Source organism: Stomoxys calcitrans, chromosome 1 (assembly GCF_963082655.1).
Source record: "Stomoxys calcitrans chromosome 1, idStoCalc2.1, whole genome shotgun sequence".
Taxonomy (NCBI): domain Eukaryota; kingdom Metazoa; phylum Arthropoda; class Insecta; order Diptera; family Muscidae; genus Stomoxys; species Stomoxys calcitrans.
Window position 1 is genome coordinate 100,490,077 of NC_081552.1, and position 144,179 is coordinate 100,634,255.

Sequence of the window (144,179 nt, forward strand, 5' to 3'; positions counted from 1 at the left end):
ATGCAAAATTTTATTCTGATTGGATAAGAATTGCGCACGCTAGAGGCTCAAGAAGTCAAGACCCAAGATCGGTTTATATGGCAGCTATATCAGGTTATGAACCGATTTGAACCATACTTGGCACAGTTGTTGGATATCATAACAAAACACGTCGTGCAAAATTTCATTCCAATCGGATAATAATTGCGCACTCTAGAGGCTCAAGGAGTCAAGACCCAAGATCGGTTTATATGGCAGCTATGTCAAAACATGGACCGATATAGCCCATTTACAATACCAACCGACCTACACTAATAAGAAGTATTTGTGCAAAATTTCAAGCGGCTAGCTTTACTCCTTCGGAAGTTAGCGTGCTTTCGACAGACAGACGGACGGACGGACGGACAGACGGACGGACATGGCTAGATCGACATAAAATTTCACGACGATCAAGAATATATATACTTTATGGGGTCTCAGACGAATATTTCGAGTAGTTACAAACAGAATGACGAAATTAGTATACCCCCCATCTTATGGTGGAGGGTATAAAAAGACCATAAGATAATTGATTTGGTGGTAGGCATGAAATTAATGGATTTCGAGTGTTTACCAGCGTAAACATTTTAAAGAAGCTTTTATGCATTGTCAATGAATTTGGTGCCCCAAATATCGAAAAGTAAAATCTAGTTAATTTTATGAAATTAAATTTCTAATGATAGAATTAAGCCATAAAACCCAATGAAATTAAAGGTTTTTTGTTTTCTAAACCTGTGTTAATTTATTGAAGCGAAGGACATTTTATGAAGCTTGATTCCAATCAGATTTGTTCACTTGCACTTTGAACAAATCAAAACAAATTCAACAAACGGAAAAATCATACTAAGCACGAGCCTTATAATTGAGCGTCCCGTTCAGCAGAATCTTTCACAAGCCTCCAACGAAAAACAGCATGTGAGTGGTTCGATTGGGACCTAGTGCTTCAATCGATTCGTTTTTATACCCTCCACCATAAGATGGGGGGTATACTAATTTCGTCATTCTGATTGTAACTACTCGAAATAGTCGTCTGAGACCCCATAAAGTATATATATTCTTGATCGTCGTGAAATTTTATGTCGATCTAGCCATGTCCGTACGTCTGTCTGTCGAAAGCACGCTAACTTCCGAAGGAGTAAAGCTAGCCGCTTGAAATTTTGCACAAATACTTCTTATTAGTGTAGGTCGGTTGGTATTGTAAATGGGCCATATCGGTCCATGTTTTGATATAGCTGCCATATAAACCGATCTTGGGTCTTGACTTCTTGAGCCTCTAGAGTGCGCAATTCTTATCCGATTGGGATGAAATTTTGCACGACGTGTTTTGTTGTAATATACAACATCTGTGCCAAGTATGGTTTAAATCGGTCTATAACCTGATATAGCTGCCATATAAACCGATCTTGGGTCATGACTTCTTGAGCCTCTAGAGGTCGCAATTATTATCTGATTCGCCTGAAATTTTGTACGACGGATTCTCTCATGACCATTAACATACATGTTTATTATGGTCTGAATCGGTATATAGCCCGATACAGCTCCCATATAAATCGATCTCTCTATTTTACTTCTTGAGCCCACAAAGGGCGCAATTCTTATTCGAATTGGCTGACATTTTACACAGGTCTCCAACATATAATTTAATTGTGGTCCAAACCGGACCATATCTTGATATCGCTCTAATAGCAGAGCAAATCTTTTCTTATATCCTTTTTTTGCCTAAGAAGAGATGCCGGGAAAATAACTCGACAAATGCGATCCATGGTGGAGGGTATATAAGATTCGGCCCGGCCGAACTTAGCACGCTTTTACTTGTTTTTTTTTAATTTGTGTTCAAAACAACAACAGAAAAACTATTTTTAAATTTGAAACAATAACAGTGTTTATGGGAAACTGTTAAGCGAAACATGAATGGCAGAATTCCGATAGTAATGTATTTTGTTGTTTTAAATCATGAAATCTCTACAAAACTATCATTCAGAGGGATCTAAAAAGTGACAATTCTGTGAGGGAGTGAGAAAGTCACTTCCAAATGTTGGAGGCCACTTACATATAAAAATTAATATGGCACCAACCAATTTATCAGCTGCTTAGTACATGCATGACATAAATACCAGGTAGTGTACCGTAAACAGCTGAGTACAATTTTTTCTTGCGAAGTACTCTATCTGTCAACGAGTTTTGGTTGTGTGTGTGTATTATAGTTATGAACTACACCACACACGAACAACAAAAGATGACGCGAACTAGTAACATACTCAAAATCAGAGTTGCACTAATCACTGATTTTGACAGATAGCGAACCCAATATTTTGTTGTTGGGCAACTGCAACTACCTGAAAATTAATATATCTTGCGTACATGTTTACACACAAATGCGAGTGTGTGGACTGTACTCAAATTCATATATGTTGTTGCAATTTCAACCAAAACCCACCCCTTCGAAATTAATAAATAATGAAACACAAAACTATTTAAAAAGAAACAAATTCGGCTTTTACTTGTAAAAATAATTAGATTTTGAAGTATTTGGTATTAGTTAAATAACCACAACATTCCAAAAGCCTTTGCCCGCATCTTCCACTTGTATAATGTTGTTGTAATAGCAAGGCCAAAAGCTCAACACGTTCTTTCACAATCGTTATTAACATATATTTTTTATTTATTAAGAAGTACATTTATTTATATTTTTATACAAATAGTTTATTTATGCATCCACAAATAATATATTTTGCTTTTTCATCCCGAGTAAATACATGTGAGCAAGATCACTAACATTAACAAATACTTAGTTACAATTAGAAGTTTGGCGATCGCGTTTATTTTACGTAAGAAAACGACTTGTTGCGCAGCTACAGTGGTTGTGCTCTTTTTGGACGTCGTGAAATGTTAATTTCCCCTAGATGAAAAAACAAGTTATTGCGAAATGAACACATTTCATCGAAATTTTCCGCTCATTTTTTTGTATGGAGTTTCACCGCGAAAACCGAATGTAGTACCAACCTTTAGTAGTACTCGAATGAAAAATAAATATTTCTGTCACAACAAGCAACTCAATCAATCTGTACAAAATAGAAAGGTTTGTAAAAGAATGTGTTGTGCTTTTGGTCTGCAATTACAAAATCAATATTTGGATAAAAGTGGAAGATGCTGACAAAGGCTTTTGCAAGGATGCGCTTATTTAACTTATAACAGTGAAAATACTACTAATTCCGATTATTGTTATAAATAAATGCTGAATTTGTCTCTTTTTAAATGGTTTTGTTGAGGTAGGTATTGAACATTTGGAACGATTTTGAAAGATTTTGGAGAAAAATAGTCTCACATTACGTATGGAGAAATTTGTTCTTTTCCGACGAAATTTTGTATCTTGCCCACAAAATCACCAAATTTGGCATTGAACCGGGGGTAGCCAAAACGAAGGCTGCAAAGAATTTAAAACGACCAGGAAACGTTACGGAAGTGCGCCGCTTCTAAGGATTAATCGGATTTTGCAGAAAATTTGTGGAAAATTATTTTTAAATATCACGACCGTTAACCGAATTGACGAAAAAGGAGGATCTTTTGAAATTTGAATGGACTTTGAAACATAAGGAGGCATTAGACAAACTTGTTTACGTTCTTTGCCGTGAGCTTTGCTGGAGTTTATTGCAGGCTGGTGCAGATGGTATATTTCAACCGGTATTTTACTTCACTCGTCGCTGTACCAAAGCCGAAAGTAAATACCACAGATGGGAGCTCGCAGTTCTCGCCGTTGTAGAGACGTTAGAACGATTTCGAATTTATCTTCTTGGAGATGGTACCACGAATTGCACTACGGTTTATGAAGTTACTGGAATGCGATTGCGAATACGTTCATCTAGGAGGTTCACGGATGGCACACGTAGATACACTCAGACGCTCGCCAGAGGAAACCAAAGCTGCAGATTTCGTAATAAATATCAAGACTTTGGACGATGATTGGGTACTGAGTATGTAACTCCAAGATGGAAAGCTTATCACCATAATAGGCGTTTTGAAGGGAACCGTGAAATCTGACTATGTAAAGCAATACAACGACGATCATTGTCTACAGAATCAACGTCTTTACCGAAAGACCACGAACGGACGAAAATTCGTCATCCCAAGGACAATACGTTGGCGAATTTGCCAGTTGTATCATGATGACGTCGGACATTTTGATTTGGAAAAAACTTTGGATCGGATTCAAGGCACTTTTTGGTTTGAGAGAATGCAGAAATGTGTACGAGAATATATTGCTTTTGGTACCGAATGTTGCTCCCATAAAGCGAAAGAGGGTAAGCCCGAAGGAAAGTTTCATTCTGGTGAATAAGAACCTCAGCTATTTCGGCAAATTCACATTGATCATCTAGGACCTTTCGTCAGAAGTAAACGAGTATGTATGCACAAAGTACATTATAGTCAAGGCATTGAAGAGTACGAAAACGGAACCTATAATCAACGTTTTGAACGAGCTATCAAGTCTTTCGGTTTACCCCAATGTATAATCTCAAATCGCGGTACCGCCTTCACCTTCAAGATTATTGTAGCAACAACGATATACGACACATAAAGGCAGCTGTACGGACACCGAAGGCTAATAGGCAGGTGGAACGCGCCAAACAGGTTATTCTTATATATCTACGAAGTGCTGAAAACGAACCGAAGGATTGGGATGTAGATTTGCACAATCTACAATGACAGTGAATTTTCTACGAAATGATACAATCAGATTCAGCTCCAACGAATAGATTTTTGTTTATAAGCCGATTGATGTAGTGCGAACCGCAATTCAGGATGATTTGCCGCGTGAAAATGAAAGACAAACCAAGTCTTGCTATAGTCAATATTGAGGAGAGATCCAAATGAGAGAAACGATTTGATGAAAAGTACCGATCGAAGAAGGTGATCTTATTGTACTGGAGAACGATCCACGGGCAACGGGAGATTCTAAGAAGATGGAGCCGAAGTATCGTGGCTCACCCCCCGCCCCCGGATTGGACTTCATTGACGATAAGGAATCTGAGGACAACTTTAATACAGGATCGGCCGAGCTGTCAATTGCAATTTAGGCAACACTGCATTTGTGCAACGCTTTTGTATTTGTGCGAAACCTAATCCCACTCGGACTAACCTTCGACACTGTTATAGGTAAATAAAATAAATGCTAAACTTATTTTTTTTTTTTGCTGTCTTCGGTGGATCTTTCATTTGGAAAGATAAAATCAATGAGTTCACGGGCCAACGGAGTAAATTTTTCGCAGCGATTCGATGTATACATGTCGGTTTTGAAAAGCAAATGGGTTTTACTTGCCAAAAGTTTTCTGACCGACAGCAATATCAACAATAAAATCTTTTGAACATTAGAAGCTTCAAAAGAATATAGTAAATGGCTACCAAGCTCGAAGTGGCTAAATTGCGCCAGCAATGCTATGGCTTCTAAAAAGAACCTAAGGTTCAACATGGATTGAAAAGGACTATGGCAAGTTTTCACATAATTATCTTCTTCCAAGCTATACTGCCACCGAGACCACGAATTAAGGAATAAAAACTTCCAGTCTCTAGGTTTTTTAGGATAATTCTTTATTCTTCCGTATACGGAGTTGCTATCCACAGTCTTGGAAACGGACAAGGATAGTCCCAATACCAAAGAATAACCAGGAATTTAGGCCAATAGCAATACTTCCATACGTCTCTAAGATATTTGAAACTCTAGTCAACCAGAAAATATCAGAATATATTGCGAATAATTCGCTGCTAACAGATTTTCAATCTGGTTTCCGGCCAAAGCACAGTTGCACTACTGCACTTTTGAAGGAAGTTGAAGATGTAAGGAGTGATATTGACAGCGATAAAGTTACCTTTCTTGTTCTTTTAGATCATTCGAAAGCATTTGATTCCGTTGATCCCAATATACTTTGCCTTAACCTGAAACATTTATTTAAATTTTCTGAAAGAACAACGGATCTTATATATTCCTATCTTTCGAATAGAAGCCAATCGGTATGTGTTGATAGCCGGTGTTCTAGTTATCTTCCAGTCTCAAGAGGTGTTCCACAGGGGTCTGTATTGGGCGCACTCCTTTTTTCCTTATATAGCAATGACCTTCCTGAACAGTTGCGCAACTGTGGAATTCATATGTATGCCGACGACGTACAGCTGTATATGAGCTCCTCGCCGGAGAGGCTGATCGATGGCGTACTTCGACCTAATAATGACTTGGATAGGATAAACAAATGGGCAAACGCCAACGGACTACTTTTAAATCCAACAAAGTCAAAGTGCCTTGTAATTGGTAGGAATCGGGTGACAATGCCGCCCAATCTTGATGTGGCAATTGCTGGAGCCCCAATTGAGATTGTTTCATCTGCAGGAAACCTTGGTTTGGAGTTTGATGATAGACTTTCATGGAAGAATCATGTTAGTATGACAGTGGGCAGGACCTACGGCGTTTTACGAAACTTATATATGAGTCGACAGTATACCCCTTTGTCAATAAGAATGCTTCTGGCTAGGACATTTATTCTGCCGAAACTATTATGCTCTTGTGAGGTTTTTTACGGTTGTGATGTAACGCATAGGAATAAATTGCACGTGGCCTTTAACGCTGTCGTTAGATACATTTTTGGTTTGCGTAGAAGAGACCGGGTATCTGACTTTGCCAGACAAGTATATGGTGTCTCTTTTAACTCGTTCCTTAAGATATGCTCATTGCAAATGATCCACAAGATAATTTATACCAATGAACCGTCATATCTGGCTTCTGTATTGCGTTTTGCCAACTCTACAAGAGGCAAACAAGTAATACAAATACGTCATCAATATCTTGTATCTGAACAACAGTTCTTTGTTAATGCTATACGTCTCTGGAATAATCTTCCCAATAGTATTCAAATTATAAGTAATGAACGACAGTTCAAATCTTTGATTTATAATCATTTTAATAATTTGTTTTTGTTTTTTTATAACTATTTATTAATTTATTTTATTAGTAACTTTGATTAAATTGTTAAAGTTTCTTTTTCTTCTTTTTTAAAAATTTTTTTAACCTTTTTTTACTTAAATATTGTATCAGTATCTTTGCTTAAATTGTTAAATATTTTGTACCAATTATTGTTCTATTTAAATGAAAACTTGTTGAACTCATTGTATTTATCAATTTACTAACCCATGCTTTATATAAGACACTGTCTTCTGTATGGGTTTTATCATAATAAAATAGAAATACAAATACAAATAAATGCATAAACAATCAAAAGAAATCCTTCTCGATGACAAAAGAGAAATCGAATATTATTTCGAACAAACGAAACTCAATATCGTCTCTCGTGATTCGAAAAAGTACAATTTGATTGAAAAATCTCGAAATCGAACGCCGTGATTAGGTCCCTGATTCGGATCGATTTTTAACAATAAAAACGAGCATATTCACCATCTCAAATGTAATCAAAAGTCCTTTGAAACCCAAAAAGTAAAAGTATGGGAACATTTTTTTTTAATTTTGTAGGTGTATTTATTTTTTTAATTCTTTTGTAAAATGTAAACTTAAATTTTCATTATGGTATAAACAAGCTTACATTACTTCTTGGAGGCCAAACGCTTGTCACGTTCCTCAGCAATGCTCAATTTGACACCCTTGCCCTTAGGTAAACTGATATAGGGCTTGTTACCCTTACCAATGATGAATACATTAGTCAATCGGGTAGCGAATACATGGCCTTGAGTGTCCTTAATGTGCACAATATCAAAAGAGCCAGGATGTCTTTCGCGGTTGACAACGGTACCGACACGACCCAAATTTCTACCTCCAGTGATCATGCACAAGTTGCCTATAAAAATTTTGAAAATTCTTTATTAACTATAAGAAAAATTTATAAAATTTAGAAAATTAATGTGGGTTTTGAGAACTTGTAATTGAACGAAGTGTTATGACAGTACTATTATAGAAATAAAGCCATGACCGTGTTACAAAAATTGCTATTGGCTTACTTTTGAACCACAAAATGTAGCTTTTAATATTTCATTAAACATGGTCTTCGATTAAGCCATATGAAGAAAAAGTGAAACAAGCCTCTTACCGGAATCGAATTTGATGTAGTCGGTAATTTTACCAGAGGCAATGTCAACTTGAACGGTATCGTTGGCCTTGATCAAAGGATCGGGATAACGGATGGTGCGGCCATCATGGGTAACAACGAATGGAACACCCTTGGCTCCCAATTGAGTCTTGCGCACCTTGCACAGTTTGTACTAAAAAAGAAAAGAAATTTTTAATTAAATTTTTTTAATTTCAAGAAACTTTATAAATATGCGAAAGGTAAAGTAATTATTGTAATTGAACGTAAATGTTATTGCAGCATCATGAAAAACGATAAAGCAATGACCGTCGTAACAAAATTTGCTCTCGGCCTAGTTTTGAACCATAATTAATCCTAGTACATTAACATGGTCTTCGATAAGCCATATAGTATTTGGTAATCCAAATGCAATTGAATGCAGTAATGTAATTGAACATAAAAGTTATTGCAGTACCATAATTAAGGATAAGGCAATGACCGTCGTTACAAAAATTGCTTTTGGGCTTTGTGGATTGAAACCATATGCAAAGTTGGTAATATAACCTAGATATGGAGTTGGAAAGCCACAATGGAGATATTCATAAAGGGTGATTTTTTAAAAGCTTGAGGAAAATTGAAAAAAAAAACATAAAATTCAAAAAAAAAATCTTTATTTGAATCGGTAGAACGTCCAATAATTTAATGTTTGAAGATTATTTTTTGCAAATATTGACTGTGACTGCGCCTCAAATGGGCCATCCGCTTAGTCCAATTTGGTATACTCTTTTCAACATTTCAGCCGGTATCTCAGGAATAAATTCTTCAATGTTGTCTTCCAATGAGTCAATTAAGGCGTGGTTGTCTGTATAGACATAAGCTTTAACATAGCCCCACAAAAAATTGTCTAATGGCAGCCGGTTGTACGTACCGGATTGACCCGATGGAGTCCTTCATCAGCAACGGCTGCCGGCGCTGTATACAACACACTGCTACAACAACAACAGCAATCCCATGGCAGCCGGTTGTACGTACCGGATTGACCCGATGAAGTCCTTCATCGGCAAGGGCTGACGCCTCAGTGTACAACACACTGCTACAATAACAACAGCGAATTTTGATGATAAGATTCAATAACCTACAAGCGTCGTTCGTTTATAGACAATTCATGGTTAAATTATAGACCAAATTGAAGATGTTTGACAGTTAAACAAAACACGAAACGTGCGAAGCTTTTTAAACCAGTGTTGCCAAAAAGATAATAGCTAAAGAATCACCCTTTATATACAAAATTTATAATTGTTGTTGTAACCACATTCTCATGTGGAGGTGGCGATCCTCGTCGAGCTCCTGTAGGTGAGCAAGCTCGTTGAGGTCCGCGGGTACAAGGTGGCCATTGGTTATTTAAAGGCGCCAATAACTCGCCTTGTCGTATCGAGCATCGTGGAGACTCAGTATTTGTGCAAGAGCCTTGACACCGGACCTCTCACTGAGACTCCGCTCGATACCGCTGATCGTCCACGACTGCAGTAACAGCTACTCCGGATGGAGCATTCCACTATCAGCAATCTGTGGTCGCGCCCGGTAGCTCGCAACTAGGTTCTCGTGACAGCAATGAACACCACACAGATGGGACCCCAATGTTCTCGCTTGTGTGGTGCTCACAGCTATCCTTTGACGGGACAAAATTTATTATTTGTAGGCATAAGATGAGGGAGAATTAAACATTTTACAATTTGGCTTTGTCATTATATTATTAAATTGGACTATGTAAGGATTATCACCTAGAGGTGGAGAATTATCGATAGCACTATCGATGGTTGGGCACTATCGATGGAGGCCAAGACATTTTCGATAGTGCCCATCAATAGTTTGGTTTCACATCATTGAAGTTATTTTGCGCGTTAATTTTTGGCTCTTGCTAAAAAACTGTTTGTGAAAAAATTTATTAAAAAGGTTATACTACAATAAAGAGAAATGGATCGCTTTCTTCAAAGAGGTATGTTACTTTCAAAGTACTTATAAAGTATTTTGACAATATGTTGAATTTAAGGAAAAGATGGGAGCTCTCTCACACTCGGTGTGTCAAGCGCTGAAAGACGACCATTCGATTGCAGCACCACGGATTCTGAGAAAGAATTGGCGACCGAGAGGCGAACACAAGAAAAGAAAAATAAAATGGTCAGATGACAATAGTAGTATTTAGTAGTATGAGTAGTATTTAATTCCTGATTTATTTTTTTAAAGAGAAATATTAAGGTTAACTTTTATTATATGTACTACAAATTATATTTGGTAATATTAGTTAAATTTATGAGATTAACTATTTTTGAGTCGAATTTAATTCCTGATTTATATTTAAGAAAACTTTAATGAATTGTTAATTTTGTAGTGTTTTAGTCATATATGGTCTAACGACTTGACTAATAAATGAGCAAAATAAATTAAAAAAAAAAAACAAAAAAAAAAAAAAAAGTTGCGTTTTGAGTACAAAACGAAAAAAACTTGCGCGAATATACGGGTCAACGCCAAATTTCAGCTAAATATCTCAATACTGATTGCAACAGACGGCCAGTTACGCGGACACCGCTTAATCGTCTTAGAATTTCACGACGATTAAAATATATATGTGTTGAAAACGGAATGGCTAAATTAATATACCCTAGAGTTGGCAAACTATCTATAATCGCAACATTCGATATTTTCTAGTTTAATTAATAATATAGAGTATTCAGTATAAACATATTTACGTTCCAGTCTAATGTACGTTTTCTCCCTCACCTTATTCTTATTTTCTTATTATCCATAAGAACAAGTGGTAAACACTCTCACTCGTATTTAAATGTTTATCTGCTTGCTGTTTGCATCTCTTTAATGTAACATACTGTCACACACATACATACATATCCATGTACATACGTTGTTATACATTTCTAGTTCTAAGCTTTGTTTTGTTATAAATAAAGATCACTCTGTATTTGGATTTTAATTGCAACGCATCTCATCTCTGCCGTGTCAATACATTACATATTTGGCGACGAGGATAAAAAAAAATTTTTTTTTTTTTTGAACTTAAATAAGTCATTTTATATAAAAAAAAAAAGTGATAAACAGAGCAAAAAAATAAATGCCGCCTAAGATGGAAGGAGAAGGAAACCAAAGTTTTGCAGCCAGTCAAATTGCAGTGTTCCAGACTTCTAATGTGCCAGAATTTAACCCAAGTGTAGAGGCGTGGAATGTATGGAAAGAGCGTCTGGACATACATTTTTGTGAAATAAGCTGCACGGACGACAATGTGAAAAAGTCGATTTTATTAAAATCAATTGGTGCCGTGGCTTATAAAATGTTGCATAGTTTATGCAGTCCAGTGTCCCCTGTGTCAAAAAAATATGAGGAGTTGTGCGAGATATTGGATACGCAGTACACCCCACCTACGATAGTGTTCAGCGAAAGAAAAAAGTTTCATGTCTCAACAAAAAGTGATAGTGAAACGGTTGCTGAGTGGTATGCCAGAGTTAAGACATTGGCGCTTAATTGTAAATTTGGTGCAAACTTGGATGCTTTTGTTTTAAATCAGTTTGTGATGGGCTTGCCACATTTCATCTTCGAACGACTGTGTGAAGAGGACGAAAGTCTAACGGTGCAAGTGGCGTTGAAAAAAGCGATGATCATGGAGACGAAAAGCATAGCAAAAGAGGCAGAGAGGGAGCAAAGTTCTGTGAACTTGGTGCAAAAGCAAAGACTCTCCAACAAGTATAACGGCAGTGGCGGTGGTGGCAGAGGTTATGGCAGCAGCGGTAACAGAGGCAGTAACAGCAACAGAGGCAGTGGTAACAGCAGTAACAGAGGCAATGGTTATAACAACAACAGAGGCAATGGCTATGAAAATAACAGAAGCGGCAGTCGCGATAACAGAATGGAAGTTGAAAAAAAGGCAGCTTGTTCTCATTGCGGTTGGCGCAACCACAGCTCTCAAGCTTGTAAATACAAGGAGAGCAAATGTCATTCGTGTGGAAGAAATGGACATCTGGCTTCTGTGTGTCATAATAAAAAGAGAAGTGTGAATTATGTATCTAATGATATTGATAACAATGGTGATGATTATGATAATGATGATTTATTTAATTATTCAATTTTCAGTGTGGCTGAGCGCAAATCTAGTGATGTGTATTCTCTTCAGGTTGTAATTGATGGAGTTGAGCTTAATGCTGTGTGTGATACGGGTGCTCCGTGTACGTTGATGCCTGCTTGTTTTTATAAGGAGAACAACATTAAGAAAACACTTCGCCCATGCAATATACCATATGTAGACTACAATGGTGACAAGTTGAAGCTGGTAGGCGAATACGATGCGTCGGTGACTTTTCAAGGTAAAAGTAAATCAGTTGTTGTTGTTGTTGTAAATTCATCAAATCCACCCCTGCTTGGTCGTTCGTTTTTACGATCGTTTAATTTTGAGCTGTTGCAAGTTAACAATATTGGTTCAATGGATTCTAATGCAACGATTATTGAACAAATTAAAAATGAATTTTCTGAGGTTTTTCAAGACAAGTTGGGAGAATACAATGTGAGCAAAATTTCTTTAAAAATTGCTGAGGATGCAGCTCCTGTTTTTTGTAAACCAAGACCTTTACCATTGGCATGGAAAGGCAAGATAGAGAAGAAGTTAAGAGACTTAATAAGTTCTGGTGTTTTGGAGCCGGTTGATAATTCCGATTGGGGAACTCCTTTAGTTCCAATTTTAAAGCCAAACGGCGATTTGAGGATATGCGGTGACTACAAGGTCACATTAAACAAATTTTTATTGGATTTTAAATATCCCTTACCCAGAATCGATGAGATTTTCGCATCGTTGGAGGGTGGTGAAGTTTTCACGAAGCTTGATTTATCCAATGCTTACAATCAGCTTGTTTTGGATGAAGAGTCTCAATTTTTATGCGCATGGAGTACGCATATTGGTACTTTGAAGGTGAAGAGACTACCATTTGGTGTCAAAACGGCTGCGGCCATTTTTCAAAAAACAATGGAAAATCTTTTAAGAGATATTCCCTATGTTGTTGTTTACCAGGATGACATAACCATCACTGGCAAAAATATGCAAGAGCATATCAGGACTTTGAAGCGTGTACTTCAAAAACTACAGTCTTCAGGATTGAAGCTCAATTTAAACAAATCAGTATTTTTTCAATCTGAAATTTCCTATTTGGGATTTAACATCGACAAACATGGATTAAGAAAGAACAATGACCGGATTTCATCAATAATCTCGTGTCCTATTCCAAAGAATATTTCTGAATTACGAGCTTTTGTGGGCATGGCAAATTATTATTCGAAATTTATTAATGATTTTGCAAAAATCATGTCTCCACTATATAATTTATTAAGCAAAGATGTAGCCTTCGATTGGTCAGACAAATGTCATAAGTCGTTTGAGGATATAAAGAAGTCTGTTACTTCAGACCAAATCTTGGTTCATTTTAATCCTGACTTGCCAATCATATTAACTACTGATGCTTCAAATAATGCGGTAGCTGGAATTTTATCACACAGGTTTTCTGAAACAACAAAACCGATAGCATTTGTATCCCGAGCTTTGACGAAAAGCGAGAAGAATTACAGCACTCTTGAGAAAGAAGCCCTAGCCATTGTGTTTAGTGTTACTAAACTAAGGCAATATTTGCTTGGAAACAAATTCATTTTAAGAACGGATCATCGCCCATTATTGGCCATTTTTGGTAGCGACAAGGGTTTGCCTGTCATGGCTTCAGCAAGAATGCAACGATGGGCATTAATTCTTTCTGGATTTAATTATACCATAGAATATGTGAAAGGAATTAAGAATGAAGCAGATAGCATTTCAAGGATGCCTCAAAAAGAATTTCAATCTGATAATGTTGAAAATTCTTACATAAATTTTATTGAAGCCAATGAAGCAGGTTTTAAAATCGATTTTAAAGATATTTCTCGTGAAACGAGACGAGACCCGATTTTGTCAAGAGTTGTGGACTGTATCTCCAACGGCACACTCAATAATATTGCTGGTGCCAATTTCACACCATTTCGGGAAAAGTATACCCAACTAACCGTTGAATATGGTTGTATTTTATGGGGTTATCGAACAATAATACCTGATAAATTAAAAGAAAAAGTTCTAAATGAACTTCATCGTTCTCATTTGGGGATTGTCAAAACCAAAGCCCTTGCAAGGTCATACATATGGTGGCCAGGCCTTGACAAAGACATTGAGAACTTAATTAAGAACTGTCTACCGTGCCAAAAACTACAATCCAGTCCTGAGAAAAGCAGTTTAATACCATGGGTGCCAAATGATTCGGTATGGAGCCGAATACATATTGATTTTGCTGGTCCGATAAGAAATTTTTACTTTTTAATCGTCATCGATTCATTTTCAAAATTTGTTGAAGTTTTCAAGACTAAAGATATGACGACAGCATTCACCGTCTCAAGGTTAAGAGAACTGTTTTCACGTTATGGTATTGTCGACACACTTGTAAGTGACAATGGCACACAATTCACTTCACATGATTTTGAAACTTTTTTGTCCTTGAATGGAATTAAACACATCTTAACTGCACCTGGACATCCATCAACTAATGGCCAAGCTGAGAACTTCGTTAAAACGTTTAAAAAATCCATATATGCTAACTTGGAGCAAAATAAAGATGCCAATTTAGACCAAATTTTATACCGATTTTTAATGGACTATCGCAACATGACCCATTGTAGCACTGGTGAATGTCCAGCAAAGATTTTCTTTGGCAGAAAACTAAAAACCCGGTTTAGTCTTTTAAAACCACCAACGACTACGGAAAAGATAATAAATGCACAAGAAAACAACGTTCGAAACCACAAAGGTAGTCGAAATATTCAATTTACAGAAGGTCAGAAGGTAATGGTACGTGATTACCGTAATCCTAACAAATCCAGTTGGGCACAAGCAAAGATAAAACAACAACTTGGACCTCAATCGTATTCGTGCATTTTATCACACAACAACTATATCATTAAACGCCATCTAGATCAGATAAGAGGTCAACAACAAAAACAACAACAAATCGTCGATTTGCAAGCACCTACAACAAATACCTTGTCTTCAGATGGTCCACAGCAGATGCAAACGACTGAAGATATTTCACACACTAGAAGAGAACTCAGACCACGAGAGGGAGGAAGAGTAGTAAGAAAACCGGATTCAGGTACAAACAGCAATTTAGATACCAATTGATAATATACAATTTTGTCTACTCAATTCATTATTACTTTATAATTTCAGTGATATTGTTTGTATTTGATTGATATGTTATTAACAACTTTAGGGGGAGCATATAGAGTATTCAGTATAAACATATTTACGTTCCAGTCTAATGTACGTTTTCTCCCTCACCTTATTCTTATTTTCTTATTATCCATAAGAACAAGTGGTAAACACTCTCACTCGTATTTAAATGTTTATCTGCTTGCTGTTTGCATCTCTTTAATGTAACATACTGTCACACACATACATACATATCCATGTACATACGTTGTTATACATTTCTAGTTCTAAGCTTTGTTTTGTTATAAATAAAGATCACTCTGTATTTGGATTTTAATTGCAACGCATCTCATCTCTGCCGTGTCAATACATTACAAATAATAACGAAAGCATCGATATATCGTTACTTTCTCATCTCCTATATTTCAAACGAAAATGACAACTAAAAATTAGGGGATCGGTTTATCCAGAAGCAATATCAATGCACAGAACAAATAAAACCAAGATTAATAAGTCAGTTGGAAGTTATGAGAGAAATCATTAGCCTGATATCTTCGCCCTTCAATTATGCATACATAACTGACGAATCCAACCATAATATTAAAAATCAATCCCAAGGTAGCCGGTTGTACGTTCCGGATTTCCCCTATGAAGTCTTTCATCGGAAAGGGTTGCCGCTTCAGTGTACATCACACTGTTACAACAAAATTAAAAATATTGTGCTGAAATAGGGCAAAAAAAAAATAGGGATAGGTCCGAGTAGCCCCCATTAAAAATTATTTTGAATGAAGAAAAAAATTGAAGTTCATTTTATTCTAAACATATAATTTCAGTAAAAGTTTCTTTAATTTTTGAGGCCAGGGTTGCCTGAAAAATGTGTTCCTTATGAACAAAATTGTAATGAAATTCTTACTAACAACAAAATTTTTATTAAAATTTGTCTAAACTAATTCTAATGAAATTAATCTAAAGACAATAAATATTTCAGCGTAACATTCTCTAACGTCAAAACGGCAGCCAGGGCCGGACTCATCTCGAAATTTTATTATCCTTATGAACAAAATTGTAATGAAATTCTTACTAACAACAAAATTTTTATTAAAATTTGTCTAAACTAATTCTAATGAAATTAATCTAAAGACAATAAATATTTCAGCGTAACATTCTCTAACGTCAAAACGGCAGCCAGGGCCGGACTCATCTCGAAATTATTTTTTAAAGACATTTCGTTAACATTTTTCTGATTCTTGTTTGAACGTTGAGTGGAGCGGACGTTTTGTTATTTCGCTTCGAAAGAATTTTTTGCAACTCGTAATAGATCATTATTTTGGAAAAATTTAAGTCACTCAAGGATAGGATAGCTTTGAGCACCACACAGCCTGGAACATTGAGGTCCGATCTGTGTGGTGTTCACTGCGCTTGCAAGCTGACGGGCGCGTCCACAGGTTGCAGATAGTGGAACGTTATATACTGAGTAGCAGATACGGCAGTCGCGGTATCGAGCGGAGTCTCAGTGAGAGGCCGGGCGGCACCGGTCTCTTGCACAAATACTGAGTTCCTATGATTCTCGATATGACAAGGCGAGTTATTGGTGCCTTTTAATAGCCAACTTGTTCGATCCTGAACGAGCTTGCAGGAGCCACCTCCATATGCAAATGTGGATACAACAACATCCGAATTGCAATGTAATTTTTCTAAAGATAATAAATGTAAGCCAAAATCTTCATTGCATTTCTTCTTCGTCTTTAGTATAGTATTTTGGTTGTTAGTCTGAGAATCTTTGGTTAATAAAAAAATATGATTTAGAAAGAATAATTAGTAGTATTTAATTATAAATTATTTGAATATCATCAGCAATGTAAATTTAAGGCCTCGGAAACACAATTTCGAAATGCCGATATGATCACCATGATTAATTTATATTTTAAAATAAACATTCCAAATGGAACTATTTCATATCTTATTTATATTTTTTCCCCCTTGGAATTTCATAAGTCACAATACAGTATTTAATGCAATTGATACGGATCTCATAGTGTTAAAGCTTCGAATTCTGTCAGTCAATAGCAAGCAGCGCTTATTCTCCTAGAAATTATTAGTTCTGTGCCTTGGCCGTGATTTGGGCACAGCGAAATATTTTATAAAAAAATTTTCAAATTTTACTTTTTAAATTTCTGATTTTTTTCCAAGAAAATTTTTTTCTTATGAAAAGATTTTGCGAATAATGACTTTCTTAAGTGTTGTGTCGAATTCCATGTTTATAAAAAATTCCAAAGTCCCAGAGTCAAAGAAATGAATTGTCTTAAAATAGGAAAAACTTTTGTTATTAAGCAGACATTTCTTTAAGAGAGCAAATTAATATTACAATTATTTTTGCCGTAAGAATATTTTATATCAATCAGCGGGCATCTGGCACCCAGAAAAAGACTTTTCTGATATCAGCAAATTTTGTCTGCCGATTTTATATATTTTTTTACATTTGAAGGACACACTTTAAAATATTTAAATATCTTTTCAGTGATCGTTAAGAAATTTTCTATATAATAAGTACATTGTTGATTACATTTGGGCGGTAATTTTTGGTTTAAAAGTTTGTATATATTTTAAGTGGATATAGTGTCTGCTGTATTTCAAATCATGAAAAAATTAATTAATTTTAGAAAGTTTGTTGAAATTGTAATCTGAAAGCCTTTAGCACTAAACGATAAGATTTAATTTAAAATTTTTTGAAGTATTTAACATTTTGTTGTCTAAAAATTGCATTTCAAAATAATTTTCCTTCAGAAAATTTTCATATTTGAGGAATTATTAATTGACAAAAAAAAATTAAATAAAATATGAAACGCAAATAAAATGGACAACGAAAGAAAAAAAGTTTACAACTGCAGTAACGTAGAAATCTCTTCGTATTTCTGATTTTTAATTCTAACAACTTTTCTTATTTTATCTCCAATTAATTTAAAATTAAATTAAAAGCATATACGGCAATAGTTGGATGTAATTTTTATCGGGCATCTTTTCCATCAAAAACGTACTTTCGATCAATTTTAATGCAGTTCGAAGGAGAATTAAGCGACACCATTTGTAAAAATTTATTTTTGTAACAATCTAACAATTAGAGTTGCTGTTTTTGTTTTTGGATTGTTTGCGCAAAATTTTATGGAAAAGTTAAATGAGATAGTCGGTCGGAAACTTCGACGTATAGAAGTTGCATTTTATATTTCGGGATTGGAAAACCCTTGTGTTGCAATCTGCCAACTGACAACTCTGTTGAAAAGCTTGACATTTTTGAGGTAATACGTACTTAGAACGTTTTGACATACAAGCGCTATTTGTGTTGTTTACAGTAACTTGTTTACAGTAACTTACAACTTTCGACGTGGATTAACTCAACAACAGTGCATTGATGAACTTGATTCAATTTTTGACGATGAAGCTCCACCAAGCTGTTTATCGATGCTATGGTGAATTCAACCGAGCCTGAAAGAAAACAACAGTCGACTGTATGGGTGTTTCAAGATGAGCCAAATCCAACAAAAATTGCTCGTGCACGAAGCACGTCCAAGCAAATGATCGCTTGTTTTTTCGTAAAAACTGGACATGTCGCAATCGTACCACTAGAACAACGCAAAACAGTCAATTCAGTTTAGAACGTGCTCCTATAACAGTAAACGTCTGAGTAACTGTTATTCTCTCTCACTAATACACACTGGCGACACTCAAAAACTCAAACTGCAGAGCGCTGATTATAAATTGACTTAATAGGTCTGTTCGCGGACTTTTCCAATAAAAATTAGCAGGAGAGTAAGAATAGCCTTTATGATCCTTTTCTTTTTGCAAATTTCTGTTGGGACAAAACCTCCAGTAAATATTTGCTAGCTGTCAATTACCAAACTCTCAAAATTTTGCTGGCTCTCACGCTCCTTCCCACTGGCAAATAAAGTACGCGAACGACAGCAAATTCGAACAAATTTTCGAGTTCATGAACATACTTAAAATAAAAACCTTATCATATTTAAAATTTTGAAAAAATTATATAAGCGCTATAGCAACAAAAAATTTAAAATAATGATATGACGTCTAAACTAAACAAGTAGCGGAGTATTTTCGAGGTTTATGGCGTTTACTAATTTGTATACGTTTTATACAAGCATATGGCGTTTTCGACGTTTACAAATTTTTGACAGGCGAAAATTTAAGAACCCGACACACAGACCATCTCTGTTTAAAACCAATTGACCGACACAAACAATAAATTGTTGAAATTATAAAACTAATTTGAGAGCAAATTAAAATGAGCGCAAAAGAAAAAAATCATTAAAATACTGAAGCTGGTTCGCTAAGATATTCACCAACCCCATGGCAGCCGGTTGCACGTACCGGATTGACCCGATGGAATCCTTCATCGGCAACACACTACTACAATAACAACAACCTGAAGGTTAACAAATAAATATTTATTTCCAGGCCTTAGCAGAATTTTTCAAAGTCGCAACTTCAAAATCTCCTACAAAATCATCGGCCAAATTTTTAGGTCGAAGTCGATGAAAAAATATTTATCCCCGGCACTGCATAACTATAAACACCAAACATGCTGGATCTTTGAGCTCTGATCTATATGGTTTTCTTCATTATCATGAAAGCTCAGCTGAGAGCTAACAGGCGCATCCACAGGTTGCGGATAGTGGAATGCTTCATACGGTGTAGCTGCAACTGCAGTCGCCGACAATCAGAGGTATTGTGTGCAATCTCAATAAAAGGTCGGTGGCACCGATATTACAAGCAGAGTTACAAGCGTCATTAAATAACCAATGGACATCAGGAACGAGTTAGCTCATCTATAAAAGTTTGACGAGGATCGCTACCTCCACATGCAAATACAGGGTCCAACAGAGAAATTTACTTATATGAAAAAACTCCCGAGCAGTGAGTTGGGCGGGAGGGGGGTCGAGAGTGGGCCCATCTGGAGGGGGAAAGTCCTCAAGCTTGTTCCTCTCTCCAGTCAGTTGTCATCATGTTCTGGTCTAGGGAGCAGCGGACCTTCGCAGTCGAGAGCTTTTGTAACGGCCGCTCACATGTTGTTACACGACGTATCTTCCGCGCTCGCTTTGAAATTCCTCCTCACACACGTTCCTGGTAGTAAGTCGATTCTGGTATTGTTATTGTTGTGGCCCTTGCCGATGAAGAAATTCATCGGGTCAATCCGGTACGTACAACCAACCACCTGCCATTGGGATTCGATTCTGTCGTGGGCATTAGCGAAGCCACCCAAGTTTTCCAGAGGAAGAAACCCCTTTGAATAGCAATGTTAGCAATGTTTTTTTTTTTAAATTCTGGGGGGGGGGGGGGTTAAATCTTTTTGGGGGTGCTTAGCCCACCCCCAGGAGGATTTGTACGCTTATGGTCGTCGATTAAATCATTTCGGGAGTGTGGAAGTGTCACTAAAACAAGAAATGGACCTAAACGGGCCATCAGAACTCCGGAAAATATTGAAAAAGTGAGGCAGTCAGTTGTACGTTCTCCCTGGACTGCGGTTCGCAAACACGCTGCTATGGGTATTTCTGACACAATTGTTCGACAAATTCTCCATCAAGACCTTAAATTTCATCCCCATAAATTGACTGTTGTGCGATTTTGTTGCCCATCAATGAAATGCTGATTGACAAGATGCCTGAAGACGTTGTAGTTTTTTTCTCACTCACTTTCACATTTCCGGCTGGTCATCATGCGTTACTGGAGTGATGTAAATCCTCAAGAACAACATCCCGACACCATTGCCAGCAAACTGATTAATATACTGCAAAAAGTGGGCGCAGATTTCAAAATACGACTTAATCAGTGTATGGGGATAATGTATTTTCAAATAAAAATAATTAAAACAATAACTGAAGTACTTTTGTTTTAATTGACGTTTCAAGTAAGTTTCTCTGACGCACCCTGTATGCGGTTACCACAACAGCTTCTTTTTGCCTTGGAAGAAACAAAAGGAAGCAAACTCCTCAATTCTTTGACAGACAGCGCTTGGGATATGGACAGAGAGACATTATTAACCATCAATAGAGCGATGGCAAACCAATAGAAAATTACACAACAGCAACATGAGCCGCAGGAGTGAGAAAACAGCAACAGAGAAAACAGCAGTGCTTTCAAAACACAGCCTTAAGAGCCATCGCGGGCTGCCTCCAGAGCGACCAAGATTCTTTATGCTAGGAGTCATTGTGAGCTTCGCTTCAAACAATTTTCCATGGGCTACTATCGGAGATATCACCCGTATTTCAAACTCACCGAGCTGGAAACCCCTCTTAGGCATATCAGGAAGAATATTTGTAAGTTTGAGTGACCTGCCAAGAAAAAGCACACCTACTCCGAGCCAATTGAGATCCGGATGGTGTAGCACAAATAAACTCGTTTCACCAGAGGCTAGACGGACGATACCATCCCCTGGACCCCATAACAACTATTAACATACCCGGAGAAACAAATTAATCTAACTGGATAATAACTTGACCTTTGCAATAAAAGGAGCTAGATTCCTGAAGCTAAATCTGGAGACTATATCAGTCAGAATATTTTCCAACAACTAGCTGCCAAAACGTTGGTCCAATATGATTGGGTGAATTTGAAACAGTAAAGCAACCCGTAAGTAGATACGCCGAATCACGACAGTTCAGGAAGATATAAAAATGTATGCTGCGTCTTATGGCAGCACTTTTTAGATGCATTCAAGTGCGAACACATCTTTCGCCCGCTTGGTAATACTGAGTATTCAAATGCAGGAACTTTGCGAATAGGGTGGGATGCGTCCAGAGGGATATGGGGAAAAGTGCAGTATACGGAACAGGAACACGATGATAAAGTCCGTGTTTGGGGCTCGGGCCGGGGACCTTTCACCTCATAAAGTGAAAGTGTACGGAATATATGGTACTCAAATCAAAGTAAATGTTGCGTTTAATAAATACAAATATGGCGACAAAAATCATAAAAATCAATCCCTAGGGCCCCGAGAATTTTGAACCCCTTCTGAAATTTTTTGAAAAAATTTGTATATTTGAAAAATACTTTACTACTATCGTTGGCGTTACCCAGGAATTCCCCCCTAAAAGTGATAGTCGAATTTTAAATCCCTTAAGACTTTTAATATCGTGAGTGCCTCCTTACCTTACGGAACTGGTTTTTTCTATGAGTTACCAGTTCTCATTGATTTGGGGGACTGAAATGTGGAAAATATACCCCAAATTATCATTCAGGTTATTCATATTTTCCAAACCGTGTGTATTGGAAGCCGAATCCCAAGCTTGGACATTTTTTGACCCAACCCCAAAACAGGCTTCATATTCGTGTTCCTTTAGAGGGTTATAAAAAAATAAGATATATTTGACATATAAAATGCACTTCAACCGCATCTGGTTCTAAGTCGAATGGGTTTGTTATGGTCGTTTCTATACAGTGTGCGAACCGATGACAAAATATCAACAAATATGGCGATCTCTAATGACAAAATAACCACCGCCAACATTAGTTTAATGATTTCGTCCGGTTTGCATGTCATGCACCGCCATGGGGCCTTACGCTGGTAGCCCTTATGCCTTGTAACGATATTTGTTGTCACGTCCAATCATCATACACTTGAATTATATGATACAACTATGAACATAAATTACTCTCTCCCTCCCACTGTTTAACAATACTTACGGCAGCTTCCTCATTGGAAATTCGATGAATGGTGAAACGACCTTTAATGTCATAGATCAAGCGGAAGTTTTCGCCGGTCTTTTCAATGCTGATGACATCTACAACAAAAATATAAACATTAGATTAGAAGATACATACGTAAATTTACAAAGCTTTCACTCCGCTTGTGTACATACCCATGAAGCCAGCAGGATAGGTAGGATCAGTGCGTACCTTACCGTCAACCTTAATCAGACGCTGCATAACGATTTTGGTTACTTCAGCACCGTTCAAGGCATACTTTAGACGATTTCTCAAAAAAATCATCAAGGGCAATGATTCGCGCAATTTGTGTGGGCCAGTGGAGGGACGGGGAGCAAATACACCTCCCAATTTGTCCAACATCCACGCCTTTGGGGCGGCTAAACGTTTTAAGTGCTTCTTAGGACCTCGCGCCTAAAAATTAACAAACAAGCATTTTATTAGTAAATTAGCACAACCGTTTAGTTTGTCAAAAAAAAAACACTGCCATCTTTAATTATGAGTTTAATGTCTACAATTTTGTTGTTTCACCACATATTATTTTTTGTCTGCATTTTCTTGCACTCTTTTCTTGAAAATATCTACATATTCATTTTTCGCACACGGTGTTCGACACTTAGTTTTTATTGAAAATTTACATTTTTGTTGTTTTTCTGCGGATGGCAATGAATTTTTAGCACACAAAAATGTTGGTAGAACCTACCATCTTGTAAGATACGAAAAAAAGGAAAGGAAGATGGCCGGATGTCAAGTAATTTGACAACTGTTTTGACAGTTGTTAACTAGTTATTGTTCAGTGGATAAGTTGCAGTGTTGTGTTTTCAATTCATTAGCTGAAGGCGACATCTAGTTGTGAAATCCAATAAATTGTGAAATGTTTAACAATTCAAAGGCTGTGTGCCATGACATAATTACCAGGTAAGGTACCGTAAACAACTGAGTACAATTTTTTCTCGCGAAGTGCACTAACGCACACAAACAACGAAAAATGGCGCGAACTAGTAACATACACAAAATCAGAGTTGTACTAATCACGGATTTTGACAGATAGTGTACTCAATATTTTATTGTTGGCCAACTGCCACTACCTGTAAATAAATAAACAGATTGCTATCGTTCGCTTTTATAACGCATCATATTTTCGTTTCTTTTGATTTGCCTTCATTCAACAATAGCAAGTAATGCTGTTGATTTAAAATGCATTAATGTTTTGATAATAGCTTTTTTATGCATTTTTTGCATTGCCGTTACACCACAAGTAACAAAATGAAAGCTGCCACACTAAAAATAAGAGATGGTGTGGTGTGAAACTTGGTTAGAAATTTGAGAAAAAAATAAAACTTCCTCACCCCAACAGCACCGTCCAAAATTAAAAGTGGACCGATCGAGATAATATGGAATTCAAATGAAAGGTATTTGAGAGTAGAGTAAGACGATCATGCACATATGGGACTCAAATGGAAGGTATTTGGGGGAAGATTGTGAACTTGACTTTAAAAATCAGGTCCAAGAAATGGGCGCCCCCCAAACCCCTAAACCAGTCCTCAAGTCGTTATATTATTTGATTATGACATTATGGGATCAAATGAAAGGTATTTCACAATCTGAAATTTTCACAGATTGTGTAAGTTGATCTGGAGAGAGCAATAGGATACATAATTTGTTGATATCGGAAGGGGACGGACCCTCCCCTAAAAGCCCCCCAATAAGAAATTTTTCCACCATGGTAATATAGGGTCCAAGGAAAGGGTATTTGGAAGTACAAGACGAATTTGGTATCCGCTTCTGGCGTCTGAAAACCTTTTAGCATTCTCTTCTCCAGTACCATTCTCTATTCTATGGAGGTGGGTACGACAGAAGCTAACGAAGTATTTAAAAGCATTCCCTTTGAAACCTAGAAGGCTTTATTCAATGAACACTAAAATGATTCACACCATTCGCTGAATATTCGTTGGTTTTGAGTGTTAGGTGAGATAAACAAAAAACATGCAATGCACGCCTTACGTCATATTCTCATTCTATGAATAGTGTTGAATGCTGTTGTTTTGGATTCATTGGCATACGATTGAATTCATGGGCATACAACCGTTTTCTGATTTCTATCGATTTGTGACAAGAAAAATTTGCAAAACAGACTATACGAGTGAATTTCTAAATAATGTATGCAACTAGGGTAAATTAAAGAAAACAAGTAAAAGCGTGCAAAGTTCGGCCGGGCCGAATCTTATATACCCTCCACCATGGATCGCATTTGTCGAGTTCTCTTCTTAGGCAAAAAAGGATATAAGAAAAGATTTCCTCTGCTGTTAGAGCGATATCAAGATATGGTCCAGCTTGGACCACAATTAAATTATAGGTTGGAGACCTGTGTAAAATGTAAGCTAATTCGAATAAGAATTGCGCCCTTTGGGTGCTCTAGAAGAAAAATGGAGAAATCGATTTATATGGGAGCTGTATCGGGCTATAGACCGATTCAGACCATAATTAATACGTATGTTGATGGTCATGAGAGGATCCGTCGCACAAAATTTCAAGCAAATCGGATAATAATTGCGACCTCTAGAGGCTCAAGATCCCAGATCGGTTTATATGGCAGCTATATCAGGTTATGAACCGATTTGAACCTTATTTGACACAGTTGTTGAAAGAAAATTTCAGCCAAATCGGATAGGAATTGCGCCCTCTAGAAGCTCAAGAAGTCAAGACCCAAGAACGGTTTATATGACAGCTATATCAGGTTATGAACCGATTTGAACTATATTTGGCACATTTGTTGGATATCATAATAAAATACTTCGTGCAAAAATTCATTCAAATCGGATAAGAATTGCGCCCTCTAGGGGCTCAAGAAGTCAAGACCCAAGATCGGTTTATATGACAGCTATATCAGGTTATGGACCGATTTAAACCATACTTGGCACATTTGTTGGATGTCATAACAAAACACGTCGTGCAAAATTTCAGTCCAATCGGATAATAATTGCGACCTCTAGAGGCTCAAGAAGTCAAGACCCAAGATCGGTTTATATGGCAGCTATATCAGGTTATGGACCGATTTGAACCATACTCGGCACAGTTAGTGAATGTCATAGCAAAACACCTCGTGCAAAATTTCATTCCAATCGGATAAGAATTACGCACTCTAAAGGCTCAAGAAATCAAGACCCAAGATCAGGTTATATGGCAGCTATTTCAAAAGATGGACCGGTTTGAACCATACTCGGCACATTTGTTGAATATCATAACAAAACACGTCGTGCAAAATTTCATTTCAATCGGATAAGAATTGCGCACTCTAGAGGCTCAAGAAATCAAGACCCAAGATCGGTTTATATGACAGCTATATCAGGTTATGGACCGATTTAATCCATACTTGGCACATTTCATAGCAAAACACGTCGTGCAAAATTTCATTACAATCGGATAAGAATTGCGCACTCTAGAGGCTCAAGAAGTCAAGACCCAAGATCGGTTTATATGGCAGCTATATCAAAACATGGACCGATATAACCCATTTACAATACCAACCGACCTACACTAATAAGAAGTATTTGTGCAAAATTTTAAGAGGTTAGCTTTACTCCTTCGGAAGTTAGCGTGCTTTCGACAGACGAATATTTCGAGTAGTTACAAACAGAATGACGAAATTAGTATACCCCCCATCCTATGGTGGAGGGTATAAAAAGGAAGGCAAAAAAAAGTGGAATATTTATTGTTGTCCAAAGCAAAAGCGAGTTTTTAATATTGCCTTCTTGGCGGAAGTAAACAAACCAGCATATATTTTAGTCATCTACTATGCATTTGGAAAGGAGGTAGATGGTTGGTCTACGCTTACCCTTGATTTATAACATTGTGTGTATAGTTTTTAACCAATCTGTAAAACAGAGTCACATGAAATTGCTTAATTGTTCCAACATCTATCAAATATTGCTTCGAATTTGCTTACAATTCTATTTGTTCAAACTTAGATTTATTGACAGAAATTAAAAACTTCTGTGATTTTATTGTTGATATTGTTGGCTCGAGGTCATCGAACAATTTACAAAAACAGAAGTTTGTGTTTTATTTAATTGTTTTATTTGTAATTTTTACCAATATTTCTAACACCGCCGGTGATTTTATCATGGTTTGAACTATAAATTTAACAAACAAGTAATTTTACAAAATATTAATTGTGGAAACAACTACAACGAAATTAAAAACAAGGTTATCATCTCACACCTTTAGAATAAAAAACTGCACTTGCAGCACATTGCACTTTAACGGGGCATACACCAAATTTTAAAGACGTAAACATACTAGCACAAAAATCCAATCAGAAAAGTCGATTTACTTTAGATATGTTACATATTTATGACACCCCTACAAACAAACGCATGAATTTTAAGAAAGACACAGACAATTGTGCACATTTTTACAGGAACTTGGTACAAAACTACAGACAAAAATGAAAGAGCTTTAGTCGAATTTGTGCGCTGTAAAGGAAAAGTCGATTGTTTTGTTTCAAAATGTAATTAGTTCCAAATGTATAAATGTTTTTATTTTTTAATTTTTTGTAAAATTACTTGTTTGTAAAATTTATCTCTGATGAGGATCACCGGGGGTGGTCAAAATATTGGTAAAAATTACAAATAAAACACAAACACCTATTTTTGTAAATTGTTCGATGACCTCGAGCCAAACCAAGAAGACAAAATTATAGAATTTAAAAACGAAAAATCAAAAACGGACAACAAGATCAAGAAATTTGAAAATTATTAATGATGAGAAGGCTATTTTTCCTTTAAGCTAAATTCATCTAAATTGTTATACTTGCTTCATGCATCTTTGAAATCACATTCAAAAGTAGAATAAAACGCGAAAATCAAACAGCTAAAATAAAAAAACGCTAGTGACTTTAATGACGTGGTACTTGTGGGTGCGAACAATCAATGGCAGCTAAGAACCCAGAAACTGCATGTGAAAGCTGAGTTCATTGACCCACAAAAAAAGAGGGAGACGAAGTCCTCAACAATGTCAAGTACCGGATATTAAAACTGGTCAGACCATAAATCAATCTGAAGTATGATGCAATGGAAATGAGTTTGAAATATTTTGATTTGGGCATCTAATTGACGCATTTGATTGAAAAGGAAAAATCAGTGACGGCACTCAGAAAGTAAAACCGAATATTTAAAATATTTCCTTATTTAAACATATTTGAACACCTAATATGGAAATACTTTCTTTATTACTACATTTATATAGAAATCACTCTAATACAAAAAAAAAAAAAAAAAAAAAAAACAAAATAAAACCTTTATATATAATTGCAAGGCTTACAAAAGCTGTAAAGCACCAATTTTGGACCTAGTCCAGATTAAAAGACAGAAATTGGAGAGTGCCACACAGCAGCAGAGACCGGAGGAAAAAATCGTAAATGAAAGTATTTACGCCCTAAAAGTTCCACCTTGTGGCACGGAGTTGTTGTTGTTGTTGTAGCAGTGAGTTATGCACTGAGGCGGCAGCCCTTGCCGATGAAGAACTTCAACGGGTCAATCCGGTACGTACAACCGGCTGCCATGGAATTGGTTGTTGTTGTGGCACGGAGTGCTTAGCGGTAGCTATGACAAATGGCCTAGTTTTAGGGATATGTTTACTGCCATTTATACTAAACATCCCAAGCTGGTACTATATTCGTTTTCCACTGTTGAAAACACACATTTTTCACGGTTGCATTTTTGAAATACTACAAAAATTTCAATGAAAACAAAATACTTTTAGATTTTTTCAAAAGTAATGAGAGAATGTTCTACTGAATGAAATCGACAAATCAAAATCTATTATCTATAAAAAGTAATTATGACAAAATGTCGCGAAAAACGAACATATTACCAGCCATAAGAGCCAAAACGCGAAGTGAGGCCAATGAAATTGTAAAACAATTTGCGCTTACCGATAATGCCTTGCGGTCTTAAAGAACTCTCGTATTTCTGCGATGTCATGGGGTCCCTTCCTGGTGCATTGGATTTCTTTGAAAATGGCGAAAGAAAATTTAAGAGCATGGGAAAAATCGATTCATCACCGCAAAAGGATGCCAACCTGGTCTCAATTAGACGATTTTATATCGCAACGGTTGTACAGGTTGGAATCGATTTCCGACATAAGGAAACCCTCCAGTACTTCATCCACTGCCAATAGGTCAAAAAGTTTTCACTCTAAAACTGACGCAACCTACCGCCCGTGCAAAGTTTGTCGTCGAAGCCATGCTCTAAGAGCCTGCCCTAAGTTGAAATCATGGTCGCTTAGCGAGAAGCAAAGATTTGTAACTTCTAATAAGGTCTGCGAGAACTGTCTCTCTTACGATCACAGCGAACAAAACTGGTAAGCGAGAATGTTTGTCAGAAATACAATATAATAGAAAACATCACACCATGATACATCCAGATATATGACATTACAATGACGCGCAGAATCGTAATGAAAATGCGAAGCCATCGAACGTAGAAGCTGGCTCCAATCAACGGGTACCTCATAATCAGTCAGTATCCCTCTATAAAGATACTTATTATGATGAACGTTCTTCGACGTTAGCAACTTTAGATGTCCAATCCCATTTTCTAGTTCCGGAGAAGGAACTGTCTTGCCTACTGCTTTGATAGAAATAGACCATTTGAATACACACGACAAGACCTCCACTTTGAAAGGGACTTGGATCTTCGCAACGTGCCGCAATGGGACAATTCCTTAGAATGGAGAAGCCTTTGAACAGTTCTCCTCGCGCTATCATCAATATTCAAAGGTTCTAGAATATGGAGCTGGCCCCACCAGTTGAAGTACATGATAATTTCGATCCTTTTACTTTACTGGTAAGACCTGAGAGCGCATCTTCCAAAGTAAGAGTGGTTTTTAGCGCTTCCAAAAGTCTTTCACTGGCATTTCTCTGAATGACATTAATGAATGTAATCCAACGCTAGCGATTCTACAAATATATTTTTAATGGTGACATCGAAAAGATGTATCGTCAAATTTACGTTCATGAAGATGACAGCCCATTCCAAAAGATGCTGTTTCATAGTACACCTTATTTAGCAATACGAATGGTATTGCAACTGAGTGAAGAAGCGAAAGCTACCTATTCTTCAGCATGAAATTTATGTAAATGATATACTTTCTGGTGGGCCCACAGTAACAGAAGTTCGAGCCTACATTTTGGAGCATATAGATTTGTTAAGTTCGGCTGGATTCCCATCAAAGAAAGTGACTGCAAATCATCCGCAGTTACTCTAACATTTATCCCCGAGGATCTTCTAACCGAAGACTTTTTAAAACATTAGGCATTCGATAAAATGCCATTACCGATCAATTTTTCTATAAGATAACGAATATATCAGTTCCTTCGTCTCCAATAAACAATAAGAATATCTTCTCAATTATTGCTAACCTTTTCGATCCAGCGTGCTGGCTGTCTCCTATTGTATTTTATAATTCTAATATTCTTATGCAGCAACTAACAATTAAAGGTGGTCTCATTTGTACAAGAACCACAAATCATATGGTGTAATCCGCCATCTTGTCATCAAGTTGATTGACGTTTTGCTAACACACACAATGATATATATATGTGTGTGTGTATACGTGTGCGTACATGAGCAGAGAATATGCAAGAAAGAAGACAGCGACAAAAAGAATGCAAGTAAAAATTTGACATTTTAATACCGTCAAACCTGGCCGGCTGTTAACAGCTGTTTGCCTGAGACCACCTTTTGAAATCCGCCTTGATGGCAAAACATCCATAATCTCACGCACACTAACATGGCTATTAAAAGCAAACGACGGTTGGTTATGATTATTATCCTTCTTTACTTTACCGTGATTAGCAAAATCATTGATTCCAAATAATGGTGGTGTTGAATCAAACATTTCCTCGGTGGCCTACGCGCGTTAGGCATATACATATTCATCGTTGTAATTGCGTGTAAGGGCCGATTTGCTTCCATTTCTCTTCGCATATTCGAATGCGACGTCTTCGACACATGCCTAGGCGATGTAGTAAATCTTCATCGTTGATATAAAATTCGCATGATCCACATAAACTTCACATGATACACCATGTTCGATTGGGTTTGTCCAGGGCCTGTTGTTGGCCTGTCGTCTGTAAGGGATTTCTGTCGATGTAAATGTCGTTGTCGGCACACAACTTATATTCGTCTTCGTAACAAGAGAATACGCAAGCGTCTCTGTTCAAAACATGCAGAGACACGCTCGCCGTCCACATTCTCGTCATTGCTATAGTCGACTAGAAAAAGTGTTTTTTTTCTGTCTGCTTTGCTGCTCCATCGTTCTTTCCGCACGCTTAGTCTTGGAACTTTCTATCTCTCCCCCTTTTGAAACGGCAATTTAATTTTAAAATTTCTTGGCAACAGAATCCATTGGCAGCATCACGTTTGTGCCCATCTTCAACGTCATCGTTAAGCATGTTCGAAATTATTGAGTGAGCGACTGCATTCTGCGCTGAAAGCGCATAACGTCACCACTCAATTTCTCCAGCACACTCTCATTTGATTGCATATTTGAGATTTTGCGTCTCTTAAACTTTTAGTAAGCCCTATCTTATTAGCCGACATTTCGAACCGTTTTTTAGAAGCTCTTCCTTCAACCGTACTATTTACACTGCTCCATACGACACACGTATTTGTTTCAACTTCATATGTGTATCAACAAACACACAATTAATATAAACGATATTTCGTTTCGATCCCTCTTCTGAAAATTGCCAAAGGATGAGCGAGTGGGATAAAGGTTTAATTTCAAAATGTTTTTCAATTCAAATGATTGTACGGCGTATTGTAATAAAGAAGAAATAGAAAAATAGTATGGCAGAGCTCGGTTGAGATGATTCTTCGTTAAGGCTGGTACTACGTTTTTTTTGGGGAAAAATTTCCCAAAATGGTTCTTTCAGTGGTTTGACAAGGTTACATTTGATTTTTTGGGTTTCTTTGGCATCAATAAATTTATGAGCTGCTTATTTGTAAAATCAATAATGTGCACAACTCAAATCAGTCTATTCAAGTCGCTCAAAACGCAACGAAAATATTGTGTTTCAAAAACGAATTGATTGAACTACTAGGTTCTAATCGAACAACTCACATGCTTGTTTTGATTAGAGGCCTGTGAATAATTCTGCTGATTTAAGGCTCGTGCTTGATATGATTTTTCTGTTAGGTTGAATAGGTTGCGCGCCAAAGGTGAGTTCACTCGGAGGCCAGTCTGGCCCATTGTGGTATCCTTGAGAGAGAAGGGGAGGAAAAAGACGATGTGAGACCTAGGTCTAGAGGTTATACACGACTAAAAGAAAGACAGGAGGAGTGGAGAACCCAAGTGGGGGAAGAAACGCCCGTCCCCATGCAAGCACGGATGTATCTACACCGGAGCTTACGGCACCCCACGTCGGAACCATTCTGTTCCCTCAACAAACCTCAGGAGAAATACCAGAGGTACGTTCGCAAATTCACCCAGATTACATGCTCCCCAGAAAGGATAGTCTGCGGCTCTACAGACCCGTAAAAGAACATAGCAAGTGCTCAATAGTCTCATCATCATCGAGGCAACTCCTACAGAAGTCATTGTGCGGTATCCCCATGCGTGCCGCTATGCGGCCTTTCCGGTTATTGCCCCTATTAAGGTACTCATCGAACTCTTCTCAAACGCCAGCAGTTCCATCGTCCTCCTCTGGTCGATGACTGGCCATAGCGCCTTTGCAGTCCGGCAACCATCCACCGAGTCCCACCTCGCCACCGGCGCCGCCCTGGCCATCCCCTCTACTGTGTTCAATAGCTCGACAAATGGCACGTAGGCAACCCCTCCTGGCGCAGTCTGAGATTCAGATTTCGAAATCTGAGTCCACGAATCTTGTTACCTCGTAACCACGGTTCTTGAACGAGAGCCACATCAGGGCCATTTCTCCCCATAGCTCTCAGCAGCTCATCCGTGGCTGCTTCTTAGTGGTGCAGTTTAATCTGCACTAGCTTTAGGCAGCCCATGGCCCCTAGTACCCTGGGTGGCGTCATCTTCATCGGCGGGCAGGACCATTCTCAGATGAATTAAGTCGAACTTGACATCTCTCAGTGAGGACTTCAGGAGTGACACGGATTCTGAACCAACCCTGTTCCACAGGTCCTTGCCATTACCTTTATTACTCTCTCGTCCCCTTTACAATTGTCCAGCTCTCCGCTAGCAGATGCTTATTCTGCCCTTTAAGCAGCCTGAGTATAGCTTCGTCCTCCAATACTGGAGGGGGAATCCACACTCGCACCGTGGTCCCGCGGGGAATCTGATCAATCGGGACCAGCTCTATCTTCATACCAGGCCAAAGAGGGTCAAGGCCACCGATGCAGGTTGAAAGAAAATCCAGTGCTTTCTTATTACCGCATCCGATGAACTTGACGCGTCATCGAAAGCCGCGAAGGGGGCATCGGAAGCCTTTTCCAATGGCTTCTAATAGAACTCGGAGAATTAGTCTCTTCGACTAATAAACATCTTTCAGTGGATAGCCGGCTTCTGTACTTTCCGCCTGTCCCCCTGTGAGGTACCCGCTGCTCCACCAGAATTTGAGGTTCCGGCTGCTGTCGGGTCTGAGAAGACCATCTCGTCTCCATTTTATCCGTTTCATAAAGCTGGATCGCTCCAACTCCCAAGAGTTCATCGCAGGAATCTTTCTAAGGGGTCAAGTCAATGTTTTCTTGTCGGGTCAGTATACTGTGTGTAGAGTTTAGGTACAGTATATGTTGTGTGCCTGTTTGTTGTGTGTAACATGAGGTTGGGACCTGCAGATATTACGTCCCTGCCGAACCTCTTGGTTCGGGTGGATTCACGGTACTGAACCGCTGACCACCTGCAGAGTTACTCTTCGTAATATTGTCACTCATGTTTGTATTTTTGGGATAACTTTTAGTTCAGGTTGAATCCGAAGTCACTGCATTCACCTAGGAAACCATGGCGCCCTTGGGCATTATAATTTCCCAGGTGAATGCACCGACCTTAGATTCAGCCCTTAAGCCCCCGCATCGCGACAAGATTGTTACCCCGAGATGTGGATTTTTTTGTTTGTTGTATTTGATTTGATTTGTTAAAAGTGCAAATAAACAAATCTGATTGGAAGCAAACCACATAAATTGCCCTTCACTTTAATAAATTAAAACAGGTTTAGAAAACAAAAAAACTTTAATTTTATTTGGTTTTATGGCTTAAGGTAATCGCGGAATAACGGGGGTTTCAACGGTGAAAAACGAACATAATACCAGCCAAATTCATTGCCAATGCATATAAGCTTCTTTAAAAAGTTTACGCTGGTGAACTACTCGAAATCCATTGATTTCATGCCTAACACCGAATCAATTATGGACTTTTTGATTTTTATTTCGCTTAACATAATTGTCCGTCCACATGCCGATGGTGGCTGATGCACTACCTGGACCGTCGGATTTAATTATGTCGGCCAAAATGCTCCACATAAATCTCCGTCCTTTATATTGGCCTGTCGATGAGTAATTTTCACTTTCAACATTTTCAATCATTTCAAACAAAGAAAACAGAAAAACTAACAAGTATTTGTTGTTATTTTAAGTGCACGTGTACATACTTAAATGAATATACTTAGAAAGAACAATCAAACGTACCGAATAAACTCGAATGGAAACAAAAAGTTCATTCAATTAAAGATAGCTTGTTCTATCATCCCTTGTTCCTGAACGAAACGAAGGAGTTCGAATATTCATGTTTGATTACCGATGAAGTGATACGAACTGAATTTTCGGTACGTGCAAATACGAAAGCAATCACTTTTCATTCCTCCACACAAACAAAAGCATCAACATATATCGATTCACGGAACAAGTGTGCTTGAAAATGTTGCTACTCGCTGCAGTTCTCTGATGTGTAAACACAAATGTGAGTGTGTGGGCCGTTCTCAAATTCATACATGTTGTTGTAATTTCAACCAAAACCCACCCCTTTGAAATTTATAAATAATAAAACACAAAACTAGTTTAAAAGAATTAATGCAGCTTTTATTTGTAAGTATAATTACGTTTTGTAGTATTTGCATTGATTTAAGTTACATAAGCAAAACTTTCCAAAAGCCTTACCGAGTTGCGCACCGAACCAATTAAAAAATAGCCTGGTGAAACAAACAAAGTACAAAAACAAGGCTTTAGTCCATTTTTTTGTTTTTATGAATTATATTTTGTGCCACTAATGGACGTGTGAGTAATGCCACTATTGTACACGACAAAGTACCCTAACGTGTGATGAATCGCTTGAACACGGACATAAAAAGATAAATAACCTAATACCTTACAAGCTAAAGTAAGAAAGCTTACAAACTAATTGAAAAAAGATAAACTGAAGTCTTACAAACTAGAGAAAGAAAAGCTTAAGATTGCATATTAATAAAAGCAGGAAGAAAAAAAACTAAAGACTTACAACTATCTGTGAACTACCGACAAGCTAATGAATTAATTAAATCTACGAAATACGAATAAAATCAACAACTATACAAGCATCCATTCGGTCACCGAACACGTCCAGTCACCATCACCGCTCCAGTAATCGTGGGAGGCGCAGTAAACTGGCATGCTCACACCGACATGCTCATGTAAAGAACCCTATGCGGACGGTTGATCACCTTTTTAACTTTGGACAGACAGACTCCAGACCTGACTGCCTTTTGTTTCAGTATCCTATATTTGTGTGAAAGAAAAAAAAGGTATTAATTAAAGTGGTTAGTTATCAAAAAAAAAAAAAACAATTGCGCATTGTCTTTTTGATAACTTACCTTTTCCAGCTTTGGTAGGAAAGGTGCCCGAAGCGCCTAGGGTGAGCTCATTGTAGGTAGCTTTGGTGTTTTTTTATGGTTTTTTTTTGTCCCATTAACGCAAGCCGATAGTGCTGCCTTCAAAAAAGAAATTAACACAATTGCAAATAAATCTGCAATTTAAAAAGAATTCCTGTAAAAGCATTAAGAAAAAAAATATACAAATATAAGTACAACAAGTAAGAGAAAAAAGAAATATACACATACTTACTTACAAACAGATGGAGTACGGAGGGACAGTTCAGCAGAGGATCCATCATTACCTACTGTCACCATCTGCTAAGCCTTAGCCCTGGTTCTGGCCTGGAATAATAAGAAAGAGGCAACTTTAGTATATTGGATTTCTCGTCTGAATTTATTTCGATATTTAATTTTCTTTTGTTTTTTTTTTAATATTAAATTTTCCTAATATTTTTTTTTCCTGGATTTTTATTGACATTTCCCTGTATTAAGTCTTCCAAAAGATCATTATTAAAATTTTTAAACGTTTATTGAAAGGAATTCTAAACATGTTGTTGGCTTAGGCTATTTTAGAAAGGTAGGTTACATGTAGAAAATGTAAGTAAAGGTAGCATTTACGGGATGTCCCAGATGGCTTTAGGGGCATTAAGGAGAGACTCTGGTGGAGTCTCTGAGGGAGGGCCAGAAGCTTGTCAGAACACCAGCCAAGCAGCGTGTCCTCCGGTACTATTTCCCCTCTTCCTGTCTTCTGTTTTTTTTTCGCTACCTTTTGTATGGACTTGTTTCGGCCTACCTTTTTTCTTTGTTTATTTTCTCGAAGCACGGTATGATTTTTTTTGTGTATGGTGTAATCGATGTCGCTGGTTGCAAGAACCACGCACCCCCCCCATCCGGCGAGCCCTGGCCGGGCTAGACGCCAGCATACCGGCAAGGCAGCAAAGGACACCGCAATGCAAATCCCTACCTCAGGACACCACCTTAACAAAATGGCTTCCAACGTGGGGCCCGAACTAAGTCCTTTTAGTATTAATAGTTTTTGTTTTGTGTAGAAAAAGTATTAGTTTACTTGTAAGGCTGAAATGAGTCCCGTTTAGGTCAATCAGGAGTCCCTAACGCGTTTGCTACAGTTAAGGCCCAAGTTTAACAGTCGTTTTCTAGACAGAATTTCTTAAGGGATACGTTTTGGTTAAATCTAGAAGTCTTGATAGCTTCTTGAAAGTAAGCTTTGAATTGTTTTTTAGTGTTAATTTAGTTTTGTCCCTTAATTAAAAGACAATAGCCCATTCGATTATTTCCTCAGTCCTACACATCATATCATCTCCGAGTAGAAGGCGCTTCATTTATTGAAGTCCCGCCCAATCGAAATGAGCTTTCGGAGGACGAGAAGCTTCACTAAAGGAAGTGATGGATACTTGGAGATTAAAGGGTGTGCGGTAAAGTGACAGTTTTCTCCCCGTCCTGGGACTTGGGAGCTTGGGTGTTGCGATATATAAGCTCACCAAATGCCTTGGGACTAAGAGGAAACTGTCTACCTCCGGTTTCATCTTTCTACATATAATTAGTGTCAGTATTTTTCAAGTTAGTGAAAGCTTTTTTTTATATTTTGGACTTAAATTTTTATCATGGGATAGAGGCTTTTTTCTTCACACGCATTCGGGGCGCGTCCCATGTGCCGTGGTGGTTTCCTTTCCTCGTGTCGTAGCTAATTTTCCAGGTAGCAGGAGGGTGTTTTGAATATACCAAGCAAGTTATTTTTTTTTTGGCTTTTTAGTAACTTTTGATTTTTGCTCTGTTAACTGCTGTCTTTTAGAGTTGGACGTTTTATATTTTGGGGTTTTTCCTGATTTTAAATCCAGCATTTTACGCAGTTATAAACGAGTTTTTCTTCCTGGCAATATATTTTTCTTTTGGTGTTTTTGCCGTTTTTTCATTTTGCATTCCGATTTTAGCATTTCTCTATTTTGGCAAATCTATTACTCCAATGGTGAATACTTGTTCGGCAAGCAGAGAAGATATTGGCCATTCCAGGATGCAGCCAGGAACTTATCGGAATTTTCAGGCGAGTACAACCCAACCAGCTGTGACTTCCACGACAACAACCACAACGGCAGCCAGCAATTCTCCCATCTCATCAGCGCTTTCGTCCGTTGCTCCACCACTACCTCCAGGCATGGACGACTTGTCTCGGCTATTGAGCAGCACATTCGGCTCGCTAGGCCATATATCATCTACAACTTATAGCCCACTCACGGGTCTCAACTTCCCCGTGCCTCCAGCAGATCCGGCTATTAGCGTTGGCATGCGCTAAATTATCGCTTCAGCCGTTGGTTTAGCCCGGATAGATTTTGAAAGAGAGCAAACGAAAATAATGGACCGCTTGATACACACCATAGTCGAAGCTACGAGACGATCGTTAGGAGTGGGTAATTCCGTTCCTACCAGCAATGTACCAATGGCTCCGATAGTAGCAAGCCAGCCTGGACGACCACTTTTAGGCCAGGGACAACAATGTCTTTGGGGCCAACGCAAACGCATCCGCCTATGGGTTTGCCATATATTCAGGCGCCAGTAGGCCCGCCAGTTTGGTCGTATCAACAGGCCGAGGCGTCATACGCACAGCCACCTTTTGTACCAAGCAGCAGCATGGTCCCTCCATCATCGATACCAGCACCACCAGTTTTGGAGGCCGGCGGTCTTAGCTTGCCATCGTTGTACCGGAATTCTTGGGGTCCAGGCCAGCCAAACTTTTATACGCGATTGAATGAGAGGCCATAGCAGCCAAATACCTGTGAGCCACCACCATATTTACCGCCGCCGAATTTACCAGGTCATTCTTCACACTTTGGAAGGCATGGAGGCAGCACACACACTGATATGACCGGCAAACTAAATCTGGCTAAGTGGGGAATTAAATTTGATGGAACCTCCAAGACCATGAACGTGCGGGAGTTCATATTTCGAGTAGGCGAGCTTAAAAGAGATTACGATTGCTCTGAAGGCGAGTTCCTAACAAAATTCCACCATCTCTTGGAAAAACCAGCTCTGGACTGGTACTGGAACCACAAATGGTTCAAGTACCAGTGTGCAAATGTGTGCAATTTCGCTCTTGGGAAGAAATTAAGAGGGCTTTGCTGACGCAATATCAGCGGTTCGAAAACGAATTCCAGATTCAAACGCAAATTCTGAATCGTCGTCAGCAGCCCCAGCAGTCCTTCGAAGATTTTTATAATGCGATGATTCAGTTGCGAAACTAGCAGAAGTAGCCCTATCGAATGGCGGAAATGGTGGAAATTATGAGGGGCAACGCGAAAACGGCGTTGGCGCAGATGATATTCTCAGTAAGAGTAAACGACTTGGGGAGCTTCTACAGAGTCAAATGCCGCAGCGTGTTTACGGAAGGACGATTACTATGAGACAGAAGTGGATGCAATTCGAGACAAAACTAATTGGAAATGCTGGAATTGTAGAGTCGAAGGTCACAGTTGGGTGGATTGTGCAGCACCGCGTGAATTCTTCTGCTATAAATGTGGCCATGATGGTGTAACCGTTAGGAATTGCGCTAAATGCCAGGGAAACCTCATGAAGAACCCATCTCAGACTGGAGAGATGCGGTCGAAACCAGTTTAAGTCCAGTCGCATTGCCCGATAAAAAGATCTCCCTTCTGATTAATCCCCATCAAGCTCAGCAGAGTCCCAAAACTTAAGGAATTGAAGCCTTTTCATGTCCGGGTTAAGGAACATAATGAGCCAAAAGCAAGGATTTTTGTGATCTCCAATAAGGTAAAGAGGGCGCGAGAGCGTTACAAAAAGAGGAAGGCTTTGCGGCGACAGATTGCCGAAGCATCGCTCTATGAGGGCGATGATACGCGTTTTTATACCCGCTTAAGAATTAATGATCAGGAGATAGAAGGGTTGCTAGACAGTGGTGCTACGGTATCTTGTCTCGGTAAAGAGTGTATCGATTTCGTCAAACGCGCTCATTTAGAAATAGGTCCCTTTCATTCCTTCATTCATATGGCCGATGATAGCCCACATAGGATTATAGGCAAAGTTACCGCCAGGTTTTCATTTAATAAATTGTCCCATGAGATAACAATCTTTTTGGTGCAGTCTTTGGGAAAGTAGCTTTTTCTTGGCATTGATTTTATGCGTAAGTTTCAGCTTTTTGCCCAAATTGAGAGTTTGACCACCAACAATTTGAGCCTATGTGTAGAAGCTGACGGCTGTGTCAATGATGACAAGAAATTCCATGTGTTGTCAGACTTTCAGCGGAAACGCTTGGAAGATGTGATAGAAAAATTCCCTTGCTTTACTAAGAAAGGCTTGGGTACGACAGTCTGAGGTACACACTATCGACACACGTGATGCAACTCCAGTAAAAAGTAAACACTATCCGGTGTCGCCCGCTGTGCAAAATCTGACGTACGCAGAATTGGATAGGATGTTGTCCTTGGGCGTGATTGAGCCGAGCGAGCGTCTCTGGAGTCATCCAGCGATACTAGTTCTCAAGGGCGAAAAGAATCTGCTATGTGTTGATGCTCGCAAACTTAATGCTCTCACCGTCAAGGATGCCTATCCACTTCCGCATATTGAAGGTCTGCTTAGCCGACTTGTCGACACCTATGTCATATCCAATGTCGACCTAAAGGATGCTTCTGGCAGATACTCTTGACGAATCCAGTATAGAAAAAACAGCCTTTACGTTGCCGGGGAGGCCACTGTACCATTTTACTGTCATGCCTTTTGGGTTGTGCAATGCAGCCCAGAGGTTATGCCGGTTAATGGACAAAGTGGTTCCCGTAGCACTAAGAGACCGTGTTTTTGTTTCTTGGGCGAGTTGCTGAATCGTGTTGCCGAGTTGTTAGCTAATGCGGGACTCACAATCAATGTAGCAAAATCAGTCCTATTTTAGAGGGATGATGAGGGCGGAGAGCATTCCATTGCATATTTTTCATAAAAGTTAACGTCTGCTCAAAGGAATTACTACGGAGAGAGAGTGCTTGGCTGTGGTGATGGCCGTTAAGAAATTCAGGCCATATATTGAATTGAGTGGCCTTTACTATAATCACTGATCATAGCAGCCTCAAATGGTTGATGTCCCATAGGGATTTAAGCCGGAGATTGGGGAGGTGGAGTCTCCATTTACAGTCCTTTACGTTTGATATCGAACATAGGCAAGGTACCCAGAACATTGTTCCGGATACCTTGTCTAGGTACGATATGGACGAACTGTCTGCGGACTTGGAACGATTATTGGACCTCTCCTCCCCAGCCTTTAAGTCTGATGCCTATAAGGATCTTGCGCGGAGTATAGAAGAGAACGCGGCTAGCTTACCCGATTTTCGAGTCATCGATGGCATTGCCTATAAGAGACACTATGATGGCGATCCATTGCGTGAAGACGCGGATGGATTCACAGTGCGAGGGAGACATAAGGCGAATTCACCATGGTGAATAAGCCGAAAACGCATTATCCGGTGACGATGGCCCTGGTGCACATCTCCAGGTTAATGGTCAGGAGCACCACGTATGTTTTCGGGAGTGAGCAGTTTGGGGAAAGTATTAGCCGCGGATGAGATGGGTCTGAATGTGTACTAATCGATTAGAATCGCCTTTAGTATTAGTGGGCTACACTTATTCAACACTTACCTGATTAGCTCTGCTTCTGGATGGCCTTTTTCAGCTTGGCTGAGGGCTTTGGACTGTGGTCCTTGAACCTGAAAGTAGAAGAAGAGATATGATGGTTTAGTAAACTTTATCAGATATGGTTCCAAGTTTTTTATTTTGTGTTAGTTCCATTTTTTTGGCAAAAAAGTTAAATTTTGAAAATTGGCATAATCATTTTCCTTTTTTTTTTTGTTTTTTTTTGCAATTATTTTTTTTTAATTGATTTTTCACTTCACTTCGTTTTTGTTTTTTGGTTGCCGATGGTCGATTTGTAATTTTATTTTTTTTTTTAATTTTTAATATTTCGCAGTAACTTTTTCTTTTCACTTTTACGCATCAGGCCATTGAACTCGTTTACACCACTCACGAAGTCAACAACTAATTTGTCTTGTTTTTTATTGCAACTTCCGTTTTTCGATCGCATTCACATCATTTTGATTAACTTTCCACTTTGACACAAAATCATTTTTAATCTCCACCATAGTACACTTAATTAGTTGGTATCAACAATATTTTGGTTAATTTTCAATTTAATTTGATTTTTTTAGGCTTATTTTCTTTCTTTTGTTATTTTTTTTTTCTTCATCATTTTTTTCGGCACTTTGAGTTCCAATTCAGACATTCCATTTTTTTTTTTTTTTTGTTTATTTTCATTTCACTCTTGGTTCACTCCATTACACTTATTGGAATGTTGGTTATACATTCCCCCCCACCCCCATTCATCATTTGAGTGGGTTACGCACACTTGCGTTTTATACCGTTGCCATACACTACACGAGTACACTCTTAAGCACTAGCACCATTGACATATGGTTGAGTTTTTTGTATATACGCCTGTGGGTGTATTAGACTGACGCCATCATTTTTCCGAAACCCACGCTGTTTACGGCACTGCACTTATATTGGGTTGCCCAAAAAGTAATTGCGGATTTTTCATATAGCCGGCGTTGACAAATTTTTTCACAGCTTGTGACTCTGTAATTGCATTCTTTCTTCTGTCAGTTATCAGCTGTTACTTTTAGCTTTCTTTAGAAATAAAAGTGTAAAAAAGTATATTTGATTAAAGTTCATTCTAAGTTCTATTAAAAATGCATTTACTTTCTTTTAAAAAATCCGCAATTACTTTTTGGGCAACCCAATAGGTTATCAATTAAACCTTTTTTTTATTTTTAACTTATTTGTTTTTAATCTTCATTATTTGTCGGCATAGGAATTCGATTCTGCGATTCTGTGAACTTTGTCAATATTTCTTTTTGTGTCGCACATTAGATTTTAGGCAAATTATAAGTTTTTTTAGATTTGCTGCAATCTTTGTTTTACATACACACCCATATAACTCATGCCATTTTTATTCATGTTTTTCTACACTTTCGCGATTTTTTTGTTGATCGCACGCACATGCATTTTTTGGGACACACTTTTTATTTTCACGAATTAATTTCTCTTCTTTTTTTTGCACCATAATGATACTTACCATTTTACTTTATTATTTTTCAACGGGGATGCTGCGGTCCATTCGTCCCGGTTGCATTTTTCCATTATTTTTATTGTATTCTTCTTCTTTTTAAGCTTCGGCTGATCTTTTCATTCACCACGAGTTGATATCCCCCCGTCCGGCCCATCCCTATCGGCGGGTGCGTATGTCATTACATATTAGTGTGGTCCTCACCCGGCGATATAGATTAAAATAGCGTCTCACGTAAGGATATGGGAATTTTGGTGATAAAAATCAACATTTTATGGTGTTTGATACAGCGTGGTATGCGTTATCGTGTTCGGGACATCGTAACCGGTGAAATTCAGACCGAAAAATTAAATGTGTGTGAGATAAAAGTTTCTTGAAATTTGGGTTAAGTGGACGATTTATTCAGCCGATTGAACGATGTATTGATAAAAAGTGGTAGGGATGTTAGTTCTGGTCATCTTTTAGGGGTGCCTATTCATGAATAATCGGATTTTAAACCGCTAGACACTGCAAGAAATCGCACTTTTCCCTCCCATACTTTGATAGTGATATCGGCAGGATGGTTGGGTTTGTTGTGTGCGCAATAACTAAGCTTAGGTAGGTTCACTAACCGAGAATGACCTAAATGAGAAGAAAAGTGAAAGGAAAAAGGGCCATGACAGGAAATTTTTGGAAAATAGACGATTTCCTGGGCTTTTTCCTTTCTCTCTTGGATTCGAAAAGTGGAGCTGGCTGGACGTGTGGATCGTGTGAGGAAAAAAACTGTAGATGGCGACCCAATCTTACCGAGTTGCGTACCGAACCAATAAAACAAGCCTGGTGAAACAAACAAAGTGAAACAAGTAAAAGCGTGCTAAGTTCGGCCGGGCCGAATCTTATGGTGATTTCGATTCTGAAAAAAAAATGTTACACTAATGTTGCACTCATAAGGGATAACATTTTGCAAATGCTGCCTTATCCCTCTCATAGTGTTACACTTTTTACATGTTCAATCGAACATGTTCCTGTTCATGAGCCTAACATAACAAGCAAAAAAAAAAAAAAAAATAAAAAATTGTCGAGTTTTCATTTGTAATAATTTTTTTTGTGATTTCGGGTGTGTATAAAATAAAAAACATAGGACGCGGAAGAATTGCAGGACAATATGGAAGAATTAGTGGACAAGGCAGAAAGTCCAAGTTACAAGCAAGTTAATTGTAAGTTTTTAAAAAGCTACAACGATGAAGAACTTTCCAATTTCATAATGTTTTTATTCCTAGTGTGGTCTGACGGCGACACAAGAATGCTGCTGGACTTATACGCCAAGTATTTGCCCCAAATTGGCCCCTTACGGAAATTTAGAAATAAAAAAGAAATGTGGTCAAAAGTTGCGGAGAAGGTTGGAAATAAAAGTGCAAAACAGTGCGAAGAGCGCTATAAAACTGTTTTAAGACGGAAAAAATTGGCGGTGGAAAACAATAACACGTCGGGCTCAAAGAGGCAAAAAATTGACTTTGAAGAAGAGCTGTTCCAAATTTGCAATCTAGATGATTCAATTGAGCCGGAGATTCAAATAAGCAGCCAAAAAATTATTAAGCGGGAGCAGCGTGATATATTGGCAAGTACTTCCACGTCAAAGAAAAAGCAAAGTGTGCAGGATACTCTGCTTGAAATTGCAAAGCTTAATGAAGAGGCAAAAGAAAGGCGCCATAGAGAGAAAATGGAAGCGATTAAAGACATGAAGCAAAATTTGGAGAGATTATTCCAACAAAAATGAATTTGCTGGGCAACAAAACAAAACAAAAATTTTAAAGACTTAAATGAATTTAATTCATATGTGGCATAAGATAAACGTATGTATAGTATATATGAGTACAACAAACACATACCTTAAAACAAAGTACAAATGAATTACTTTTTAAAATATTGACCTTAGGCTCAATAAAGTACGCATATTCTTGATCGTCTTGATGTTTTAGTCGATTTAGCCATGTCCGTCCGTCTGTCTGACAAAAGTACGCTTACTTTCGAAGAAGTTAGGCTGGGTACATGAAATTTTGCACAAATACTTATTTTTAGTGTAGGTCGAATGGGACTGTGAATGAGCCAAATCGAACCGTGTTTAGACGAAGCCTCCATATCAACCGGTCTCGCGATTATACTTGTAAAGCGTCAAGAGGACGCGATTGTTATTTGGTTTGACGCAAATTTTGCACATGATTTTGTGATTTCCAACAACCCACAGTGGTCTAAACGGCAAAAATGTGTTAGACATTTGCTGAGGAGGACATATGCTTTCAGTTCTGTTAGTCCATATCTTTAATGCAGTGTGGCAAGATTTTCTTCAGTGTTTTCTTAATAACTACGGCAGTTTCTAAGCAGTAGACAAAATGTGCCAGTAATTATATGCATATAAAAAAAACAATCATGTCAATATCTTTAGCGGTTTAAAAATGGCAGCAATTATAATGCAAAGGTATTAAAAAAAGTTTTAAATTCATAATTGTCTCATTTAGATATGAAACCACCAGGGCATTTTTTTTACTTTTTTGGACTTGAATTATATCTTAAAATTGCCGCAACAATTAAAGCTATATATTGTCATATCGTAGCCATAAGTGAGGTAATGGCAGGCAAAATACTTAAAATACAAGAGCAGACTTTAAAATAGTGCTATTTTAACTGAAAGTAGAAGAAGAGATATGATGGTTTAGTAAACTTTATCAGATATGGTTCCAAGTTTTTTATTTTGTGTTAGTTCCATTTTTTTGGCAAAAAAGTTAAATTTTGAAAATTGGCATAATCATTTTCCTTTTTTTTTTTGTTTTTTTTTGCAATTATTTTTTTTTTAATTGATTTTTCACTTCACTTCGTTTTTGTTTTTTGGTTGCCGATGGTCGATTTGTAATTTTATTTTTTTTTTAATTTTTAATATTTCGCAGTAACTTTTTCTTTTCACTTTTACGCATCAGGCCATTGAACTCGTTTACACCACTCACGAAGTCAACAACTAATTTGTCTTGTTTTTTATTGCAACTTCCGTTTTTCGATCGCATTCACATCATTTTGATTAACTTTCCACTTTGACACAAAATCATTTTTAATCTCCACCATAGTACACTTAATTAGTTGGTATCAACAATATTTTGGTTAATTTTCAATTTAATTTGATTTTTTTAGGCTTATTTTCTTTCTTTTGTTATTTTTTTTTCTTCATCATTTTTTTCGGCACTTTGAGTTCCAATTCAGACATTCCATTTTTTTTTGTTTATTTTCATTTCACTCTTGGTTCACTCCATTACACTTATTGGAATGTTGGTTATACATTCCCCCCCACCCCCATTCATCATTTGAGTGGGTTACGCACACTTGCGTTTTATACCGTTGCCATACACTACACGAGTACACTCTTAAGCACTAGCACCATTGACATATGGTTGAGTTTTTTGTATATACGCCTGTGGGTGTATTAGACTGACGCCATCATTTTTCCGAAACCCACGCTGTTTACGGCACTGCACTTATATTGGGTTGCCCAAAAAGTAATTGCGGATTTTTCATATAGCCGGCGTTGACAAATTTTTTCAAAGGCTTGTGACTCTGTAATTGCATTCTTTCTTCTGTCAGTTATCAGATGTGACTTTTAGCTTGCTTTAAAAAAAAAAAGTGTAAAAAAGTATATTTGATTAAAGTTCATTCTACGTTTTATTAAAAATGCATTTACTTTCTTTAAAAAAAAAAAAAATATATATATATATATATATATATATATATATATATATATATATATATATATATATATATATATATATATATATATATATATATATATATATATATTTATATATTTCTCATTAGGATGATCTCATATCGAATCTTGTTAGTAGATTTGTAATAATAATAATATTTTTATCTTTTTTCTTTATAAACTTACTGGATACGAAATTCAGTTATATTTCGATTCTTTCGAACATGAAATTTCGATTCTTTTGAACATGAAATATCTGACCTCCTTTTTCGATACAGGAATATTATGATAGTGGGCGATTTCAACAGAAATCTTTTTGATCCATCCATTGCTGCTACCATAAGGCAGTCCTGCAACAGAATGCGAGTGCCTGTTTTCCATTACTTTTTGCTGTCACACAATATTTGTGCCGTACCGGCCAATTTATTTGCCCTAATATATCAAAGCATGCCTTTGTATATATCCCTCTCAACATCTCCGTGGGGAGAAATGATGAATATTATGATTTTTTTGATTACAGCAGATTCAGTGAACCAGAGTTGCTTGAAAAGGTGGCTTCAGCTGGGCTTAAACGAATGTTTTCGACTACTGATGTTAATGATCAACTTGAGTTATTAGAGTGCGGTTTATATAGGATTCATTCCGTTTTTAAAAAGAATATGTTTGTGAAACAATACGATTCCGAAAATTGAATAAAGTGTCCTGAGATCGAGCTTCTTTTGACCATGACCTCCACATTTCCAAACAGCTGGAAAATTGCTAGCATTAATTATAGCGTTACTGCCTGTGCTTTCGAAGGTAGTGGAACATGTTTTGAAGAAACAGCTTGTGACCTACATTGACCGCAGTTCGCTTTTACATGATTGCCAATGCGGATTCAGGAAGGGTAGAGGGACGTCCATGTTGCTTTTAGGTCTCACCGACAAATTCGGAATTGCGTGGCAGGTCAAAATATCTGTATTTTGCTCTCCTTGGATCTAGAGAAGGCCTTCGATCGGGTGGATTACTTCGTCCTGGTTAAGAAGCTGTCCACAGTTTACGGTCCTGGTAAAAGCGCTTATAAACTTTTGTTGTCCTATTTGGATGATAGGAAGCAATTTGTTCAGATAGGTGATATAACTTCATCTACGCTGCCGGTTAAAAGCGGAGTTCCTCAGGGATCTGTACTCGGTCCCCTCCTATTTATTTGGTTTTTGAACGACTTATTTAAGTCCATAGAGAATTGGTGTACCTCATATGCATATGCGGACGATGTTCAGATAGTGTTTTTAGGTAACCGTCACTCTTTGAACGTTCTTCAATCGAAGATTGATTTGGCCTTGCCTTCCTTGGCTTCATGGATGTCTGCGAATCTTTTGTCTGTGAATGCGGCAAAGACAAAGTTTTTTGTCTTCGGAACGAAAGATACTCCAGGCGTGAGGCTGGTATATAATGGGGATGAAAAAGGGTTTGTCCGTAATATTCAGTGCTTGGGTGTACTTTTGGATGATAAATTGTCATTCGATTTGCACACTGATAATGTTGTCGCCAAGATAACTCTTGGCTTGCGCCAGCTTTATAGCACTGACTTGGTATTACCTCAATATGTTAAGGAACGACTGGTTCATGCTCTTATTATGCCACATCTCCTGTACTGCATTGAGGTATATTCTGGCACCACTGCAAGTAACATGTTAAAGTTTAAACTTGCTTTAAATAGAGTAGTACGCTACATTTTTTATTGCAGGTTATTCGATCACATTTCCCCGTTTGTTGTTTGTTTGGTTGTTCCTTCAATGATTTTGTTAAATGTAAAAATCTGATTATGTTCTACAAAATCTTTAAATCCCGTGATTCAATATTTGTGGTAAATATGTTCTCATTTTCTCACTCTACTCGAGTTAATCAAATACTCATACCAAGAGTTCTACCCCATATGGATGGGATGTTTTCTATAAGAGCAGCACGTCAATTTAATTTACATCGTAACTCCTTGCGTGTTTTCAATTATGCTAATGATACATATCGAAAAAAAAAATGCTTCGACACTTTGATAAGATACTCTTCTCTTTTATTTTTTTCTCTTTTTTTCTTTTTTTTTCATGTTTTCCTTTCGTTTTTTCTTTTTGGTTCTGATTATCGTCATTTTCATAAAAAAAAAATAAATAATAACGATTGTGAAAGCTAGTGTTTTGCTTTTGGTCTTGCAATTACAACAACACTTTAAAACAAGTGGAAGATACTGGCCAAGGCTTTTGGAAAGTTGTGCTTATTTAACTTATACCAATGAAAATACTACAATTATTTAATAATTGGGCGCCTTGAAATGTAAATTTTCCCTAGATGGAAAATCAAGTTATAGCGAAAAGAACACTCTTCATCACTATTATTCGCTTATTTTTTATATGGAGTTTCACTGCGAAAACAGAATATTTATGTATAAATAAAACTCTGTTCCCGCTAAATGTTTTGTAATTTACGTTACCAGCGCTGACACGCATCCGAAATAATCAAATATCAACAAAACAAACGAAATAAATCATTTTAATTTAAAATATAGGGAGCTCATAAATGTAATTTTATAAAAATTTAAACAATTTTCCCATTTTAGAACCTTTAATCATTGAATAAATGAAAAAAAAATTTACATTCTGCTGTGCCAAATGGTAACTTTCTCACTATAAGAATATTTGCAAAAAACAGGCCAAGCTATTTTAAATAACCAAAATTTATTGAAAATTTCCTGTACAACTCCAATTGACCCTACTTCTAGTGGAGTGTAGCTGGATGAAAATAAACCTTCCGGAAGCGTAGGTTAGATTTAAGTGACAGTCTGCCATCAGACTCACTTAGACGTTTTCGTCCATTGTGATACCACAGGAACAGAAGAAGGAAGATGCCTTCTAGTTCCTTCCGTTGAACCATCCAGATCGCTTTAAAAACCCTAATAACTTGCGAATGTTCACATCCGCTAAATCAGACAGGTTCACAAAGAAATGAGAACCTAAAGTGGAACTCCTGACTGCTAGTGCGGGACACGCACACAGAAGGTGTTCTATAGTTCCTTCTTCTTCGATGTCCTGACAGCTTCTGCAAAAGTCGTTGCTGGCAACCTTCAGTCTGTCAGCATGTTTTTCGATAAGATACTGACCCTCTTTGTGACCATCTATCATTCGCTGCCCTTCGGTCCTGGTCCTGAAAACTTAGCATACATGTCGCTAGAGGCATACCCACAGATTCCAGTATCCCTGGAATGTGTAGGGTAGTTCCTAGTCTCGCATGCTTATCCGCTTTACTTTTCCCTGGGATAGCTCTGAGGCCCGGCACCCAGAACAGTTGATCTGCGACAGTCGAGGGCGGTTTTTGTGTTCAGAAATATGTTCTCCAGTGATTTATTGGCTGTCTGAGAAGATATTTATGCCAATTGTCGTAATGACATTATATCTTAGCCATTCCACCACTTCCTTAATCGCAAGGGTCTCTGCTTGATACACACTACAGTGGTCGGGTAACCTCTTCGATATGACATGTTTTAGATTTTTAGAGTACATCCCATAGCCTACCTGGTCGTTCAGTTTGGAATCATCCGTATAGAAGTCTATAACTTCTGTTACCAGGTATATCGTAGTTCCAATCGGTTCTATCAGGAATAGTGGTACAGAAATTTTTTTCAAAAAGCGCAGCGACCACTGCCTTAACCTCACGGCAGTGGTCGCTGCGATTTGGGTGGCCACAATGTCCAGAGGCATAAGATGTAGCATTTAATGCAATACATTAGATAGTTTCGTCCTCCGTGCGGCTGTGATGCACAAACAAGCCATGCTTTGGATCCGGTTAAGTTTTAAAGCGCCGTCCACCAGACCACAACACCATATAGCATTATAGATCTGACAACTGCAGTATATACCCAATGCATGACACGCGGATTAAACTCCCAACTGCTGCCATTGGCTCTCTTGCAGGTGTATAAGGCAAGTGTGGCCTTTCGTGGCCTTTCCAAAATTTTGGATTTGAAGTTCAATTTCCTGTCCAACAAAACACCCAGGTATTTTGCGCTATCTGTAAATGGAACATTCTCTTCACCCAAGGAGATAGGATCCACTGTATTCAACTTATATCTCCTGCTGAAAAGAACTTCATCTGTCTTGCACGGATTTATACCTAGACCACTTTCGGTAGCCCACTTTGCTGTTGCTCGTAGAGCTTCCTGAAGTATATCTCTTAGAGAGCTGGGAAACTTTTCCCTAACCGCAATTGCCACGCCATCAGCATACGCGACCACTTTTACGCCTTTTTCTTCCAGAAGATCATAACATATTGTTAATGGCTATATTCCAAAATAGAGGAGACAGTACGCCTCCTTGAGGAGTTACTCTGCTGACCCATCTTTTTAGATTCACAGATCTCAAGCCTGTCGTAATGCATCTGACGACCCTTACCGCATTTGGTTGTTTCATTCGACTGACCAAAAAACAGACCCTTTTGATAAAAACATAAAGAAATATGTTTTTGTCAGAAGGAATAGAGCGCACTCTTATCGAAAACAATTACATGTGCTATTTTGAAAAGTGATTTTCATATTTTGGTTTCGTTTTATCACACGACACACATGTGCTAAATTTAACATGTCATAAGACAACTACATGCCGGGTAATAGAGCATTTAACATTATAAGTGTATTTCAGCGATTTAAATTTAAGTTAAAGTGAGACAAACATGTAATTTTAAATTTAGTACAAGTTAATATTGTTAGGGTTGCCATAATCCAAGTATAAATTCATATATTGGTATTTATATTAACAACGAGGTAAAATTCATATTGGGCTAAAACTCATTCAATTAATTTTCTTATAACTAAATGGGCCAATTTGGGAGAACATGCAGATGTTGTTGATGAATTGGATTCTACATGCCGCCGGCCTTGCAGGAATGAAATTTAATAATGGTATTTTTTTCGGTAAATTATCGTTGGCCAGCAGAATTTCGACGTTCAATGTATTGCAAAAGGTCGGATCGGCTAAGTCACACTACTGATAGAAAAATTACGATACTTTGCCAACGTCGCCTGGTATAATTTTGTTCGCGTCAATGGCAAAAATTTTAGTACCATTTGGAATCAATTCAATTCAATTTGTATTTTTGTCATCGTGACAGAAGTGTTGTTGAGCTTTGTACTTAAAATATTGACGCCCATGGCATATATCTTGGTTGACGCCAATATAAAATCTTTGTTAAACAAATAAATAAAATGTTTTTATACAATTTGAGTGCGTGAAAATGGAAATAGTACAAATCCTAAGGGCATTCTTCATCAAAAATATGTTTGTATCTTGTGTACATAACATAAAATATCGAAATAAAATTAGATTATAATTATTTTCAATATTTTTTTATTTATAAGCGGTTGGAATAATTTATAACCGTTTGGTACCAAAATCAATAGGGGCCTGGTGATAAAACCCACAACAGATTGGTTCCAACCAACAACAGATTGGTTCCAACCAACAACAGATTGGTTTTACAACCAATACCAGTTCAGTAACAAGGCTAGTACCAAACGGTACTAATCATTTTATGTTTCATCCATGCCGTTGTTGTTGTTGGAAAAGTTGTATGGAAACAGGAGTGAACAAGGCCGGTGATTTGAATTTTTAACATCGGATCATGGTATGATTCTAAATTTAGGGTACAGTAAGTCTTACTGTCCCTATTTATAGTTCGGAGATTCAACCTGTCTAGCAGGGCCTAAAGTATCACCATCTGAACTTGAATTCAGTAGTTAGTCTTGCTTTTGCCGGGGCATCAGGGTTTGAACACGAGCTAGAGCATTAGGCAAAAAGAAATGGACTCTAGAACGTAGGCTTAACCGTTCTTTAAAGTGCGACTTATTGTTGCTGATTTTCTTATTTTGTGATGGACTTTGTTGCCTGTTGTTGTGTTGTTTTTTGTTACGTGAAGTTGATGGATTTTGGGAGCTAGCGCGGCTTCGATGGTACTGGCAAGAGAGTTATATGATTCTCTGTGTTCAATTGCCGCTTTTAGTCCTTAACGGAATGAACGCATTAAGGAGCGTCGCGTTGAAAATTCAACTGTGCAAACAAATGCTGAAAAAGCTACTCGCAAAAGTTACACAAAATTTAACTTTGACGACCAAGAACAATAGTTCACGCTGGGCAACAGAGAATGGCCCTCGCTTTCAAGCGTCAAAGTGTCATTTTTTTTTAACTTTTCCGCGTTGCTTTTGTCAGCTATGTGTGCAGAATTGTATTTTTCCAATGCGAAGCTCTAAACCAAAGCTCAACGCTCATTTTATTTCGGCCTTTAGATTTGGTTGCCTTATTTAAGTGTGAACGTGTTATACTAAAATTCGTTTACACTGCTCATTAAATCCGGATTTAAGGCTCTCGTCAGCTGATTTTATAAAGGGAAAACAGATGATCGAGCCATTAAATCTGGTTTTGAGAGCAGTTTTAGGCCAACGACTAGCCTTTGGCTAGAATGCATAGTTTAACTAAAGGTGCCATCACACTAAATGTTCTTGTCTTATGACATGTCAAATTTTGTTATTGTTGAAGTTGCACACATAGTGCGATAGCACTGCTATTTTTTCGATTAGAGCGGTGATCTATTCCTTCTAACAATAACATAACGAAATCAGATGTTTTTGTTGTAAGTTGATTGAAAGCAGACCCAAATTAAATTGTTTTCACAACTATAACAATTTGTAATCCTAAAAAATCAGCTTTTGCTCTTATTTTTAGGTTATGTCATATAAAAATAACATAAAAGTGTGATTGCAAAAATTATGAATTGGTGTGTAAATTGGCATTTTGGCACAAACAATGAAATACCAACGATACATATAAAGCGACATGTCATAAGACAATAATATGTAGTGTGACGGAGCCTAAAGGGACGAATAAGTGATCCGTTTTGTATGTGTATTTCTGCAACACGAACTTTGGAGTCGTTGCCAGTGAAAACCTTTAATACTATTCCCAGACACCACTCCGTGGACGGGAGATTGTCATCGTCTTTTTCCAAATTAAGTTGAGTGGTTTTCCACTTATATTTCCTTTGCAATTCTGATACATATTTATTTTTCCATCTCTTAGCAAACAGTATTTGCAAAGTTTTCTGTCTTTGCTAACGGTTCATAAACGATAAATTATCTGAGTATTCCTTAGGAATGGCCATCAAAGCAACTCCTCGAATTATATGGCCGGGAGTTAGTTGAATAAGATCAGTTGGGTCTTCGATGATCGGTTACAATGGCCGCGAGTTAAGTACACTTTCAATCCTCACTAAAACGGTAGAAAACTCCTCAAATGTGAACTAAAAGTTCGAGGCAACCTTTCGAAAATAAGTTTTCATACTTTTCAAAGCCGCCTCATATGAGAGGAGGCTTCGAAAGCCGTTTCGAACGCAGTGTAGTATTGCACTTTTCAAGCGAATAACTAAACTCTTAGCGAATGTTACGCAACATGGTCTGGTGTTCAGCATATAATAGTATTTTTTGCGTAGACACCTTATATCACCAGTAATCTTGCACCTCAAATCTTGTGGAGTTAATAGGGTTCTAGAAGATCTAGACGTTAATAAATCCCCGGGCCCGGATGGCATATCAACACTTGTCTTACGCAAGTGTTCTTCGACGCTCCCTCGTCCATTACGCAACATTTTCAACCTTGCCTATCGTGCGGGAGTCTTCCTGGCGCGTTGGAAGGTTGCGAACGTTCAGCCAATACCCAAGAAGGGTGAGGCAAACAACCCTGCGAATTATCGGCCAATTACGATATGCTCCGCTCTCTCCAAGGTCATAGAGAGCATGGTTAATCACCATCTTGTGAGGTATTTAGAGTCTAATGGCCTTCTTAGCGACCAACAGTATGGGTTCCGCAGAAATCGCGCTACGGGCGACCTCATGGTACTTCTGTCGGAACGTTGGAGTCGCTCAATCCACCAGTTTGGTGTCGTTAATGGCTTCGTTCGAATTATTTCGAGCTTTCTCAGAGATCGCACTAAATCGAGTCGTGATAGATGGGTTCTCATCCAAAGAGCATAAATTGACCGCAAGTGTACCCAAGGGTTCTGTTCTTTCTCCTTCTCTTTTTCTTATTTTCATCAACGATCTGTTGGGTCAGACATCGAATCCGATCTACTCATTTGCGGATGACAATAATCTCTGTCATTCGTACTCATTCGACCATAGACCGAGTCTTCGAGATATTTTGGAAAAGAGGCGGGTTATGGACGATACACTCTGCCAGGATTTGCTGGCCATTTTTGAGTGGGGTCGAATGAATCCAGTAGAAGACTCAGTGCTGCTTGTTGTCACACAAACGATTCGCTGACCCATTACGATCATCTTTGTCTATCAACGGTGTAGATGTTGAGCAATCAGAAGCTCTTGATGTTCTGGGCATGAAAATACAAAGTGATGTTCGTTGAGCTAAACATGTATTTGAAGTGTCGAAAGAAGCATTCAAGTGTTTAGGCTTCCTTAAACGGTGCAAGAATTACTTCACTCCGTCTGATCTTTTTAACATCTACACCAATTTCCACTTCATAAGGCCGAAAATGGAGTACAACTCATATGTAAGGGCTGGTGCTTCAAAATCATCCCTGGAGCTACTGGACCGTGTACAGAGGAGAGCGATGGCGTTGATTGGGGACAGTGGGGTATCCAACTCTATTGCCTCCCTTCATCTTGTCGCAATGTGGGTTGTTTGGCGCTGTTCTATCGCTACTTTCATGGTGTGTGTTCGTCTGATATTCGTCTTCTTATTCCTGATGTAAGGATGTATGTCAGGGATACTAGACATTCCAGTAACTCACACCCGTTTGTAATTGATTGGCCAGCGGACCGCACAATGCATTATAGAGAGAATTCTTATTTCGACCGAACCGTTCGTATGTGGAACCGACGTCCGGGTAATGTTTTTCCCACCCACTTAGACATCCAAAATTAAGGACAAATGTCAATAAGCACTACATCCTTTTCCCCCCTCCAATTCCTAATTTCCTCTCGTCAACGCAATGCACTGCATTCATAGGGGAAATCCCCTGCATGTTGGCTAAAAAAAAAATACAAGCGCAAAAAGCCTTTTCTGAGGCATCGCAAAATCCGTGCATTTGAATCTTGCCTTCGGGCGAGTAGAGGGATCTTTAAGTTTTCTATCTAAGGGAAATTAAATATGAATATATCCAATTTTTCTAAAGAATGCGCTTTGACCTCCTCATCCCATTCGGTCCCATCTCATCCCTCATCTCATTTAGACAACAGTGCCCTTAGATCCCTATACACTCTCTGCACCTTGCCGTTAGACTGAGGGGAAGCTACCGAAATCTTTACATGAGATATGTTACCATCGCCCAAAAATTTAGCGAGCTTATTCGACGTAAAACATGTCCCCCTGCCACTGATCACACTCCTGAGACGACTATAATACTCAACATACCTCCTCAAAGCACAACAGACTTGCTTCGTCCCTGGTGTATTGATCGCATATAGCTTGACGAATTTTGTAAACGCGTCTATGACGACCAAAATATACCTACTTTAAGACCTCACTGACGGCAGTGGACCGAAGAGATGAAAGTCTCGAATGGCAGCGGAGTCTTCTCAATATTGTACAAATTCCGTTCATTCCTTCTACAGGGCGACGAATAAAGCATTTCTTATAAACTTATTCAACTTGTATCTCATGCCCAATAATATCATTTGATATGATTCGCACACTTCTCGATCTCCACATGACCGTACCTCTCATGAGTCATTCGCATAACATTCTCCTCCAATTCCTCGGGCATATACAACTGACCCACTACTACTACTTTTGGCATTCTGATGAAAGACCAATCCGTTCTCCAAAACATAGCCCTCAACTTCCATCTGTTAACTTTGCTATCTGTGTATTAAAAATCGACATCATACTCCTCTATCGCAGCAACAACGGGAATGCGGCTAAGTCCATCGACATGTAACATCATTTCACTTCAATGGTGCCTGATCGTATAGTCATAATTTTCCGGCTCCAAAGTCCACCTAGCAATCCTTGGGTTATCTTCCCTTATACTCTAAATAATCCAATTCCTGACAACATAATTTACACTTCTCCCAGTTCAACCGCTAGCCAGCCTTCCCCAAAGTCCCCAAAACTCCTTTCAAAATCCTCAAACGTAGCCGTCGCTATATTTATATCATCCAAATACACGACAATCTGCCCCGCGTTAATAAAATCCTTAAGCACCCTATTGATAAATCTCTGAAACACGGTGTTGTTGCTTTGTTAACTTTATATTACCTTGTCATATTATACTTTGGGTCTATACAAAACATACACACATAATATAACATAGCAACCATAGACTTTAAGCAACAGTTTTAAATCAATTGTTATACATTATTTATTCGGTTGTTATACTAAACTTCGAGAATCAACAACAGTTTTAATTTTTTTTTCCAAAGAATTTCTTGACAAGGAAAATATTTTTTCTGGATTGTGCCAGAAATTTTTCGTAATTTTTAAACCCTCCACCATAGGATGGGGGGTATACTAATTTCGTCATTCTGTTTGTAACTACTCGAATTATTCGTCTGAGACCCCGTAAAGTATATATATTCTTGATCGTCGTGACATTTTATGTCGATCTAGCCATGTCCGTCCGTCTGTCTGTCGAAAGCACGCTAACTTCTGAAGGAGTAAAGCTAGCCGCTTGAAATTTTGCACAAATATTAGTGTAGGTCGGTTGGTATTGTAATTGGGCCATATCGGTCCAAGTTTTGATATAGCTGCCATATAAACCGATCTTGGGTCTTGACTTCTTGAGCCTTTAGAGTGCGCAATTCTTATCCGATTAGAATGAAATTTTGCTCGACGTGTGTTGTTATGATATCCAACAAGTGTGTCAACTATGGCCCAAATCGGTCCATAACCTGATATAGCTGTCATATAAACCGATTTTGGGTCTTGACTTCTTGAGTCTCTAGAGGGCGCAACTCTTATCCGATTTGAATGAATTTTTGCACGACCTGTTTTGTTATGATATCCAACAACTGTGCCAAGTATGGTTCAAATCGGTCCATAACCTGATATGGCTATCATATATAAACAGATCTGGGGACTTGACTTCTTGAGCTTCTAAAGGGCGCAATTCCTATCTGATTTGGCTGAAATTTTACATGACGTATATTATTTTTACTTTCAACAACTGTGTCAAATAAGGTTCAAATCGGTTCATAACCTGATATAGCTGCCATATAAACAGATCTGGGGTCTTGACTTCTTGATCTTCTAGAGTACGCAATTATTATCCGATTTGCCTGAAATTATGTACGACAGATCCTCTCTTGACCATCAACATACGTGTTTATTATGGTCTGAATCGGTCTATAGCCCGATACAGCTCCCATATAAATCGATCTCTCTATTTTACTTCTTGAGCCCCCATAGAATGCAATTCTTATTCGAATTGGCTGACATTTTACATAGGTCTCCAACATATAATTTAATCGGGTCCAAACCGGACCCTATCTTGATATCGCTCTAATAGCAGAGCAAATCTTTTCTTATATCCTTTTTTGCCTTAGAAGAGATGTCGGGAAAAGAACTCGACAAATGCGATCCATGGTGGAGGGTATATAAGATTCGGCCCCGCCGAACTTTGCACGCTTTTACTTGTTTATGGATATTTTGTTGAAGATTTGTGTGTTGCCGAATTATCTTGGTTGGAACCAGATTGTTAAATCTTCAACGAATTGGTTTTTCTGAAATCGGTCAGATTTTTACCATAGCCGTGTGTAGATTGCACATTTTTTAATCAACATATTGTTAATTTAATTTAAATGGTAAAGAAGAAACCCCTTTTTCGGAGATTAATGCCTTTTTCGGCGATCAACGTCATCTATTGAACCTTTATTGAAAGAAGGTTCAAGAATGGTTAAAAGTGCTAATATATTCTTTCAACCATGCCTATGAACCTGAATGATAACCCGAAACTTTTAGAAGAACTAAAGTTTTGTTTTGAACCTCCCAATATACTGACACGGTCTCAAAAGTGCTTATAGCCAAGAAAATTTGGGAACCCTTAGTGGGTTTGTAATATAAATTTGTAAGTAAATTTGAATATGGTTCTTTAGTTTAAGATGTATTAAAAGGTGTTAGAGTTCCAGCCATATGGGAACTTTCATTTGATCGCCTTGTCCTGATTGCTGATTTTTACTGCTGTTTTCACCCCGAATATTGGTGAATCAAACTGATTCACGTGGGGAAGAATGTTGTTGCTTTGTTAACTTTATATTACCTTGTCATATTATGCTTTGGGTCTATACAAAACATACACACATAAAATAAACATAGCAACCATAGACTTTAGGAAGTCTCAATAAACGCGCCTTTTATGACCCCAAAACCTAAGATCGAGAGATCGGGCTATATGGCAGCTATATCTGAATCTCATCCGATCTGTGCCATATTGCAGAAGTATGTCGAGGAGCTTAATTTAACCCACTTAACCTAACCTTTAATCGAGAAATCGGTCCATAAGGCAGCTATATCCAAATCTGGATCGATCTGAGCCAAATTGACAAAGGACGTCAAAGGGCCTAACACTACTCACTGTCCCAAATTTCAGCAAAATCGGGTAAAAACTGTGGCTTTTATGGGCCTAAAACCCTAAATCAGGGGATCGGTCTATATAGCAGCTATATCCAAATCTGGACCGATCTGGGCCAAATTGATGAAGGATTTCGAAGGGCTCATCACAACTCACAGTCTCAAATTTCAGCAAAATCGGATAATAAATGTGGCTTTAATGGGCCTAGGACCCTAAATCGTAGGATCGGTCTATATGACAGCTATATCCAAATCTGGATCGATCTGGGCCAAATTGACGAAGGATGTCGAGGGGCCTAACACAACTCACTGTCCCATATTGCAGCAAAATCGGACAATAAATGTGGCTTTTATGGGACTAAGACCCTAAATCGGAGGATTGGTCTATATGGCAGCTATATCGAAATCTGAACCGATCTGGGCCAAATTGACGAAGGATGTCGAGGGACCCAACATAACTCACTGTCCCAAATTTCAGAAAAATCGGATAATAAATGTGGCTTTTATGGGCCTAAGACCCTAAATCGGCGGATCGGTCTATATGGGTGCTATATCAAGATATTGTCCGATATAGCCCATCTTCAAACTTAACCTGCTTATGGACAAAAAAATAATCTATGCAAAGTTTCAGCTCAATATCTCTATTTTTGAAGACTGTAGCGTGATTTCAACAAACAGACGGACAGACGGACGGACATGTCTAGATCGTCTTAGATTTTCACGCTGATTAAGAATATATATACTTTATAGGGTCGGAAATGGATATTTCGATGTGTTGCAAACGGAATGACAAAATGAAAATACCCCCATCCTTCGGTGGTGGGTATAAAAAGACTTGAAGTTGAGGGAGGGTCTGTCGTCAGAAAACTTCAGGCATAACTCAAGTGTAGGTCGGAGAAGACGGCCCTCCATGCAGTGATGCGAGATGTTGAGACGTTTCTCCAACTGAAGGAGTACGGGATGGCGGCCTTCCTTGAAAGGGCATTTAACAACGAGGAGATTGGTCGACAGACACCGCCCTGAGCCACACGGGGAGATAAAATACGGCCAAGGTTCGCTTCTTGACACTATGAATGTGGTGGGTAGACTGAGGAGAGTTTCGGGAGGAACTGGATTGGGGTTGTACTACGACACACACCTAAAATGTTGTGTGTGTCGTAGTACAACCCCCAGAGCTATGTGCCATAACGCGCAAAATTCTGGGAAGGAATTTACAGTTTTGCGATATCAGTAGTTGTTGCTGTTGTTGTAGCCACATTTGTATGTGGAGGTAGCGATCCTCGTCAAGCTCCAAAAGTGAACAAGCTCGCTCCGGTCCATAGGACCGATCGCCGCGGGAACGCTACGACCATTGGTTATTTAAAGACGCCAAAAGATCGCCTTGTCCTATCGAGTATCGCAGTCACTCAGTATTTGAGCAAGAGCCGTTGCCGCCCGAACTCTCAATGAGACTCTCCACTCGATATCGCTGATTGTCCGCGACTGCAATTGCAGCTACTCCGTATACGAAGCATTCTACTAGCTCTCAGCTGATCTTCTCGAATCACATTAACACTAAATAAATTGGAGTCCAAAGTTTCAACTGATTTGGTGCTTATAATCATCCCGTGCCGGGTCGAAATCAGAATGTGTATATGGCGGCCCTCAAGGTCGTGGGTTCTAGTACAGTGAGGAGTGGCGTGGCGTGGAGGAGTAAGTGGAATCCCTAAATAGACCTCAGTTTCACGATATAGTGCTAACGTAGATTAACAGATACCTCAGAGCCTATTGGCTTAATTATAAACAATAAATTTTAATAAATTCCACAGAGAAATCATAGAATAGCAGTTTTTTAACATGAATTTTTGGTTTTGAAATGTCTTCAAATATTATCAGCTGACACGATAACGGAACGTAAAACTTTGTTTTTACTGAATTCTACTTTCCGGTTACGGTCGGCAGAAGTTCGGCAATCGCTTGCATGTGTTTTCACAAAGCAAAACAAAACAACTGACACGATTTCCTACATTTACGGTATGTTAACAAGAGCATAATCAGGCCTTTATAAATTTGTTATTCAGTTGTTATAATAAACTTCGAGAATCAACAACACACGGCACCCGCGTTCTTAAGCCCAAATGGCACGTGACAATACTCAAACTGGCCAAAAGACGTAACGAATTACATGTAATTAATCAAATCCTCGTCCATTGGCATGTGATGAAAACTACCCTCCATAATGCCCCGTTCGAAAAGTTACTCAAGTTTCATCCCCACCTGACCCTTCTTACGATAAGAAGACGTCCCTTCATCATCACAAACACAGTCGACAATTGACCTTACGGCCAAGGCACCAAGAAATATTCATTTACAGGTAGTGGCAGTTGCCCAACAACAAAATATTGAGTGCACTATCTGTCAAAATCAGTGATTAGTGCAATTCTGATTTTGTGTATGTTACTAATTCGCGCCATTTTTTGTTGTTTGTATGTGCTATGGTTCTTAACTATAATACACACACACACACACCCAAAACTCGTTGACAGATAGTGCACTTCTCGAGAAAAAATTGTACTCAGCTGTTCACGGTACACTATCTAGTAGTTATGTCGTGCAAGGCACGCTCCTTATCCAAACTCGGATAAATGTTGACCACTCGATCACCATGGTATAAATAAATGGTAGCGTCATTAGCACAACAAAAAACTATACCCCAAAAGAAACAACCTTTAGTGGCAAATGCCGTAAATTGAAATGTCGAAGTGATTTTAGAAATAAACTTTGTTTTACAACTTATATTCTTCAAATATTTGTATTTTCATCATTTTAACACTATTTTGTTGCTAATATGTAGAATATCGGATCATAAAGGACATATTTTCAAGATTTTAGAAAAAAACACAGCTGTGTTTTGAAACCTTTGACATTTAGATTTGCTGTAAAATCAAAACAAAAATAAAAAAAAAATCCTCAACTGTTCGCATGACCTCAACCTATAAGTGCATCCTGCTCGAACACCTTTAACACAACAAATTACTTGCATCACCTCCTGGCACTCATCGTTCTCCTCCACTACCTCCACCTCGATAGCATCGCACTCAGAAACGCCTCCTCGTTGAGACAACTCGCCACCCATTCCACCCTCACACTGTCCCCCATTCTCATCAGCTCGACCTCGGTATGAGGCAAAATTCAACATACCCCTGTGTCATTCCTTCTAGTCTGCGACGCAGTCCAACACATTTTTCATTTTCGTCAAACTTACAAACAGTTGCATAGTCGTCGTACTGCATAAACCATTTATTAGCGTCATAATTATCATCGTCAGAAAACATGGGCTCGCTGCGTCTAGCTCTGCCAACTTTAGTAACTTTATCTACCTCGGCACCGCCGTAACCAAAACGAATGACACCAGTTTTGAGATAAAGCGAAGAACAATACTGATAAACAGATGCTACTTGGACTAAGTAAGCAGTTTAGAAACAAGGCCACCTCTCGACAGACGAAGATTACACTATACGAGACACTGATCCCGGCCGACACGGGATATCTATGAGCACCACACAGGCTGGAACTTTGAGCTCCGACTTGTGTGGTGTCCATCGTTATCAGGAGAAGCTTAGCTGAAAGCTACTGGGCGCGTCCACAGGTTGCGGATGGTGGAAAGCTCATTTTTTATGCAGAGTAGCTGCAAATGCGGCCGCGGGCAGTCAGCGATTTTCGAGAGGAGAGTCTCAGTCAGTGGAGTCAGGTGGCACTGGGGCGCTGGGAAACTATGAGAACTACTATGAGAAACAAAGGAATGGTAAAAACTGACCCCCCCAACAATGACGACCCATGCAAATGAAAAAAGGACCATGATTTGGGGATCTGCACCTGGAATGTCCGCACTCTTTACAGAGAAGGTGCAGTATACGCGCTGGCGGATGTATTAGAGAAGTACAAGGCAGATATTACTGCCTTACAGGAAGTGCGATGGACTGGGAATGGCGTCACTACAATATCAAACGGAGACGAACTATACTATAGCTACCATAACACGAGGCATGAGTTTGGCTGTGAATTTGTGGTTAGGCGGAGAGTGAAACACCTTGTCTCCAGCTTTACTCCGGCGGATGAGAGGTTAGCCACAATCCGCATAAAACCCAAATTCTTCAACATCAGCCTTATTTGTGCCCATGTCCCAACGGAAGACAAAGACGAGCAGACCAAGGATATTTTCTACGAGCGCCTAGAGAGAGATATTAAAATCGCGCCCATGGTATTGAAATCGTTCTGGAATATTTTAATGCAAAGATAGGGAAGGAAAACATTTTTGGTCCAACAATCGGAAAGTTAAGCCTCCACGAGATAACGTCTAGTAATGGGTTGAGGCTGATTGATTTCGCCGCGGCAAAAAACATGGTAGTTACTAGCACCAGATTTCAACACAAAAGTATTCACAAAGCCACATGGCTGTCACCCGATCAAATACGAGAAACCAAATTGACCACGTTGTGATAGGTGGAAGGCATTCATCCAGCCTGTTAGATGTACGATCGATCCGTGGAGCGAATATAGATTCGGAAAATTACATTGTTGCAGCAAAGGTACGCACCCGTTTAAACATGGCGAGGAAAGTACGATCTGACACAGCACGAAAGCTGAACATTGAAAAGCTGCAAACACAACAAATGGCATCGGCATACTCCACTCGACTGACCCAACTACTTGATGAAAGCTCTTCTCGTTCCGATGATATAATGGCGCAGTGGCAAATTTTTGCCCACACCATGGAAAATGTCGTGAAATCCATACTTGGGCACCGGAAGCCTCCTCCAAGATGAGGATATGGAAAGAACATTTTACCCAACTGCTAGTGTCCGACGTTGGCGGCGAAGAGTATACCGCAGAACCAATCAATGACGATGGTATGTAATATTTACTTCCTCAGAATGAGGTCCAAGTGGCAGTGACCCGACTTAAGAACAACAAGGCAGCAGGAGCCGACGGGTTACCCGTTGAACTATTTAAGACCGGAGGCGACGTGCTGATAAGGCGTATGCATCAGCTTATATGCGCAATCTGGCTAGAAGAACGCGTACCCGATGATTGGAACTTCATCAACCTCAATGCAAAACAAAGGAGAACACGTTCACTCACGAAAAGAATGGACAAATAACCTACACTGCACCGGACGATACGTGGCTTGGCGGCTGACTTGCCCAGCGTTTGCCCTCCCACAGAAGCCGCAATCGGGCTTCACCATGATATCATTCCCATGCATTGGATATCCCAAAGTCAGTACCTTTACTTACCCTTGAACTTTGTCCCTACCACCTTCCGAAATTAACCTAAGCCAACAACATGTTTAGAATTCTGTTCAACGTTATAAAATCTTTCATAGTTTTATTCTAGCGAACTACTAAAATACAAACCAGAATTGCAATAGAAATTTAGTTTGAAAATCCAATAGAAAAGTAAATGCAAACATTCGGAAAATGTGAAATTTAAAAGATAAAAAAAAAGAAATAAAAAAAACCAAATTAGAATAAACTTAGAAAAAACAATAATATGAAACGGTCTTTCTCTTCTTCTTCTAGTTTAGAAACAGGACCAGGAATAATGCGAGACGGACTCCCAGATCGGTAGATGATGATGGCACCTGCTTGGTACCAGTAGATGGACCCTCAGTTGATCTGTCCGTCCGTTTATTGGTAAGTATGTTTATTTTTTCCCTTTGTGTTTGGTACATATATTTGCATTAATATGGTTTGTATGTTCTTTTTATGTAGTCTTTTTATCTCGGTGGCGATTTATGTAAAAATATACATAAGCATGTATTTTTTTCTTAGCTTCTCTTGCATTAGAGACAGCACAATCGGCCTCACTATTGGGACACTACCCCCACTTTAAACCTACGACAAAGCTACATACCTAAGCTGAGCTCAACCTGAGACGCCTTGGGCACCTTTTATACAAAAGTAAAAAAAGGTAAATTTCATAGAAACTAAATACACGATTGTCCTGCCAAACCACTCTTAATAAACAGATGCATTTTTTTCTTTACAAATATAGGCTGAAACAAAAGGAAAATAAGGAAGTCAAGTCTGGAGTCCGTTTGTTCGAGGTTAATGGTAATTCAACCGTCCGTATAGGGCTTTACATGGGGCATGTCTGTCTGAGCATGCCAGTTTGCTGCGTCTCCCACGTTGATTGAAGCGATGATGGTGGCTGGACGTGGCCGAAAATATACGATTATATTTGTAGTTCAAATCTTGCTTGTAATTTTGAGTTTTTGTTTAGCTTGTAAGTTCACGATTTATTTAGCTTGTAAGTATTTGGTTTATTTAGCTTGTAAGTTTATGGTTTATTTAGCTTGTAAGTTTTTGGTTTATTTAGCTTGTAAGTATTTGGGTAGTTTATTTTACTTTGCAGGTTATTTAGCAAGTAAGTTCATTTAGCTCTTAAGATTAAAGTCTCTTTTTTTTAGGTTTCACTTTTTAATATTTAGGTTACAAATTCAAGTTTCAATGTTTGTTTGGCACACAATTAACCATCAATAAAACACACAAGCATAAGCATCTTTTTCTTCTTCTTTAAAAGTGTTGGTTAGGTCATACTACAAGGCATATGGCTGGCTTTAGTTTCACAACAACAAAAAACACTCAATTTCACTCGATTCCACACGTCCAACCAGCTTCAATGTTCAAATTCAAGAGACAGGAAAAAGCACAGGAAATCGTCCATTTTCCAAAAATTTCCTGGCCCTTTTTCCTTTCACTTTTCTTCTCATTGTTTATATTTGTCCCCAAGCCACCAGTCATGAACACCGGCACCTATACGGCAGCTGTTTATGACGTGTTGCCAATCGAATACACCTTATGTCATTTACAATAACACGGTTAGTGGCCCTACTCAAGTTTTGACATCGCGCACACAACATAGATATGGCACACTAATTACAAGAGAACACATGCCACTCGCCTATTCCGACGATATCGACTTTATAGGTCGGTCACTGGATGTAGTAACTGCAGCCATTGAAAGAATCGAAAGAGAGTCAGTGAAAATGGGTCTGGCAGTAAATAGGGATAAGACGAAATGGATGATTTCAACTCCCAAAACGCCTTGTACAACCGAGCAAATAAAGAAAATGGAGAAAGTTGGGAACCACAACTTTGAGATAGTCTGTAACTTTATATACCTCAGCACCGCTGTAACCGAAACGAATGACACCAGTTTTGAGATTAAGCGAAGAATTATACTGGCTTGGAACTTTATTCTATGTTCGGCTAGTGGCACAAATGTTCTCTCGTAGCCAATTAAGGTAAATAAAGTAAGGCAACTTGTATCTTTCTTTTTAGATCCACATCCCAAGCCTGGCGTAATGCTTCTTTTAGTAAGTAAGATATTAATAAACTTTCTTATGGTAGAGTTGATGCCTAGAAACTGAAACTCCATCATGATTGACGTCGGTTTTGCATTATTGAAAGCACCTTCATTGTCAAAAAATATTACCATTGTAAATTCCTTGACAGCGAGAGAACCCTCTTGGTGTCCCTCCATCACGCTGGTATATATGACATGCTGGTTGAGGGAGGGTCTGTCGTCAGAAAACTTCAGGCATAACTCAAGTGTAGGTCGGAGAAGACGGCCCTCCATGCAGTGATGCGAGATGTTGAGACGTTTCTCCAACTGAAGGAGTACGGGATGGCGGCCTTCCTTGAAAGGGCATTTAACAACGAGGAGATTGGTCGACAGACACCGCCCTGAGCCACACGGGGAGATAAAATACGGCCAAGGTTCGCTTCTTGACACTATGAATGTGGTGGGTAGACTGAGGAGAGTTTCGGGAGGAACTGGATTGGGGTTGTACTACGACACACACCTAAAATGTTGTGTGTGTCGTAGTACAACCCCCAGAGCTATGTGCCATAACGCGCAAAATTCTGGGAAGGAATTTACAGTTTTGCGATATCAGTAGTTGTTGCTGTTGTTGTAGCCACATTTGTATGTGGAGGTAGCGATCCTCGTCAAGCTCCAAAAGTGAACAAGCTCGCTCCGGTCCATAGGACCGATCGCCGCGGGAACGCTACGACCATTGGTTATTTAAAGACGCCAAAAGATCGCCTTGTCCTATCGAGTATCGCAGTCACTCAGTATTTGAGCAAGAGCCGTTGCCGCCCGAACTCTCAATGAGACTCTCCACTCGATATCGCTGATTGTCCGCGACTGCAATTGCAGCTACTCCGTATACGAAGCATTCTACTAGCTCTCAGCTGATCTTCTCGAATCACATTAACACTAAATAAAATGGAGTCCAAAGTTTCAACTGATTTGGTGCTTATAATCATCCCGTGCCGGGTCGAAATCAGAATGTGTATATGGCGGCCCTCAAGGTCGTGGGTTCTAGTACAGTGAGGAGTGGCGTGGCGTGGAGGAGTAAGTGGAATCCCTAAATAGACCTCAGTTTCACGATATAGTGCTAACGTAGATTAACAGATACCTCAGAGCCTATTGGCTTAATTATAAACAATAAATTTTAATAAATTCCACAGAGAAATCATAGAATAGCAGTTTTTTAACATGAATTTTTGGTTTTGAAATGTCTTCAAATATTATCAGCTGACACGATAACGGAACGTAAAACTTTGTTTTTACTGAATTCTACTTTCCGGTTACGGTCGGCAGAAGTTCGGCAATCGCTTGCATGTGTTTTCACAAAGCAAAACAAAACAACTGACACGATTTCCTACATTTACGGTATGTTAACAAGAGCATAATCAGGCCTTTATAAATTTGTTATTCAGTTGTTATAATAAACTTCGAGAATCAACAACACACGGCACCCGCGTTCTTAAGCCCAAATGGCACGTGACAATACTCAAACTGGCCAAAAGACGTAACGAATTACATGTAATTAATCAAATCCTCGTCCATTGGCATGTGATGAAAACTACCCTCCATAATGCCCCGTTCGAAAAGTTACTCAAGTTTCATCCCCACCTGACCCTTCTTACGATAAGAAGACGTCCCTTCATCATCACAAACACAGTCGACAATTGACCTTACGGCCAAGGCACCAAGAAATATTCATTTACAGGTAGTGGCAGTTGCCCAACAACAAAATATTGAGTGCACTATCTGTCAAAATCAGTGATTAGTGCAATTCTGATTTTGTGTATGTTACTAATTCGCGCCATTTTTTGTTGTTTGTATGTGCTATGGTTCTTAACTATAATACACACACACACACACCCAAAACTCGTTGACAGATAGTGCACTTCTCGAGAAAAAATTGTACTCAGCTGTTCACGGTACACTATCTAGTAGTTATGTTGTGCAAGGCACGCTCCTTATCCAAACTCGGATAAATGTTGACCACTCGATCACCATGGTATAAATAAATGGTAGCGTCATTAGCACAACAAAAAACTATACCCCAAAAGAAACAACCTTTAGTGGCAAATGCCGTAAATTGAAATGTCGAAGTGATTTTAGAAATAAACTTTGTTTTACAACTTATATTCTTCAAATATTTGTATTTTCATCATTTTAACACTATTTTGTTGCTAATATGTAGAATATCGGATCATAAAGGACATATTTTCAAGATTTTAGAAAAAAACACAGCTGTGTTTTGAAACCTTTGACATTTAGATTTGCTGTAAAATCAAAACAAAAATAAAAAAAAAATCCTCAACTGTTCGCATGACCTCAACCTATAAGTGCATCCTGCTCGAACACCTTTAACACAACAAATTACTTGCATCACCTCCTGGCACTCATCGTTCTCCTCCACTACCTCCACCTCGATAGCATCGCACTCAGAAACGCCTCCTCGTTGAGACAACTCGCCACCCATTCCACCCTCACACTGTCCCCCATTCTCATCAGCTCGACCTCGGTATGAGGCAAAATTCAACATACCCCTGTGTCATTCCTTCTAGTCTGCGACGCAGTCCAACACATTTTTCATTTTCGTCAAACTTACAAACAGTTGCATAGTCGTCGTACTGCATAAACCATTTATTAGCGTCATAATTATCATCGTCAGAAAACATGGGCTCGCTGCGTCTAGCTCTGCCAACTTTAGTAACTTTATCTACCTCGGCACCGCCGTAACCAAAACGAATGACACCAGTTTTGAGATAAAGCGAAGAACAATACTGATAAACAGATGCTACTTGGACTAAGTAAGCAGTTTAGAAACAAGGCCACCTCTCGACAGACGAAGATTACACTATACGAGACACTGATCCCGGCCGACACGGGATATCTATGAGCACCACACAGGCTGGAACTTTGAGCTCCGACTTGTGTGGTGTCCATCGTTATCAGGAGAAGCTTAGCTGAAAGCTACTGGGCGCGTCCACAGGTTGCGGATGGTGGAAAGCTCATTTTTTATGCAGAGTAGCTGCAAATGCGGCCGCGGGCAGTCAGCGATTTTCGAGAGGAGAGTCTCAGTCAGTGGAGTCAGGTGGCACTGGGGCGCTGGGAAACTATGAGAACTACTATGAGAAACAAAGGAATGGTAAAAACTGACCCCCCCAACAATGACGACCCATGCAAATGAAAAAAGGACCATGATTTGGGGATCTGCACCTGGAATGTCCGCACTCTTTACAGAGAAGGTGCAGTATACGCGCTGGCGGATGTATTAGAGAAGTACAAGGCAGATATTACTGCCTTACAGGAAGTGCGATGGACTGGGAATGGCGTCACTACAATATCAAACGGAGACGAACTATACTATAGCTACCATAACACGAGGCATGAGTTTGGCTGTGAATTTGTGGTTAGGCGGAGAGTGAAACACCTTGTCTCCAGCTTTACTCCGGCGGATGAGAGGTTAGCCACAATCCGCATAAAACCCAAATTCTTCAACATCAGCCTTATTTGTGCCCATGTCCCAACGGAAGACAAAGACGAGCAGACCAAGGATATTTTCTACGAGCGCCTAGAGAGAGATATTAAAATCGCGCCCATGGTATTGAAATCGTTCTGGAATATTTTAATGCAAAGATAGGGAAGGAAAACATTTTTGGTCCAACAATCGGAAAGTTAAGCCTCCACGAGATAACGTCTAGTAATGGGTTGAGGCTGATTGATTTCGCCGCGGCAAAAAACATGGTAGTTACTAGCACCAGATTTCAACACAAAAGTATTCACAAAGCCACATGGCTGTCACCCGATCAAATACGAGAAACCAAATTGACCACGTTGTGATAGGTGGAAGGCATTCATCCAGCCTGTTAGATGTACGATCGATCCGTGGAGCGAATATAGATTCGGAAAATTACATTGTTGCAGCAAAGGTACGCACCCGTTTAAACATGGCGAGGAAAGTACGATCTGACACAGCACGAAAGCTGAACATTGAAAAGCTGCAAACACAACAAATGGCATCGGCATACTCCACTCGACTGACCCAACTACTTGATGAAAGCTCTTCTCGTTCCGATGATATAATGGCGCAGTGGCAAATTTTTGCCCACACCATGGAAAATGTCGTGAAATCCATACTTGGGCACCGGAAGCCTCCTCCAAGATGAGGATATGGAAAGAACATTTTACCCAACTGCTAGTGTCCGACGTTGGCGGCGAAGAGTATACCGCAGAACCAATCAATGACGATGGTATGTAATATTTACTTCCTCAGAATGAGGTCCAAGTGGCAGTGACCCGACTTAAGAACAACAAGGCAGCAGGAGCCGACGGGTTACCCGTTGAACTATTTAAGACCGGAGGCGACGTGCTGATAAGGCGTATGCATCAGCTTATATGCGCAATCTGGCTAGAAGAACGCGTACCCGATGATTGGAACTTCATCAACCTCAATGCAAAACAAAGGAGAACACGTTCACTCACGAAAAGAATGGACAAATAACCTACACTGCACCGGACGATACGTGGCTTGGCGGCTGACTTGCCCAGCGTTTGCCCTCCCACAGAAGCCGCAATCGGGCTTCACCATGATATCATTCCCATGCATTGGATATCCCAAAGTCAGTACCTTTACTTACCCTTGAACTTTGTCCCTACCACCTTCCGAAATTAACCTAAGCCAACAACATGTTTAGAATTCTGTTCAACGTTATAAAATCTTTCATAGTTTTATTCTAGCGAACTACTAAAATACAAACCAGAATTGCAATAGAAATTTAGTTTGAAAATCCAATAGAAAAGTAAATGCAAACATTCGGAAAATGTGAAATTTAAAAGATAAAAAAAAAGAAATAAAAAAAACCAAATTAGAATAAACTTAGAAAAAACAATAATATGAAACGGTCTTTCTCTTCTTCTTCTAGTTTAGAAACAGGACCAGGAATAATGCGAGACGGACTCCCAGATCGGTAGATGATGATGGCACCTGCTTGGTACCAGTAGATGGACCCTCAGTTGATCTGTCCGTCCGTTTATTGGTAAGTATGTTTATTTTTTCCCTTTGTGTTTGGTACATATATTTGCATTAATATGGTTTGTATGTTCTTTTTATGTAGTCTTTTTATCTCGGTGGCGATTTATGTAAAAATATACATAAGCATGTATTTTTTTCTTAGCTTCTCTTGCATTAGAGACAGCACAATCGGCCTCACTATTGGGACACTACCCCCACTTTAAACCTACGACAAAGCTACATACCTAAGCTGAGCTCAACCTGAGACGCCTTGGGCACCTTTTATACAAAAGTAAAAAAAGGTAAATTTCATAGAAACTAAATACACGATTGTCCTGCCAAACCACTCTTAATAAACAGATGCATTTTTTTCTTTACAAATATAGGCTGAAACAAAAGGAAAATAAGGAAGTCAAGTCTGGAGTCCGTTTGTTCGAGGTTAATGGTAATTCAACCGTCCGTATAGGGCTTTACATGGGGCATGTCTGTCTGAGCATGCCAGTTTGCTGCGTCTCCCACGTTGATTGAAGCGATGATGGTGGCTGGACGTGGCCGAAAATATACGATTATATTTGTAGTTCAAATCTTGCTTGTAATTTTGAGTTTTTGTTTAGCTTGTAAGTTCACGATTTATTTAGCTTGTAAGTATTTGGTTTATTTAGCTTGTAAGTTTATGGTTTATTTAGCTTGTAAGTTTTTGGTTTATTTAGCTTGTAAGTATTTGGGTAGTTTATTTTACTTTGCAGGTTATTTAGCAAGTAAGTTCATTTAGCTCTTAAGATTAAAGTCTCTTTTTTTTAGGTTTCACTTTTTAATATTTAGGTTACAAATTCAAGTTTCAATGTTTGTTTGGCACACAATTAACCATCAATAAAACACACAAGCATAAGCATCTTTTTCTTCTTCTTTAAAAGTGTTGGTTAGGTCATACTACAAGGCATATGGCTGGCTTTAGTTTCACAACAACAAAAAACACTCAATTTCACTCGATTCCACACGTCCAACCAGCTTCAATGTTCAAATTCAAGAGACAGGAAAAAGCACAGGAAATCGTCCATTTTCCAAAAATTTCCTGGCCCTTTTTCCTTTCACTTTTCTTCTCATTGTTTATATTTGTCCCCAAGCCACCAGTCATGAACACCGGCACCTATACGGCAGCTGTTTATGACGTGTTGCCAATCGAATACACCTTATGTCATTTACAATAACACGGTTAGTGGCCCTACTCAAGTTTTGACATCGCGCACACAACATAGATATGGCACACTAATTACAAGAGAACACATGCCACTCGCCTATTCCGACGATATCGACTTTATAGGTCGGTCACTGGATGTAGTAACTGCAGCCATTGAAAGAATCGAAAGAGAGTCAGTGAAAATGGGTCTGGCAGTAAATAGGGATAAGACGAAATGGATGATTTCAACTCCCAAAACGCCTTGTACAACCGAGCAAATAAAGAAAATGGAGAAAGTTGGGAACCACAACTTTGAGATAGTCTGTAACTTTATATACCTCAGCACCGCTGTAACCGAAACGAATGACACCAGTTTTGAGATTAAGCGAAGAATTATACTGGCTTGGAACTTTATTCTATGTTCGGCTAGTGGCACAAATGTTCTCTCGTAGCCAATTAAGGTAAATAAAGTAAGGCAACTTGTATCTTTCTTTTTAGATCCACATCCCAAGCCTGGCGTAATGCTTCTTTTAGTAAGTAAGATATTAATAAACTTTCTTATGGTAGAGTTGATGCCTAGAAACTGAAACTCCATCATGATTGACGTCGGTTTTGCATTATTGAAAGCACCTTCATTGTCAAAAAATATTACCATTGTAAATTCCTTGACAGCGAGAGAACCCTCTTGGTGTCCCTCCATCACGCTGGTATATATGACATGCTGGTACACTAGACAATGTCCACAATGGACAGAATCTCGAGGACAGAATCTTTCTTAGCTTAGAGGCCTTAGATGTATTCTCCACGTAGCTACAGAACTCCACCCGGGATTTGTTCTGAGCCTTTCTCAGCTCGCCCTTATATTTTCTTAACTCAGAATTGTAGATGTCCCAATGGTTTGGTGGTCTTGTGGTTTTCGCTCTAATAGTTTTCTGCAGTCCTTCCTTTCCTTCCCTTTTATTACAAATCGCCAGATTGCAACTTAAAATAAATTCGATAAACCGCTCACCCCTTTCGTTGACATCCGAACTTCCTAGTATCTGGTGATGTGCATAAGCATCACTTCCTACAATGAGGCTCTTCTTCCCTGCAGAAGCGGCTTCAACCAGCAACTTAAAGTTTGAAGGCGGCATCTCTGAATCGTGTGCCATATAAAGGAAAGCCAGCCAGTAATGAGACTTATTTATTTCAAGGCTGGCTACTACTGAATCTTCAGTGCTTAACGTCGGAAGAAGAAAAACATTTAGACTACTCTTTGCAAGAAGACAGGGTCTCTGTGCCCCATTCCCCGTATCCTTGAGTAGTTTAAATCGCGGTATTCTCAATCCACGAACCATTCCTCCACACATTCATGGCTTCTTGGTAGGAGCCACGTCAATTCCCCCTGCCATCAGGAGGACTTTTAGTGCCGCTGAAGCGGCCTTGCAATGGTGAAGATTTATCAGTAGAAACAGGACCATAGTCAGGATTCAGAACTTCCACCACTGTTGCGTTAGCCCCGTCTTCTCTTTCCGTCAGGACTTCATCCTCACAAGATTCGTTAGAACTTGTCATAATGAGCTTCCGTACGCATCCAGCGGCAGGTGAGAAAGCTGTGGAACCACTCTTCCTCAGGATACTGGGCACTTGCGGTGTGGACGATTTCTCCTTAGATGAATCACTAGCTGCTGTTGTCAAGGAACTTATTGATTTTCGTACTTCCCCGCTGGAGCACACCTTGAGTCTCGATTGTGGCAAGGGGATTTTCAGTATCATGCAGTCCGTCAGCCTTTATCGATATGGTCGATAGTTTCTAAGGCAATTGTTCAGCAACTGCTGAGTCGTCTCCTGATTTCCCAACCCCACCGCTTCTCAGTTTCAGCTTGTTGAATTCGTAGGATACCACTCCTTCAGACTTGCTGAGGTCTGTGATACAGACCGGTCACCCTCAGCCTCATCCAATCTACCCGTCGGTGGTTGAAAGATTGGGATTACATTAACTAAGTCTTCCAAGTTTGAATTCAGGATCTGAGGGAATCCTTGGTATAGAAGCGTGTGCCATTGGTCGAGAGGGAATATCTTCCTTCTTGACTAAATCTAGAGCTGCACCTGGCCAGATCTCACTAATCTTTTTTAGCGCACAACGAAAAATGTAAATTGATCCCCGAAGGCAATTAGTCTGTATCGGCCCCGATACCAGCCTGCATCGTCACAAACTGGAGGACACCCAGGAAATTCCGCAAGGACATGGGAGTATACTGATGACAGTCCCCTTGTCGACAACTACCATCACCAAACTGTCCCTAGCGACATCAGCAAAGGTTCTTGGACCCATCTTACTGTTGGTCGCCCTAGTTCTTTTAGGCATGGGATGCCCCCCAGGTGACCGCAGCGTTTGGCCGACTGCGGTGCAGTATCCGAATCTAGACGTGTAGTCTATAGGGTAGCCTGTGCAGCAAATCCCCGAGCCCAATTTAGGGAGTCTCTCTCCCTATTAGTGAGAGTCTTAGGATCATTCGCACCAAGCCTCTCTATAAACCTGAGAGCGATGCGCCTTCTATTATTCCAACCTCTTAAAGAGCGTGTTGATTTGCCGGGGAAGGCCGATGGCCTAGGCAAATCATAAGCATGCGAAGAAAGAATAAGTTCGGTCTTGCCCTTGAGACTCGAACCAGGTGTCTTCCTCAAAAGAGCCTGCTGACCAGTCGTCTATCGGCTAGTGGAGCCTGGAGCAGCCGCTCCATCTATTGAGGTTTCAGAAGCAGACAACATGCTACGGCCTGATACCATCACCACACCTGTTGGGTCTTTGGAGTCCATTCTAAGCCTTCTCTCGGGTTCTAGATCTGCCGCTCCACTGGAAACAGACGCAGATCATCAACAGCCTAATGGATATCACTTTCGTAGCTATCCTTGAGTGACTTAAAATTTTCTTTCAAAAATAATGACCTATTACGAGTTATGTCTGGTACTATGTTAATTTTTCACCGTTGAAACCCCATTTTTTCGTGATTACTTTTTTGAAAAACTACACAAGTAACAAGGATAAAACAACAATTTTACCCTTAGTAATGAAGGAATGTCCTACTGAATGAAATCATCAAATTGTCTTGCTTTGAAATCTATTATCGTAAAAAAGTAATCGGCGAAAAATATCGCGAAAAGCGAATATAGTACCAGCATTTAAGCGCAGTATGCACCTCTGGCGAAATTTTCATTAACATATGAAATGCATTGGCATATCCTAAACGAGGTTTTCGCTTGCATTTACGCAGCACAAATGAAATTTTCTTTGCGTAACAGGGTGACATAACAGGCATTGGTGATTTTTTTCTTGCAATTACGAATGAAAATGAATGTTTTAATAGCTCCATGCAAAATGAAATAAAGTTATTCGCAAATAAATATTACAGCACATATGTACTTTATTAGCCAAAAAATTATTGAAATTCGGGCTAAATTATAAATTGATGTTTGTCGCCATCTTGTACAATTTCGGGCCATTTTCGTTATTTGTGTATGTCATGGTTCTTAACTATAATACAGACACACAACCAAAACTCGTTGACAGATAGTGCACTTCGCGAGAAAAAATTGTATTCAACAGCTAACGGTACACTACCTGGTAATTATGTCAAACTACCAACCTACCAAGAGAATAAAATCCTACAAATTTCGGTAGAAACTTACCAGACACGGCAACACTGGTCGTGGTGTGTATGGTGTTGGTTGGGTATAGATTTTTGTTGTTGGACAAGTTACCCTACCTCTTGAGTATACCCTGACTAATCAAAATAAATGGCATATATCACTAACTGAACGTACCACCGTTTGTCAATAAGAAAGATATAACAGTTTTGGCTTCACTTAGCGCGTTCATATTTTTAAAATAATCGGTTTGGTTTGTTCTGACAATTACAAAGTTTTGCGCAATGGCCGCTGAAAATGCAAATCCACAGAGAGAAGTTCGATCTTTTCTAATGCCCCGAGATCCAAGCATCGACAGAAGATTTCGTCCACGTCCTCAAAAACGAGAACGCTTGTTTGTTACAGTCAATGAAGAAAATGACTACGAAAGTGGTAGTGATGGTGAAAGTTGCGAATCGGATGGCGAATATTCCTTAGGTGCTCCAGAATCTATCGATTCATCTGGTAGTGTCGAATCGGGCGCTTTGGTCTATTTACGCCTTAGGCCTGTTGATGTTCCTTCGCCTGCGTACAGCATTTCGGAGGATGGAAATGTTTTGGTAACAAGACCACCTTCAGAATCCTCCAGTTCCAGCAATAATAAAAATTCAATGGAAAAACAATACAGTTTTTCAGGCATATTCGATGAAACTGTTAGCCAGCGAGATGTATATGAACGATGCATAGGACAAAAGATAGAGATCGAAGAGAGTTTCACAGTGTTGACATATGGTACTTCTGGATCGGGCAAGACGTTCACATTGCTTGGAGATGCTTATCGCCCCGGTGTCATTCCTCGCTCTTTGGAAAATATATTTAGTCAATATCAAACTAATATATATCCTAACCCAGCCTTGAAGTTGTTGAATGGCCGCATCACTGTTTTGGATGACGAAATGGCGAGCAGAGAAAATATTTTGCGACTAAAAATTCTTAATGGATGCCCAGAATTTGAGGGCGATTACGCGAATATGCAGAATTGCATTATCAATGATCACAAATTTGTCCCACTTGCTTTAGACACTAGTGTATCTGTTCTTATCTGGGTGACATTCGTCGAGATTTATAATGAACTGGTATATGATCTATTGGCACCGACCAATCCCAACTCATCCAAAACGAAAAATACTACAACACGAAAGAATTTAAAAATTGTTTGCAATGATGGCAACGTGTTTATTAAAGGCGTAACATCGGTTTATGTAAAAAGTAGCGAGGAATCTCTAAGACTACTGAGGGCAGGTCTGCAAAAACTTACCTATGCTTCGACATCGATTAACGCCAATTCAAGTAGATCTCATTGTATATTTTTTGTGGATGTCCTTAAATACTTTCGATCTGGCGTTATTAGTGAAACTTCATACAAATTTTGCGATTTGGCTGGATCTGAACGATTGGACAAAACTGGCAATATGGGTTCAAGACTAAAAGAAGCCCAACGAATAAATACTTCACTGATGGTGTTAGGAAGATGCTTAGACGCAGCTAACAGTATCTCTGCTGGAAAAGGCGATCGTGTACCATTCAGAGAGTCGAAACTAACCATGCTTTTGCAAGCTGCTCTTTTGGGAAAGGAAAAGTTGACAATGATTGTAAATGTGACTCCCACAGACAAATACTACGAGGAGAATCTTAATGTTCTTAGTTTTGCTGCTATAGCAAGAAACATTATATTTAAAGCGCCAGTTATAAAACAGAACCAGTCACGTTATTCTGTTATTGGAGAAAAGCCAGATAATGATTACGTTCAACAGTTGCTGGAAAAGATTGCTTGGCTTCGTAGCGACAATGAACTGCAAAATCAACAAATTGAAGAATTAATGGACAAAAAAACACAATTACGTGAAGAGATTTTACGTCTCTCAAATCAACATGCTGATGAATTGGCAAAACAAGAACATGAGCTGCGCACCGAGTTAGTAGAATATTTTAGGAAAACTCTCGAAGAAAATAGAAAAAAGCATGAAATGCGCTTACAAAGCGAGCTTGAAAGTCAAAAGCGTATCTTTGAATCGCGCATCGAATTCTTGAAGCGTAAATACGAGGATGAGCTTGAAGAATTGCGAGAGGAAATTGAAGATTTGGAGAAAGAAGCAGAAAAGGAGAATATGGAACCAGGAAATAGCAAAAAACGTCGCACTACAGATTAAATAAAATATTTTTTTTATTAAAATTCACATTATTATAACTTATATGTACAGTCCGAATGGGACATTTTTGTTTCTACTTTTTTAAATAAAACTGTAATAAACTTAATAAGTGCTTGAATGTTATTTTTAAAAGTTTAAACGAATTTGCATTTTTCCAAATCGAAACTTGTAAACCTCTCCCACGAAGTCGTCAGCCAGACTATTTACCACCTGGACGAAAGAGAACAAACAATTCCTGCAGTAAATCCCTCAAAGATCCTTGAGGTGACCCTAGACAGTCTCTTACCGACGGCCATGCTATCTCAGCGATTGGCTGACCAAAATGAATTATGAAATATGTAATGGAAAACCCTAGAGACATCAAAACTCAGGCTAAGGACCATCACAGGCGATCGGGTCGATGCTCCGGGTTGACCGCGCTCCACAAAGAGAGCTTGTCACTGATCGCTACCCCCGCTTGCAAATATACGGTTACAACAACAGGGACAAATCAAAAATTAATGATCATGTGATATATATGTCCTTCATTTACAATTGGAGTATATGAAATATAGTACAATTCAAGTAGATCTCACAAAGTAGATTTTCTGTTCCGGATTTCTGCATCAACAGGGGAAGTGTTTGTTCTTATTTGCAATTCCTCATTTGAAATACGTTTTCGCTTGAAAATTCAAAGTATTTGTCGCAGGCAGCAATTTATAAAAACTTGGATTTTGCGGGTAGTCGCTTGTGTCAATCTCCAAGTTGTACAGCCATATAATAAAATAGATTTCACACTACTATTGAAAATTCTGACTTTTGTATTATGTGAGATGTCACTGCATCTCCAAACTTTGTTGAGTTTAAGAAAGGCGCTTCTAGCCTTGTGGATACGTACCCGTTTGTCTGCTTCCGATCATGCGTCCATTATTTTGCTGTCAAGATAGAATAAGTTGTTAACGTCTTGAATGACATGGTTGTTTATAGTAAGCGGTGTCAATTTCATGTTAATATCCTCATCAATTTCGTCTTTGTTTATCTTTAGACCTACTTTGGCAGCATTTTCATTCAGTCGTTCCAGTTTCGCCTTTATGTGCTCGAAGCCTTGCGCAGTCATCCAAGTAGTTGATGCCTCCGAAAAAGACGTTAATACCCCAGCGTATGCCATAGGGTGCATCAGCATTAGTTGCTTCTAATGCAAATGCAAATTTTGCCATGAGCATTCCACTAAGGAACAGGGGCAAACTTCTCACATATCAATGAGTGCTGTCCGATTCAAGTTTAAGCTCATTGATAAGGGGCCTCCTTTTTATAGCCGAGTCTGAACGGCGAGCCGCAGTGCGACACCATGTACTCAGTGCGGCGAGAAGTTTTACATGGCGAAGTACCTCACAAATGTTGCCAGCATTAGGAGGGGAAACCCACCGCTGAAATTTTTTTCTGATGGTCTCGGCAGGATTGCTTCTAATACGGAGTCTAATAAAATTAAAAATAGCTTCGCCGACAGGATGCAATCCTGCTTCACCCTCTTGTCGATCCCGAAAGATCGGCTCTCTTTTCTATTGAAGGGGAATGACACTTCAGCACTCCTATACAGCTGCTACAGGATGCCCTTATTCAACAACGTGCTCCACATTGAAGTTCTCGAAACTATGTCAAACACACGCTCTAAGTCGACGAATAAAAGGCATAGGTGTGAATTAAGTTCTGCAGGCTGTTCAATGATTATACGCAGGGTGTTAATGTGGTCGGCACAAGAGCGTCCTGGCCGAAAACCTCCCTGTTCCTTCCTCAAAATGCTGTCAAATGCAGGCGAAATACGCTGCAGAAGGAGACTTGGCATCACTTTATATATTGCGATTATCAATGTTATCCTCCAGTTTTTACATTGGGTGAGGTGACCCTTCTATGGGATTGTGACCATGATCCCTGCTAAGAACATAGAAACAAATTTATGTCATCAATTGAAACAAACATTTTAATAAATGCGCCAATATAGGTCAATGAACAAATCGAGCCATTGACCATTTTCGGCAACTCAGCGGTTATGCAAATGCATTTGCATAGCACATCGCAGAGTCAATCAACTCAATTTAAATCTGCATGCGTCTGCATAACTGCATTTAGTTCTTAAATTTCCTTTTACTTGTTTTGATATAACTTTCGTATTAATAAGCATTTATCTTAAAGCCCATTGTTAGCTGTAAGAGTATATAAGCTCAAACAAAATAAAGGCCATTTGGCAATCTATTAAAACAACCCCATGTGTTATTGCTTGCCCATTTTTCTACTAGTTACAAGTGCTAGGAGAAAAGATTCAGAAACTCAAGAAAGGAAATAGTGATAGTTTTGACGCATCGTTTAAACTAACAACCACTACCCGTTCTTGAATTGAGTGCCGCCATGACTGACATTGAAGAGTGCATAAAGATCCTGAGAGCCAAACCATATAAGCCATTGCCATCAACAAGAGAGAAGGTGAACAACTTTACAAATTCAGCAAAAGGAGTTTAACCCGCTTCAAGGGATAACTAGGGAAATATGGGCTCGGATGACGGCCTTAAACTGATTTCTGCAGGGTTTGACATCGGTGGAGGACGGCGAACCAATACAATGCTACTCCATCCAGATCAAGACAGTCAAAGGTCTGTGGCTTCAAACACAGATCCTTTACGATGAATTATGGCAGCATCTGGAGGACCCATAAAAAGATGGATCTTAACCTTCACATTAGGTTTATGCAAGCACTCGGTAAACCAAAGGAGGTACCAACAATTGATGAATTACTATCTTTCCTAGAATTCCAGTTTCAATCAATGGATTCTATTGTAGTCAAGGATAAACCGGCAGGACAACAAAACACAAGCCGGGTAGTCTCTTCTGTGACAGCATCTGGAAACAAAATTTGCAAATTATGAGTAATAGACCCCATCCGCTCTATCATTGCAAAAAATTTTGAACATGTCAGAACCTGAAAGACTCAAGTGGGTACAACAACACAAACTTTGCGTCAATTGCTTCAAGATTGACCATTCAGCAAAGGCCTGCTCTGCAAGCAGTTGTAGAAAGTGCAGCAACAAACACAATACGTCGCTGCATCTGCAAAAGGGGATCCAAAATTCACTTAAAAATAAAAACTCAGCTCAAAAACAACAACATTCAAACACACAAAACAGCGCAGCCCCAAACAACGCAATGGCAGTCATCTGCTTTAGCTTCATCTTTAATCGGTAACAATAGTTATGTAATATTAGCCACAGCAAAGGTAGTCATCAAATCTCCAAATGGTGCTTCATATGAATTCCGGGCAGTACTGGACTCAGGAATATTGTAATGGAAAGGCTCATTCGAAAGTTATCTCTCTCACCAGCGGAAGCATCGCTATGCATTGATGGGGCTGGAAAGGACCAGAAAAGAGCAACTCATCGTATAAATGTTGAAATGACATCAAAAGATCATTGTTTCTCTGTAAACTTGGAAGCCTTCGTCTTACCAACTACCATTCCACCACAACCAAACCAGAACGTTGAAGCCTCCACATGGAACATTCATCTATCAGACCGTAATTTCTATAAACAAGAAAAAATAGATATTCTACTTGGTGCTGAATTTTAGTTTAGTCTTACGCAACCTAAGATGATCTTCCAACACTTCAAAACACTTCACTTGGCTGGATCGTCGGTGGACAAATCCGACAACACAACATTGTCAGTCAGTCAACAGCACCAATGTGTGCAATATTTGATAGTGAAACATCACTAGAAACTGCGATTGAACAACTTTGGAAAATGGATGAGGTCGGATCCAACGAAAAGGTATTATCTCCAGCAGAAGATCAATGTGAATCTCATTTCGTGCATCATGTGCAGACTAGCGATCTATTCTCAATCTTACTCAGGTTCCGATTGCCGAGATTCGTCTTCACGCCTGACATCGAAAAAATGTATAGGCAGATACTACTAGATTCCACCAATCACCAATATCAACTGATAATTTGGAGGAAAGATCCAGCCATGCCAATTAATTACTACGTGCTCAATACAGTGACATATGGCACAAGGGTAGCTCCATACCTCGCTACCAAATGTTTGCAGAAAATTGCAGATGACAACATCATTAATTATCCGCTTGGTTCAACGAACTAAACGAAATGATAATTTTTATGTTGATGATGGTCTCGGCGGATCAGTCAACATGAACACCGCAATTGAGACTCGGAAACAGCTGGTGCAGATCTTGAAAAAACTTGGGTTCAATTTGAAAAAGTGGTGCGCAAACCATCCCAGCCTATTGAAAGACATACCAAAGGCTGACCAACGAATGAGCCTTAATGTAGGTGATTTGTATAACTCCGTTACTGCCAAAACATTAGGACTGTTTTAGTTACCTCAAAGTGACCACTTCTGCATCAAGGTGAAACTGAACGAAGTTCGGACAGTCTCAAAACGAACAGTTATATCCGAGTTGGCCAAATTATTTGATCCACTTGGACTCATCGCCCTTGTCATTGTTAAGGCAATGATATTTATTCAGGAATTATGGATGCATGAACTATCTTGGGATGAGCCACTACTTGAAATCTTCATGCTGCCTGGCTAACTTTCAGACAAGATAAGGGGAGAGTTCAATATGCAGAAGAACCCAGTATACATACATTTGGACCGACTCCGAGATTGTCTAACACTGGATCAATGCACCGTCTTCGTCCTACAAGACTTTCGTGGCCAACAAAATATGTGCTATTCAATCGCTAAGCATACCTGAACAATAACGCCATGTAATGTCGAAAGACAATCCAGCTGATGTACTATCTCGTGGTCTACATGCAGCCAACTTGCCGAAATGTCACATCTGGTTCCATGGCCCACTCTTTCTTCGTGGGGATGCATCATTATGGCCACAGAAGGTTGACTTAAGGTTCACCATTACAAGTGACATTGTAGCATACAACGCTAGGTCTAGTAAACCCCAAGATGGTCTGAAATGTTTGAGCTGAAATCAGCAGCACGCAGCTAGCTCCCGGCTTCTGTCTCGTCGGCAATGGGGAGGTTCTTTAAGGCTGAAAACTCAATCTATGGGATGTCTACACTATATTATTTTAAAAGTGTGCGTGCGAAAGATAGAAGAGAGGGAGAGAGAAATAGAGAGAGGAAAGTAAAAAAAAAGGGGGAATTTTCAAGAGAGGGTTTTGTCTACCACCGATGCAGAGATGTTCACATCGTAATACGCCCGCCCATCCATGACCAGGACTAAAACCCAAAGTTATATCATATTTATCCATTGGTCCCACTGTACCTACCCTTCAAATGTTTGTAGCCCCGGAATCACAAAACGGAAATTTAGCTAATATTCATTATGTTGTTTATTAAACAAAATCCAAAATAAACCATTAAAATTCTAGAAAAAGCTAACTTGAACTTTCACATAACCTTAATCCTAAACAGCATTAATAAATTCATTAAAACAATTTCCAGATAATTAACGTTCATTGTGGCCTAGACCAAATCTAATTCAAGTAACAATAATTATTTAGATAGCAACTAGTCCAATAATAATTTAGGCAACAATGATTCTAAAAACAACTATCCCTTTACTTTAAAAACAGGAAACAAAACTAAAAGGCTAACAGCCTAGCTAAATGACAAATAAACCTAACCGGTGTATGTGCAATTTCAAAGAAAAAAAAAAAGCTGAAAGAAATATATCCCATTCGGATATCATGGGGTTAATTTAAATCAAATGTGCATGCAAAATTTAAATATAAAAGAAAATGTAAAAGAAAAGTTAATGGCAAACACTTTAATTAAGAATGAAAATCCATTTAAAATTTCATTCTGGTTCGGGGATATGAACCTGCGACCCACTGTGCCGTGGTGGATTACATTCGAAATGCATTGGATGTATGTATGTAGCTTTAATCAGAATTATTTCTCTGTATGGTACATTAAAGTGCACCAAGTGCTTCCTCTTCCTCCCATATACTGCCTTACCCACGAGAGTTACCAAACAAATATCATCCAAACCAAAATGGAATTATTTAAAAAAACAAAAATTATTGATCTAATTAATTAATTAGACAAAAAAAAATAAATTTTGAAAAGAAAAATTAAATGACCGAAACCGGGCTCGATCCCACGACCTCTCACTTCAGAGTCAGCGACCCCCACCACTGAGCCAACCACTTGATGGGATGATGGCTAAGCGGCCATTTGATCACTTTGAATGATATTTGCTTAGTTACACCAAACACCACGTTGAACTTCGGTGGGTATTAAAATCTAATCAAAAAGGGTGTTTAATTACTCACTTTGAAAAATGTCCCCCGTTGAAAGATCTTTCAAGTGTTCCGGTTCCGGGATATTTTCCAACACAGCGATTCCAAGGAGGTATTTAAAAGCGGATATGGACAGGAAATTGGTGAAATCAGCAACAAAGCACTTCACTTACACACTCACGCATTCAATGTCTATGTATTTTTTTCCTTTTTTTTTGTCTTTAACCACTGTCTTTTACTTCCTTTTTAAAAAAAAATTTAATTTTTAGCACAACAGTTTTAGCTAATTTTCTTTATTTTATTTGTCTCTAGACTTTTTCTTTTTACCATTGAAATTGCACCACACTTACAAAAGTTTGAGTTCTAATTTTTTTCTATCAATATTTATAGCTATTTTTACTTTAAATAATACTTTTTTTTTTTTTTTTGTTTTTTTTTTTTTTTTTTTTTTACAGGTTTTTAACCAATTTTGATATATTCTCTTTAAAAATTTTAGTTCTGGACGTTGGAGAGACTTAGTCAATAAAATTTTACACTTTCTAAAACACTTCTTGGTCTGGTAACCAGACGCAGGGCCAAGTTTTCACAATCTTCACAAATTACTCGATGAAATGCCCAAAAGCCGTCGGCGAATTTCTCCCAAATTCATCATCGAAAGGATATGCGGGTTTGTCGATGAGGGTTTCCCGTTCCCAAAAAAAAGAATCGGCCTTTGATGGTCCAAACAGCTAACATCAATCTCAAACAAAGCTAGTCCAGCCAGGCGAATGGGGATCAACCAAAAAAAGGTTAAAAGTTCCAAAAAAAAATTGCAGCAGGAGCAGTCAAGATGCAATAGTAAAAGGCTCCAATAAGTGCAGCAGAAAAAAAATATATTGCCCTTAAATGGCTCCAGAAAATTTATTGAAATAGCCAATTTCACTGAGCCTAACTTCTATTTATAAAATAAAAAGCCTTGGAAATAATACGCTAATTCAGCTAATTTTCGTTAAATTGTTGCGGGAACTGCGTATACGTATACGTACTAAAAACCAATACAAAAATAAAACCTTCCTCAACACAATCAAGCCAATGCTAATATGGATCTCAAGGCCCAGATCAAGCCCCACGGAGGTCCTATACAAGCACTTGGAGAAAAACCACAACTCCGACAGACCCACCCACACTATAGGAATAGCCTAGCGGTTAGTGACGTCGCCTTGCAATCCGGAAGCCCAGGTTCGAATCCCGGACCGGTCGAAATAAATTTTATTGTTCTAACGCCTGATGTTATTCAAACGCGTGAAAAAAAAAAAATAAAAAAAATAGAAAATAAGAAAATAAGAAAAAATAGAACAAAATTTGTAGCTAAATTGTAGCAAAAAAAAATATAAAGCAGAAAGCAGAAAACCAGCGACAAGTCACCCTACAATCCCCCCCACCAAAATCAGGTTTGGGGGTTTCATAGAAGACCACAAAGCTGACAATGCCTGGAGCTGATTGAAATTTCTCTTACATACGAAGGTCCTTTGCATGATAAATACCAATTTTCTTCCCACTTAAGTCCTCTATTTCGTAGTAGCACGTTCCTATCTTCTTCCGGACTCTAGCTTTTAAAAATGGTGGTGCCAATTTGGAGTTATACCCTTTTCAAAACAGCTTTGAGAAAAATTTCTCCTGTAGACCTCTTGACCTACAATGAAGTTAACAAGCCTAGATCGCAAATTGTAATTACGTTCATTCTGCTGCCGCCGTTTCTCCATATTTTTAGAAGCTCTATCTCTGATTATATCGAAGTTATCTCCACGATCAAATTTAATAGCCCTGTCTTCTAGCATCTCCAGTTTTCTGAGCAAAGAATAGGTACGCCCATGAGTTACCATGTGTTGACCGAAAGCCATAAAGTAAGGTGTAGTGCCTATCGAAGTGTGTATCGAAGAACGTAAAGAGCAAGCGATGCTGCTGATCGTGTTTCAAGTAAGCCCTTATTGCGGACAGAACTGAACGGTTGACCCGCTCAGAGGCATTCGATTGGGGCGAATGAACAGCCGTAAAAACATGACGGATTCCGAAACTTGAAAGAAATTTGGAAAAATTACTCGACTTAAATTGGGACCCATTATCTGAAACAATTGTTTCAGGCGTTCCAAATACATGAAAAATCTTCTGCTCCAGATACTTGGTAACCACATCAGTGGTGAACTTCTTAACGGGTTCTAAAAAACAAAATTTGGACAAATGATCGACGGTAATAAAAATACCAACATTTCCAGACTTCGATCTAGGGTAAGGACCTAAAAAGTCTATAAACAGCTTTTGAAAACATCTTTCCGTTTCCGGTGTCTTTCCCATCGGTGGACGCATAACGATGTTCGGGTGTTTAGTTCCCTTGCAAATTTCACACTTATTAACGAAGTTCCGAACGTCATTTACTAGATTCGGCCAAAAATAAAATCTTCGAATTCTTTCCAACATTTTGTTTATGCCGCAATGAGACGATATGGGGTCGTTATGCGCTTTAATTAACAAGTCGTTAACCATTTCCTTGGGTATCCATAATTTCCAGGCGAAGTTATCCTGTAACTGCTCTCCGGTGCAGTGCTCCGCGCGTCTATAAAGGTAACCGTCAATAACTCTCAGATCCGGTGTCTTTACAATCGTCTTATTGACCGTTTCCAACAACCCGAGGTAATGTTCGCTCTTGAAGTGAGGCGATTCTAGATCGACAAATAATCCGGACCCATCTAAAGCCGTAGTCTCAATTCCGGACAGATCCTCCGTGTTGGCACGGGATAGTGCATCTGGAACTACATTTCTGCTACCTTTACGATGCTCTATATTGAATCTAAAGCCCTGAAGTCTCAAAGCCCATCTTGCCAACCGAGAATTGAGGTCAGTTTGGGACATGAGCCACTTCAATGACGCATGGTCAGTGATCACTGTGAACTCATGTCCTTCCACATACGCTCTAAACTTTTTAATGCTTAGCACGGCGGCTAAACATTCCTGTTCGGTGACAGAGTATTTGCGTTGGGCTTGATTGAGCTTCTTCGACATGAAGGCGATGGGAAACTCGTCGCCCTCCGCAGTTTTTTGCACCAGCACGCCTCCTATACCAGTACTGCTAGCATCACAGTGTATGTAAAACGGCTGTGAGAAGTCAGGACTATGCAGCACTGGGGCAGTGGACAAAATGGACTTTAATTCATCGAAAGCTAATTGCGCATTATCGCACCATACAAATCTACGATTAGTTTTGAGCAAATCAGTTAAAGGAGAGGTAATAGAAGCGTAGTTCCTAATGAACTTCCGGTACCAACCGGACATACCCAGAAACCGTCTTATTTGTCGGACCGAACGCGGCGGTGGAAATTCAACAATGGCAGATATCTTGTCAGGATCTGTTCGTATTACCCCGTTTCCTACGACGTGGCCAAGGTATTTGACTTCGGGAACGCAAAATTTCGACTTTTCAATATTAATAGTCAAGCCCGCCGACCGAATTCTATCCGCCACTTCCTTTAAAACTTCCATATGCCGATCGAAGGAGTCAGAGATTATCAATAAGTCATCCAGATAAACAAACACTTCCGTTCTCAAATGCGCCGGTATCACCTTGTCCATCAACCTTGACATGGTCTGTGGCGCGTTACAAAGGTCAAAGGGCATGACCTTGAAGTGGTACAAGGGACGGCCAGGAACGGTAAATGCTGTTTTATCTTTCGACGACTTATCGAGGGGAATTTGCCAGAACGCATCTTTGAGGTCCAAGCTCGTTATGTACTCGGCGCGAGGAAGTCTACTCAGGATGCCGTCTATGTGGGGCAAAGGATAAGCATCCTTGACCGTCACTGAGTTTACCTTCCTGCTATCCAAGCACAAACGAACTTTCCCAGGCTTGCGAACTAGCACCATTGGCGAAGACCAGGCACTTTCCGATTCTTCGATAACGTCCATCTCTAACATCCTATCGATTTCGGCATAAATAAGTTTTTCTATGGCTGGTGAAACCGGAAAGTGTCGTTGTTTAATCGGAGCTACGTCTCCAACGTCTATAACATGCGATATGACATTTGTTCGGCCCAAACCTTGCTTCGAAAACGATGGAAAGCTATTAATGGTAGATTGCAAACGACCACGTTCAATATCTGTCAAAGTTCCTAAGGTAGAAATCTCCGAAAGAACCGGTGAAAACAATCGGGTATTAATTTCCGATACGAGACCCATAGGTAATAAATCAAAAGCGCGCCAAAAATCGATGCCTAAGTACAAATCTTGCGACAGACCGGGAACAATATATAGTTTAATTGGCTTGGAAAGGCCTCTAAAAGAAATGGGGGTACTGATGACACCAGAAACAGGCTGACATTTGCCATCAGCTGTCTTTACAAAAGAGCTAAATTTCTTAATATCCTTACTTGACTGTAAAGCGTATAATGCAGCATTTGAACCTAAGCAACTAACAGAAGCTCCTGTGTCTTAAAGGCCGTTAATCATCTTACCAAGCAGTTCAACTTGCGCGTAAGGTCTTATATCATTAGGTTTGTCATATATGGAACTTAGCAGCAAATGCCGCGTATGATTAATTTGTCGCCAAAAATTCCTCACACGTCCGGTGGACCTCACTCTTCTAACAGAGCTAACTGCCTTACCAAAAATTTCGGCTCTTTTCTCATTATATTACGCTAAGCGGACATGAAATGGTTTAAAATATGTTGGGGGATGTGTAGAAGATTTAGGTGGCGAACTGAGTTTTGAATCAGAAACAGAACGTAAAACTTTAACATTGTTGTTCGGGACTAAATCGCATTTTCCAGTCGGACTAATTGGACTATCATTCAGAGTTGTCAAAATAGAAGGTGTAGAATTGGGTTTAAGATCAGGTTGATTGTCGACAGTATTAACAGGGCTTAATCTGTGCTCGCACAAGGATTCTTTAGGGGTTTGCACGCACCTTTCGGTGCATTCGCTGAAGAGTTTTTTGAACTACAAACAGAACACTTTGGTCTATAAACATTTGAAGCACCGCATCCGTAGCAAAACACTTTGCGATCTTCCATACAATCGTGGTAGCGGTGCCCAGTTTTCTGGCAATTCCAACAAACCAGAGAAATAGCAGAAACCTGCTCCTCATTTTCCTCAGAAGATGAAGGGGCATCCAAAATCTCGTTAATTTTGCCGCGATGGCCAACTGGTTTAGAAAAAGTCTGTTTCCTGGCAACATCTTGCATGAAAAACTCCCTACGGCGACAAATTTCACGTAAATGAGAAACAGAAGAAATGTGTAAATTGAGAATTTCATGTTGAATCTCCGGCAGAAGATTCCTTCTTAAAATTTCGACTAAAACATTCTCAGATAAAGGTTCAGATAATTTATCGGCAATGCTAACAATGGCCTCATAAAAGGTGTCAAAGGACTCACCAGACCGCTGCTTCCGGTCCCTAATCATCTCACGGAAGTCGACATCGGTGCGAGTGTCACGGTACTGTTTCCGTAAAGCCCTGCATAAATCCGGCCAACGAATCCTAGAAACCGACCTGTGGTACCGCCAGTAAAAATCACTAGCCTTAGCATCAAAAAGGGTAGAAATATGGCCACAAAGTAAGTCAAAATCACCATTCAGGGTTTGATTTGTCAATGCCTCAACTCTATATAAGAAATTGTCGATGGACATGCCATTAGAATCACCTGTAAATTTAATTCGCCAATTAAGAATAATATGTCCAGCCTTATCTGGACGTAAAGAAACATACGAATGGGATGATGGTTGTCGATCAGACGTAGGACCATGCCTCCTATCCTGGGAATGATTCAAAGGATTACCCCTATTATCGTCATGGTTATTCTCTGGCAAACCTAATAACCTTTCAATGGTTCGAACTTCAACAGGGGTTGAGGGTGGAGGAAAAACATGTCGGGACGAAATATTGTCCTGGGGGACAGTATTCAACCTACTAAAGCCTGCAGCCAAATTAGTCTCGATGAGACTCGACAATCTTTGACTAACAGTCGCCAACAGCTCATCATGCTGTGCCCTCACTGCCTCTTCAACCATGCTCCTAATTGGATCAGTCTGACCGGCATCAAAATTCTGGGAAGTAGACGGGTTATCACCCTGATTCATTACAGTCGCAGCTACATCTGCTTCCTCATTACTGTGAGGAGAAGTCGTATTTTGAATACCAGAAGGAGAAGTCGTATTTTGAATCCCAGCTCGAGAAGAATCAAATTCCCTAGCTCTTTGTGTCTGTGACCTGGTACCCATGGGTGATGGAGCAATTCCTGCATGTGCCGCTGTGGACATACTAAGTGAAGTCAAAACGGTGTCACAAACAGGGCAATTGGGGCACGTCTTAGTGTGATTTGTGAGACATGACTTATGAAATACGTGTCCACAAGCTGTAGTGTAAGAATAGGCCGCCTTAGCCACCGATGTACAACATATGCCGCACTCTGGATGACGACCAGTGTTCGACAAATCTTCCGAACTATGACGTAAAGGCATTATAAAAACCAAAATGTACGCAAAAAAAAGTTATAGTATTGATCGACCTTCACTATTCGAATCCGACTACAAATTCTAAGTAACTGCCACAATATTTCGACTTCGTTCAAATATAAATAAAAAATATACAGTAAAACCACCAAGAAATAGCTCTTTCCTGATCCCGGGGAAATCAAAAAATTGAGAAGGGTATAAAAAAAAGTAGAAAAATCACCAATCTCTTAAAATTCAGAAGAAATAGAAAAGAAGAAGCAAGAGTTGAGTTTAGACGGTACTAATTTGAACTTAAGACAAATAGTCTATTCCGGACTAAACTAAAAGAATATTTAGGGTATCAACATCATTAACAGCACCCTAACCGGTCTGGCACTAGCAAAAAAAAAAAAAGTCCAATGACAGCATTTCCAGATTAAAGAGAAGTCAATGTTGAAAATACAAAGGGATAGATTGGGGGATGAGTTGCGAATAGGTCGGCCTGACAATAGCTTTCAAATCCATAGACAGCTTCCAAACCTATACAACAACCAACCGATAGATATAAACTGAAAAAAAAGATCTCTAGAGGGAAAATGAAATATAGTTAAGGACCCACACTGCCTATTTGGAATAAAACCCAAAGATGGAAAAAAAAATAATGAATAATTTGTGTGTCGGGCCCCACGTTGGGCGCCAAAATATAATGTAGCATACAACGCTAGGTCTAGTAAACCCCAAGATGGTCTGAAATGTTTGAGCTGAAATCAGCAGCACGCAGCTAGCTTCCGGCTTCTGTCTCGTCGGCAATGGGGAGGTTCTTTAAGGCTGAAAACTCAAACTATGGGATGTCTACACTATATTATTTTAAAAGTGTGCGTGCGAAAGATAGAAGAGAGGGAGAGAGAAATAGAGAGAGGAAAGTAAAAAAAAGGGGGAATTTTCAAGAGAGGGTTTTGTCTACCACCGATGCAGAGATGTTCACATCGTAATACGCCCGCCCATCCATGACCAGGACTAAAACCCAAAGTTATATCATATTTATCCATTGGTCCCACTGTACCTACCCTTCAAATGTTTGTAGCCCCGGAATCACAAAACGGAAATTTAGCTAATATTCATTATGTTGTTTATTAAACAAAATCCAAAATAAACCATTAAAATTCTAGAAAAAGCTAACTTGAACTTTCACATAACCTTAATCCTAAACAGCATTAATAAATTCATTAAAACAATTTCCAGATAATTAACGTTCATTGTGGCCTAGACCAAATCTAATTCAAGTAACAATAATTATTTAGATAGCAACTAGTCCAATAATAATTTAGGCAACAATGATTCTAAAAACAACTATCCCTTTACTTTAAAAACAGGAAACAAAACTAAAAGGCTAACAGCCTAGCTAAATGACAAATAAACCTAACCGGTGTATGTGCAATTTCAAAGAAAAAAAAAAAGCTGAAAGAAATATATCCCATTCGGATATCATGGGGTTAATTTAAATCAAATGTGCATGCAAAATTTAAATATAAAAGAAAATGTAAAAGAAAAGTTAATGGCAAAAACTTTAATTAAGAATGAAAATCCATTTAAAATTTCATTCTGGTTCGGGGATATGAACCTGCGACCCACTGTGCCGTGGTGGATTACATTCGAAATGCATTGGATGTATGTATGTAGCTTTAATCAGAATTATTTCTCTGTATGGTACATTAAAGTGCACCAAGTGCTTCCTCTTCCTCCCATATACTGCCTTACCCACGAGAGTTACCAAACAAATATCATCCAAACCAAAATGGAATTATTTAAAAAAACAAAAATTATTGATCTAATTAATTAATTAGACAAAAAAAAATAAATTTTGAAAAGAAAAATTAAATGACCGAAACCGGGCTCGATCCCACGACCTCTCACTTCAGAGTCAGCGACCCCCACCACTGAGCCAACCAACCACTTGATGGGATGATGGCTAAGCGGCCATTTGATCACTTTGAATGATATTTGCTTAGTTACACCAAACACCACGTTGAACTTCGGTGGGTATTAAAATCTAATCAAAAAGGGTGTTTAATTACTCACTTTGAAAAATGTCCCCCGTTGAAAGATCTTTCAAGTGTTCCGGTTCCGGGATATTTTCCAACACAGCGATTCCAAGGAGGTATTTAAAAGCGGATATGGACAGGAAATTGGTGAAATCAGCAACAAAGCACTTCACTTACACACTCACGCATTCAATGTCTATGTTTTTTTTTTCCTTTTTTTTTTTGTCTTTAACCACTGTCTTTTACTTCCTTTTTAAAAAAAATTTTAATTTTTAGCACAACAGTTTTAGCTAATTTTCTTTATTTTATTTGTCTCTAGACTTTTTCTTTTTACCATTGAAATTGCACCACACTTACAAAAGTTTGAGTTCTAATTTTTTTCTATCAATATTTATAGCTATTTTTACTTTAAATAAAACTTTTTTTTTTTTTTTTTTTGTTTTTTTTTTTTTTTTTTACAGGTTTTTAACCAATTTTGATATATTCTCTTTAAAAATTTTAGTTCTGGACGTTGGAGAGACTTAGTCAATAAAATTTTACACTTTCTAAAACACTTCTTGGTCTGGTAACCAGACGCAGGGCCAAGTTTTCACAATCTTCACAAATTACTCGATGAAATGCCCAAAAGCCGTCGGCGAATTTCTCCCAAATTCATCATCGAAAGGATATGCGGGTTTGTCGATGAGGGTTTCCCGTTCCCAAAAAAAAGAATCGGCCTTTGATGGTCCAAACAGCTAACATCAATCTCAAACAAAGCTAGTCCAGCCAGGCGAATGGGGATCAACCAAAAAAAGGTTAAAAGTTCCAAAAAAAAATTGCAGCAGGAGCAGTCAAGATGCAATAGTAAAAGGCTCCAATAAGTGCAGCAGAAAAAAAATATATTGCCCTTAAATGGCTCCAGAAAATTTATTGAAATAGCCAATTTCACTGAGCCTAACTTCTATTTATAAAATAAAAAGCCTTGGAAATAATACGCTAATTCAGCTAATTTTCGTTAAATTGTTGCGGGAACTGCGTATACGTATACGTACTAAAAACCAATACAAAAATAAAACCTTCCTCAACACAATCAAGCCAATGCTAATATGGATCTCAAGGCCCAGATCAAGCCCCACGGAGGTCCTATACAAGCACTTGGAGAAAAACCACAACTCCGACAGACCCACCCACACTATAGGAATAGCCTAGCGGTTAGTGACGTCGCCTTGCAATCCGGAAGCCCAGGTTCGAATCCCGGACCGGTCGAAATAAATTTTATTGTTCTAACGCCTGATGTTATTCAAACGCGTGAAAAAAAAAATAAAAAAAATAGAAAAGAAAATAAGAAAAAATAGAACAAAATTTGTAGCTAAATTGTAGCAAAAAAAAATATAAAGCACAAAGCAGAAAACCAGCGACAAGTCACCCTACAACATTGAGAAGAACAAGGCGCCGGCAGTTACGGCAGCTGCAGTTGAAGATGATAACCTGATTTATAGAATTCCGCATAAAGGGTCATTCATGACCTTACAAAGAATTTTTAGATATGCCATCAGATTTGGGAAAAACACAAGGATTGGAAAACATTTAAGACCCACACAAACCTCACTTACCCCGGAGGAATTGGATGATGTCTTGACTGTTATAGTTCGCAAACTACAAGGATCAGACTTCCCCACCGATGTCAAACAACTTCAAGAAAATGGTGAAGTCGATAAGAGCAGCAGAGTGATCGGGCTCACGCCATATTTGGATAATAATGGAATCATGCGAGTTGAAGGTCGCTTGGAAAACTCATATTTACAGAAAGATGCCAAGCATCCAATGATACTGCCTTATAATGACCCAATTGTCAAATTACTTTCTATTAAAATTCATGAAGAGAACAAGCACTGTGGACCTCAAGCGTTGCTGAATGCGATTAGGCAACGACTTTGACCAATCAGAGGAAAGATAACAGCACGATCAGTTGTGCAAAAATGCGTCCGATGGACAAGAGCGCAGCCAAAACTGTGTCAACAAGTCATGGGCAACCTTCCACAATCCCGAATAGTTCCTGCTCGACATCAATTCAGGAGTAGACTACTGCGGACCCTTTTGGATTCATCACAAGGTCAGAGGTAAAAAATCCACAAAAGCTTACATCGCAGTGTTTTGTTGTTTTACAACAAAGGCTGTGCATCTAGAGTTGGTATCTGATCTGTCCACAGAGTTATTCATTGGTGCACTTAAAAGATTCATTGCTCGCCGAGGTCACTGCCAAAATATATATTCAGATAATGCAACTAACTTCGTGGGAGCCAAGAACCAATTGGCGGAACTAGCCGAGAGCATATATTCAGACAAGGCAAGAGAAACCATTAGTTCCGCGTCATTCATTTTATTCCACCCAGAGCCCCTCATTTTGGGGGATTATCGGAAGCCGCCGTAAAGTCCGCCAAATATTTGTTGGTACGCAGCGTTTCCTCTGAATCTTTAACCCACGAATAATTAGAGACAGTAATTGCGGAAATAGAAGATATACTGAATTCACGCCCGTTGACAGACATTTCGAATGATCCAAATGATCTCGAAGCATTAACTCCTGGTCATTTCCTCATTGACGAAGCACTGACATCTCAAGTCGACATCCATGCGGAAACAATAAAAACATCAGCATTAACCCATTGGAAGCTGGTGTCCCACTTAAAACTACATTTTTGGAGAAGATGGTCCTCAGAATATGTAAATGAACTCCAACAACGCCACTAATGGAGAACAAGGGGTCCCTATATGAAAGTTGGAGGTTTCGTTATCATTAAAGGCGATAATCTACCTGTAATTAAATGTCCATTGGGGAGAATTTGTCATGTCCACTCTGGTGATGATGGAGCAGTTAGAGTTGCTAAAGTAAAAACTGCTACTGAAGTGTTCAAACAACCAATTCATCGACTTGCACTGTTGCCGATTGAGAATATCACTGAATCTGAAAATGATTCTGCCGCTAACGCTGAGCAGAAACAGATCTCTACATCTGACTATGATTGTGCTGATGAAATTGATAACAACGAACCTCAACGGAAAAGAAGCAGATTACCTGGAAAACACCTATTCACAACCCTTTTAGCACTATTGTTAATTCTTCCCATCATTTCTGTAAATCAAATATATATTACAAGATTCGGAAACACGATAGGAGTTCACTTCGAAGAAATTGGAACCACGAGAATTGCAACAAGTCAATGGAATCTTGTAATATACTATGAGCTATCATGGTACTAGGCAGATACAAGGTTTTTATCTGACGGGATCAACACACTACAACACATGTGCAGCATGGTGGAAATGAATAAGTCTTGTCTCCACATTTTAGAAGACCTGCAACATACTAAAGAAGATCTGGTTTTAGAAAATAGATTACTGCAGAAATCACGAAAAAGAAGAGGTGACATAAACGTAATTGGAAATATTGCGAACTCACTTTTTAGCATTTTAGACTCAGAATACGCCGAACAGATGTCATCTACAATAAAAACCTTGAAAGACGAGGACTCCTTTCTATTGAAACTCCTTAAAGATCAAACTTCTGTCATTAATTCGACTATAAACGTCAGTTTTAAAGAAATTCAGAAGAGTATTCACGAAATAAGCAAGGAAGAAAATTCGCTAAGTGTCGAATTAGACCAACTTAAACTACTTCAAGCCATCAATCTCAACATGATGCAGCTCTCAGTAGTCACTGACAGAATTGAACGGATGCAAAGATGTATTTTAGATGCTTTAACAGATGTCCATCATGGGAAGATCAATCCGCTTTTACTAACTCCAACGCAACTTCAGGCCGAGATGAAACAGATTTAGACCCACATACCAAAGTCATTAAGGCTGCCCGTTTCTGATGACGATTTATTAGATATATACTATATATCTATATATGTAGTGTATACTATAACGCTACCCTTGCTAGACACTGATGACTTTAAGCTATTTCACCTTATTCCAGTACCCAACCAGATAGGTGACTCATTAGCAGTAATAAATATTTGTAACCCAATGTTGGCGGTAAACATCGAACAAGGACATTATTTTCCAGTTGCGCAAGCACAATTACAACAAGTAAAAGTGTGCTAAGTTCGGCCGGGCCGAATCTTATATACCCTCCACGGATCACGGATCATGGAACACATTTGTCGAGATCTTTTCCCGGCATCTCTTCTTAGGCAAAAAAGGATATAAGAAAAGATTTGCTCTGCTATTAGAGCGATATCAAGATAGGGTCCGGTTTGGACCACAATTAAATTATAAGTTGGAGACCTGTGTAAAATGTCAGCCAATTCGAATAAGAATTGCGCCCTTTGGGGGCTCAAGAAGTAAAATATAGAGATCATGAGAGGATCCGTCGTACAAAATTTCAGGCAAATCGGATAATAATTGCGACCTTTAGAGGCTCAAGAAGTCAAGATCCCAGATCGGTTTATATGGCAGCTATATCAGGTTATGAACCGATTTAACCCCTATTTGACACAGTTGTTGAAAGAAAAAATAAAAAACCTCATGTAAAATTTCAGCCAAATCAGATAGAAATTGGGCCCTCTAGAAGCTCAAGAAGTCAAGTCCCCAGATCTGTTTATATATGACAGCTATATCAGGTTATGAACTGATTTGAACCATACTTGGCGCAGTTGTTGGATATCATAACAAAATACTTCGTGCAAAAATTCATTCAAATCGGATAAGGATTGCGCCCTCTAGAGACTCAAGAAGTCAAGACCCAAGATCGGTTTATATGACAGCTATATCAGGTTATGGACCGATTTGAACCATACTTGGCACACTTGTTGGATATCATAAAAAAAGACCTCGTGCAAAATTTCATTCCGATCGGATAAGAATTGCGCACTCTAGAGGCTCAAGAAGTCAAGACCCAAGATCGGTTTATATGGCAGCTATATCAAAAGATGGACCGATTTACACCATACTTGGTAGAGTGGTTGTATATCATAACAAAACATGTCGTGCAAAATTTCACTCCAATCGGATAGAGGTTCAAGAAATCAAGACCCAAGATCGGTCTATATGGCAGCTATATCAGGTTATGGACCGATTTGAACCATACTCGGCACATTTGTTGAATATCATAACAAAACACGTCGTGCAAATTTTCATCCCAATCGGATAAGAATTGCGCACTCTAGAGGCTCAAGAAGTCAAGACCCAAGATCGGTTTATATCGGTATATATGGCAGCTATATATCGGTTTATATGGCAGCTGTACCTAATATAGCTGCCATATAAACCGATCTTGGGTCTTGACTTCTTGAGCCTCTAGAGCGCGCAATTCTTATCCGATTGGAATGAAATTTTGCACGACGTGTTTTGTTATGATATTCAACAACTGTGCCGAGTATGGTTCAAAACGGTTCATAACCTGATATAGCTGCCATATAAACCGATCTGGGATCTTGACTTCTTGAGCCTCTAGAGGTCGCAATTATTATCCGATTTGCTTGAAATTTTGTGCGACGGATACTCTCATGACCATCAACATACGTGTTTATTATGGTCTGAATCGGTCTATAGCCCGATACAGCTCCCATCTCTCTATTTTACTTCTTGAGCCCCCAAAGGGCGCAATTCTTATTCGAATTAGCTTACATTTTACACAGGTCTCCAACATATAATTTAATTGTGGTCCAAGCCGGACCATATCTTGATATCGCTCTAATAGCAGAGGAAATCTTTTCTTATATCCTTTTTTGCCTAAGAAGAGATGCCGGGAAAAGAATTCGACAAATGCGATCCATGGGGGAGGGTATATAAGAGTCGGCCCAGCCGAACTTTGCACGCTTTTACTTGTTTATGCTTTATTGGTTTCAATGGTTCGTTTTTATTCATTTAAGGCTGGTACTACGTTCTTTTTTACGGAAAAATTTTCCAAAAGTTGTTCTTTCGGTGGTTTGAAAAGTTTGTTTTTTTTGGTTTTCTTTGCCCAAAATGTTGCCATTTACATATAAAAAAATAATATGGCATCAAACTATTTATCATTTGCTTATGAGCATGCATTTGTAAAAATAATTAGATTTATAGTATTTTCACTGTTATAAGTTAAATAAGCACAACTTCCCAAAAGCCTTTGTCAGGATCTTCCACTTTTATCCAAATATTGTTGTTGTAATTGCAAGACCAAAAGCGCAGTATATTCTTTTACAAACCTTATTATTTCGTACAGATTGATTGAGTTGCATATTGTGAAAGAAATATTTATTTTTGTTTTGAGTATATTTACTTATATTAAAAAAATACTTTCTTATTTATGCATCCACAAACACTTTATTTTTTCCACACCCCTCCAAACATTTGGAAGTGACTTTCTCACTCCCTCCCAGAATAGTCACTTTTTAGGTCCTTTTGTATGATAGTTTGTAGAGATCTCAAGATTTACAACAACAAAATACATTACTGTCGGAATTCTATCATTCATGTTTCGCTAATTAGTTTCTCATAATCAACTGTTATTGCAACAAATTTAAAAATAGATTTTTTGTTGTTGTTTTGAACGCTAACTCAAAAAACCCCAAACAATAGAATATATGTTAACTTAGCCTTCTGTAATGAAGAAAGGTCGGTAGCACAGAGGGATAGCATACGCCTCACAATCGTAAGGTTGGCTGTTCAAATCCCAGTCAGGGAAAATCATTGCAAATAAAATCTTCGACTAATAATCTTGATTTGGAAAAGAAATAAATTAGAAAGAGAAATAAAAATTAGCCTCACTCTAAAAGGTAAAAAAAACATTTGGCAAATAAAAATTTATTTTTATAAATGACGTTGATAATCGAATTTTACACTTTTTTTAGTCCCTATTTAGTCACTCATGGGTATATATCGCCAAGTGGCACGTTTTCTCCCGTACCGAGACACTAATTAGAGTAAAAAATGATATCGCCTGAGATTGTTTTCAACTTCCTTGAGTGCAGATTTAGTGACTCGCACGATAGAAAATGTTTGGAGGGACAGAGTAAATACATGTGAGCTACATCACTAACAAACACTCAGTTACAATAATAAAGTTCGGCGATAGCGTTTATTTTTCGTAAAAACAAGACTTGCTGCACAGCGACTGTGATTGTGCTCTCAATGGGCGTCCCGAAATGTAAATTTTCCCTAGATGAAAAAACAAGTTATGACGAAACGGTCGGCAAATTTTTCCGTTGGTTTTTGTATATGGAGTTTCAACTCGAAAACCGAATATAGTACCGGCCTTTATTTGCAAAAAAATATATTAAATGGAGAAAACAATAAGTGCATATGAAAATAACGTGTTTTGGTACGGAAACAAGAACATTAGATTGCTGTCAAATTCCGCTCGCGGTACAATTTAAAATTTCAGCGACTATTCCGAAAGCAGAATAGAATACCAACCCTTACGGCATATTTACGAGACCATACCTAGTAGTGGAATTCTGTAATTCGAAATTAGTTAGGTAAAAAGCGAAAACAGAAAAGTTAACGAATTTGGTATTCAGTAGCCACTTTTAACGATAAACGACATAATTAAAATCAGCCGTTTTCGCCAACGAACATAAAATCGTTCATTAAACAACTGACAATTATTTGGAGTTTACTTTAAAGGCTGGTACTAAACTTTTTTTTCACCGATTACTTTTTTTAAATAATAGGTTTAAAAGCAAAAAAACTTGTTGATTTCATTCAGTGGCACATTCCCTTATTACTTATGGTATAATTTTAATAAAATTGATATTTGTTTAGTGTTCCAAAAAAGTAATCGCGAAAAACAATGGTCTTCAACGGTGAGTAGTACCAGCCATAAGGAATAAGTAAAGATAACTATTTACAATGGCTTTATAGTATTTTTCGCTTGTTTTTCTTAAAGCATTTCGGACACGTGGGGACAATCTATTAACAAGCGTGGTAGCGTGCTTTTCGTAAAATGAAGTCCGCAAAGGTTTTATACGAATAAATTGGTATTGATAACAATTTTCATAAATAGTCGTGTACTTTTTATTTATATTTCTGATTTGTATGTGTATGTTACTAGTTCGCGAAATTTTTCGTTGTTTGTGTTTGTCATGGTTTTTAACTATAATAGACACACAACCAAAACTTGTTAACAGATAGTGCACTTCGCGAGAAAAAATAGTATTCAGCTGTTTACGGTACACTACTTGGTAATTATGTCATGGTATAAATTTAATACCAGACGAAGGAGGCTGTTAATAATTGACGGCGTAACATATATTCTTGTCACCTCGGCAAATGTGTTTAGCATTGCACTTAAAATATTGACGCCATTATAAAATATTTGTTTTAACTTAAAAAATGCTTTAATACGATTGGTGTACGTGAAAACGTGTCCAAATGCTTGCCAGCGTTGAATATGGAAAAAGTACAAATTGTAAGGGCGTTATCCATATCAAAAACATGATAAAGTCTCTTGGGTGGTAAACGGTGCTGTGGTGGCATGACATAATTAGCAGGTAATGCACCGTTAACAGCTGAGTACAAATTTTTCTCGCGAAGTGCACTATCTGTCAACGAGTTTTGGTTGTGTGAGTGTGTGTGTATTATAGTTAAGAACCATACCACAAACAAACAACGACAAATGGCGCAAACTAGTGGCATACTTAAAATCGGAGTTGCATTAGTCACTGATTTTGACAGCAAAACATTCACATTTAGTCCATGAAACAGGGCAAACTCATTCTCACATATCAATGAGTGCAGTCCGATTCAAGTTTAAGCTCAATGATTAGGGTCTCCTTTTTATAGCCGAGTCCGAACGGCGTGCCGCAGTGCGACACCTCTTTGGAGAAAAGTTTTACATGGCATAGTACCTCACAAATGTAGCATATAACGAAATTGTGTGTGGATGATGTTATTGGGAGTATGATTGAAGGGAATACACGTTTGGTTCCAGCCTTATTGCTCGTCCGAGGGGGGGTTCGAAAACCTTCAATATTTCATTACCACTTCGCTACTGATGAATATAAAGTTTACGTGCTTTTGTTTTTTTTTTGTTAAAAAGGAAAGAGATAAAAAGTAGTTTAAAAGTAAATAGAGGAAACGGAGGTGTAGATGGGTAATGTAGGTAACAACAGAAACGGAAACAGGAGGTTTATACAGGATAGTGTTTAGAAACATATACAGACAGGAAACGGAGGTCCAAATGATGTTCTGCAACAAGTTGTTAAGTTGCACACGAGCCCACCCAACCATGGTTGCAACATTCCAAAATAAAACCTACTTTTGTTGCAACCCCAAAAATGCTCCTAACAAACCTTTTCCCTACATTACTAAGTGGTCAAACAGATAATCTTCGGGTTTACTCAAAGTACATCTTCTCTTTATTGACTAACCTCTTAATACATTCCATTATACTTTAAGCTTGATGAATTTCCATAACGAATAATCAAAATTTGAAACTTCATATTCTAATAGTAATAAATTTCACAAAAAAATTCTTAAATTCCAACAAATAATAAAAAAAATATATTTAACACATTATTTGGGAATCTAGGTTACAATTCCAAGTAACATTATTTTATACTCAATTTAGAATTTAGAAAAAAAACTTCGGGTTTACTCAAAGTACATCTTCTCTTTATTGACTAACCTCTTAATACATTCCATTATACTGCTAGCTTGATGAATTTCTATAACGAATAATCAAAATTTGAAACTTCATATTCTAATAGTAATAAATTTCACAAAAAAAATTCTTAAATTCCAACAAATAATAAAAAAATATATTTAACACATTATTTGGGAATCTAGGTTACAATTCCAAGTAACATTATTTTATACTCAATTTAGAATTTAGAAAAAAAACTTAAATTCCAAAATTCATGTTTATTTTTTCTTTTTTTAACGATAATCTACTAAAAATAATAAGTTATAACTACGAAAATTAAAGTCTATATATATCTAGATGGCCATAAAAATTGGAAAAAACAAAGTCTTAAATATCGAGCGTTATTTGCTTTAAGTAAAAAAAAAAAACAAAATTTAAATAAAGAAAACTTTATCAAAATTTGCATAAACAGAGTGATAAAAACAAAATGATAACATTGGAAAACAGACCCCAAAACATTCCTTAAGCCATAAGAATGATTTGAATTCCGAGTAGATTAAAAAAAAAATAGATTTTTGGTTTGTGCACTGCTGCTGACTATCAACACGAATCTTTTAGATTATACAGCAACCAAAAGAAAACAAAAGGGTGACCATGTTGCACATCACAGAAACACAAACGTGAGCAAATCTTTATATTATTTTAAAATTCATGCCGACTATTAATCTTGAAATCGGTTCATTTGACAATTTATTCTCTCTTTTTACCAAATTTCCAAAGTTATTTTCATAGTTTAATTAATTTGAAACAAAATACGGACTTATGGTCACTCTTTTATACTCTCTTTTAACTTCAGAAACATATGTTAAAAAAATCAAAAGTTCATAGACTTACTTTGTACGATGTAGCACTCCCTCGTTGAAAGTACTTTCGCAGAGTTAGGCGATGTTAACTCAGATGGTTGATGTTGTCATTGTTATAAAAAAAGAGATGTGTTGCGTGGCTTAAGCACATATGATGGGCTCAGCTATGTTGACAAGCTGCTAACAGTGGTGGATGATGAGAAATGTTGCTTGACTTTATAATGTTGCGTGTTATTTTGAAGAAAAAGAGAAATGTTGCCATCGTAAAGCTTTGGCAACATTTCACTCTTGTGCACTAATCAACATGTTGTATAATGATCTTGTAACATGCAGGAAGCAATATCACCCAGCTCAGTTGACATAGGCCTATTTTAAATGAGCGTAATGATCATTAAAGGCAATGAAATTCGAAATTATTTATGTAAAAATTTATGTATAGTGGGTGGTGTTGATTCCCAACTGAAACGAGAGTCAAAAAAAAAAATAAATGTGTTTCACTCTGTATGATACATACAGACAATAGAAATAATAAAAAAAGAAACCGAATTCAAAAGCTAGCAAAACTTTAGAAACAAAAGCAATAACACTCGAAAAAAAATGTATATAAAATGTGTTAGACTATTTTGTAATTGGGAGAAACAAAATTAAGCCGATCTACCATTGCAGCTAGGATTTTTTTATTGTTAAATTTCGAGTTGTAGAACAAAACTAGTTTTTGACTTTTACACAGTCTGACTTTAATACATTCCTGGTTATGGCTGGCTGACTAATTTAGATCACTCTCTCTTACACATTTTTTTGCAATTTTTCGATATTTGTATCATTCAGCATAAGGGGTTTTTTTTGTTTTCCTCCTTTTTTGTTTTAAATGCTTCGAATGCAAATTAATACAGAAAATTTCACGGCGATTATATGTCACATTTGAACACTTGGGCCGTATATATTTAGATTTACACACAAAAAGTCCTGTAGGACGTGGTTTTAGCACTTCACCATTGTTTTAGACTTTCTTGTTTTCTTTTCGGGTTGCGGCGGTTAAACTACCAACGATCGATGAGATCGATTCGTGTGCTGGATCACCACAGTCTAAGCAATTTGCGGATTGAAACTCAGAAATCTCTTTTTTCTCAATTTTTCTGTCTCGTCTGGTGTGTGGAGCTTCGAAGAGATCGATAGCGTAGTGACCTATCAAGGCAATACAACAATAAATGAGAAAATGCAACGTAGGCAAAATATACGAGGAAAAGAAAAAAAAGAAGTAAAATATTTACCAAATAAAATGCCGAGGAATTAATTGGAAATACCCAATTAAAATGGAGCGAGGTTTCTTGCAGGCAAAGCGACCGTTTTACTAACTAGAAGAATATAACTTTTACATCGACTTCACTGAAGAAAAATAGAAAAAAATAACTTACAGGGCAAAAAAAAAAAATAATTAACATGGGTAATAAAGAAAAGAAGCAGGAACATTTAATTGGTGGAAAAGAAGAAAAACACTTTGAATTTAAACTTAGGTTAAATTTTTACTTTAGCCACACTTCACTATAAGTTTTAAAGCACTGGTCGATGTTAACTCTTCGGATTTCTGCCAACTAAATGGAGGAGAATCTTCTCTGCCGTCTATAAAAAGGCTCGGCCACGCTAATAGCTAACGTTTTTATTCCAAAAACGGCTAAGAAAATGATGGTAGAACGTCAACTAGCTGATAAATAAATGTTATAACTATCCTGAATGTGACAAACAGGGGTCGCTAGTGTAACGTCAGTTACTAATTCGGGTTTAAAGTCGAAAAAGAAAATAAATAAAAGGAATAAAATTAAAAAAAAAGAAAGAAATATGAAAGCTAGGAATCGTTTGGCAAACACGTTCTTCTAAAACAAGCGCCATTACACAAATGTTGCCAGCATTAGGAAGGCAAATCCACTGCTGAACATTTTTTCTGGTGGTCTCGCCAGGATTCGAACTCAGGCGTTCAGCGTCATAAGCGGACATGCTAACCTCTGCGTTACAGCTAGTGCACTCAATATTTAGTTGTCGGGCAACTGCCACTACCTGTAAATGAATATAAAGGGTGATTTTTTTGAGGTTAGGATTTTCATGCATTAGTATTTGACAGATCACGTGGGATTTCAGACATGGTGTCAAAGAGAAAGATGCTCAGTATGCTTTGACATTTCATCATGAATAGACTTACTAACGAGCAACGCTTGCAAATCATTGAATTTTATTACCAAAATCAGTGTTCGGTTCGAAATGTGTTCATTCACCGTAACGTTGCGTCCAACAGCATCTTTGAAAAAATACGGTCCAATGATTCCACCAGCGTACAAACCACACCAAACAGTGCATTTTTCGGGATGCATGGGCAGTTCTTGAACGGCTTCTGGTTGCTCTTCACTCCAAATGCGGCAATTTTGCTTATTTACGTAGCCATTCAACCAGAAATGAGCCTCATCGCTGAACGGTGAATGAACACATTTCGAACCGAACACTGATTTTGGTAATAAAATTCAATGATTTGCAAGCGTTGCTCGTTAGTAAGTCTATTCATGATGAAATGTCGAAGCATACTGAGCATCTTTCTCTTTGACACCATGTCTGAAATCCCACGTGATCTGTCAAATACTAATGCATGAAAATCCTAACCTCAAAAAAATCACCCTTTATCTTGCTGTGGTGGTGTGTTCCTACAAAAACCACATCAGGGAATCAATGGATGTTGAATCAATTGCTGAATACAAATAAGCAAGGTTGGTAACGGTGTAACATTATTTTCTTCTAAAGTTGGGTTCTATTTGATCCTATATTCCACACATAAGCCACAAAACAGAGTTATAATGATGAAACCTCAAAAATAAATCACATTTCAAGAAGATAAGTTGTAAAACAAAGTTTACTTCTAAAACCACGTTGACATTTCAATTTACGGGATTTGCCACTCAAGGAAGTGTCTTTGGGGGTAGTGTTTTGTTGTTGTGCTAATGATCGTACCTCTTAATTGTACCATGGTTCTATATTCGGTTGTCGCGGTGAAACTCCATATAAAAAAATAAGCGGAAAATATTGATGAAAAGTGTTCGTTTCGCTATAAAGCCTAATACTGACTTCGACTTTCCTCACGAACAACTGTAAAAACGCACCATAAAAAAATGGTGACGAAGATAATGCAAACACGTTCCGCACAAGTGTTACTGAGTTCTATGAGCAAACTAGTAGCAACATGTCGCTGCATCAGGATAAATTTCGCACAGGTCGAACCAACTCTGCTTCCATACTGTTGCTTTGTTGTTTGACTTTTGTTTGTGTTCTGGCCATCGAACAATTAAGAGGTAGCGTCGTTAGCACAATAACAAAAATGTACCCTCAAAGAAACTACCTTGAATGGCAAATGCCGCAAATTGAAATGTCAATGTGTTTGTAGAAATAAACTTTGTTTTACAACTTATCTTCTACAAATGTGCTTTAATTTGCATTTTCATCATTTGTTCACTAATAATGAACTGCTTGAGTAATTTTTTCATAGTACCGAATAGGATATGCTGAAGTGATCCGATGAACTCTAATGGGGCTCGTTTCGTTCTCTTTTTATAGTGCGGGAAAAGGTATTGATTCGTTCTCTCCATATTTAGTAACTGTCGTTCTATGGTATCCAGAATATGACTGCACGGAGCTTCGAACGACTACAATTTCGTACACATCCGCCGCATACTTTTTAGAACGGGATCCGCCTTTTCAATCACGCCAAAAAAAGGTTCCACATCGAAATACGCTATCAAATTCCGTTTTGACGAAACTACATCCACCGAACCAATGTGATCGAGATATATTATGGCTGAGTTCTTAATGTTCTTTAGCGATGCTCCAATCGGGGGATGACTTGATTTTACACATCCAATAAATATCAAAAGTATTGCCCAGATATAAGATATTGTAACTTTTGATCCGCTACCAAGCGTTGTACAGTTGACCCGTGTAACATTCGGTGTTTCTTGTTTTGATGACACATTCTCCAAAGGACATATCTTATTTATTGGCCTCTTTAATGAATTTGAAGCAGTTTTTACTGTGACAGTTCGCACCAAGCCGTCTTTCCCAGGATGCACATTCGTAATCCGTCCTAGAGGCCACCTCGCCGGATGAGTTTCCTCGTTCTTCACAATGACCACTTGACCTTCTTGTAGATTTTGACTTGTACATCTAATTTGTACATCTAAATTGGTCAAATAGTCGTTTGTCCAATTGTTCCAAAAATGTTTTCTCATTTTCTGCACCAATTTCCATCGGTCTAGGCAGCCGATCGCTGCGTCGTTTACAAATTCTGTAGCATCTATCATTGGTCGGCCAATTAAGAAATGACCAGGAGTAAGAACGTCCAGACTCGCATCGCCGTTACTGATGTCGCACATGGGTCTGGAATTTAAAATCGCCTCTATCTGAGCCAGAAGCGTGCTCATTTCCTCAAACGTCATCTTGTTTTCTCCAATGACCCTTTTTAAGTGGTATTTCATGGATTTAACTGCGGCCTCCCATAATGCTCCGAAGTGAGGACTTCCCGGCAGAATAAAATGCCACTTAACCAGCTGATGTTTCAAAACTTCTGCTTAATTGGCATTTTGCTTTATTACCCGAGCAAACTCCTTCTCTATAGCGCCGGCGGCCCCAACAAAGTTAGTGCCATTGTCTGAATAGATATGGCCACTTTTCCCTCTTTTTGCAAAGATATGAGATATGATAGCATCTGAATCGTCGATATCACACTGCCTTGCTCTTAACCCCTGGACGCATTCTATTGTCGTATCCAGTAATGTTTTAACTTGTTTAGGGTTTTCGCTATTAACATGGGGTTGGTCCAAAAGCCGATCCAGTGTTGTTTCGAACAAAATTCTCTTATTTCCATAGCGTTGGGTTATTATCTCCCACGCTGGTTTATAATTGCTTCCATCTGCTGTTAAATGCTTTATGACTTTTGGAGCTTCTCCTTTTATGTGAGCTTTCAAGTGAAACATTTTCTCGACGTCTGATAAGCTGCCGTTATCGTGTATTAGTTGTTTATATAAATCGTGGAAAGACGACCATTCTTCCACTTTACCATAAAAATCGGGTATTTTTATTTCGGCTAGTTTAATGGGATTTCGTTGCTCATTCAGCCTGTCCAATTTTTGTAGTAGAGTTGTTTTACTAACATCATAAATTTCCTCAACTGCTTGGATTTCGTTGCTGATAGCCTCGCAGTCTCCATCATGGTTAAGGCTCAAATCCCAAAAGAGTTCATCTAACTCTTTCATCTGTCCTTCCAAGGACTTCTGTGCTTCCCCTAGCACTACTCTGCTGTTCACTGATTCTAATTTCAACATTACGGTTTTCACTTTATGAATCAGCTTCCGTATGCGGTCTTGTTTCTTCTCCGCCAATTTCTCACTTTGGAAATCTTGGAATTCTTCTCTTGCCCGATACTTCATCCGTGCTTCCTCTCCTTTTGGCGGATTGATTTCTTGCACTTTTAAACTGTTTGAAGTTCCAGCGTCCTGCAGGAGTGTCTCTTTCTCTTCCGACTTCAAAACTGCAACGATCTCTCCCACTGCAGTTTTCACTGTCAAATAATATTGGTTTTTAAAATAAGGGTCATTGTTGATCTCTAATTGCTCGAATTTGGCATGATTATTATTAAATTCCTGCCATAGTGCCTCCAACTGAACTTTGCAGGTTTCTTTTACAACACCTCGGGCTGTTTCCTACACAGCTTCGCTTTAAAATTTCGACCTTTTCGCCAATTTCTTGCTGGTGCTTGTAATATTGTTCCCGACTCATTCTGGCTTGATTGTGGTTTTATTTGTGTATATATTTTTTTAAATTCGTTGTCAATGCCACGAATTACGCTTTTTGCACAATTTTTTTTTTTTTAATTGAATTTTTTGTTTTTTTTGTATCTTCTCGTTGTCAAAAGCCACGAGGACGCTTATTCACTATTTTTATTAAGTTTTAGTGAATTGTTTAAACAATTGTAATTTATTTTATTGTTTGGAGGGTCTGATTCTAACTGAGCTTCTTACCTCTGGTGGGGAATAGCTTCAATTTTTTCGAAGGACCAAATGTTCACTAATAATGAACTGCTTGAGTAATTTTTTCATATTTATTTTATTTTAAAACATTTTCTATAAGTACAGCAAATGAAAATCTTAAAACTAGTCTAGAACGAGATACCAACGCGGTGTTATCTCGTTCGTCCTTATCTTCTAATTTTATGACTAACCTAAATGCACTTACGCACACATATGGTTGCCACACACACAAGCATTTAGGGTAATATTCTATTGCGATCCTAAGTAAACATATACCGCTGCGTTTTATTAGGGTCTACTTAGGAAAGAAGATCATGAAACACAAAGACACACAAGGCACTGATAACAGAGACCTCCCTAAGACAACCATATGTACTTAACATACACTATGTCCTGTGGATAATGGCCAAAGTGCCCTTCATGTACGTTCTAGGGACATAATTATTATCCGCGGAATATCAACGACTGTGATATTCCATGTTCAAAGCATTTGCTTGAACATCATTATAATACTGTTTTGTTGATTATGTGTGGAATGTCGCATAAAATAGAACATCTTTCTATCATACTAGCAAAAAATAACAGCTTTGTTATCAAACATTTGATATTTAGATTTAGTGTAAAACAAAAACAAAAATAAAAAAAATTTTACTCAGCAGTTCGCATGACCTCACCTTATAAGTGCATCCTGTGTTCTGAAAAAGAAAAGAGTCCGTCGGATTTCGCAATAATTTAAAAGGCATTTTCGCTGTGAATGAAGTCAGTACTAAGCTTAACTTGTTTCTTCATCTAGGGATAATTTACATTTCACGACGCCCAAGAAGAGCACAATCACAGTCGCTGCGCAAAAAGTCGTTTCTTGTGTAAAATAAATGCGATCGCCAAACTTCTAATTGTAACAAAGTGTTTGCTAGTGTTAGTAAACTTGCTCAGATGTACTTACTCGGGGTGGACAACGATTTGGGACCAAGGACATTCAACACTGTTGCTACATGGCTCAAGGAAAATCAGTTCTCGTTGAACTGTACTCAGTGTATTCTAGAGATTGCATTATGGCGGACTATCGCAAGGGTAACAGACTACTTCTCTGTGATATTATTATTGGTAATGTGACCATACAGGTATAATGACCACTTACAGCAAGCGGCGTCAAAGTTGCTATGTCGGAAACTTAGAAGAAATAAAATCATCCGAACATACAAGATCATTAACGCTGATCGTCCCAAAGTGGTAGTTGCACTAGCAGATGGAAAACGTGCTGTTTTGAACATTGTCGAATGTGCTGTTGGATACACACGGATCCAATGAGTCTACGGATAACTCGTCTACTGGTTCTTCATAAAATACTATATCATACTATCACATATATATGTGTATGTCTATATGTATGTATACATTGGGTTGCCCAAAAAGTAATAGCGGATTTTTCATATTGTCGGCGTTGACAAATTTTTTCAAAGGCTTGTGACTCTGTAATTGCATTCTTTCTTCTGTCAGTTATCAGATGTTACTTTTAGCTTGCTTTAAAAAAAAAAGTGTAAAAAAGTATATTTGATTAAAGTTCATTCTACGTTTTATTAAAAATGCATTTACTTTCTTTAAAAAAAAAAAAATATATATATATATATATATATATTTATATATTTCTCATTAGGATGATCTCATATCGAATCTTGTTAGTAGATTTGTAATAAAAATAATATTTTTATCTTTTTTCTTTATAAACTTACTGGATACGAAATTCAGTTATATTTCGATTCTTTCGAACATGAAATTTCGATTCTTTTGAACATGAAATATCTGACCTCCTTTTTCGATACAGGAATATTATGATAGTGGGCGATTTCAACAGAAATCTTTTTGATCCATCCATTGCTGCTACCATAAGGCAGTCCTGCAACAGAATGCGAGTGCCTGTTTTCCATTACTTTTTGCTGTCACACAATATTTGTGCCGTACCGGCCAATTTATTTGCCCTAATATATCAAAGCATGCCTTTGTATATATCCCTCTCAACATCTCCGTGGGGAGAAATGATGAATATTATGATTTTTTTGATTACAGCAGATTCAGTGAACCAGAGTTGCTTGAAAAGGTGGCTTCAGCTGGGCTTAAACGAATGTTTTCGACTACTGATGTTAATGATCAACTTGAGTTATTAGAGTACGGTTTATATAGGATTCATTCCGTTTTTAAAAAGAATATGTTTGTGAAACAATACGATTCCGAAAATTGAATAAAGTGTCCTGAGATCGAGCTTCTTTTGACCATGACCTCCACATTTCCAAACAGCTGGAAAATTGCTAGCATTAATTATAGCGTTACTGCCTGTGCTTTCGAAGGTAGTGGAACATGTTTTGAAGAAACAGCTTGTGACCTACATTGACCGCAGTTCGCTTTTACATGATTGCCAATGCGGATTCAGGAAGGGTAGAGGGACGTCCATGTTGCTTTTAGGTCTCACCGACAAATTCGGAATTGCGTGGCAGGTCAAAATATCTGTATTTTGCTCTCCTTGGATCTAGAGAAGGCCTTCGATCGGGTGGATTACTTCGTCCTGGTTAAGAAGCTGTCCACAGTTTACGGTCCTGGTAAAAGCGCTTATAAACTTTTGTTGTCCTATTTGGATGATAGGAAGCAATTTGTTCAGATAGGTGATATAACTTCATCTACGCTGCCGGTTAAAAGCGGAGTTCCTCAGGGATCTGTACTCGGTCCCCTCCTATTTATTTGGTTTTTGAACGACTTATTTAAGTCCATAGAGAATTGGTGTACCTCATATGCATATGCGGACGATGTTCAGAAAGTGTTTTTAGGTAACCTTCACTCTTTGAACGTTCTTCAATCGAAGATTGATTTGGCCTTGCCTTCCTTGGCTTCATGGATGTCTGCGAATCGTTTGCCTGTGAATGCGGCAAAGACAAAGTTTTTTGTCTTCGGAACGAAAGATACTCCAGGCGTGAGGCTGGTATATAATGGGGATGAAAAAGGGTTTGTCCGTAATATTCAGTGATTGGGTATACTTTTGGATGATAAATTGTCATTCGATTTGCACACTGATAATGTTGTCGCCAGACAAAGGGGTATACTGTCGACTCATATATAAGTTTCGTAAAACGCCGTAGGTCCTGCCCACTGTCATACTGACATGATTCTTCCATGAAAGTCTATCATCAAACTCCAAACCAAGGTTTCTTGCAGATGAAACAATCTCAATTGGGGCTCCAGCAATTGCCACATCAAGATTGGGCGGCATTGTCACCCGATTCCTACCAATTACAAGGCACTTTGACTTTATTGGATTTAAAAGTAGTCCGTTGGCGTTTGCCCATGTGTTTATCCTATCCAAGTCATTATTTAGTCATATCATTATCAAACCACTGATTCCCATTCGAAAAAACAGTTCGGGTCTTCATCGGAACACATTTGTCGAAAATCTGACTCACATTATGTTGAAGAAATGCAATCTGTTCATCTACGCAAGACATGCCATAAAGTTTCTGCCACTCAACGGTGCCAATTTCACAAAGTAGTGAGTTATAATCAATGTTTCTATAGTCTCTGTACGTATGTATATGTTATACTTGTATATTCCATTGGAACGCCATAAGTCAAAAAACATAAATCATGGTTTGAAAATAGGGGTGCCGATAATTGATCATATAACTTAACATCAGTCTTGGAACTTACGAAGAACAAGTCAATAAGAGTCTCTGTTGTCATTGTATAGTGTGTGGCAGTATTGGAATTAACAACATGCAACCCTATTGATTGCATGCTCCCCGTCAAATGTGTTTCTTCAAGCACATTACTATTAAAGTCACCAGTGACTATAATATCATTATAATGACAATTTATATCCTCAAGTCTCTTCACCAAGTCATCATATTGCACTCTTTTGTTCGGACGGTATACAACCCCAACCAGAACTTTTCTACGCAAACAGTGAAGTTCGGCAAAAATATATTCAACTTTGTCTGTTGAACTAGACGAAGCAATGGGTCTGAAATCTATGTCATGTCTTATATAGATAGCAACTCCACCACCTCTGCCATCCCGATCGGATCTTAAAAACCTGTAACCATCTACAGATACCAGTCTATTCCCATAATGTGGTTGAAACCATGTCTCAGAGACCGCAATAACGTCAACACCGGATTTCTCAAATATATAGCGAAACTCATCAATTTTGTTCTTAAGGCTCTGAGCATTTATATGCACAATTTTCAGTCCTGGCTTCTGTCGCGCTAGAACCCTGACCATCAGGTGTATATTGTCTCTAGAATTTTCCCTTTCATTACGAGGGAACAACATATTGAGAAACATACAGCGGTCAAAAAAAGTATTCATCATTCAATGTTTTTTTTTTAATAAGTCTACAAAAGACAATTGGAATAAAAACATATTAAACTAATGATGCAGTAGTGCTTGTGTGATATATATGTACACAATTTCATTGTTTTTAAAGAAAAAAATAGTATTTATTGGAACAAAAAGGGCCATTTTACAGCTGAACACAAAAAATTAAACAAAAAAAGTATTCATCATTGCAAAAAAACAAAAAAATAAATAACATAATTTAAAAAAATTAATACTTTGTTATTCGACCACCGCGTCTTATAACTTCTTTTAAACGGTTTGACATCGATTGGACTAATTTAGCGGTTATATTTTGGTCTATATTAGTCCATTCCTCCATTATCACCTGTTGCATTTGACTCTTGCTCGAAAAATTGCGCGTTCTCAATTTGCGTTCGAGATGTTCCCAAAGATGTTCAATTGGGTTCAAGTCGGGACTTTGAGGAGGAGTTTTAATGACTTTGGGGCAGTTATACAGCATCCACATCTTGGTATTTAAAGCAGAATGTTTGGGGTCATTATCTTGATAATATTGAAAGTTATTACCAAGCCCAAGTTTTACAGCACTATCTTTTAAATTCCTCTTTAAAATGTCAATGTAATACTTATGATCCATTACTCCATTAATAATTTCAAGATTTCCCGCTCCTGAAGCCGCCATACACCCCCAAACCATTAAACCACCTCCACCATGTTTTACAGTAGCAACTGTGTTTCGTTCTTCAAGCTCTGTATTTGGTTTTCTGTACACTATGACCTTTCCATCGCACCCAAAAAGATTAAACTTGCTCTCGTCTGCAAAAATGACTGTTTTCCAAAATGATTCGGGCTGTTTTACATACATTTTTGCGAAGTTTAGCCTTTTCACTCGGTTTATTTTATTTATAAAGGGCTTCTTACGTGCAGTTCTTCCTCTGTAACTATGCCTTTTGAGTGTATTTCGAATTGTTTGTGTAGTAACTTCCTTCCCTAAATATTCCATAGTGTTTTTACGAAGAATGGTCGCATTTGTCTTCGGAGTTTTCTGAACTTGCCGCACTAGCCAACGCACATCTCCAACTGAAAGTGCTTTTGGTCGACCAGATCTTGGTTTATTGTCAACAGTTTTCGTTTCTGTCCACTTTCTGATGATGGATTGTACAGTAGATCGTGGTCTATTTAATATTTCACTGATAGTTTTTTGAGTTAAACCATTCCTGTGGTGTTTTATTATCAAAACTTTTACCTCATCAGAAACCTCGTTTTGCTTACGACCCATTTTGACAAAAACTATATTTTCAATGAAATTAAATATTTGCTGTCAAGGGCAAAGCCTCCTTTACTAAATAAAACAGAAAAGGGGGATTCCCAAATAATATTTGAATTTGACTTTGATGATAGCACATCAATGATGAATACTTTTTTGTTCTGTTTTTGGTGTTATTATATAAAATTGCATTTTTTTGCGCTAATTAAATTTATTTTTTGAATTTATTTTAAAACATATTACGAAAAACAAACTATTGCATAAAACTGCATTATTTGTTTACTTTAAATTTTCTTCAATTACCCAAAATAAGTGAATTTATTATCAATTTTGCTAATGATGAATACTTTTTTTGACCGCTGTAGATGTAATTGTAGACAGTACAAATCTTTGATTTTAAATTTATGTATGAAAAGGCAACGTTATTTAGTTTGAAAGATAAATAAAAATAAATAAATAATAGTTTAAAAGGGTTTAATTTCATGAAAAATTTAATTAAAAAGATTCTCATCATTATTGTTTTAGCAAGTATCTGCGTTATGTTGTTCTCTGCTAGTTTCAGCAGAGCGGAAAAGAGTATCCAGCATATTGATGTGTTCAATGCAAATTGGGTTACCATTAACAAAGTGTTTGATATAGACCAATCCGCGATAAGTGTACGCCGAATGTACTTGATTTTGTTTCCTCAATCGAACTGCAGCTTGAAGGATCTGATAGTTGGAATGTGTTAGGTTTTCTTTAATATAAAAATTGGTTTCCGTTTGAAACCCTAATATTGATAAGGATAGGTTTGATTTGGTGTTCCTTCTGTTCGCTTAAGGTTTTTAAGAAATAGTTTTTGTCGTATGGAGAGTGTAGTTTGACGATAATTACAGCATCTGGGGAATAATTCTGGTGCTTATTGTTTTTGTTTTGCAGTCGGTATATGGATTTAAAACTCGGTGTAGGAATGTTTATAGTTTGACATATATTTTCAAAATAGAGTGGAAGATTTTCGCCTTCAGTGTACGGAATTCCGTTAAGTCTAATATCACATGCAACCAGAGAATTAGCTTGTTTTAGTGCTTTTATTTTTAAGTCTTTTATCTCGGTTTTGAGGTTGGAAATTTCACACATAGCTGTCTCTAAATATGATACTCTTTCAATTACATTGTTTAAGTCCACTCTCATTTCGGATATTTTCTTATTAATTTCTGTTAATATTCTGTCCTCACTTTCCTTAATCATTGCTTTTATTTCACTAGATATGCTTTCGGATTGTTTTTCGAGTCGATTGTCCAGGATTTGCAAGAGGCGAAAAGAGGAATCCGCAATTCTGGGGGAATTAGCCAGATTTTCAGTCAATGAGTTTTGGGCTTGGAGTCTTGTTCTTTTTGGAGCGGACATTTTCGATTAAGAATTTAATAATAAAAAAAATAAATAAAAATAAAAATGTTTTTCAATATTTGACGATTTTATGGGATTTAATAATTTTCCGATTTTGTAATTTTATTTGACAATCTGGCAACTCGTTTGAGGTATTGCCAATGTCTTTTTAGCTAGGTCACGAACCTATGATCTGGCAATGCCGAGTTATAACCATTTGACGTTTAGTGACTGTTTTTGTTCTTCTTTCTCTTGTTATGTTCACAAGGTTGGTATTGTTTTGTAATTGTGCTTTATGTTTATGTTTCTGTTTCTGTTTTTTTTTTTTTTTTTTTTTTTTAATGAGTACAACTGTTCTGTTTTTTTGTTTGTTTGTGTTGTTTTTGTTTTAATACACTGGTACTCTTCGTAGGTATTTAGAAGTTAAGTGCCTCCCTTAAAGAGAACACTTTACACTGTGGTGGAGAGAGAATGTTTTTGTTTATGTTTGTTTTTTTTTTTACTTCTTTTGCCGTTCAGAAGTAGAAATATCAATTTTTATTTTCACTTGTTGGTTATTTTGAACGCTTTTATAACTATATGTTTTGTTGTTTCTATCAATCAAGACTTTTTGAACACTAATAAACAAGATTTTTTAAAATTTAAGTGGGGAAAACAATGCAAAACTTCAATTAAAGGCGGAACAAAGAAAAACACGTCCGTTCGCTTCTATGTTGTTCAGCCAAATTGTGTTCTACAAAATCTTTAGATCCCGTGATTCAATATTTGTGGTAAATATGTTCTCATTTTCTCACTCTACTCCAGTAAATCAAATACTCATACCAAGAGTTCTACCCCATATGGATGGGATGTTTTCAATAAGAGCAGCACGTCAATTTAATTTACATCGTAACTCCTTGCGTGTTTTCAATTATGCCAATGATACATATCGAAAAAAATGCTTCGACACTTTGATGAGATACAATAGGATGATTTCTCTTTTATTTTTTTCTCTTTTTTCTTTTTTTCATGTTTTCCTTTCGTTTTTATACCCTCCACCATAGGATGGGGGGTATACTAATTTCGTCATTCTGTTTGTAACTACTCGAAATATTCGTCTGAGACCCCATAAAGTATATATATTCTTGATCGTCGCGACATTTTATGTCGATCTAGCCATGTCCGTCCGTCCGTCTGTCTGTCGAAAGCACGCTAACTTCCGAAGGAGTAAAGCTAGCCGCTTGAAATTTTTCACAAATATCCAATAACTGTGCCAAGTATGGTTCACATCGGTCCATAACCTGATATAGCTGCCATATAAACCGATCTCGGGTCTTGACTTCTTGAGCCTCTAGAGTGCGCAATTCTTATCCGATTGGAATGAAATTTTGCACGACATGTTTTGTTATGATATCCAATAACTGTGCCAAGTATGGTTCACATCGGTCTATAACCTGATATAGCTGCCATGTAAACCGATCTTGGGTCTTGACTTCTTGAGCCTCTAGAGTGCGCAATTCTTTTCCGATTGGGATGAAATTTTGCACGACGTGTTTTGCTATGATATCCAATAACTGTGCCAAGTATGGTTCACATCGGTCCATAACCTGATGTAGCTGCCATAAAAACCGATCTTGGGTCTTGACTTCTTGGGCCTCTAGAGAGCGCAATTCTTATCCGATTTGCCTGAAATTTTGTACGACGGATCCTCTCATGACCATTAACATATGTACGTGTTTATTAGGGTCAGAATCGGTCTATAGCCCGATACAGCTCCCATATATTTTACTTTTTGAGGCCCCAGCATATAATTTAATTGTGGTCTAAACCGGATCATATCTTGATATCGCTCTAATAGCAGAGGAAATCTTTTCTTATATCATTTTTTGCCTAAGAAGAGATGCCAGGAAAAGAACTGACAAATGCGCTCCATGGTGGAGGGTATATAAGATTCGGCCCGGCCGAACTTAGCACGCTTTTACTTGTTTCTTTTTGGTTCTGATTATCGTCATTTTCATAAAAAAATAAATAAAAACGATTGTGAAACCTAGTGTTTTGCTTTTGGTCTTGCAATTACAACAACATTTTAAAACAAGTGGAAGATACTGGCCAAGGCTTTTGGAAAGTTGTGCTTATTTAACTTATACCAATGAAAATACTACAATTATTTAATAATTGGGCGCCTTGAAATGTAAATTTTCCCTAGATGGAAAACCAAGTTAAAGCGAAAAGAACACTCTTCATCACTATTATTCGCTTATTTTTTATATGGAATTTCACCGCGAAAACCGAATATTTAAGTATAAATAAAACTCTGTTCCCGCTAAATGTTTTGTGATTTACGTTACCAGCGCTGACACGCATCCGAAATAATCAAATATCAACAAAACAAACGAAATAAATCATTTTAATTTAGAATATATGTTTCTTGGAGCTTATAAATGTAATTTTATTAAAATTTTAAACAATTTTCCCATTTTAGAACCTTTAATCATTGAATATGTATTTGTTGCGTTCTTCCTCTTTTAGTTTTGTCATTCAAATTGAATGATGACACCATATTTTTTAATAAACGGCGATAGGATAATCGGGAGAAAGTCCGCTTAATGAGTATTTAAAACATTCATATTATTATTGTTGTTGTTTGTTTATGGTCTGATTGCCCTACTACTTTGAGGGTGTGCCAATCTCCTATGGTGAGATGTAAAAATGCCATAGGGGGTGTTCGTTTTAAGCTGGTAAGAAAAAAAATTTACATTCTGCTGTGTCAAATGGTAACTTTCTCACCAAAAGAATATTTGCATAAAACAGGCCAAGCTATTTTAAATAACCAAAATTTATTGAAAATTTCCTGTACAACTCCAATTGACCCTACTTCTAGTGGAGTGTAGCTGGATGAAAATAAACCTTCCGGAAGCGTAGGTTAGATTTAAGTGACAGTCTGCCATCAGACTCACTTAGACGTTTTCGTCCATTGTGATACCACAGAAACAGAAGAAGGAAGATGCCTTCTAGTTCCTTCCGTTGAACCATCCAGATCGCTTTAAAAACCCTAATAACTTGCGAATGTTCACATCCGCTAAATCAGACAGGTTCACAAAGAAATGAGAACCTAAAGTGGAACTCCTGACTGCTAGTGCGGGACACGCACACAGAAGGTGTTCTATAGTTTCTTCTTCTTCGATGTCCTGACAGCTTCTGCAAAAGTCGTTGCTGGCAACCTTCAGTCTGTCAGCATGTTTTTCGATAAGATACTGACCCTCTTTATGACCATCTATCATTCGCTGCTCTTCGGGCCTGGTCCTGAAAACTTAGCATACATGTCGCTAGAGGCATACCCACAGATTCCAGTATCCCTGGAATGTGTAGGGTAGTTCCTAGTCTCGCATGCTTATCCGCTTTACTTTTCCCTGGGATAGCTCTGAGGCCCGGCACCCAGAACAGTTGATCTGCGACAGTCGAGGGCGGTTTTTGTGTTCAGAAATATGTTCTCCAGTGATTTATTGGCTGCCTGAGATATTTATGCCAATCGTCGTAATGACATTATATCTTAGCCATTCCACCACTTCCTTAATCGCAAGGGTCTCTGCTTGATACACACTACAGTGGTCGGGTAACCTCTTCGATATGACATGTTCTAGATTTTTAGAGTACACCCCATAGCCTACCTGGTCGTCCAGTTTGGAATCATCCGTATAGAAGTCTATAACTTCTGTTACCAGGGATATCGTAGTTCCAATCGGTTCTATCAGGAATAGTGGTACAGATTTTTTTTTCAAAAAGCGGCTCAGGTAGTGTGTAATTCACACTGCCTGGAACATCGGATATTGTATCAAGGATAACGCAGTATCCGTAGCCGCCACATGACCAATGAGAAAGCTGCTTTAACCTCACGGCAGTGGTCGCTGCGATTTGGGTGGCCACAATGTCCAGAGGCATAAGATGTAGCATTTAATGCAATGCATCAGATAGTTTCGTCCTCCGTGCGGCTGTGATGCACAAACAAGCCATGCTTTGGATCCGGTTAAGTTTTAAAGCGCCGTCCACCAGACCACAACACCATATAGCATTATAGATCTGACAACTGCAGTATATACCCAATGCATGACACGCGGATTAAACTCCCAACTGTTGCCATTGGCTCTCTTGCAGGTGTATAAGGCAAGTGTGGCCTTTCGTGGCCTTTCCAAAATTTTGGATTTGAAGTTCAATTTCCTGTCCAACAAAACACCCAGGTATTTTGCGCTATCTGTAAATGGAACATTCTCTTCACCCAAGGAGATAGGATCCACTGTATTCAACTTATATCTCCTGCTGAAAAGAACTTCATCTGTCTTGCACGGATTTATACCTAGACCACTTTCGGTAGCCCACTTTGCTGTTGCTCGTAGAGCTTCCTGAAGTATATCTCTTAGAGAGCTGGGAAACTTTTCCCTAACCGCAATTGCCACGCCATCAGCATACGCGACCACTTTTACGCCTTTTTCTTCCAGAAGATCATAACATATTGTTAATGGCTATATTCCAAAATAGAGGAGACAGTACGCCTCCTTGAGGAGTTACTCTGCTGACCCATCTTTTTAGATTCACAGATCTCAAGCCTGTCGTAATGCATCTGACGACCCTTACCGCATTTGGTTGTTTCATTCGACTGACCAAAAAACAGACCCTTTTGATAAAAACATAAAGAAATATGTTTTTGTCAGAAGGAATAGAGCGCACTCTTATCGAAAACAATTACATGTGCTATTTTGAAAAGTGATTTTCATATTTTGGTTTCGTTTTATCACACGACACACATGTGCTAAATTTAACATGTCATAAGACAACTACATGCCGGGTAATAGAGCCTTTAACATTATAAGTGTATTTCAGCGATTTAAATTTAAGTTAAAGTGAGACAAACATGTAATTTTAACTTTAGTACAAGTTAATATTGTTAGGGTTGCCATAATCCAAGTATAAATTCATATATTGGTATTTATATTAACAACGAGGTAAAATTCATATTGGGCTAAAACTCATTCAATTAATTTTCTTATAACTAAATGGGCCAATTTGGGAGAACATGCAGATGTTGTTGATGAATTGGATTCTACATGCCGCCGGCCTTGCAGGAATGAAATTTAATAATGGTATTTTTTTCGGTAAATTATCGTTGGCCAGCAGAATTTCGACGTTCAATGGATTGCAAAAGGTCGGATCGGCTAAGTCACACTACTGATAGAAAAATTACAATACTTTGCCAACGTCGCCTGGTATAATTTTGTTCGCGTCAATGGCAAAAATTTTAGTACCATTTGGAATCAATTCAATTCAATTTGTATTTTTGTCATCGTGACAGAAGTGTTGTTGAGCTTTGTACTTAAAATATTGACGCCCATGGCATATATCTTGGTTGACGCCAATATAAAATCTTTGTTAAACAAATAAATAAAATGTTTTTATACAATTTGAGTGCGTGAAAATGGAAATAGTACAAATCCTAAGGGCATTCTTCATCAAAAATATGATTGTATCTTGTGTACATAACATAAAATATCGAAATAAAATTAGATTATAATTATTTTCAATATTTTTTTATTTATAAGCGGTTGGAATAATTTATAACCGTTTGGTACCAAAATCAATAGGGGCCTGGTGATAAAACCCACAACAGATTGGTTTTACAACCAATACCAGTTCCAACCAACAACAGATTGGTTTTACAACCAATACCAGTTCGGTAATAAGGCTAGTACCAAACGGTACTAATCATTTTATGTTTCATCCATGCCGTTGTTGTTGTTGGAAAAGTTGTATGGAAACAGGAGTGAACAAGGCCGGTGATTTGAATTTTTAACATCGGATCATGGTATGCTTCTAAATTTAGGGTACAGTAAGTCTTACTGTCCCTATTTATAGTTCGGAGATTCAACCTGTCTAGCAGGGCCTAAAGTATCACCATCTGAACTTGAATTCAGTAGTTAGACTTGCTTTTGCCGGGGCATCAGGGTTTGAACACGTGCTAAAGCATTAGGCAAAAAGAAATGGACTCTAGAACGTAGGCTTAACCGTTCTTTAAAGTGCGACTTATTGTTGCTGATTTTCTTATTTTGTGATGGACTTTGTTGCCTGTTGTTGTGTTGTTTTTTGTTACGTGAAGATGATGGATTTTGGGAGCTAGCGCGGCTTCGATGGTACTGGCAAGAGAGTTATATGATTCTCTGTGTTCAATTGCCGCTTTTAGTCCTTAACGGAATGAACGCATTAAGGAGCGTCGCGTTGAAAATTCAACTCTGCAAACAAATGCTGAAAAAGCTACTCGCAAAAGTTACACAAAATTTAACTTTGACGACCAAGAACAATAGTTCACGTTGGGCAACAGAGAATGGCCCTCGCTTTCAAGCGTCAAAGTGTCATTTTTTTTTAACTTTTCCGCGTTGCTTTTGTCAGCTATGTGTGCAGAATTGTATTTTTCCAATGCGAAGCTCTAAACCAAAGCTCAACGCTCATTTTATTTCGGCCTTTAGATTTGGTTGCTCTATTTAAGTGTGAACGTGTTATACTAAAATTCGTTTACACTGCTCATTAAATCCGGATTTAAGGCTCTCGTCAGCTGATTTTATAAAGGGAAAACAGATGATCGAGCCATTAAATCTGGTTTTGAGAGCAGTTTTAGGCCAACGACTAGCCTTTGGCTAGAATGCATAGTTTAACTAAAGGTGCCATCACACTAAATGTTCTTGTCTTATGACATGTCAAATTTTGTTATTGTTGAAGTTGCACACATAGTGCGATAGCACTGCTATTTTTTCGATTAGAGCGGTGATCTTTTCCTTCTAACAATAACATAACGAAATGAGATGATTTTTTGTAAGTTGATTGAAAGCAGACCCAAATTAAATTGTTTTCACAACTATAACAATTTGTAATCCTAAAAAATCAGCTTTTGCTCTTATTTTTAGGTTATGTCATATAAAAATAACATAAAAGTGTGATTGCAAAAATTATGAATCGTGTGTAAATTGGCATTTTGGCACAAACAATACATGTAGTGTGACGGAGCCTAAAGGGACGGATAAGTGATCCGTTTTGTATGTGTATTTCTGCAACACGAACTTTGGAGTCGTTGCCAGTGAAAACCTTTAATACTAATCCCAGACACCACTCCGTGGACGGGAGATTGTCATCGTCTTTTTCCAAATTAAGTTGAGTGGTTTTCCACTTATATTTCCTTTGCAATTCTGATACATATTTATTTTTCCATCTCTTAGCAAAAAGTATTTGCAAAGTTTTCTGTCTTTGCTAACGGTTCATAAACGATAAATTATCTGAGTATTCCTTAGGAATGGGCATTAAAGCAACTCCTCAAATTATATGGCCGGGAGTTAGTTGAATAAGATCAGTTGGGTCTTCGATGATCGGTTACAATGGCCGCGAGTTTAGTACACTTTCAATCCTCACTAAAACGGTAGAAAACTCCTCAAATGTGAACTACAAGTTCGAGGCAACCTTTCGAAAATAAGTTTTCATACTTTTCAAAGCCGCCTCATATGAGAGGAGGCTTCGAAAGCCGTTTCGAACGCAGTGTAGTATTGCACTTTTCAAGCGAATAACTAAACTCTTACCGAATGTTACGCAACATGGTCTGGTGTTCAGCATATAATAGTATTTTTTGCGTAGACACCTTATTTCACCAGTAATCTTGCACCTCAAATCTTGTGGAGTTAATAGGGTTCTTGAAGATCTAGACGTTAATAAATCCCCGGGCCCGGATGGCATATCAACACTTGTCTTACGCAAGTGTTCTTCGACGCTCCCTCGTCCATTACGCAACATTTTCAACCTTGCCTACCGTGCGGGAGTCTTCCCGGCGCGTTGGAAGGTTGCGAACGTTCAGCCAATACCCATGAAGGGTGAGGCAAACAACCCTGCGAATTATCGGCCAATTACGATATGCTCCGCTCTCTCCAATGTCATAGAGAACATGGTTAATCACCATCTTGTGAGGTATTTAAAGTCTAATGGCCTTCTTAGCGACCAACAGAATGGGTTCCGCAGAAATCGCGCTACGGGCGATCTCATGGTACTTCTGTCGGAACGTTGGAGTCGCTCAATCCACCAGTTTGGTGTCGTTAATGGCTTCGTTCGAATTATTTCGAGCTTTCTCAGAGATCGCACTAAATCGAGTCGTGATAGATGGGTTCTCATCCAAAGAGCATAAATTGACCGCAAGTGTACCCAAGGGTTCTGTTCTTTCTCCTTCTCTTTTTCTTATTTTCATCAACGATCTGTTGGGTCAGACATCGAATCCGATCTACTCATTCGCGGATGACAATAATCTCTGTCATTCGTACTCATTCGACCTGAGACGACTATAATACTCAACATACCTCCTCAAAGCACAACAGACTTGCTTCGTCCCTGATGTATTGATCGCATATAGCTTGACGAATTTTGTAAACGCGTCTATGACGACCAAGACCTCACCGTCGGCAGTGGACCGAAGAGATGAAAGTCTCGAATGGCAGCGGAGTCTTCTCAATATTGTACAAATTCCGTTCATTCCTTATACAGGGCGCCGAATAAAGCATTCCTTATAAATTTATTCAACTTGTATCTCATGCCCAATAATATCTTTTGATATGATTCGCACACTTCTCGATCTCCACATGACCGTACCTCTCATGAGTCATTCGCATAACATTCTCCTCCAATTCCTCGGGCATATACAACTGACCCACTACTACTACTTTTGGCATTCTGATGAAATACCAATCCGTTCTCCAAAACATAGCCCTCAACTTCCATCTGTTAACTTTGCTATCTGTGTATTAAAAATCGACATCATACTCCTCTATCGCAGCAACAACGGGAATGCGGCTAAGTCCATCGACATGTAACATCATTTCACTTCTATGGTGCCTGATCGTATAGTCATAATTTTCTGGCTCCAAAGCCCACCTAGCAATCCTTGGGTTATCTGTATTCATTTCACTTCCCTTATACTCTAAATAATCCAATTCCTGACAACAAAATTTACACTTCTCCCAGTTCAACCGCTAGCCAGCCTTCCCCAAAGTCCACAAAACTCCTTTCAAAATCCTTAAATGTTCCTCAAACGTAGCCGTCGCTATATTTATATCATCCAAATACACGACAATCTGCCCCGCGTTAATAAATTCCTTAAGCACCCTATTGATACATCTCTGAAACACGGTGTTGTTGCTTTGTTAACTTTATATTACCTTGTCATATTATACTTTGGGTCTATACAAAACATACACACATAATATAACATAGCAACCATAGACTTTAAGCAACATTTTTAATTCAATTGTTATACATTTTTTATTCGGTTGTTATACTAAACTTCGAGAATCAACAACAGTTTTAATTTTTTTTTGCCAAAGAATTTCTTGACAAGGAAAATATTTTTTCTGGATTGTGCCAGAAATTTTTCGTAATTTTTATACCCTCCACCATAGGATGGGGGGTATACTAATTTCGTCATTCTGTTTGTAACTACTCGAAATATTCGTCTAAGACCCCGTAAAGTATATATATTCTTGATCGTCGTGACATTTTATGTCGATCTAGCCATGTCCGTCCGTCTGTCCGTCCGCCCGTCTGTCTGTCGAAAGCACGCAAACTTCCGAAGGAGTAAAGCTAGCCGCTTGAAATTTTGCACAAATACTTCTTATTAGTGTAGGTCGGTTGGTATTGTAAATGGGCCATATCGGTCCAAGTTTTGATATAGCTGCCATATAAACCGATCTTGGGTCTTGACTTCTTGAGCCTCTAGAGTGCGCAATTCTCATCCGATTTGAATAAATTTTTGCACGATGTATTTTGTAATGATATCCAACAACTGTCCAAGTATGGTTTAAATCGGTCCATAGCCTGAAATAGCTGTCATATAAACCGATCTTGGGTCTTGACTTCTTGAGTCTCTAGAGAGCGCAATTCTTACCCAATTTGAATGAATTTTTGCACGACGTGTTTTGTTATGATATCTAACAACTGTGTTAAGTATGGTTCAATATGGCTGTCATATATAAACAGATCTGGGGACTTGACTTCTTGAGCTTCTAGAGGGCGCAATTCCTATCTGATTTGGCTGAAATTTTACATGACGTATTTTATTTTTACTTTCAACAACTGTGTCAAATAAGGTTCAAATCGGTTCATAACCTGATATAGCTGCTATATAAACAGATCTGGGATCTTGACTTCTTGAGCTTCTAGAGGTCGCAATTATTATCCGATTTGCCTGAAATCCTCTCTTGACCATCAACATACGTGTTTATTATGGTCTGAATCGGTCTATATCCCGATACAGCTCCCATATAAATCGATCTCTCTATTTTACTTCTTGAGCCCCCATAGGATGCAATTCTTATTCGAATTGGCTGACATTTCACATAGGTCTCCAACATATAATTTAATCGGGTCCAAACCGGACCCTATCTTGATATCGCTCTAATAGCAGAGCAAATCTTTTCTTATATCCTTTTTTGCCTAAGAAGAGATGCCGGGAAAAGAACTCGACAAATGCGATCCATGGTGGAGGGTATATAAGATTCGGCCCCGCCGAACTTTGCACGCTTTTACTTGTTTATGGATATTTTGTTGAAGATTTGTGTGTTGCCGTATTATCTTGGTTGGAACCAGATTGCTAAATCTTCAACGAATTGGTTTTTCTGAAATCGGTCAGATTTTTACCACAGCCGTGTGTAGATTGCACATTTTTTAATTCAATTTAAATGGTAAAGAAGAACCCCCTTTTTCGGCGATTAATGCCTTTTTCGGCGATCAACGTCATTTATTGAACCTTTATTAAAAGAAGGTTCAAGAAAGGTTAAAAGTGCTAATATATTCTTTCAACCATGCCTATGAACCCGAATGATAAACCGAAATTTTTAGAAGAACTAAAGTTTTGTTTTTAACCTCCTAATATACTGACACGGTCTCAAAAGTGCTTATAGCCGAGAAAATTTGGGTACTTAGTGGGTTTGTAAAATAAATTTGTAAGTAAATTTGAATATGGTGCTTTAGTTGAAGATATATTAAAAGGTGTTAGAGTTCCAGCCAGATGGGAACTTTCATTTGATCGCCTTGTCCTGATTGCTGATTTTTACTGCTGTTTTCACCACTAATATTGGTGAATCAAACTGATTCACGTGGGGAAGAATGTTGTTGCTTTGTTAACTTTATATTACCTTGTCATATTATACTTTGGGTCTATGCAAAACATACACACATGAAAAAATATACATTTCAAACAAAACAATTTTTGAACAAAAAAGACTTGAAGTTGAGGGAGGGTCTGACGTCAGAGAACTTTAGGCATAACTCAAGTGTAGGTCGGAGAAGACGGCCCGCCATGCAGTGATGTCAGATGTTGAGACATTTCTCCAACTGAAGGAGTACGCGATGGCGGCCTTCCTTGAAAGGGCATTTAACAACGAGGAGATTGGTCGACAGACACCGCCCTGAGCCACACGGGGAGATAAAATACGGCCAAGGTTTCTGGACACTATGAATGTGGTGGGTAGACTGAGGAGAGTTTCGGGAGACAGGGACTGGATTGGGGTTGTACTACGACACACACAACATTTTAGGCAGAGCTATGTGCCATAACGCGCAAAATTCTGGGAAGGAATTTACAGTTTTGCGATATCAGTGGTTGTTGCTATTGTTGTAGCCACATTTGTATGTGGAGGTAGCGATCCTCGTCAAGCTCCAAAAGTGAGCAAGCTCGCTCGGGTCCATAGGACCGATCGCCGCGGGAACGCTACGGCCATTGGTTATTTAAAGACGCCAAAAGATCGCCTTGCCCTATCGAGTGTCGCAGGCACTCAGTATTTGAGCAAGAGCCGTTGCCGCCCGGACTCTCAATGAGACTCTCCACTCGATATCGCTGATTGTCCGCGACTGCAATTGCAGCTACTCCGTATACGAAGCATTCCACTATCCGCAACATATGGACACGCCCAGTAGCTCCTAGCTGAGCTTCTCGAATGACATTAAACTAAATAAATTGGAGTCCAAAGTTTCAACTGATTTGGTGCTTATAATCATCCCGTGCCGGGTCGAAATCAGAATGTGTATATGGCGGCCCTCAAGGTCGTGGGTTCTAGTACAGTGAGGAGTGGCGTGGCGTGGAGTAAGTGGAATCCCTAAATAGACCTCAGTTTCACGATATAGTGCTAACGTAGATTAATAGATACCTCAGAGCCTATTGGCGCTTACCCCCTACTTTCTTCTTGAAATTTGTTATGGGCTACCCATTCAACCTTAATTATAAACAATAAATTGTAATAAATTCCACAGAGAAATCATAGAATAGCAGTTTTTTAACATGAATTTTTGGTTTTGAAATGTCTTCAAACATCATCATCAGCTGACACGATAACGAAACGTAAAACTTTGTTTTTACTGAATTCTACTTTCCGGTTACGGTCGACACAAGTTCGGCAATCGCTTGCATGTGTTTTCACAAAGCAAAACAAAACAGCTGACACGATTTCCTACATTTACGGTATGTTTACAAGAGCATAATCAGGCCTTTATAAATTTATTATTCAGTTGTTATAATAAACTTCGAGAATCAACAACATACGGCACCCGCGTTCTTAAGCCCCAATGGCACGTGACAATACTCAAACTGGCCAAAAGACGTAACGAATTACATGTAATTAATCGAATCCTCGTCCATTGGCATCTGATGAAAACTACCCTCCATAATGCCCAGTTCGAAAAGTTAATCAAGTTTCATCCCCACCTGACCCTTCTTACGATAAGAAGACGTCGCGGCCCGCTAGACACAGGTATATCACTCGAAAGTCTTATCCTCATACAATAATCCACCGGTTCGTAAACCATATCCCCTTCATCATCACAAACACAGTCGACAATTGACCTTACGGCCAAGGCACCAAGAAATATTCATTTACAGGTAGTGGCAGTTGCCCAACAACAAAATATTGAGTGCACTATCTGTCAAAATCAGTGATTAGTGCAATTCTGATTTTGTGTATGTTACTAATTCGCGCCATTTTTTGTTGTTTGTATGTGCTATGGTTCTTAACTATAATACACACACACACACACCCAAAACTCGTTGACAGATAGTGCACTTCTCGAGAAAAAATTGTACTCAGCTGTTCACGGTACACTATCTAGTAGTTATGTCGTGCAAGGCACGCTCCTTATCCAAACTCGGATAAATGTTGACCACTCGATCACCATGGTATAAATAAATGGTAGCGTCATTAGCACAACAAAAAACTATACCCCAAAAGAAACAACCTTTAGTGGCAAATGCCGTAAATTGAAATGTCGAAGTGATTTTAGAAATAAACTTTGTTTTACAACTTATATTCTTCAAATATTTGTATTTTCATCATTTTAACACTATTTTGTTGCTAATATGTAGAATATCGGATCATAAAGGACATATTTTCAAGATTTTAGAAAAAAACACAGCTGTGTTTTGAAACCTTTGACATTTAGATTTGCTGTAAAATCAAAACAAAAATAAAAAAAAAATCCTCAACTGTTCGCATGACCTCAACCTATAAGTGCATCCTGCTCGAACACCTTTAACACAACAAATTACTTGCATCACCTCCTGGCACTCATCGTTCTCCTCCACTACCTCCACCTCGATAGCATCGCACTCAGAAACGCCTCCTCGTTGAGACAACTCGCCACCCATTCCACCCTCACACTGTCCCCCATTCTCATCAGCTCGTCCTCGGTATGAGGCAAAATTCAACATACCCCTGTGTCATTCCTTCTAGTCTGCGACGCAGTCCAACACATTTTTCATTTTCGTCAAACTTACAAACAGTTGCATAGTCGTCGTACTGCATAAACCATTTATTAGCGTCATAATTATCATCGTCAGAAAACATGGGCTCGCTGCGTCTAGCTCTGCCAACTTTAGTAACTTTATCTACCTCGGCACCGCCGTAACCAAAACGAATGACACCAGTTTTGAGATAAAGCGAAGAACAATACTGATAAACAGATGCTACTTGGACTAAGTAAGCAGTTTAGAAACAAGGCCACCTCTCGACAGACGAAGATTACACTATACGAGACACTGATCCCGGCCGACACGGGATATCTATGAGCACCACACAGGCTGGAACTTTGAGCTCCGACTTGTGTGGTGTCCATCGTTATCAGGAGAAGCTTAGCTGAAAGCTACTGGGCGCGTCCACAGGTTGCGGATGGTGGAAAGCTCATTTTTTATGCAGAGTAGCTGCAAATGCGGCCGCGGGCAGTCAGCGATTTTCGAGAGGAGAGTCTCAGTCAGTGGAGTCAGGTGGCACTGGGGCGCTGGGAAACTATGAGAACTACTATGAGAAACAAAGGAATGGTAAAAACTGACCCCCCCAACAATGACGACCCATGCAAATGAAAAAAGGACCATGATTTGGGGATCTGCACCTGGAATGTCCGCACTCTTTACAGAGAAGGTGCAGTATACGCGCTGGCGGATGTATTAGAGAAGTACAAGGCAGATATTACTGCCTTACAGGAAGTGCGATGGACTGGGAATGGCGTCACTACAATATCAAACGGAGACGAACTATACTATAGCTACCATAACACGAGGCATGAGTTTGGCTGTGAATTTGTGGTTAGGCGGAGAGTGAAACACCTTGTCTCCAGCTTTACTCCGGCGGATGAGAGGTTAGCCACAATCCGCATAAAACCCAAATTCTTCAACATCAGCCTTATTTGTGCCCATGTCCCAACGGAAGACAAAGACGAGCAGACCAAGGATATTTTCTACGAGCGCCTAGAGAGAGATATTAAAATCGCGCCCATGGTATTGAAATCGTTCTGGAATATTTTAATGCAAAGATAGGGAAGGAAAACATTTTTGGTCCAACAATCGGAAAGTTAAGCCTCCACGAGATAACGTCTAGTAATGGGTTGAGGCTGATTGATTTCGCCGCGGCAAAAAACATGGTAGTTACTAGCACCAGATTTCAACACAAAAGTATTCACAAAGCCACATGGCTGTCACCCGATCAAATACGAGAAACCAAATTGACCACGTTGTGATAGGTGGAAGGCATTCATCCAGCCTGTTAGATGTACGATCGATCCGTGGAGCGAATGAGATTCGGAAAATTACATTGTTGCAGCAAAGGTACGCACCCGTTTAAACATGGCGAGGAAAGTACGATCTGACACAGCACGAAAGCTGAACATTGAAATGCTGCAAACACAACAAATGGCAGCGGCATACTCCACTCGACTGACCCCACTACTTGATGAAAGCTCTCCTTGTTCCGATGATATAATAGCGCAGTGGCAAATATTTGCCCACACCATGGAAAATGTCGTGAAATCCGTACTTGGGTACCGGAAGCCTCCTCCAAGATGAGGAAATGGAAAGAACATTTTATCCAACTGCTAGTGTCCGACGTTGGCGGCGAAGAGTATACCGCAAAACCAATCAATGACGATGGTATGTAATGGTTACCTCCTCAGAATGAGGTTCAAGTGGCAGTGGCCCGACTAAAGAACAACAAGGCAGCAGGAGCCGACGGGTTACCCGTTGAACTATTTAAGACCGGAGGCGACATGCTGATAAGGCGTATGCATCAGCTTATATGCGCAATCTGGCTAGAAGAACGCGTACCCGATAATTGGAACCTCATCAATGCAGCTTTAGACCTGGTAAATCCACCATAGATCAGATATTCACACTGCGGCAAATCCTGAAAATACCCGAGAATTACATATCAACACCTTCCATCTCTTTGTTGACTACAAAGCCGCTTTCGACAGCCCTATACGTTAAAAGGTATTTCAAGCCATGTCTGACTTTGGTATCCCTGCAAAATTAATAAGACTCTGTAGGATGACACTTGCTGATACGCGATCCTCAGTAAGAATAGGAAAGAATCTCTCGGAACCACTTAATACCAAACGAGGTTTCAGACAAGGAGACAGCCTATCGTGTGATCTCTTTAAAATCCTGCTGGAGAAGATTATACGAGATGTAGATGTGAATAGATGTGATGGTGATGTTCGGAGGTGCAGGATTTACCGGACGATAAATCCACGTTTGTCGTGTCATGTGGTGCCTTGCCGGTATGCTGGCGAGAGCACGGCTAGAGCTCGCCGGATGGGGGTGGTTCTTGCAACCAATGACAGCCTTACACCATACACAAAAAATCATACCGGTCTTAACTAAATAAAAATGAAAAAGGAAGGCCGAATAAGTCTACTAAGATAGGGGTAGACGAAGATACAATGCAAAACAAAGGAGAACAAGTTCACTCACGAAATTAATGGACAAATAACCTACACTGCACCGGACGATACGTGGCTTGGCGGCTGACTTGCTTAGCGTTTGCCCTCCCACAGAAGCGGCAATCGGGCTTCACCATGATATCCATTCCCATGCATTGGATATCCCAAAGTCAGTAATTATCCTTTAATTACCCTTGAACTTTGTCCCTACCACCTTCCGAAATTAACCTAAGCCAACAACATGTTTAGAATTCTGTTCAACGTTATAAAATCTTTCATAGTTTTATTCTAGCGAACGACTAAAATACGAAACAGAATTGCAATAGAAATTTAGTTTGAAAATCTAATAGGAAAGTAAATGTAAACATTCGGAAAATGTGAAATTTAAAAGATAAAAAAAGAAATAAAAAAAAAAACAAAATCAGAATAAACTTAGAAAAAACAATAATATGAAACGGTCTTTCTCTTCTTCTTCTAGTTTAGAAACAGGACCAGGATTAATGCGAGACGGACTCCCAGATCGGTAGATGATGATGGCACCTGCTTGGTACCGGTAGATGGACCCTCAGTTGATCTGTCCGTCCGTTTATTGGTAAGTATGTTTATTTTTTTCCCTTTGTGTTTGGTACCTATATTTGCATTAATATGGTTTGTATGTTCTTTTTATGTAGTCTTTTTATCTCAGTGGCGATATATGTAAAAATATACATAAGCATGTATTTTTTTCTTAGCTTCTCTTGCATTAGAGACAGCACAATCGGCCTCACTATTGGGACACTACCCCCACTTTAAACCTACGCCAAAGCTACCTAAGCTGAGCTCAACCTGAGACGCCTTGGTCACCTTTTATACAAAAGTAAAAAAAGATAAATTTCATAGAAAATAAATACACGATTGTCCTGCCTAATCATTCATAATAAACATTTGCATTTTTCATTCTTTACAAATATAGGCTGAAACAAAAGGAAAATAAGGAAGTCAAGTCTGGAGTCCGTTTGTTCGAGGTTAATGGTAATTCAACCGTCTGCATAGGGCTTTACATGGGGCATGTCGGTCTGAACATGCCAGTTTGCTGCGTCTCCCACGTTGATTTAAGCGGTGATGGTGGCTGGACGTGGCCGAAAAGATACGATTATATTTGTAGTTCAAATCTTGCTTGTAATTTTTAGGTTTTGTTTAGCTTGTAAGTTCACGATTTATTTAGCTTGTAAGTATTTGGTTTATTTAGCTTGTAAGTTTATGGTTTATTTAGCTTGTAAGTTTTTGGTTTATTTAGCTTGTAAGTATTTGGGTAGTTTATTTTACTTTGCAGGTTATTTAGCAAGTAAGTTCATTTAGCTCTTAAGATTAATGTCTCTTTTTTTTAGGTTTCACTTTTTCATATTTAGGTTACAAATTCAAGTTTCAATGTTTGTTTGGCACACAATTAACCATCAATAATAAACACAAGCATAAGCATCTTTTTCTTCTTCTTTAAAAGTGTTGGTTAGGTCATACTACAAGGCATATGTCTGGCTTTAATTTCACAACAACAAAAAAACACTCAATTTCACTCGATGCCACACGTCCAACCAGCTTCAATGTTCAAATCCAAGAGACAGGAAAAAGCCCAGGAAATCGTCCATTTTCCAAAAATTTCCTGTCATGGCCCTTTTTTCTTTCACTTTTCTTCTCATTGTTTATATTTGTGCCCAAGCCACCAGTCATGAACACCGGCACCTATACGGCAGCTGTTTATGCCGTGTTGCCAATCGAATACACCTTGTGTCATTCACAATAACACGGTTAGTGGCCCTACTCAAGTTTTGACATCGCGCACACAACATAGATATGGCACACTAATTACAAGAGAACACATATCGACGATATCGACTTTATAGGTCGGTCACTGGATGTAGTAACTGCAGCCTTTGAAAGAATCGAAAGAGAGTCAGTGAAAATGGGTCTGGCAGTAAATAGGGATAAGACGAAATGGATGATTTCAACTCCCAAAACGCCTTTTACAACCGAGCAGATAAAGAAAATGGAGAAAGTTGGGAACCACAACTTTGAGATAGTCTGTAACTTTATTGTGGCACAAATGTTCTCTCATAGCCAATTAAGGTAAATAAAGTAAGGCAGCTTGTATCTTTCTTTTTAGATCCACATCCCAAGCCTGCCGTAATGCTTCTTTTAGTAAGTAAGATATTAATAAACTTTCTTATGGTAGAGTTGATGCCTAGAAACTGCAACTCCATCATGATTGACGTCGGTTTTGCATTATTGAGAGCACCTTCATTGTCAAAAAATATTACCATTGTAAATTCCTTGACAGCGAGAGAACCCTCTTGGTGTCCCTCCATCACGCTGGTATATATGACATGCTGGTACACTAGACAATGTCCACAATGGACAGAATCTTTCTTAGCCTAGAGGCCTTGGATGTATTCTCCACGTAGCTACAGAATTCCACCCGGGATTTGTTCTGAGCCTTTCTCAGCTCGCCCTTATATTTTCTTAACTCAGAATTGTAGATGTCCCAATGGTTTGGTGGTCTTGTGGTTTTCGCTCTAATAGTTTTCTGCAGTCCTTCCTCTAGGGTTCACAATGGAGGTCGCTGTTTACCCCTTGGCTTAGAACTAGGTTTAACCCTTTTATTACAAATCGCCAGATTGCAACTTAAAATAAATTCGATAAACCGCTCACCCCTTTCGTTGACATCCGAACTTCCTAATATCTGGTGATGTGCATAAGCATCACTTCCTACAATGAGGCTCTTCTTCCCTGCAGAAGCGGCTTCAACCAGCAACTTAAAGTTTGAAGGCGGCATCTCTGAATCGTGTGCCATATAAAGGAAAGCCAGCCAGTAATGAGACTTATTTATTTCAAGGCTGGCTACTACTGAATTTTCAGTGCTTAACGTCGGAAGAAGAAAAACATTTAGACTACTCTTTGCAAGAAGACAGGGTCTCTGTGCCCCATTCCCCGTATCCTTGAGTAGTTTAAATCGCGGTATTCTCAGTCCACGAACCATTCCTCCACACATTCATGGCTTCTTGGTAGGAACCACGTCAATTCCCCCTGCCATCAGGAGGACTTTTAGTGACGCTGAAGCGGCCTTGCAATGGTGAAGATTTATCAGTAGAAACAGGACCATAGTCAGGATTCAGAACTTCCACCACTGTTGCGTTAGCCCCGTCTTCTCTTTCCGTCAGGACTTCATCCTCACAAGATTCGTTAGAACTTGTCATAATGAGCTTCCGCACGCATCCAGCGGCAGGTGAGAAAGCTGTGGAACCACTCTTCCTCAGGATACTGGGCACTTGCGGTGTGGACAATTTCTCCTTAGATGAATCACTAGCTGCTGTTGTCAAGGAACTTATTGATTTTCGTACTTCCCCGCTGGAGCACACCTTGAGTCTCGATTGTGGCAAGGGGATTTTCAGTATCATGCAGTCCGTCAGACTTTATCGATATGGTCGATAGTTTCTAAGGCAATTTTTCAGCAACTGCTGTTGCGGTCAAAGTCTAACGCAGAGTTCGTGAAGAGGAAAATATAAAGGAAAAAAATTTTGCGTGGAGCTTCGCTAGGGGGAGGCCTTTTTCTCCCTGGTGGAGGCCTCAAAACCACCTTCGGTTTATATTTTTTTTTGTTTTGAGCAAATTTGGGGAGGGGGATTTTTTTTTGTTGCGTTGTTTTGTTTGTTTTTGTATGCTCCCCCCCCACCACCAAACGCTGCGAATATGATTTTTTTATTTTTATCCCACGTAGGAGGGAGGGATGACATTTTTATTGTTGTTGCCTTATTGTCAGCCAATTCCCTCATATGCCTTGATGGAGAAAGGGGGGTTGCCGTGTGAGGGATGATCTTCTCCCACCCCTGTTCTCATGTCCCACGATGCGGAGAGGGGGATGCTCAGTGTGGAGGGATATACTTCTCCCATCCCAGGTCTCCTCAATTCCTCATTGGTGCTATGGGGGCCGCTCCATCTGGAAAGAAAAGAAAGAAATTAATTAAATTAAGGATAAAAGAATACTTGTGAGATTGGCGTGCACCGCCAATCATATGTTTTAGTGTGTGGATCCTGATTGGTTCAGTTTGACACCCCATCGAAATGAGAAGCGTTCCGCCACTACGTAGTAGCGTATCGTAACGCCACGTATTGTGAATTGATCCATTCAGGAGAATGTCTGGAGTTGAGAGCATTGTGTATTTGGATAATCGTTAGCACATACATACATTTGTGTTATATTGGGTAAACTGCTATAATGAGTAAACTGCTATAAACTGCTATAAGGATTGTGGGAACGAGAGAAGGGATTAAAGCCAAAATTTAGAATAGCACGAACACATACTAATAGCTCCTAGAATGAGACGGCTAGAACTGTGGACTATTTATAGTAGATGGTATATAATATATATATTTGACAGAAATGGCCGACTTAGGAAATTTTGGCCAAGCGCACGCTCATGTGTGGAATTGGAGCCATTGCAAAATCTTCCATCAGCAAGTGTAGACGGACGAGTGAAAGTGAAAATATAAAGTTATTGGTTGAGCAGAAAATTATAGAAATTTTACGCTAGTGCAGTGACGGCTTACATCAGGCACGGGTTTTGTTTTAATGTAAACGTGCTTTAAGTGATTATAAAAGAATAAGAAAAGGTACGTAAGCTTAAAAGTGTGGTTGCAAGAGTAATCGTTCAACTAAAGAAATAAAAAAGTTAATAAAACAAGGAATTGTTGTAACAAGTTATAAGCAAATGATCGATATGAAGATTAATTCAGTGAAAGAAATTATAATTAACGATTAATCTTGCAATGACGAAAGTGTACTGGAGAATGTTAGTGGACTCTGGGAGTAAAACAATCAACTCCGATTTTATAGGTTATCCTGGGAAAATAGACTGATAAATGGTGACAGAAGCTAGTGCCCAGGTGTCCAAAGAAGACCGAAAGGGTATCTCTCTATATGCTTGAAAGCTAGAGGAGAAAAGAAAAATGGTAGAGTGCTAGCTTCATCAAGCTTTTGCACGAGGATTCTCTTGAAATTTGTACGGAATCGTCCGGAATTCCCAGGTAACCACATTTATATTACGTCTACATTGTCCTAATTGTGATCAAGGACACCGAATCGACCAAGAACCCAGAACCAGAAAATAGTATACCTTAATGCTGATATAAATTTGCAAAGCAAGCCTTGATATGGATTTAGCTAGGTTTAATTTTTATTATATTTTAAAGTTATTGTCTAATTTGTAGATGTTATTATCATTGTAATATTTGTTGTCAATAGTGAACAAAAAACCATTGGGTATAATATGTACATTTCCGTTTTTATAACAATCTTCGAGCGCGGTCAACGACGGTTGTAGTCGCGTTAGTTCAACGCAGTAGAATATTAGGGGGTAATTAGTGACGGTCTTCTACGACTTTAGGGAGCTCCTTCAGGTCAGGTAGTGGGACGTCCTGTGGAACACATTCCCCGGACTGTATGGACGAATGCAATTAGAACTGGGTTGCCATCATTTGCGTTTTTTTTATACCCTCAAGTGATTTTTGAAGGCCATGGAAGGCTTAATTATGATAATGATGTTTTTTGTTCCTGTATGTTTATCTAGGCTAAATCATAGTATTATTGATTCAAACTTTTGTGTATTACTTTATAAATATTTAGTTAGTTTTTTTTAATATACATGTGACGGTTAAAGTGAGAACGTAGAAGGGAAAGAAAGGCTATAACGTAATCTATCGCCATCAGTCCGCTCTTCTGTTTTGGTTTATAACCTGCTGGCAGGACTCGCTTTGGAAAGATTGTTAAAACCTAGAAAGATACAAAAAAAAAATCATATATACATACAATACATCAATAACAAAATTTTTTTTTTTACATAAATATTATTAGGTAAACCAACACATTATTTACATTTTATTTATTATCACATGATTATTATTAGTGTTAAGATGGTTAGTTAATGTTTAGATTAGTAAGTTTTATTTTAATAGCAATAAATGATTTCATAATTTTTATAACGTAAAAGATATTATGGAGGTCTAAATCTATTAAAAGGGGGAATATGGTTAATTTATAAGCGGGTAAGTGAAGGGTGAGCGGTTTGAGGGGTCATAAATTAAAAACATAAATATTTGGAAATTTTATGACCAAGGTCGGGCGGGCGGCTGGAGGTAACACCTTCCTCCCTATCTGGATGTGTGCATTAGATGTAGATGTTTGTGTGTAGTGTTGATATTTTTAATTGTGGATGTCGTTGGGCTAGAGGTTGGGATGGACACACCCCAGGAGAGACCGTCTAAGCTAGCTGGTCCCCGAGCTCCTCCTAGTGCCAATACGGCATGTAACAATATGGCGCCCAATTGAAAGTTAGACCAGTTTGAAGCTGGAAATAAATGAGAGTAAGAGTGTATAACAGCTAGACACTGTCCAATAGACCAATAGCGTGATGAAATAGCCCAAAGTATCTGTGAAGGTTAGCAGGAAGTACCTGTTCAAGTATTCTTAGCCGTTTCGGGGAAAACCTGAAAGTCCGTAGTGAGAGTATTTACGCTGTGACTTTCAGCTATACTTTTATTGTATACTGTAGGTACTGGTGGTCATAATTTATAGCATAGACATTGAAGTTCGATGTTCTATTTGTATGAGATGTGTCCATGTGTTGCTTAGTTGAATGTAGTTTCAGTTTGAGGTGTTGTAGGTGTAGCAGTTAATCATCGAATCGGTAACCGCTCAAAACACAGTGTTTAGAGGACTGGAGTATCGTAGAGATAATATACTGACCTTTGGCTTATGTTAGATGTCAAAGCACAAGCAACACTGCTTATATATTTTTTTTTTCAATTTGTATGGTAATTTCGTTTACACACATCCGAGATTGCTCTCTCAGGAGAGAGTCAGATACATGATACAGAGACACCGCACACTCAACCCGAATAAATTAACCAACCCCCGTATGTTTACAAAGTATTTTGCGGATTAAAACGAAAGACTTAGCGAAAAAACTCGAATGAGAATGTTTTTTTTTATTAATCGATTCATTATTATATTTTATTTGAAATTTTTTTATATATTTTGCAGTAAAAGACTCGGATAAATTGTAACTCCCTTAGGACGGGTAAAGTTACTAATTAGGGGAGATTGCAGAGAGAATAAAGTCTAAAGTATGAATGTTGTAACCAGGTCGAAGACAGGAAATAGTAAGCGAAAATCTACAGATCTTGAAGTGAACTCTTCCATGATATACAGCCGGAAGAAGCAAAGGAAATATTATAGAAAGAAGGACATAATGGAAGGAAATAGCCGTAATTCGAACCAGGGCCAGATCCACGATCTATCTGGAACTATTAATGTGACTAACGAGGAAAGAGGCGCATCTTTTATGCCAAGACCGAATAATACTGTTCCCGATGGTCAGGGTGCACATGGCGGCGTGGATGATGACGTAGGGCCTGATGTTAGAGAGCTGGTTGTCAGTGAGACACAGTCGATCCAAAGGAACTTAGAGGGCCAGGTCAGAAGATTGGTTAACGATGAGATGGTAGATGTGAGAAAGACTTTAGGGGATTTGACTTTGATGGTGAAAGAGCTATCTAAGACCAGAAAAGATGGTAGTGATTCGAGTGCCCCGAATAATTTTCCGAGTAGGGGTCAAGATGTTTCATCGGTTAATAACCCTAGTATGAATTTACAAGATATACAGGTAGGGAATTCTAATTGCTTACCAAATGGGAGGGCCGGAATGAATCCTTATGTAATGCCTTTTCCAGCTGATCGGCCAATGACTCAGCACGTTCAAAATGACGAGATGAGACGATCTTGTAGTAGAGAGTCAGGGTCTAGTAATGCTGATGGTAATAATGGACAAATTAGAATCAGAATAGATAAATTTGGGTTACTATTCAATGGGAATACCTCTCAGATGAGTATCGATGATTTTGTTTTTCGTCTAGAGTGCCTACAGGCACAATATGACATTCCATGGTCCGAGGTAGTTCGTGATTTTCGTGTTTTATTATCGGGTACAGCATATGAATGGTATTGGCTTAACACTAAATCGCGTACTTTTACTGATTGGCCATCACTTCGTCATGCTTTATTCAGTCAATATCAGACTGTAAGGTCCACGTTTGAGTTGATGAGAGATCTGTCGGATAGAAGGCAACAAAATAACGAGTCAATTGATGCATATTTTCAAATAATGTGTCAGCTACGATCCAAACTCTTGCAACCTATACCAGAGTACGACATGATCAAGATTCTAAAAAGAAACGTTAAAGAGAGCCTGGGAAGAATTGTTTATCCTATGATGATATCGTCAGTAGAGCAATTGCGAATGGAGTGCAACGAGGCGGAAAGGAATTTTCCCCGTAGAGAGATAAGAAACGCAATGCCACCACCACGCACTAATAGATTTGTGAATGAGGTATACATGGACGACGAGAATGATGAAGATGATATACCTGGGTACATGCCAACTGAAGATTTGGATGCAATTAACATGGAAAGAGGTGCATTAAAGACAATGGTGAATTGTTGGAACTGTCACACTCCAGGACATATTTTTAGAGACTGCCCATCACAGAAGCGATCTTTGTTTTGTTATAGATGTGGTAAGCCCAATGTAACAACTCCTACATGTCCTACTTGTACTGTTGCGGGAAACCAGAAGCGGGGTGTGGGGAGAACAGGAACCCTACGCCAGACCGAAGTACCTGTAACGGTCGAAAAGTAATATTAGCAAAAATTAACAAGGAAAATGATAATGCTATCGTACCAGAAGTGGAGAAAATCCCAGAGAAGTTTGAACCCGGCTTAAGACACTATTTGCCAATTAATGTGAGAGAGAAGAATTATAAAGAAACTAGAGATAAAATATTTAACGACTATGACGGTAACATTAAGATTTCTAATCGCATTAGGAAAGTCAGAGAAAAGTTTGCCAGAAAACGTATTGAGATAGGCTTACTAGTAGACTCGGTTCGAAGAGCATTTGAGGTTGGTTCTGATCCCCGTGTTTTTGCTGAAGTTGAAATTGAAGGAAGAAAGATTTCAGGATTGTTGGACTCCGGTGCTTCAGTCAGCATACTAGGTAGAAATTGTAGAGAATTTATAGAGGAAATCAATCTCGATATTCACCCCTTGTTGACCAACGTGAAAACTGCCGGTGGCCAGCAACATAGAGTATTGGGTAAAGTAGACTTAACAATAAAATACAAAGAGCAGCAGCATCAACTGTTACTGTATCTATGTCCTGACTTGGAACAATCTTTATATTTAGGAATCGACTTTTGGAGGAAATTTAGATTAGCTCCTGATGTGATTGGCGTGGACGAGCTTAATATTGATCATGTTAATAAGGAATTTTTGTACCCTAAATCAGAATATAAGTTGAAACCCCATGTGTTATCTGCCGAACAACAGAATCAGCTGGATGAAGTTATTACAAATTTTGACTCGTTTGAAGAGAAAGGTCTTGGTCGTACCACAAGAGAAGTACATACTATCAAATTGGTGGAAGGAGCAGTTCCAGTAAAAGATAGATACTATCCCATTTCTCCAGCGGTTCAGGCAATAGTTTATAAGGAAATTGATACCATGCTAGAATTAGGGGTAATAGAAGAAAGTGAGAGCCCTTGGTCGAATAGAACTACAGTCGTTAGAAAGCCAGGCAAAAATCGATTTTGTCTGGATGCACGAAAGATTAATAAGCTCACTATTAAAGATGCATATCCGCTCCAAAATATTGACGGGATATTGAGTCGAATTGATGAGACACATTTCATTAGTAGTGTGGATTTGAAATATGCCTTTTGGCAAATCCCACTAGATGATGAGAGTAAACCCTATACGGCTTTCACTGTGGCAGGACGGCCTCTTTACCAATTTAAAGTTATGCCGTTCGGCCTATGTAACGCCGCTCAGAGATTATGTCGACTTATGGATAACGTTATCCCGCAGATGCTCAAGGAAAACGTTTTTATTTATTTGGATGACCTGTTGGTCATATCGAGCACATTTGAGGAACATCTACGACTTTTGAGTAAGGTAGCTAAATGTTTGAAGGAGGCCAACCTGACGATTGGCCTAAAGAAATCGCAATTTTGCTTTCAGGAACTTAAATACTTAGGGTTTATCATTGGCGGTGGTAATCTAAAGACCGATCCAGAGAAAGTCGAAGCCATAAAGAAAATAAAATTACCCAAAAGCACGCGTGAAGTCAGAAGTTTCTTAGGAACCGCGGGATGGTACCGGCGTTTCATTAAGGATTTTGCCTCCATCTCAGCGCCCTTAACAGACACCCTCAAGAAATCAAAGAAATTTGTATTTACGCCCGCGGCAACTGAATCGTTCGAAAAATTAAAAAAAGCTTTGACAACTGCCCCTGTATTACGACATGCGGATTTTTCAAAACGGTTCTACATCCAATGCGATGCATCCGATTACGGAATTGGGGCTGTTTTGTATCAACTTAATAATGCGAATGAAGAACATCCCATAGCATTTTATTCACAAAAGCTCAACTCATGCCAAAAGAATTATACGGTCACTGAAAAAGAATGTCTGGCTGCAGTGATGGCCATAAAAAAATTTAGACCCTATGTAGAAATGATGCCGTTTACGGTAATAACCGACCACGCCAGTTTGAAGTGGCTTATGTCACAAAGGGATTTAAACGGTCGCCTGGCCAGATGGTCATTACAATTGCAAATTTTTGACTTCGACATAGAACATCGCAAAGGAAGTGAAAATGTTGTGGCAGACATGTTGTCAAGGGTGCCTTGTTTATCTGTGGAAGAGATTAGTAAAGAAGATCTACTTGATTTTGAAACTACAGAGTTTGGATGTGATGAATACAAAGAATTGATAAAGACCATTGAAGAAAACGCAGAAAGGCTTCCTGATTTAAAAGTTTCTGATGGTATGATATACAGAAAAACAGAATTTGATCGCGAAGATGAGATGGAGAACATATGGAAGTTATGGATTCCTGGTAATCTCACGAGTACCATTATAGAAAAGGCACACTGTGCTAGCACATCGGCCCACGGAGGGATTGC

At 38.6% G+C, this 144,179-nt stretch overlaps 3 protein-coding genes, 4 long non-coding RNA genes and 2 other non-coding genes across 16 annotated transcripts; 4 read left to right on the forward strand and 5 right to left on the reverse strand.

Annotated features, from left to right (window-relative positions):
• Positions 1-7,496: 7,496 nt before the first annotated feature.
• Positions 7,497-23,845, reverse strand: LOC106093727 (small ribosomal subunit protein eS4). Its single transcript, XM_013260860.2, has 5 exons — positions 23,765-23,845; positions 23,217-23,475; positions 23,041-23,138; positions 8,097-8,268; positions 7,497-7,847 (listed from the first exon to the last, which is right to left on the reverse strand). Exons 1-5 carry the CDS (start codon positions 23,765-23,767, stop codon positions 7,597-7,599), a joined length of 783 nt encoding a protein of 260 aa, XP_013116314.1. The 5' UTR covers positions 23,768-23,845; the 3' UTR covers positions 7,497-7,596.
• Positions 7,925-8,070, reverse strand: LOC131994532 (small nucleolar RNA psi28S-3327). Its single transcript, XR_009396822.1, has one exon. It is a non-coding gene; the product is annotated as a small nucleolar RNA psi28S-3327 (small nucleolar RNA).
• LOC131994531 (small nucleolar RNA psi28S-3327) lies at positions 8,346-8,485 on the reverse strand. Its single transcript, XR_009396821.1, has one exon. It is a non-coding gene; the product is annotated as a small nucleolar RNA psi28S-3327 (small nucleolar RNA).
• Positions 23,846-34,244: 10,399 nt separating the features above from the next.
• LOC131994251 (uncharacterized) lies at positions 34,245-34,786 on the reverse strand. The gene is made up of 2 exons (XR_009396575.1): positions 34,719-34,786; positions 34,245-34,639 (listed from the first exon to the last, which is right to left on the reverse strand). It is a non-coding gene; the product is annotated as an uncharacterized LOC131994251 (long non-coding RNA).
• Positions 34,787-34,839: 53 nt separating this feature from the next.
• On the forward strand, positions 34,840-65,843 carry LOC131994250 (uncharacterized). Its single transcript, XR_009396574.1, has 4 exons — positions 34,840-35,114; positions 64,892-65,005; positions 65,084-65,282; positions 65,367-65,843. It is a non-coding gene; the product is annotated as an uncharacterized LOC131994250 (long non-coding RNA).
• LOC106093728 (uncharacterized) lies at positions 35,084-85,171 on the reverse strand. 7 transcript variants are annotated; one of them, XR_009396568.1, is made up of 6 exons: positions 43,619-44,097; positions 43,017-43,478; positions 41,525-41,592; positions 36,126-36,217; positions 35,876-36,047; positions 35,084-35,780 (listed from the first exon to the last, which is right to left on the reverse strand). It is a non-coding gene; the product is annotated as an uncharacterized LOC106093728 (long non-coding RNA). The 7 variants fall into 7 exon arrangements; XR_009396569.1 differs by lacking the exons at positions 43,017-43,478; positions 43,619-44,097 and adding an exon at positions 84,971-85,171; XR_009396567.1 differs by having other exon boundaries at positions 43,017-44,097.
• On the forward strand, positions 44,076-49,026 carry LOC131994249 (uncharacterized). 2 transcript variants are annotated; one of them, XR_009396566.1, is made up of 3 exons: positions 44,076-44,203; positions 44,267-44,839; positions 48,902-49,026. XR_009396566.1 is itself a non-coding variant. In XM_059360894.1 (2 exons), the coding sequence occupies exons 1-2, from the start codon at positions 44,152-44,154 to the stop codon at positions 44,761-44,763; spliced, it is 549 nt and encodes a 182-aa protein (XP_059216877.1). In that variant the 5' UTR covers positions 44,076-44,151; the 3' UTR covers positions 44,764-44,949. The 2 variants fall into 2 exon arrangements, 1 of the variants encoding a protein (XP_059216877.1); XM_059360894.1 differs by lacking the exon at positions 48,902-49,026 and having other exon boundaries at positions 44,267-44,949.
• LOC106095365 (uncharacterized) lies at positions 71,540-72,554 on the forward strand. The gene is made up of 3 exons (XR_001222731.2): positions 71,540-71,716; positions 71,795-71,993; positions 72,078-72,554. It is a non-coding gene; the product is annotated as an uncharacterized LOC106095365 (long non-coding RNA).
• LOC131994248 (kinesin-like protein subito) lies at positions 76,672-78,793 on the forward strand. The gene has a single exon (XM_059360893.1). It carries the CDS (start codon positions 76,780-76,782, stop codon positions 78,682-78,684), a length of 1,905 nt encoding a protein of 634 aa, XP_059216876.1. The 5' UTR covers positions 76,672-76,779; the 3' UTR covers positions 78,685-78,793.
• Positions 85,172-144,179: the final 59,008 nt, after the last annotated feature.

What these genes read in the sequence shown, in the direction of transcription:
- LOC106093727 (XM_013260860.2), bottom strand. An exon ending in CTATCCTGCTGGCTTCATGG is followed by an intron (nt 23,139 to 23,216) that starts GTATGTACACAA and finishes TTTTTGTTGTAG; the next exon opens with ATGTCATCAGCATTGAAAAG. An exon ending in TTTCCAATGAGGAAGCTGCC is followed by an intron (nt 8,269 to 23,040) that starts GTAAGTATTGTT and finishes TTTCTTTTTTAG; the next exon opens with TACAAACTGTGCAAGGTGCG.
- LOC131994248 (XM_059360893.1), top strand. Translation starts at nt 76,780, where the DNA reads ATGGCCGCTGAAAATGCAAATCCACAGAGAGAAGTTCGATCTTTTCTA.
- LOC131994249 (XM_059360894.1), top strand. Translation starts at nt 44,152, where the DNA reads ATGGAAGAATTAGTGGACAAGGCAGAAAGTCCAAGTTACAAGCAAGTT. An exon ending in AAGTTACAAGCAAGTTAATT is followed by an intron (nt 44,204 to 44,266) that starts GTAAGTTTTTAA and finishes TTTTATTCCTAG; the next exon opens with TGTGGTCTGACGGCGACACA.